At 37.1% G+C, this 144,179-nt stretch overlaps 3 protein-coding genes, 1 non-coding gene and 1 pseudogene across 4 annotated transcripts; 4 read left to right on the forward strand and 1 right to left on the reverse strand.

The window, feature by feature from the left end:
* The first annotated feature begins 13,705 nt into the window (after nt 1-13,705).
* LOC145766855 (uncharacterized) lies at nt 13,706-73,064 on the forward strand. The gene is made up of 19 exons (XM_082578557.1): nt 13,706-13,902; nt 17,754-17,825; nt 18,515-18,709; nt 22,530-22,601; nt 41,538-41,726; nt 48,470-48,649; nt 49,091-49,252; nt 51,727-51,903; nt 54,342-54,518; nt 59,624-59,803; nt 60,115-60,294; nt 60,470-60,652; nt 61,694-61,879; nt 62,396-62,590; nt 64,607-64,795; nt 66,211-66,383; nt 68,745-69,604; nt 72,219-72,331; nt 72,464-73,064. Exons 1-18 carry the CDS (start codon nt 13,876-13,878, stop codon nt 72,305-72,307), a joined length of 3,486 nt encoding a protein of 1,161 aa, XP_082434683.1. The 5' UTR covers nt 13,706-13,875; the 3' UTR covers nt 72,308-72,331; nt 72,464-73,064.
* A 3,922-nt stretch (nt 73,065-76,986) lies between these two features.
* Nucleotides 76,987-77,851, forward strand: LOC145766856 (protein FAM200C-like). The gene is made up of 2 exons (XM_082578558.1): nt 76,987-77,636; nt 77,749-77,851. The coding sequence occupies exons 1-2, from the start codon at nt 76,987-76,989 to the stop codon at nt 77,849-77,851; spliced, it is 753 nt and encodes a 250-aa protein (XP_082434684.1).
* Nucleotides 77,852-78,087: 236 nt separating this feature from the next.
* LOC145765944 (zinc finger BED domain-containing protein 5-like) lies at nt 78,088-78,579 on the forward strand (annotated as a pseudogene).
* Nucleotides 78,580-130,588: 52,009 nt separating this feature from the next.
* Trnag-ucc (transfer RNA glycine (anticodon UCC)) lies at nt 130,589-130,660 on the forward strand. Its single transcript has one exon. It is a non-coding gene; the product is annotated as a tRNA-Gly (tRNA).
* A 2,603-nt stretch (nt 130,661-133,263) lies between these two features.
* LOC145767184 (E3 ubiquitin-protein ligase listerin-like) lies at nt 133,264-140,640 on the reverse strand. The gene has a single exon (XM_082578958.1). It carries the CDS (start codon nt 140,638-140,640, stop codon nt 135,400-135,402), a length of 5,241 nt encoding a protein of 1,746 aa, XP_082435084.1. The 3' UTR covers nt 133,264-135,399.
* Nucleotides 140,641-144,179: the final 3,539 nt, after the last annotated feature.

Raw genomic sequence — 144,179 nt, forward strand, 5'->3', positions numbered from 1 at the left:
AAAAGGATATCTGGCAAAACAAATTAGCCTGCTATGGCCTTTAACAAAGTATTGATAGCCCAACCTTTATTCGAGCATACAATTCGTCATCTCATATTATTTAATTTAATGCCTGGTGAACAGCCTCATTCAATTTTCAGCATACAATTCGTTATTATTCAAAACTTTACGAAAATCAAAAGCTTTGTCAAAATCAAAAAGCCCCAAAACAGAATCAGACAAATCTAGTTAATGTTTAATGGGAGATGTAGCCTACATCATGTTCTGAACGTCCTCGTACAAATTACTTTCTTAACTGCTAGACAGTAGGTGTGCGCAGACAAAGCACAATTACTGTAGGCCTATATTTAGATTTAAAGTCTGCAAACAAAGCTGATACACCAACTAAACCAAATTGCGTGACAGGCTTTCGCTTGAAAAATACTTAAATCAGTTAACTCTTTAAAAAACAGATCCTGTGAGGTAGGTATAGCTAACTGAAAAGAACAGCTTACCAATACAATACTTTTGTGGTTGCTAGAAGGACATAATCGGCGGATAACTTATTCCGGAGTTTTGTGGTGTGAGAAAGTTTTCCAACAGTGGGCAAGCAAAGCAGTTGATCTTGTGGCACATTAGTAAAAGATTGACGAAGCCTTCTGAACGACAAAATTTGAAAAGCCTTCACAACCTAGGCTACAGCAGGCGGGCAGTGTATCACTTATGATGGTTTTCTATCCGAGGCAGCATTTATGTAGTAGATATTTAACTTAAACATTTAGCAGAGCTCTTTTAACAACAAGGGTTTTTATTAAATCCAGGTTAGACAAGCTTTTATGGACAAAAAATAACCCAATAAGAGTTTTTTCATGTTTATAAGTTTTTCATCAAATTGATTTGTTTACTAGTAGGCCTGCCTGCTTATAGACCAGTGTTTCTCAACCCCGAGTCCGCGGATTCAAATAAGTCCACCGATGGGTCTGAATGAGTCCACGAGCTCATTAACTTTAGAAAATACAGTTTCTCAATTAGCCTAGGCCTACTCTTTACACTTGTCGCCTTCAACTGGTGTGATAATTTCCACAGTCTAAATTTACAAACCTTTTAATCGAATGGTGAATTGAATGTCTAATTGGCTATACTTTCTGGATGTTGAAAATTTGCGACCTCGAAAAAGCGCGCTTGGAAAAGGCAAAGGAGGGCTTTTGTTGCTTGCTTTTAGAGTTCTTCGTAGTGTCACGTAGTCATTTTATGAAAAGAGAGTTGCTCGAAAGACTGTTGGCTTTTATTGTACCGTACTGTAGTGCCTAACTGAGTGAATAACAATAGCATCACTGACTTGCTTTTCTCAAGTGACTTTTTCTGCCAGGCTAACTAGCTGAACTAGGGTTAGGGTTAGAGTTAGGGTCAGAGTTAGGGTTGGAGTTAGGGTTAGAGTTAGGGTTAGAGTTAGGGTTAGAGTTAGGGTTAGAGGGTTAGTAACTTAATGAAAGAATAAAATATTTTGTTTTAGTTTTTTTTTTTGAAAGGCACTGATGTTTTTAAATGGAAAATTAAGTTAAAGATACTATTGATAGCGTTTTCACGTTAACTTAACCTATTAGTAACTTAGAAGAGGAACTTGGATTGTCACGCTGTTTCCGGATCGACTCTTAAGTGGGTTACATGAGAGCATCTGTTTTCGGCTTGAGTGGATATGTTTTTTCACACAATTACCGTCGAGCATTTAACCCTACAGTATTTCCTCTGACCTTTTTTAGCCAGTTGACCTGCAAACGGGGACAGGGGCGCCGGAGCGATTTTTGAGTGGGGGGGCAAGATTACGAAAAAAGGGCACTTTTGTTTACTAAAAGGCCAATTTTTTTTCAAGTTTTAAGATAAGATATAGCGATAATGCTAATCTATCAGCTCACTATGTATTGAGTAATGATAGCCTACAAGTGTCCGGTATACAAAGAAGGGCATCATGCTATATTATAATGATGTAACCTACTGTCAAGCCTTAAAGCAGTCTGCGGCCATGGCCGCTAAGTAGTGCTTGAATGACTGCCGGTGCTACCTTCTCAATCGGCCAAGTTTGGCCGCCGGTCTCTTTTAGCCAATTATTTAATTTCGCAATAGAATGATCGTGGATTGACTGACGAAAATATGTAGTATCAAAGAGTGACGCAAAATTAGGTCAGCGCGTCATAATCGCCACTGTTGCATTGTGCGGGAATATTTGTTATTGATGAAATATATCCATCTGCGATCACCAGCGGTGTAAGTCTTGTTTGTAATTCCTGACGTTTATTTTAACAAAGTCTTAATCCGAAGTGCTAATTTAAGTCGACTGGCAATATTGTCGTTTTTATGTCGATTCGATGTTGTCGGACATTGAATCGGTGTTAAAAAGGAGAAATAGGTTAGTTGACGTCCGAGGGGAAAACATTTTTTGATCATATTTTGCAAAAATTATACTTCTTTTAGTAATGTTCTTCACATCATTGAAATACTTATTTTATTACCTTGCCGTCATCGTCAACACATGTCGATCGTTGCTAAAAAGAATTCTAGGGAAGTGGCGAATTTCTTTAAAATCAGCCACATTGGAGACACTCGTGCGAGTGTCGTTAGAGTTAGATGGTCCCGCATCAGTACTGGATTACTATCCCGATAAAGCAGTTATTGCGTGGTGCAACGAATCTATTGTAGGACGTCGCTCAGGCCAAGATTTCAACAACGCTAAGTGATCATTTTAGCATTGTTGCAAGTTTAATTCTATTTACTTGTGCTATCGTTATTTTTATTTTGTATTTTGGCCTCCAAGCACGCAGATTTGGCCGCCGAGAAGGAGCTCTCGGTAGGCCACGATGGCTGCCGAAAAAAAAACGAGTTTTAAGGCCTGTAGGCTACTGTGTTGCAAAATTTTGTGCCGTAAATATTATTTTGAGGCAAAAATGAAAGATTATGATCAGGCTAAGAGCGAATAGCAGAAATTGTTATATTGCAAAATGTGCAGTAGCTTACATGACTTTAAAAGGGCACCATTGCCCCCCTGCCCCCCATCTGCAGAAAAATTAAGGGCAGGGGGGCATCCGCCCCCTGCCCCCCCGCTTACGGCGCCCCTGGACGGGGAGGTCGGTTCGACACCAGCACTTTAAGCTCGTGTAACTCAAAAACTACGCCAGATAGATGAATCAAATTGTCACATAGTGCAGATAATTTATCAGGCAAAGCAGCATCAAAAATCTTTTGCAATTTTTTCAAAAGCACAACTCGAAAAATCAAATTATTTGATGATTGGTCATTGTTTTTTTATTTGACTTGAGAAACCGCTTTGTAATTAGGCTACAATATAAATTAAGTGTGACTTGCTAATTCTTTTGTGATCGATTTTAGTCTTTCACCTGAGGACGTTGTTCACGCTTCACGCAAATGGAGTTGTAATTGGCTTCTGACTTGATTTTGTTTGGTGTTTTGCCAGAGGCATTGTAAATATATTTTGTTTTATCTCAACAGTGGCAAAGAATGCCACGAAACCAACGCAAATATTTGTTTCAAGTTACTTTTAAGCCACACGTTATAGTTTGCATTTTTTTCAAATGTACTGTCATCACTTAACATTAGAACTACATCAAGCAATGAACTTTAGTAAGCATTTTATTTGTGTCAATTGCCTTTAGTCCAATTTTTCTTTCAAACTCACACGACCAATCGGCTATGCACAGAATACTGTGAAGTGTATAGGCTCATGTATGAACGTTCTCAATTCAAATGAATGATACACACTGTGGTGGTTCTCATAACAGTCCAATTAGGTTATCATCATCATTAAGTTTCTTCCTCTCCTCGTGGGTTGAAGGCAATGAGATGCCAAGTTTCTCTGTTGTGAGATTTTTCTACTGCAGTTTTGTAATTACTGTAAGTCCTGACCAGTCTTCAATATCATTAGTCCAAATTCTTGTTGGTCTGCCCCTATTTCGTTTGCCGTTCATTTTTCCTTCTAGTAGTTGGCTTTGAATGGAATTATTGCGAATCACGTGGCCAAAATATTTCAATTTTCTTGATTTAATTGTTTGTAGAATTTCCATGTTGGTTTGTATTGTAGATAGTACATCTTTGTTTGTGATTTTATCCTTCCATGAAATTTTAAGCATTCTTCTATAAATCCACATTTTAAATGCTTCAATTCGTTTAACCATTTGTGATGATAGTGTCCATCTGCATTGTAAAGTAACGTAGTCCATATATAGCATTTCATAATTCGTTTTCGAGTGTTGATGTTTACTTTGCGTGTTGTTAATGTCTTTTTCAATTTTACGAAGTTGTTTCTTGCTATTTCTATTCGTCTCAAAATCGCATCTGCCATTTTCAGTTATTGTGTGTCCCAGGTAGGTAAAGCTTTTGACGTGCTAGACCAGCATTCTGTCAATAGTAATATTTAAACTTGGTAAATATTCTTTTTTTATGATAATCATCGTTTTCGTCTTGTTTGTGTTGATTTTAATGTTATATTCTTTTCCAGTATTGTTCACTTTTTCTATTATTGTTTGAAGAGCTTCTGCTGATTCCGCCAATAAAACAGTATCGTCTGCACACCGTAGGTTGAATATATTCATACCTCCTATGCTGATACCCTTCATTCCATCAATCTGTCTAAAGATCAGTTCAGTATACAGGTTGAATAGACATGGAGATAGTATACATCCCTGGCGAACTGAACAAAGTGATAGCAATTAGGTTATACATGATGAAAAATAACTTTGTATTTTGCAGCACAGACCAAAAAGCTATTTAGTCGTTTTTAACATTGTTTCAACGTCTAGAGACGTTGAATCGAAGTGAAGCGTGTCTGAATTTCTGTCTGGCTCGCGGTTGAATATAGAAAAGTAAGGTAACGATGTCACATGGTATTTGAGCGACAACCTATTCAAAGGTAGTCAACCTATTTGCTTCAATAAGAGCTCGTTCCAATTTGGGCCTTCGTGCACTCAAAAAACAAAAAGCATCTAAAACTCCTGACTTATAAACTATGTTACGATGCATTACAAAAGGGATATGTTTTCATGCCTACCATCAGCGATCACTTTGCTACGAATGGATTCACTTTGCAAACAGTTTTGATAAAGTGTAGTGATAACAGGGTTGGAAGTCGTTAGTCAAAAAGCAATGACTATTTCACTATTCGATAGTTCTCATTTTATTGTATTTGCATATTTAACGACCAGTGATGCCAGGTTGTTTTTTGAAAACAAGCAAGTGAATCTAAAAAACAAGCCCAAAGCAGGCAAATCAACACAAAAACAAGCCCAATAATTTGCAACCAATACCAATTAGCATAAAGCAAGCAGTTTAGCAGTTCAAATTCTTCAATACAACCTATGCAGTCCATACATCACGTTTATTTCAAGAATGACATTTGTTTACGCCATTCCAAGCAATAATTACCTTGAAAAAAAGGGATACAATGTTGACTACAACAAAAACCTCGCAATTTAAGTGTCAAAAACAAGTTAAAAAAAGTTTAACTGGCCCAAAAACAAGCAACCGCAAACTCAAAAAATATATGCGCAAGCTCGAAAAAACAAGCCCAAACTTGCCGGAAAATCACAAGGTTGGCAACACTGTTAACGATTCTCACTGGCATGGTTTTTTTGAACTGTGTTGCCGCAAATTTTTTCTTAATCCTTAAAATTGTGAAAACCCGAAAGGGACTAGGTCGGATAGTAATTCGAAAACTAAATCTCGTAAATTCGTTTTGACGACGAAGTAATTAAACAACAAAAAATGATTCAGCAGTTCTCTTAAATATCGATTAGTGAAAAATGAATAATGATTTAGTTGCTTGCATAAAAAAGCAGTGAATAACGCGCAGGCGCGGATTTATGGGGGGGCCCAGGGGGCCCGGGCCCCCCCCGAAATGTTGCGAGGAATTATTGTTGAAATTCTATGTATCCGCATCAAATCGTTTGATATGCGTCTACACAACTGATATTAGTCCCACGGCAGACTTAACTTATCTGGGAGGGGGGGGGGTAATTTTTTGTTATTATTATGGTTAAAATCATCCATCGATCAGACTCCTTTATTCCGTTATACAACTGTAAATGCATTTTAATAGCAACATTTGTTGGAGCTGACTCAGCTGAAACCAATGCTGAACCAAATGACGTCAGTTGAAACAATCTGAAACCTTGAATGGCTGTTTTATAGTTTTTAGCCTTCATTATAATTTCAATCAATTGCCGTCTATGCTTGCAAACATACAAACATCCAATTGGTCATGGACACTGCATACAGGGTTTTAAACCAGATTTCAAGTTTACTTTGCATGCTTAGCAATTTTTATTCAAGCAAAATGTATTTTTCAAACATTCACAATTGATGAAATGGCTGTTTCTTTTAATGTATATTTTATTTTATGGCATATCGTATATGTCGTAGTATAGTGGCGTAGCCAACGCGTGTGACATCACGATATTGAGAATAATGCTTTCAGTCTCTGTTTCTCTAAAATAAAGTTTTCCTAATTTTAAACGAAACTGCATTAAAAGAGCGAGTTTTGCCAATACCAAACATTTAAATATCTCAGCCAGGAATTAGCAACAAGAAAACATAGAGACTTAGGTTTATTACCGAAAAATCCGAAGAAAACATGATCTTATCACCATTTTACAGGGATATTTATACCCACATTTTTGTTGAAAATGCTCCCAGAATGCACCAAATTCAAAGCAATTTTTCAAAATTTTCTGGGGGCTGCCCCCCAGACCCCCGCCGCTGGGTGTCGCATTTGGCGAAGATGCCGACGGGCTTCGCCCGCCGGCCGTAAAAACCCCCCCTTTCAAAATTCCTGGCTACGCTACTGTCGTAGTATCATTGTTAATATCTGTTTTATCTTTTTCTTTCTGTTTAATTGATTTTCAAATTTTCTGGCCCCCCCCGAAAAAAACTCCTAGATCCGCGCCTGATAACGCGCATTCGATATTTATTTTTAAAAGGAATGGGTATAAGCATTCGATATTCAGAAAGCAACGAATAACGCTATCGAATAGTGACAACTAGTCGTTACTTCCAACCCTGAGTGATAATAATCTTTCAGTCAAATCGTATTGATAGGCTATAGAAGAGGTCGTTTATACATTCCAAATGCAAGTCTCGTTCTGTGTGATAAACTCAAAGTCGTAACATAAAGATACGAAAAATAAATACATTTAGCAAGATCAAATCTTGCAAAAAAATGCTTTTTTTAGAGTGATTGCTATTGTCAAACAAAAAAAAACTTAGTAAAGTTTTAACTTTTTTTTCATTCTTGAAAATTGAAGGTTATTGCTATTTTTTTAAATGCACGTTTGTGTCTGAATGATTGAAATTTCTTTTATGTTGTCAATTAGTTTTGCAAGATAATATTTAGTACGTTTTTGTCTAATTTGCTAGACATGCATTTTATAGCAAGCTATTTCTTACGCATTAAAATATTTCTTTCTCTTCACATTTTGAAATAACATTTTAAGTGCAATTTGCGGTTGAAGGGCACCCAAAGACAAAAGGGGCGTAAACTACTGTTGATTGATAGACTACGTCACAATACATCATAAATATGTTTTTCTAAACCTAAGACCCAGCAAACCAATTTTGTTTTTATATTGGTTCGGACGTTTGCAGACGTTGAGGCAATGACTAAAAGTGACTTTCTGATTTGGAGCAAAGTGATAGTTGTTCCCAATGTGCAAACAGTTTGATAAAAAGTAATCAAGTGTTGGTCACATCTTTTTGGTAAATTTATACTGAAAAGCGTTGTTGGTCAATCGACTCAGGTTGCAAGTAACTTATCCTGAATACATTCTATTCACTATGATCTTTGGTTGCCGGTCCGCGAACATTTTTTAAAAATTTTGCCGGTCCCCCACTGTTAAAAGGTTAAGAACCACTGCCCTAGACCAGGGGTCCGCAAATACTGGGTCGCGACCCAAATTTGGGTCGCGAGACCATTCACAGTGGGTCGCAAAACGGTTTAAAATAACCATAAATATAACTTGTATGGCAAAAATAAACACAATCATAGTCTTTGATGTGCTGAGTTTCGTACAATTTGGTAGGCTACAAGAAAATTTATACTTTCGATTGTAGTACAGTAGTTAAGCCCACGGTTATATATGTAGCCTAGAAGACAGCTTGAGCCAGGGCATGAAAACTCTCTCAGCTTAGGCTATCTCCAGAACTGGCGACTGAAACTTAGCCAAAACAAAACTTTGGCGGCAGCTTTCCACCTATAGCCTACAATCGGGAAGTTGATCGTGAGCTACATGTTCAGAACAATGGAAAACCTCTGACCTTCTGCCCCGAACCAGAATATCTTGGGGTGACACTAGACAGATCGTACACATACCGCCACCATTTGGTGTCACTGTGCAAGAAAATGACATCCCACGCTGCACTACTCAAGCGCCTGGCAGGCCACAGCTGGAGGGCGAGGGCTGACACTTTGCGTATAGCAGCTTTAGCCCTTGTCTACTCTTCAGCAGAGTACTGTGCACCTGTTTGGTGCTGCAGTGCACACTGCCATAACATCGGCACTGCCATAAACAGCGCCCTGCGCACAGTTACCGGATGCATGCGTCCCACATCATTGGATAATTTTGCCATTCTCGCTGGCATCCAACTTTCTGAGCTTCGTCACGAAGAAGCCACTCTGTTTCTTAGCCGACGGGCACTAAAGCCTAATCATCTTCTCCACCACAAGATCTCTGCTTCCCAAAACCAGCACCCCAGTCGACTGAAGTCAAGACAACCATTCGTGCCAGTCGCTCAACTTCTGATCAACGCAGCAGATGAACTTCATCTCTGCGGCTACTTGGGCGGACTATAAATGGAATTCTGAAAGGAAGTCAAGTACCACCGGACTTCATTCGTTCATCCCCAACGCCGACACATGCCCCATCGGCCTGACACTACAAAGACAAGCATGGGTGCGCCTCAACCGTCTTCGTACGGGCGTCGGGCTTTTCCGGTTAACCATGCGCCATTGGGGAATTGGCCTCTTCCTCCTCCTGTGAATGTGGTGCCGAGGAACAGACTGCAGACCACATCATCAATAAGTGTACTATCTTCAAGCCACCTAACGGAGTGGAAGGTCTGCGTGTCATGGATGATGAAACTAAATACTGGCTGCTCTCTAATAGCCTTCCAGTGTAGTCCGGGAACATCTTGAGTCTGGGCTGGTAAAAGGATAGAGTAGACCCTCGGCCCCAGAGGCTTGCACGACGACGAAGCGCACGGTTAATAGGTCCACCCGCTTATTAAGCCCAATTTGGTCCATTCCGGAATTACTGAAGGTGTAGGAGTGGTAGAAAATTGTCTCCCGCAGCCAAAATCGTCCGGTCCCGATGTGGCCTTAATAAGTGGGGACGACCGTATTGGAATTGATATTAATTTGCAAAGTGTTTTGCGCAAAATTATATGCTTCCGAAACGTTTGGGTCGCGAAGACTTCGAACGATTGCTTTTTGGGTCGCACCAAAAAGTATTTGCGGACCCCTGCCCTAGACTATGCAATATGTGCAATGTTGTTCAAGGCACAATGAAGTTGCGCTTGTTTTCTCCACAAATACATAGCAGTTTAGATAGCCCATATCAAGTTCTCTTCAGCGTCCTCTGATCTCACGTTTTTAGAAAACGTTTCAAAAACGTCCATAAATATTTATGTGAACATAAGTGTACCGGTAAATGCAGAAATTATTAGCGGGTTAAGAACTCGATCGGTAGTGGTTTATCAACAAAAACTTAAAACGACAAGTGGTTTATCAACAAAAAACAAAAAACGACAAGAAATCAACAAAAAACTTATCACATCAGTCTGTGTTTTTTTATCAGATAAACTGATTTTTGTCAAGAATTTTCCTAATGTTTATTGTTATAAGTTATAAACGAAATGTATTGGCCATAGAAAACAATGCAAAATTACATCCTTTTCAGCATGATTTATCTTGTGCTCTCTGATAATGTCAAAGAAACTTAGATATAGTCAAAGCTCGACAACTAGAAGCTGTCTTAACTTGAAACTCTCCCTATCTCGAAGAAGGTTGACTGGTCCTTGCAGAACGCTAATCAAATACATAACTCGGACTATGGATAACTATAAGCAATTTGGTCTGTCCCTTCAACTTCGATTTAGTGAGCTTTGACTGTTATTAAAAGATTAATCAAAGCAACTCAAAACTCGAGTTTGCAAACAAAAGGCAAAATCACTACGGTTGAATGCTTTAGAAGTTTACAACAAAGCCAACGCATGAGATACTGTATATGCGTTGCAGTTCCACGCGTGGCGGCGCCCAGTAATCATATTAAATAATTTGAAAACAAAAGAAGGAGTTAGTAGCAATTTCAAGTATCAGAATATGTTATGAAAATCATGTCATGCCTTTAATACTATAGACAATAGTAGACACTTGAATAATTTTTAGGAAAAGTTATATAATTTCAAAGGTGTTGATCGCGTAGTTCTTTAATAATATTGTTTTGAAAAGTACAAGCCCATACCGACCTCTTCCCTTCAAAGGAAAAACGGTTAATTGGATGCAAACACTACAGGTTCGGTTATAAATTGACTAGCTAGCCTACGTTACAGCAGTGGCTGATCCAAGAAGGTAGGCCGAATGGGGCGATCGCCTCCAACACAGAAAAGTAACTTCATTCAATGTTTATTTTCAAGGTCTGATTAATGTACACCTACACATTATTGTATTTTGTTGAAAAGTTATGAAGTTACTTCAAAAGGATTGTTCTCATAAGCCCTATCTAGCTTTCGTTCTGTTGACTCTTGAAAGAACAAGACAGGTTTTTAAGAACCCGCCCTGAAAAATGGCTGATATCTCAGCCACTGATTATCGCACATTTGAGAAAACTGAGATGCACATGGTCGAATGCTTGTTTTATTTTTTCAATCATTTATTTTCGAAACAAATGTTTAGTTTGTGAATACCTAATACAGTGTATTCTGAATACATGTATCGCAAAAAAGCCCTAAAAAGACTAATTTTGCTGGCAATTAATCATTTTATGGTAGACTTTGTTTTGTTTTTGATAATTTGTAAACTTTCAAAAACAATATTTTTAAACAGATTTTTTTCCTCCTATAAATGCAGTATTTTTCATATTCGTACTACATTAAAAGCAGTTTTGAGATTATTGTGATAAATTGCACTAATCGCTTCTCCGCCAGTGGCCATCACAGCTTAGCGTATAGCTTATACTGAATACTGAAAAGTTTGAGTGTCCATCAAGATAATTATTGTTTCTAGCACTAGTTGCAACGTTTCTGTGATGAAAGTAAAGTAAAAGCAAAAGCAAACAAGTTGCTTTATTGCTTCAGTGAAGTTTCACGCGCCATGACAGTGCGCATCCCCATTGTCAATAACATACAAAATAAAAGTTACAAAGTTATTTACTGCAGTGTGGTAGGAGGCAAGAGAAAAATTGAAACACACATTATTTTAAAGATTGACCAAAAGATGTGTAAGCGGTTACTTTCCACGTTAGATAACGCAAAACCTTCAACATTTAACACAATATCAAAGCAGTTGAGCCATACAAAAATTCGAGACGAAATTGAATTGACAAATGTTTCAAACTGTATTCAATTAGACATGAAGGCGTCCATTACGACAATAAAGATTTATAAGCTTTCGGCAGCAGATTACCATTGTTACGGTTGAGCACATTGCATTCGAGCTAATTGTTGATGAAGCAACTTTCTGCCGTCGTGCGTAGGCTACATAGTAATTTGTATCATTTTTCAAAATTTTGTTACTGATCAGTTTATTCTGTGATCTTCGTTGAGCATGTGCGAACAGAGAGCTGACTTCACTTTCTATATTTTTGACAGCTCTGCGATGTTTATTGACCCGATAGTTCACGCTGCGTTCAGTCTGGCCAATCTACAGTAGGCTATACTGCGTCACAATCATTGCATGAAATTTCATAAACAACACCACATTTGAATACTGACAAGTTTGGGTGTTCATCAGGACAATTATCGTTTCTAGCACTAGTTGCAACAGATAAACGTTGTAACTAGTGCTAGAAACAACACCACATTTATTGCGAAAAAGAGTTAATTCTTTTGGTAGTGACAAAATATTATAGCAGTGCTTCTCAGGACAAATAAAGATGAATGAAAGCATACTCTCAGCTAACGCTAAACTAGCATACAAACCATTTTTTTACATTGATTTAACGTCCACATATTGACTTTCTACTTGGAAAAATAGTTTCATTACATTCTTTAGAATTGATAGTACGATTTCAGTCAGATATTTTGTCTGGCGTTTCGTGCACTCGCGGTTCAGTGCGGTCATAGTGTAAACAATGGAAACGACAATATGAGTTATCTTGATGTCGATTACCAATCTAAAGGAATTTAGACAAAATTTATGCACAACCTGTGACAAAATGCTTATTGTGAAGCTCACTCAAAAATAATCAGGTTTAAACGATGCGTAATATTCAAAAGTAAAAGTAATAGGCTACCCAGCAAACATTGTACCTCGGCCCAACGTAGTGTGATAGTTGGTAAAATACTGCTCCTCTGTTGACTCAACGTATCTTGCACCATTCGTCACAGTTGGGCCAACTTACTTTAAAATCTTTGGGCCAACGTAAAAAAAATGAAGGGTTACCGTAGTTCGCCCGCAAATAATGACGTTGGCCCAACCTTCTGCATAACTGCACACCAACATTGGCAAAGAACGACTTCCTAATTCTAAGTTTTTTTGCATTTTCATTGTACCATTACAATTGTAAAAGGAATACCATCAAGCAAACTTAAACAATTCTTCGAAGGTATCTTCAATTAAAATATTTCAAAAGTTGGCTAAGTTGGCAAAACTACACTACCCTCAGCGAACCCAAACAACCGTCAGCCAACGTTAGGCCAAGGAAAAATGTTTAAACCACGTTGCACAAAAATTCCTTCTATCTAAAATTTGAAAACCTTCAAAGGGCTGAAGTTTTTTACCCCGTCTGATAGCAGGTCGAGCTAAAATTTGCAGAGCGTCTGGGAAATATACAACAACTTTCGTTAAATTCACTGACGTGTTGATAAGATTAGTTTATTTTTTATAACTCTTATGCACTTCATTTGAGCCCGCAAATTTGTATGCTAGTGTGAAAACATTCCACGGCCTGAAAAACTTGAGAATCATATAGACAATAGCTGCTTGTATAGTTTATTGCTATTTTCATAGTCAATGACTAACAAAATAACTTCAAACAAAGCGGCATAAAAAAAAGTAGCTTGAAAGTTATCACTTGCATATACATTATACAATACAAGCCATTTCACAATTTTGTGAAACGTGAAATGCAGGAACGGGACATATAGGTCCTACAGAAATGTCTTTTCAATACATCAATCTTTCTAATACATAGATAATTCAAAAATTGAATAAGGTTGTTCACCAGGCATTTCGTTAAATAACATGATATGTGTTCTACTGGTACAAGTTAAGCTAAATCTGAGTTTTGCCAAGCTAAAGAGATAGTCACTGCCTGACTTAGTCTCCCTGAAGAAGTCAGTCGTGTCTGAATGACCAAACGTTCAAATAAAAGCAGATTATCACCTTATACATCTTGTGATAGTTCAGCTTAGTTTGCACCAGAAGAACGTATCTTGTTATTTAACTAAATGTCTGGTGAACAGCCTCATTTAATGTTTTACTCTTATCTTGTCAACAGTTATAGGCTATTGTAAATGTATTTCTAATCATAATAATCGATTTCATGATGAGGTTAATAATTTTTTCGTCTTATATTTGTTGACAATATCATCTCAAAACAAGTGAATGGAGTCGTCATCGCTGCATCTCATCTATTTGCCTTTATTGTCGAAGACGATGTTGAGCTCGAAAACAGAATCATGCACAAAATGACGTCCGCCTCGATGGTAAGAAGACTTTTTTTTTCTCACTCAATTATAAATATGGCATAGACTGTGTTACATCGCGTGCTGTATTTTTCTCAGTCACAATACAGCAGTACTCTTCTTTTTACGTGTGAGGTGGTAGCAGTCACGCTGTGAGGTTGGCATTTTTATTTCGAGGTCCGTAAATGGGGCTGTGATGAATGATGTTTAGTTTGGGAGTTTAGGGAGACAATGCAGTTTGGGATTCACACACACATCCACACACACAGGATGACGATTCGGCAAGACCTTATGGAAACATATTGCCCTTACAAAGTCCCACTAAAGTACGAAGACGATTGAGCTTCATCCAATCCTTGTGGGGTAACTCTGATCCTGGTGTGAGTAAGGTGCTTGAAGGGACTATCAACTGCTCTGGTCTGGTAGTCTTATACCAACGTTTACTCCAGACTTTTTGGAGAATAATGTTAGAACCGTACAGATCTGTAGCATGGCAAGAGAACTGATTGCTAGAATTGAGGCTTTGAGGCTCTAAATAAAGTTTCTCCTTAAACATCAATTGATTCAAGGGATGATCCTCATCCAATATAGCTCGCTGTGTAAGCTGGTGCACCAATTTGTCTCTTTTCAAGTTGGCTGGGGCAATCTGTGCCAGTGCAGGTAATAGTTCAGTGATCGGGTGGCCCTGGTCGTGAATCTCCCAGGGGAAACTTTCCAAAAGGTACCATTAAAAATCCCTTTTGAGCAACAAAGGAAAAACGCAAATAGTAGCTAAATCAAGTCATCGATTTGCCATCGGCTGGCTTGGCGCAGAGGGTTAGGGCGATGGTAGTCATTGAACAAAGACGGTTATTTTTCTTAAATGTATTAACAAAAGAAAAATGATCGAATCGCAATTTTTGCAACAAAATACACAACGTAAGATTGTTAAACTCAACACTAGAACTAGAACAAAAGAAGCTGTTGTTCGCTAGCCTGCCAGAATGAAACGATACGAATAAAACAGAGTACTGCCTCGCGGAGTACACGTGACAAAAGGAGTGCAAAAGTAATCAAGGAAGCATGCTAACTGCAGGCATTTGTGCATTCATTTCATTGACGTGGCTTTGATTTCCACCACTGCTATTGCTCTTTTTTCTTCTGTATTTAGCAAACAAAGTTTAAAAGAAGATTCAAAAAATTGCAAAGGTAGTAAAATAAGTTTGTGGAAGTTGTCAGGAAATCTAGTTGTCAGGAAATCTAGAAGCGTGAAATTTATTTTGCACACAAGTGTAAAGCTTACATTTATAAAATAGATGGAGTTTCGCTTTTAGCAGCATGATCGTTGTGTACTTCACATTTCACAATGTAGTTAGAATAGGCTCTAGTAGGCTCTAGAATAGGGCTCTAGGCTCTAGAATAGGCTCTAGCTTTAGTGACGTTCGGTGGCTTAAACCGTTGGGAAAGCAACTTGGAAATATGCTGCAGCAAGGTAGTAGGCACGAAGGGCGTAAGCGTCGGGCGAATCCCGAAGGCGTGTTGCCGAAGGCAACACTTCCAGCAGGGGGCCTCTCCCAGAAATTTTTGAAAAACACTTTCAATTTGGTGCGCTCTGAGAGCATTTCCAAAACAAATTAAAAATAAAAATCTGTCAAATTGTGCTTCGCTATGTCGTGATCATACATCCATTTAATGTTTAGAAGTCATGAACAATCTTAATTTTAAAGTTGCAGGACTAAAATCCTGTGTTAGACATGGAATAATAGTTGTCTAAATATTTAATTCGTCATGAATGTTCATTCTCAGATATTCAGTTAGGCCTACACTACAAAAACTAACACTTAGGCCTAAACATTACAACCGCAATCAATTTATACAAAAGCTGGGTAAGTTTGCTTCCTGCGTATAGAAGCTTAACGAACTAAATATTGCATGAACCTGAACGTTCATTGGCGAAGTAACGTTATATCAACGCTGTAAAAAGGGCAAAGGCATGACTATGAAAGCTAGTAGGCTAAAGTACATGGCGAGGAGACATCAAAAAAACAGCAACAATCTTTTTGACAATATGATGCTGTGCTGTGTACCGTGACGAGAGACCATTCTGACGAGTTAGTCTAGCCGCTCAAGCGAATGTACGCATTGACGTCACTGGGAAAGCAACTCTTACCATAACACATCTGATTGGCTAAGCAGCTGGGACGTTTTGCAAAACGAGTGAGGATTGGATAAAACGAAGGTGTTTTTGACATTTTTGAACCTGGGGAAAGCAACTTTGATAGTTGCTTCCCTGAAGCCTCAGTGGTTGTTTCTGACAGGAGCATTTGCGTTAATTGGCATTTATAGGCAAGACATGCGGTTTGGTGAGGACTTAGACTACTCACAAGCGTTACGAGTAATTCTGGTCACGAATACAGTAATTTTCAAGTTAAAATAGACGTGATAAAAATAATAAGAAGTTAAACCTAAAATTCAGTCATTATATTTTGCATAGTTTTCGCTCAGGTAAGCACTGCTTTCCTTGCTTTCCCTCACCGATTGTCACTGGGCTCCACCTACTGTGCCGATCCGCCAAAGTGCTTGCAGATGACTTTACTGATTAAAGCGACAGTTTGATATTTTTTAGATTTTGTAAAAAGTTTATGTTCATGTTTTAATGCAATTATTCAAGATAGTAAATTGCTATTACTTAAGTTTTGGCTCACCCCAGTGCTCACTGACAGTCAAATTCTTATTTCTTGAGTTGTTTGTATTTTTTAACACTTTTTCGTGTGTTAGAAAAAAACAAAAATAAGACGACATTAAAATCGAACGAGGCTGTTCAGTTGTTCACCAGGCATTTAACTAAATAACATGATATACGTTCTTCTGGTGCAAGCTAAGTTGAACTATCACAAGATGTAGAAAGTGATAATCTGCTTTTATTTCAACGTTTCGTCAATCAGACACGACTGACTTCTTCATAGGGCTTAGTCAGGTAGTCACTACATGTCTAGCATGGCAAAACACATGATTATGTTGCTGTGTTGCGTATACAATTTGATTCTGCATGACTCATACGGTTCACTCTCTTCCCGCTCTGCCGTTATTTAAGTTTCTTGTTAATTGATAACGTTGAAACTCTTTTTCTAGTTTCAAAATTTGCTCGCGATAATTTTTGTTTGGAAGTTGAATTTCATTTTGCATGTTTGGTTGGTTAACAGCATCAATGTCCTGTGTTTTGCCATACTAGACAGGTAATGACAACCTGCTCTAGCCCCATGAAAAAATTAGTCCGTGTTTGATTGATGAAACGTCAGAATAAAAGCAGATTATCACTTCTTACATCTTGTGATACTTCAGCTTAGTTTGCACTAGAAGAACGTATATCATGTTATTTAAATAAGACGGCATTCTTATTTTTTGTCTACACCAGTGATTTTCAACCGAAGTTTCGTGAAAGATCGTCAGGTGTTCAGCAAAACAATTTATTAGTTTGACTAGTTTTCATGGAACACCGGTCGAAAATCAAAATTATAACAGCTTCACGTTTAATTTTCCACAATTTGTGCCTAAATATCAACTTTGTGCTTATTTTAACAAGCCCAGATATCGCATTGAGAAAACCTGAAAGTTAATAAATTGTTGTTGTGTTGTTTATTTTATTGCATCATTATAAAATTTTGTTTTGTGTTTTGCAAAATTAATTTAATGCATGAAGTGTTTAGTGCTTCAAGAAAGGTTGAAAATACTGACCTACTTGGTTAGTTCACTCACCTTCAGTGTAGCTTGTATTGACTGGCTATGTCATAAAAGTATATCATCACGGCTTGAAGCATTGCTAATTTGACGGGCAGCAAGTACATCCTTAACTGTTTATTTTCATGTTTTAAATCATAATATGTTTGTCTTAGGTAACCACAAAAGCTGAACTTGCTGCTACAGTGCAAAAGCTGTCTGCCCTATACCACTCTAAAATTTTGCAGGTAGGTTTTGTTAATTTGTTATTAAATGTGCTAAATGCTGCTTTGCAAACTGCGATAACATGATTTGTTGTTTACTTTGTTACTGTTTTTATGTTTGTTTTTGTTGTTGGTTTGTTACTATATAATTAAATTGATGATCTCAAATCAATTATGTTTTTTAATAAAATAAACCAATACTTATAAAAATAATAGGCAAGCTTTGACATATCACAAACAACAGTAAAATAACTACTCCAATGTTAACTGTTTTTTTATTGGAAACTATACCAGCTGATTTGCATAGTGATTGCCAAAATTTCTCTGTAAGAATATCTGAAAAAATAAATTGGAAATACTAATTTAAGAATCATAACGCTAAGCAAAGTGACTGTCAAGCAATAGATTAGCAGTCGAAGTATTCACGGCTTAATCTTTTTTTTTTTATCGTGTAGAAAACATGACATTAATAGCCATAACGAAAGGGAGAAACAACCATTTAAAAAAAAGATTGGTGTAAAACTGGATAGCCTTTGTAGGCTTCTAAACAATGGGACATATGTCAGTTATGAACAGCTTCAAATAGGATAGATGAAGGTGGAACAAGACTTGACAGTATCATGGAGAGTTTTCCAATTAGAATTTGATGAAAGTGATTTATAGTAACAAAGCATCAACCACTTTTCTCAATACTTTGTTTTATGTGTTTCAAGATACCCCAATGCCAAACCAAAAATCTGACAGCTTTAAAATGGCTACTTCTCGAGTTCCGAATCGAAGCACTTGAGGAATTTGACAAGGCTTTTAAACTACATGACCAGGAACTTGCAAAAAGTTTTCGAGAAAACTTGTTAAGCGATATCCAACGAAGATGTTTTACCTTTGAACTGGAAAATGCTTTACGATGGGTAATGGTATATTGTTTTCTTAAACAGTCTTTGAAAATTTGTATTTAAAAGCCAATTGTTTTCATCAAAGTAAGCTAAGTGATGTCATTCGAGATAAGCAACTTTCAGGCATTGTATCTTAATTATTATAGTGATGCTCATATCGTTTAACGCTAAACGGTAACGTCATAATTTTTAATAAAGCATTTCAGGCAAACGTCTTGTATGTATCCATCCATGCTTTTTTTGTCTTTCAAGAAAATTTGCAATCCAATGACAAGGTACATCAGACAGAAATGTTGCAACAGCTTAGTGGTAGACAAGATTGTATCCCGCTTTAAAAGATTTTGTATATGTGCAAAGACGCAACATTAATGGAATTACTCACAATGTTGCTGCTTAAACACGCGATTTCAGGTTGTTCTGCATCTTAAAACAAGTTTCTGGTATAATAAATGGAATGGGTATCCTCAAGAAAGGATTATAGCACCTTTACTGTATATATATTATATGCACAAACTTTAGTCAATAGACAAACTTACCAAGCGGTTTGTAGGCTATAAGCTGATGCTTTGTGTATATCATCACAACAAAATTCCCTTTTTGCTGTTGAAAAAAGCTTACAAATGTCTTCATCAGTCGACACAACCATTTTATATCAAATACCAAAAAACAAAAATAAAAGAAAAATCTTACAATGCTTTAAAATTTAAATGTTTTTTAAAAATTGTTACAATGACACTGGTCAACACAACTTGGTTGAATTGAAATTATTTAAAATTAATTTTAGCTAATTAGGGGGCGGTGATCCAGAATCTGGCATTCGTTTCACATCAGGTTTTTATGCTACAACTTATTTGTTTCTGAAAAAGTGTTAATTTTTTAGACTTTTTTGGTTTTTTTGTATCAATTCCTTGGAACCTATTTGAAAGAGTGTTGTTAAAAAACATTGTGTGCTCTGTGTAATGATATAGGCTAGATTTTTTTCGCCAATACCAGTACAAAAACTATACGACTGTACCGAGATACACACGTGCAAAACGAAATTAAATAGACAAAATATTTGTGTTTTGACACGAAAAAAACTCATCACAGATCCCAGACAGCTCAAAGTGAAACACAGCTATAGTTCCAGATAGCATGAAAATTTGTTATAACTTTCTGGAAGGAAAGTCTCCCAGGCCTCTTGCCACATTATATTGTTTTTCTGACCGCAATTTTTACATTGCACCAACGTTTCATGTACCGTAATGCAGTTTAATGCTCACATTGCATACCAGCTTATGGGAACTTGAAAGTTAATCATCTTGATATCTACACAAAGTTTAATGTTTTTGTCGTTTTTAGTTTTTTTTCTTTCTAGTTTTACAGAGTGTCCAATGAGTATTGACTAGGGACATTGGAATACCGGAACGACTCACTTTATTGATTTTTCTTGCGATATGGACAGCTGGAGGGTCACTGCAAAATTCAAAAATTGGCAGAACTTCAAAAAGCTTTCTTTGCTTTTACGCAAATTCATTCTCAATGAAATACTATATTTTGCTTGAAATTTTAGGTGCTAGAACATCAGCAGAACATTACTGCAGCAGTGTAAGGCTACATTCCGTTGCCACTGTAGCGTGAAGTTAACCGCTGCATCATCATGACTTGAATGGTAATAAATAAACATGATGTCACGTATTTCTATACATTTATTTTGACAATACACACTTTGTTCACACATGGACAGGTCCCATACTCTTCACCTGGATATGCGACATATGGCAGTATTCTTCAAGCTGTAGTTGCACCAAATTTTGCCATAACAATATAACCCACCAGTTATCCACCTTTTGAGTATGCAATCCCCAACTTCTACCATTCCTAGTATAGACCCATGCTGATGTCAATTATAGGTAGTAAACATTTTTGGCTTCTTTCCTAGGTATCAATAAAGAGTCTCCACTTTTCAGGTTCATATTTTAACACACCCATTGCAAGTAGGATCACTTCAAAGTTATGGCAATACACAAATGTAGCAGAAGTGAAGAACTGAAGAACTCCTTTTGCCTGTTTTGGTAAAAGGTAGTATTAGTTCCTGATTTAACAAGTTTCTTTCCATCTCGAAGCCAACAGCTCGTAAAAATGTTTGGATAAGCTCAAGTTGCAGTTAATCGTTTTGAATATGTTTGGCTATATCAGGGGTGTCCAACACGTGGCTCACGGGGCACATGTGGCCGCGAGAATGTTCTGAGTGGCCCGGGTGGTATGTTTTCGAAATGACTTATATTAGGAATTATCAGGAATTACATTATATTTGTAATATATTTTTAGATGAATCTGATTATGCACTATATCTGCAAAAAGACATACCAGACTAAAACAGCACAAACTCAACAACTGACACAGGAATGATTACGAGTAAATAACAAGGCAAAAAAACGATCACATGAGGAGTAGAGGATAATAAAATTCTGTGACATCAATTAGAACACGAACAAAAGGAAGAACGAGCCACAGGCAAATACTTGTTTATTTAACGGTGGATTATTACGCTTAATTAGGGGCGCCATGATCTTTGTCTGGTATTCCGATCTGCTTTGAGAGATGATTTTGAATTGTATAGCTTTGGTAGAGAGGTACTTTTTAAAAACCATAGACAGACAATCGATAACAACTTCATAACATTGAATTGCATAATTCAAAATTAATACAGAAATGAAATAGATACATAATTTCGAACGTTTTCGGTAAAACTTTCTGCCCTCTTCAGGAAAATATCTTAATTCATCTAAACAAATGATTTTGAATTGGTCGATCGAGACATTGTCAGTCCACGTTACACAAGAGGCGATGTGCTCTTTAATTGCACTTTTGGTTATTAAATTTGTGTTTAGGTACTCTCCTACCCTCGTCAATAAATGTTTGATTGACACACCAAAATATTGGTGCTTTTTAAACGTTTTCTATACAGATTAAATATCGCACAAAAATTTATTTTTTTAAAAGTTTAGCTAGATTTTTTGCAAGCCTGGTAGTCCAACATTTTCACCTGAAGTTGCCTACCCGTTTGCTCTTTCTTTGAACGTGGTCTATAAATCTAGTTGTTTACTTCACGCAAACCAGATGTACATTGCAAAAACAGTTAATTAGTTAGTAGCCTACTGTTTGTGCAGTGCATTCCACGCTTTGTCTTCGTTCCTCTGTTCTACCTAACTAAAAAAAAACAGTCAAAAATGCGTCTCCCAGGAGATGATCTTTAAATTTTGCCAAGTAACGTGACTTTAGCTCTGTAGTCGAAAATCCTCTTCTCTGGTTTTCCTGCAATCAAGAAATTAGCTCAAGCCCCATTGTTCCTGGAGTTCCATCTTTGGAATCTACTTTCGCAATAACAATTGCTGCTTAACCAAAGTTGAAAATTCTAAAAATACTGTATTCTCAACTATCAGCGTTGGCAATCGGTCAAGTCTGTGATTATCTATAATCATGGTATGTCGACATTTTAGGTACAAAGATGAACTCAAGGGAAGTTGTTTTATAGAAATTTAATCTTATACTTTTGTAGATTGCTTGTATTAACTTTAATTTATACATTGATTTGGTGTTTAACGTTTATTGAATTGCAATAGATTGAGTTTCACTTTTAACAGCTTATATTGAATTGTTCTAATGTAGCCTAAATTGTAGTCTGCAGCCCAGTATTATGCTAAAAAATGTTTTCTTCTGTTTAGTGCGATGACTCATTATATTTACTGTATACCTGTTATCCCAGTAATGACAGTAAAGTTTTTTGCTCTTAACTGTCTAAAATGCTGATTAGCAGGGCATTGAACTTTAATAAAATTTATGTTTTTTTTAGGGTCCGACAAAAATCAAAATCAGAGAAAAAGTGAGAGAAACAAAAATACGTTTTTCACTCGTCTTCGAAGAAGTAAGGGCATAATGATATTAATAATGTATGGCATAATGATGGCATAATGGCATAAAGGCAGCATAATGATAAACTTACTAATTCCTTGAACAATAAATAATAACAATAAGTGTGAGTATTTGAGAACAAAAATATTTTTTAATAAGTAATAGACCGACGTCTAGCACACTTGTCCGCAGTGAAAAACTAATTAGGCTTTTTGATAGAGAGGTTTTTATCTTGGAGAGAGTTGTGCTTTCCAAGCACCAGTTTGAACTCGGTTTTTGTCCGGAATATCCTCTTGAAAACCTAAGTTACCCGAATTCCACACAAGCATTTTCACCGTGACAAGGCGCCAAGTGCGTTGTGAGGGACTTAAGGTAATGTTATAGAATAGGTGTAGTACGTTTCCAACATTATAAACAACCGAAATCATAACGTAGAGGATAGTAGGGTAATTGTTTGTTGAAGTTTTACCTATTGTGTTGAAAGGGACTTTTTTATTCATACTCATAACAAGTTTAGCAGAAAAATAAATTAAGATTTCAGGATTTTGACTTTTGGAGACCCCATAAGTAGGGCCTAATTTCAGTCTATTTGCAGTTTTTAACATTATATTCTGCAGCCACAATCAATTCTACTGTATGTCTGTTGAATGGCAATGTTCTTAACGAGATAAGCATATAACAAATTAAAGAATGAAAACAAGATCAGCATCCTTTCGAGCTCATGCAGCTCCATACCTAATGAAAATTGCATGACTCTAAAACTCTTTGAGGCACATATACGAATAAAAATTACAAGAAAAAGAAGTTTATGAAGTTAACAATGCCTTAGGCATTTTCTTTCTAATCATAAAAAAAATATGAACTCAATTAATTTTTACTTTGTGAGTGGAGAATGGAGATGCATGTGCTCGAGAGATTGCTGATCTTTTTGTTTTCTTGTTAAACTTGTTAAACCTACTGTACATAAATCAGTTGGTATCCTTTGTGGATTCTTTTCTTGCTTCATAGGCCAATCCAACATATGTTTGTAGGTGCATTTTCCTATCTTTTTCTTATAGTAATTTAAAGCCATGGATGTGCATTAAATAAACACCATCTTTCTCCAGCTGTTTTATAATTTTCTCATTTTTTTGGAGACTGTGGAAATCAAACATGGAAATAAACAGTACGGTATAAGGAAAAGCCCTGCTAGTATATAGGAAAAAGTTAAAATGGTGGAAGGAGAGTTATTGTAAGCCAGACGATGTCTTGTTTGAAATTATAAAAGTCTTGAATAAGTGTAGTATACAACTAATCAGTGAGATTTGAAATCGCATCTATGATACCGGAAAACATTGCACACTTCGTATTTGTAACTATGGCATTAAAACCTAGAATCACGTCATGTTAACTCACAGAACAACATGTTTTATAAGTAACAAAAGTTTTCTCTTCGATTCATAATAAAAAATTAAACCAAAAACATCAAAAGCGCAGTTTGAATTTGTTGCATAAAAAAGGACTCAGGCATGGAACATTTACACTAACAATAATGATGGAGATTTGTATAAAAAATGTACAAGAATTTTGATCAATCATACTTTACGGAAACTTTCATTGATGTTCAAGTTTCCACACATACTGTAACAATTCGAAATATTAATCTTTACTAAAAACTTTAGAATTGTGCATAACGTCATTTGAGAAATCACTGAATAGCGAACATAACGATTTAAAACAAAAACGACAAGGCGTCAATTGTAGTTGGATACAATGTGTACCACCGTGTAATCGTAGAGATTGCTTGAAAAACATTTCCGCCACTAAACTAAGAGTCTGCACAATGTAATATGATTTTGAGAAATTAAAAGTTTTATGCGAAGAAATGTAGTTACTTTACTATAATAGGCATTCATTTCTTGGTACAAATTCAAATACCCTAGGACACAAACTTTTCTAATGACTAGACTTAAGTACGTATAAAAAAAAAAAAAAAATTATTTTCATTGGGTATGTGGTTGCAAATCTGTAGACTCATTGAAATCATTTTACTCAAAACAGCATAACAGAATTGTTGATTCCGAATCAGTTTTGTGTTTTTAAAATGCCATTATCGGTTGAATTATTCCACCTTTTAATTGACTTTGAAAATAAAGCTGTTATTGAAGTGCTTGTTGAAGCACACAACTCGAGATTTAAGCACATTTTTAATTTGCTTGATCTTGCTGTTTCTTCGTTCACAAAAGGCTGCTGAGTACTGAGTGTAGTAGTAGCTAACGTAGCTAACTGAGCTATCTATAATGGATCTTATTAATAAAACTAAATTAAATGCTACTAAAAACAGGCTTATGGAGTAAGACGCAATAGTTATAACGACACAATTGGATTTGGTATATTGGTACTTTTGTACTTTTTTTTATAAATTCTAGAAACGTTCTGAGAGCGAGATTTTCATAAGTCCAGAAAAAGCGGAAGAAAGCATTGAAGAAGCTATAAACTTTTTCATACAACAAACAGAAAACTTTGACAGTGAAGTTGTTGAACCATTCTTTGAACCACTAAAGCACTCTCTACATCAAACTTGCTCTCGTCTTAGAAACCAAGAAAGATTCCAGACAGTAAGATGCTTCGTTTTCCATTTGTATTTATGTAATATCTAAAGCCTACTGCAGTAAACATATTATTTTTACGTATATTTTTGTTTGTATCCTGATGAATTTCTTAATGCTGCTAAGGTAGATTGTTGTTTATAAATAGTACAATATCAAGTATAGCTACTGTACGAAGCACTAAAACCCTTTTAGTGGGATCATCAGAAGGTTTTTATTCAAATTTCCATCAAGGTTATGTGACTGTGCCATATTTTAAACTGATTTCACGTTTCAGTATTAAGCACGTTATAACTTTCGCGTTTTACGAACCTTCTGATGATCCCAATTAAAGTGAAACAGCCTACGGAAGGTTCCAAGTAAGTAGTAGCTATACCTAATGCATTCGCTCTGCTTGGCTCTGCTTGGCCAAATGGTACTCGAGCAGACGAAACAATATCATTTAAGCTGCAATATATGTTCCTACAACATTGAAAAAGATTTTTAACAAACATAAATACGTTTTATCCTACATTTGCAAACTTTATCGTACAATCCTTGAAACATAGACAGACAAAACAATGTAACCTTAGCGGGAATGTTACCAATCATTAACCTTAACATGTTTTATTACACAAAGATATAATATATTTAAAAAATCAACTCAAACGCTTTCGACACGTACGTTTGTTCTCTTCAGGAATTACATAAATCGGCAATATACAATATACATAGGCTAACATGAAAATTATAAGATAAATCTGACTATGCATCATAACTGTAGTGACACTCTGGACTAAAAATGCAAACTGAACAAGTGATACAAGAATGATTACGAGTAACTTATACGGCTGGTAACAGATCACATTAGGTGTAAAATGCAGGCATGTGACAAACAATTAGAACACACACACAAAAGGAACGATGAGCCACATGGTTCAACAAAGAAAACTCTCTACCACAGCATTTTAATCCTTAAAACATATTATTACAAACTAAGATATAATTATAATTCAAATATAATTTCAGCTGTGAATCACTGTTCGTATTTGCAAATTTAAAGCAGTTTACTGCATTTATTTGTGATACTATGAACGGCCGTAATTAGATCTTGTTTTTGGATTTTACACATATGCAAAACTAGTAGAATTGAATTTCAAAAGAATTGAATTTCAAAAAAACAACTGAAGCTTAACCCTATATTGTCCTGGTTGGTGCTGAATCAGCACCAAGTACTTCAAACTTGCTCTCGCTGCTTAACTACTGGCTTTAAAAATCCGGAATTTTTTGGCATTGCGTAAATATTATCAAACTTTATTATCTATAAATTTAGCCACCCAATGTTTGATACTTTTTATGCAAACATCTGCATTTTGAAATGCAATTGCTAAAATGTTACTAAATTGCATTTTTTTTGGAAAACATTGCGTTTTTCTTTATTGCTGATATGAAGCAAAACTCTTGGCAAGTTCTGTCTGCGAATGAAACCACACAAACCACAAAAATGTTTCCATTTTTTTGGACCCGGACCCTCTACCTCCCGCCTTCCTGATACATTGATATATATTCTTTGATTATAATTCATGAAAATTCAAACCAATTTTATAATTTTTTTAAAATAATAATAAAAAAATTTACTGCAACATTTAAACTATTGGGAATGCACATGCCGCCATGTCCTTCGCACTTCTGGCCTCTTAGACGCTACTCTACTGGTTATAACTATGTCCCTTTATGTTGTCATCTAGAAATACTACCGTACTTTTATTATACTAAAGCACAAATAATTATATTAAGGAATCGATTCAATCTATTCCTAACAATGACGATTTTGAAACGTCTGACCAGTCAACAAGTGATGAACCAAACCAAAAACTTGCTACAATAGATCCGGAACATGCCAAGGAATTCCAAACAACCACACAAGAAGACGATATCATTCAAACGGCTTCGCTAATTCAGAGCACACGAAAAGAGGTAAAATAACTTTGGTTCGATAAAGACACACGAGGCTGGGAGAAAATTTCTAGCTCATTCTCACAGAGCGAATTCAACTTAATAATAAAGCTACAAACACAAAACGTCAACTTTTGGTCGTGAATTCCGTCCTCCCAAGGTGGTTTGGTTTGTGTTGGCAATAAGAAACTTTTTGGTAAGGAAACCAAAACAATTCCAATCGGCTTGACAGAATTTCTACCACTTGCGCGGTTTACTTGAATGATTTGTGTCTTGAGCGGTTGACTTGGAAGATTGGTGTCTTGAGCGGTTGACATGGAAGATTGGTGTCTTGAGCGGTTGACTTGGAAGATTGGTGTCTTGAGCGGTTGACTTGGAAGATTGGTGTCTTGAGCGGTTGACTTGGAAGATTGGTGTCTTGAGCGGTTGACTTGAAAGATTGGTGTCTTGAGCGGTTGACTTGAAAGATTGGTGTCTTGAGCGGTGGACTTGGAAGATCGGTGTCTTGAGCGGTTGACTTGAAAGATTGGTGTCTTGAGCGGTTGACTTGGAAGATTGGTGTCTTGAGCGGTTGACTTGGAAGATTGGTGTCTTGAGCGGTTGACTTGAAAGATTGGTGTCTTGAGCGGTTGACTTGAAAGATTGGTGTCTTGAGCGGTTGACTTGGATGATTGTTGTCTTGAGCAGTAGACTTGAAAGATCGGTGTCTTGAGCGGTTGACTTAGAAGATTGGTGTCTTCTTCTCTCGTGTTGTCGCTATATGTCAGAGCATCCGTTGGTTAGCCACAGCCTGGTGTCGTCGTCTATAGAAACTAGGCCTTCCACACCATGAGGTGGTCTATATAGCCGGCAATCCTTGATAATGTGGGCTGCCGTCTGCATTTCACCACACTCACAAGCAGCACTCTCTGCTAAGCCCCAGCGCAGCATGTCTGCACCATAGCGTCCAACACCAGTGAGCAAACGGTTACGCCTTGATGAGGCAAGTCTAGAGAGGCCATGGCCCAGCTGGTTCTCGGGCGGGGATCTGAATACTTGGCGAAGTGGGGATGTGCTGCTTGACCATTGTTCACTCCACGCCGCGTGGCACCACCGTTAGCTAGGGCTTCCACCAGAGGCTGTCAGAAGGTCTTGTGCAGCGCGTACAAATGGCTTTCTTGATTTTAGCCGCTGCTTTGGTGAACATCTCAGCGTGGTTGCGTGTAGCAGATGGCCGGGGTTTAGGGCCTTACGGCTCAGGGAAGAAACAGCACGTTGGCGCCGTAGTGCAGCTGGCTCAATGTTTGCAAGGACAGGCAAACAGTCAGTTGGAGTTGGGAGGAGGTAACCCGTGACAGTTCGCAGGCAGTTGTTGATTGGCACATCGACAAGGTCAGTATGGGCGTTGCTGCACCAAGTAGCAGCACAGTATTCAGAAGGGGCGTAGACTAAGGCTAAACCACTTGTTCTAAGCACTGAGGGGCTAGCACCCCACCCTGTACCAGCAAGACGTTTCAAGAGAGCAGAGCGAGCTGTCACTTTTCCGCGTTAGTGTTCTAGGTGTTTGCGGTATGTAAGAGACCGATCAAGTGGAACCCCAAGGTATGTGGGTGTGGCTTCAAAAGGTAGTGTCCGGCCGTTATTTTGGATGCTAATTTCCCTGTTTTAGTCTCTACTACATAGGTGGAAGGCAGAAGTCGCAGTCTTCGCTTCACTCAACTTGAAGCGCCATTGGTGCAGATAGGAAGATAGAATGTCTATATCCTTAGTCAAGGTGTTCTGCACTGTTTCCAATTTGCGGTGAGAATAAAGAATAGCCAGGTCATCTGCGTATGCGTATTTATTAGAGGAAGTATTTGGAAGGTCATAAATGTAGATGTTGAACAACATTGGGGAGAGAACAGATCCCTGCGGAACTCCATTTCTTAAATGCCTCTGTCGGCTTTTCTTTCCGTCGCTGGTTTTGAAGATGAAGCTGCGGTTGGAGATGAGTTCGACAATAAACTTAACCATGTGTCTATCTGGGATTATCTGCAGCAGTTTGTAAGTGAGGCCCCTGTGCCAAACCGTATCATATGCCGCAGTAAGGTCGAGGAAGACCGCTCCCGACTTCAAGTTGGCCTCAAACCCATCTTCGATGTTTTGTGTGAGCAAGGTTACTTGGTCGACTGTTGATATTCCTTTCCTAAACCCCGCCTGTTCTTGTGGGAGTTTGGGGTCAATAACGGGTTCCATTCGTCGGTGTAAGACGCGCTCCAGTAGTTTGAATGGCACGCACAATAGGGAGATGGGGCGATAGCTCTTTGGGTCAATTACCGGTTTGTTTGGTTTTGGGACTGCAACAATCAATGCTTTTCGCCAGAGTTTAGGAATCTTTAAGGTTCGCATGCAATGAGAATAAAAATTTCGTAGCCAATTAATTGTTTCCTTTCCTAAGTTTTGTATGAATTCGGGATGAATCAGGTCTGGACCTGGAGCCTTCCCTGCTTTCAGTAACTTTTGGCTTCAGTCATTTCTTGGGTCGAAAAGTCTTCGGTTAGTTCGTTGTTATTGCGTGTCATCCTTTCACATTTCTGATGTGAGGCTTGAGATTCTACGTTGAAATTTGCGGTTTGTATTTTGTTAGTGTCGTCCATTTTCCACAACCTGCGATGCAATGGCATTAGGAGTTACAGGGCATTTCAAACAAGTTCTGGAACTTCTTCCAGTCAGGCGATTGACCGTGTTCCATGCTTTACGACTGGATAGGGTAAAGTCTATAGCTTCGACTGTCTCAATCCATCGCTCCTGACGTTTGGTGTTGAGGTGCTGCATCAGGCTTTCATACCTTTCTTGGAAGTCTTCAGGTGTCTCGGAGTCATTCAGGTCTTCGTACATACTTTGACACGTTTCGTCCCAGCATGGTATGTATTCCTTGCGTTGGCCACGAGGAATTGCCTGCTTTGCTGCATGGCGAAGCAAATCTGTGAAGGCTGTATAGGAGATATTGACATCTGCATTATTGGGTGGGGGTAGAGTATGAACTAGTTTACCCGTGATTTCAGAGAATTGCTTCCATCTAGCCTTCCTAAAGTTCTATCGTCGGACTGGGTTGGTTGGTGGCGGTTGCACAATAGATGCAGGAAAGATTATAGAGGGTCTATGCTGAGATCTGGGAAATTTTCCTATGATTTTATGATCTGGGATGGATTCGCCTTGGAGTACCGTACTCCTGCAAAAGCAAGATCAGGATTGGTACCTGTGTTCCATCGTCCGGATAGAAAACTATCTGGATCTCGAGGATTATATAAAAGGGAAAGATCGTTTTTAGAAGCCCATTCATTTAAAGTTTCACCATCAGTATTGTTGTTGCAATAACCCCAATCAGTGTGACGGCAATTAAAATCTCCTGCATATATGCAGGGTGCAGAAAATGATGGTAATGATGTCTGAAGAAGTCTACTTGGATGAGGTTTGTAGACATTTACAACAGTCGTATCCTGTATTCGTACTGCGATCCATTCAAGATCACCGTTTGCTGTGGAAGTTGCCTCTAGTATCCAGTGAAGGTCTTTTTTAACGAATGTTTCTATTCCATGCTTGTTGGTGAGGGTGCAGGCAGCAAGATCGAAGTGTGGGATCTCAAGCTTCTTCGGGGTCAAGCAATGGGTTTCCTGGATGATGATCACCGCTGCATCGTTGTTGTGGGCAAGCTGTGTGCTGATGTCTAGTTTAGCGTTGGTGATGCCTTCAACATTTAGTTGCAAAATAGTCACTCCTTGATCTACAACAGCTGGTGCTGTTCGCCCTGACAAGGTGCTCGGTCTGGGGGTGCCATTCTGATGATTGTTCTTCCGCACGATAACTTTATAGCGACAGTTGTAGCAAGTTTAGTTTGGTGTCTTGGTGTCAATTGGTAGCAATTGGTGTCTTGAGCGGTTGACTTGGAAAATTGGTGTCTTGAGCGGTTAACTTGGAAGATTGGTGTCTTGAGCAGTTGACTTGAAAGATTGGTGTCTTGAGCGGTTGACTTGGAAGATTGGTGTCTTGAGCGGTTGAGTTGGAAGATTAGTGTCTTGAGCGGTTGACTTAGAAGATTGGTGTCTTGAGCGGTGGACTTGGAAGGTTGGTGTTTTGAGCGGTTGACTTGGAAGATTGGTATCTTGACCGGTTGACTTGGAAGATTGGTGTCTTGAGCGGTTGACTTGGAACATTGGTGTCTTGAGCGGTTGACTTGGAACATTGGTGTCTTGAGCGGTTGACTTGGAAGATTGGTGTCTTGAGCGGTTGACTTGGAAGATTGGTATCTTGACTGGTTGACTTGGAAGATTGGTGTTTTGAGCGGTTTACTTGGAAGATTGGTGTCTTGAGCGGTTGACTTGGAAGATTGGTGTCTTGAGCGGTTGACTTGGAACATTGGTGTCTTGAGCGGTTGACTTGAAAGATTGGTGTCTTGAGCGGTTGGCTTGGAAGATTGGTATCTTGACTGGTTGACTTGGAAGATTGGTGTCTTGAGCGATTTACTTGGAAGATTGGTGTCTTGAATAGTATTGCGGTAATGAGATAAGGTTCGGCGTTGGGACCGGAAGAAACTTTTGTAACAATCGTCTTCCCGGAAGCTGATTATCGTGGCCAGTCCTTGCAAAGGGCAAGTCCTTGCCTACATGTTAAGCTGGTTACGTCGTTAGTCAAATTTGCCAGATGTGCACTAGCAGGGTTGTTGATGCGGTATCCCCAGTCGACGTGTTGGCAGTTAAAATCACCGTCATAAAAGCAGGGATAGTGATACACTGGGGTAGTGGCAGTGGCGGCTCGTGCCATGGGGCTGCAGGGCTGCAGCCCCCCCTGAAAGAAAGAGAAAAAAGGGAAGATATGTTTTCCTCTGTGTTTGTCCGACCCGATTACTTTTTTCACTTATGGATTGCGGATTGAAAATTAAAATATTTAAAAATTTGTTTGGAAACATGGCTTTGGGACAACATTCTTTGCAGCCCCAGATTTTGGATTTCAAGTGCTCTGATTGGCTAAAAAATATCCTTGAAGCTCCACCTCTTTTGGTATTTTACAGAATACATAACAGCAATTTTTGAATCTGTTGGGGCTGCATGGAAAACAGCCCCCCCCCTAACCGAATAATTCTACAGACTTTTTAAAGTTAAGTTTTGTTTCGCAGAGTAGCGATGAGACATGACTGTAAATGTGATAGCTGTAGGATTAGGGTATTCAACAGGTTATAGGATGTACCGGTACTAGGGCAAGAAAACAACAGTGCTAGGACAAGAAACAATAGTGCTAGGACAAGAAACAATAACTTACACTGGATCTCGAACCTCAATCGTCTTAGGCTACTGTGTGACTGTGATGTGCAGTCTGACCATAAAAAGAGCTCAACACCTGCTCTCCTGGGCCACATCGAAACCTGCTTTTGCCTGAGGATGGGTTTCTTTTATGTCCGGTTTTCTTTATCCATCCTATTATTGTTATTACAAAGTGGCTATTTTTACACACTTGTTGCCATAGTTACAATCAGGTGTTGCCAGAGTTAGGATTAAAGTTAGGTAGGGTTAATTAAGGTAAGGGTTAGAGTTAGGAATAAGGTTAGGGTTTTGATCTTTGCCCAGTTTTGATCTTTGCATGTGACTCCATGCTGCTGAGGGTTGGTATAGTATTTTCTAGGGCAAGGAACGATAATTGTTTCCACTCAGTGATCCGTCAGGAGTGATAGATAGTTAAGTTAGGTGCTTCACTAGTGTCTGCCCTCTAGGTCTAGTACCGGTATGCTGCAGAAATGCATCTACATGAATGATTTATCTTCTGAATTAAACGGTCTTTCTGTTGGCTGCTGCATTGGCAACTCCTGTCTTCAATCATTTAATGTATGCTGAAGGCTTGTGTTGTTTTGCATCAAGTGTCAAGGGACTCCAGAAACTCATCAATGTTTGTCAAATGTATGTAGTTTCTCATGACATTATATTTAATTGCAACAAAACTGTTGGTGTTTTATATAAAGCCTAGATGTTGAAATTTGGCTATAATCCGATCATATATAATACGGTATTTAAATAAAAATCGTATCTGCTTTGAGACCCTTGAAATATATTGGAGTAATAATTAACGCTTCTACCTGATGATAAAGACATGAAACGACAATTACGGTCATTGTATTGTTCTGAAAACATGTTGAAAGCAAGGGTTCCAAACGTTTGATTGCTGTTAAAAATGTGTTGTTTCGTTCCTATTGTATGCCTTTATATGCCTGTCAACTATGGTGTAACTATCTTCTATCCAGTAGTAATCGCTTACGTGTTGGATACAATAATTGTTACAGAATGTTGTTTAATCTGCAGAGACGATGCAGCATCACCTCTGCATTCGTTGATAACAATATCACCATTTTTCAAGCTTTCATTTGTAAAAAATTATATCAGTTTGTAACCCGCTGTAACTTGTCTTCCAACCAATGGATATATGAACTAATGCGAACAGACTGTTACACTCAATCTTTGTATTTGGTACATTACGACTCAGCTCTTCGGAGTTGAGTATCTGCTTTGTTTCTACTTTCATCTTGAGTCTGATGCAAATAAATAAAAAAAAAAATCATATATATATGGATACTCTTATTTTGACTCTGAATCTACCTTCATTTAAAAAAATTGACAATGATTTCATTTGTCTTAACAGGTTTATGCTATAATAATTTACACTTTAATTGGAACATTTTGCAATTTATATACAATGGATAATTCTGTAATGCCATTGAAAAAAATTAGGTTTTCCCAGTTGTCTCTGCAAGAAAAACTTAGCATCAAAGCACAAGGAAGACCCACTCCAAACCTTGACATTTCCCAATCATCCACCAGTAGAGGTAACCCTTATGCAAGGAAGTTTAACAGAAATGTGTATGATGATCATGACTGGCTGTGTGGCTGCAACAGTGAAAATGCTTTCTTTTGCTTTCCCTGTTTACTGTTTGGTGGAGATCAAGAACATTCCTGGACCAAAGTAGGTGTGAAAGACCTGAAACATCTCAGTAGAAAGACAGAGAAGCATAGTAGATCAACTTTCCACATGAACAATACTTTGAGTCTTTCAGTGCTTGGCAGAGTTAATATTGCTACACTTATAGATTCTGGATATCAACTCTCCATTACTAAACATAATGAAGAAGTAACGAAGAACAGAACAGTATTGTCAAAGATTATAGATTGTATAAAATTTTGTGGCAGATTTGAATTGCCATTAAGGGGACATGATGAAAGTCAAGGCTCAAAAAATCCTGGTGTGTTCATGAGGTTAATTGATTTTGCTTCCAATCTTGACTCACGCTTCCAAAATCATTTTAATTCTGCAAAGGTATTCAAAGGTACATCCAAAACTATTCAAAATGAGCTTTTGGAAACGATTCTTGAGCTTTGCAAAAGCAAAATTAAAGAAGAAATATCACAGTCTGAATTTGTAGCAATCATGTGTGATGAAACTACTGACATCTCAGAGAAGACACAGATGGTGATTGTACTACGGTATGAAAGTCATGGGAAGCCTGTTGAAAGATTTTGGGTTTTTTTTAATCCTGCTAACCAGACAGCAGAAGCTCTGTCTTCAATCCTATTTCAGGAACTTAAAGTTTTGCTTGGGAGCAATACATCCAAACTTGTAGCACAAACTTATGATGGTGCTGCTGCTATGAGTGGTGCAAGAAATGGTGTGCAATCAAGAATCAAGCAAGTATATAGCAATGCACTGCACACTTTGTCCATTGTTATGCACACCAGCTAAACTTGGTTATACAAAAAGCCACTTCGCAGAATACCAGTGTCAGAGTCTTTTTTAACAGTCTTTCGGGAATCCCAAGTTTTTTCTCCAAATCTCCTCAAAGAATGGCTGCTTTGGACCAAGTTGCTCAAAGGCGTATTCCTCGCCCATCAGCAACACGATGGAATTTTAAAAGCAGGACGGTGAATGCTGTATCGGAGGTAAAAGACGCACTTATAGAATGCTGCTCAACTTTGGAACAAAGCAACTCTTCGATGACTGGCTTTGCTGCTGCTGGTATAAAACGAATGCTCATAGATCCAAAATTTGTGTTTTGGTTAGATTTCTTTTCGAAAATCATGCCTCATGTTGACATACTGTTTGCTCAGCTGCAGTCTGTGGAGCTTGAGTCATTCAAAGTGCAGTGCTCTCTGGATAATTTTCTGTCAGCAATACAAAGAATAAGGGAAGGCATTGCTGCAGACAATGAGTCACCTTCACCCACACGGAGAATGCCTGAATCCCAAATCATTGATGCTAAAGAAGTATGTGATGTTGTCTTAATGCAGTGTCAAGAAAGGTTCAAGTTCACCAATCATCTTGAAGCAAGCACTTTATTTAATTTGAAAAATGCTTCACAATATGCAAGACAGTTTCCAGAAAAAGCTTTAGAAAAATGTTGTGAAGCATACCCTATGTTAATCAAAGACAAGCTCAAACCGGAGCTGTCTGTTCTCTATTCTAGAAATGACATGCATTCAGTGAGTGGACTTGTGCAGCTGCTTTCGTTGCTAAACCTGGAAGGAATGCAATCAACTTTTTCTGAAGTAATAAAGCTAGCTAAAATTCTACTTACCACTCCAATGTCAACAGCAGAACCAGAACGTTGCTTTTCATCACTGAAAAGGATTAAAACCTTTTCCCGCAGCACCATGTGTACTGAAAGACTTTCTGCATTAGCCATGGTGTCAATAGAAAATCGCTTAATAACTGAAACCAAAGATTTCAACGAGAGGGTAATTGACCATTTTGCCATGGCAAAAAGTCGCCGAATGGAATTCATCTATAAATAAAGGTCCGCTGTCCTTTATATGTGATGCTCAGTAATGTGTAGCAAAGAGTAAATGTGGCACCTATGGCTTGAGCGAGATCAATGGTTATAATTACAATATGTGTGTGTGTATTTGTTTGTTTTTGTAATGTTAGGTTCAGTCGTGTTCTCATTGCTTTAAGAATTGGCGCTCCAATTGTTTCTGGAATGAGGAGGCGACTGATTCTTAACTAATTCATCTACTTGTTTTAAAGTGTCAGGTTTGGTGGCCGTGCTTAACTATATTTATCGATGCATATACCGCAATATTAGATCCTTTCATGCACGTCTTAAACCATTAAGGTTTTGCCACCTTTTCCTTTTGTTGGTTTTGTTACTGTATTTCTTTTTTACAATATCATTTCTTTTGCATTCTGACAAAGAAAAATAATTTGAATTGAACTGAATTATACTTGCCATCCAGTGGGCATTTACACTTGTGATAGAATTGAGATTTTGTCTTTGTCCTTCTGTATTGTGATACATGCAGGGTTGCTAGCTGGCTTCAGCTGGCAAAAGATAATTTTTGTAGGAAAGAATAAAAAATGTTAACTTCCAAGCATTTTTAGTTCTGGAGCAGTGGGTGCATACATGCAGGGTGCTCCAAAAAAGATGTAGCTACGGTTATACTACATGTATACTGCAATATACTGTGTGTGTGCGAAGATTATGTACTTTGTAATGAGATCGTTTTTAACTGCAAAAAGTCGTTTGCTATGTATTTTCTAACTAATCACTTAAAGTTAAATTTAAATCCAATTTCACGGCTCAACGGAAGTCAAATCAAATCTGTAGATAGCGTCAGATACTTGGGTGTATTTCTTGACACGGCAATGTGTGATGACAAGGATATAAACCGACAAGTACGATCATTATACTGTTTTACCAATAAATTAAAATTTTACAAGAGCTCCAGTGAAGTTAAAAATGTTCTCTTCCGTTCATATTGTACCCCAATGTATGCATGTCACCATGGGAAAATTATCACCAACGTGAATTAATCGCTTGCGTGTTGCATTCAATAATGCATTTAGAATTATTCACCATTTGCCCAAACATTATAGCGTAGGCTACGTGAACATCAAGTCTTGTGTAACATTGTATGTCATATAACATTTGATGCATTACAACGGAAAAGGGCCTTTTTTTTGTTGGGTAATGTGAATCATCGTCAAACTCTATTGTTGATTCCCTGATAAGGTATGACTGCTATCGTAACTCAAACTACCTCCTTCATTATAATACCACTATGTAGGCTATGCCGTTACCTAGCCTTGATGGCTGCTATGGCACAGCAGTGATATCAACATTCATCGATTGATAAAGTTTAAATTTCTTTTTATAGTTGGGTGTTTGAACAGATTAAGTATGATATTTCATTTTGAATATTGATTTTTGTTTCGCATGTTTAATTTGTGTGATATGGATCGCATGATCTGAAATGGACGCTTGATTAATAAATTAATTGCTTACTTCAGCGTCATTCCTGTGAATGTACTTCTGTTTGTCTTTTGTTTCTGTGTATTTTTTTGTGTGGATCGTATGTGGACAATCGTGTCCGATGCCGGCGATCGACAATAAATATTTGCAGACAACAAACTGAGCGAACTATTGAGAAAACGACGAAGTGCATAGAACATAGTTTGATTTGTATTTAGCACTGATTTTGAATATAAAAATTTGAAATATTAGTATTTTTCAAGCTCTACAGCAGCATTTTTGACTGTTATTCCACTCCCAAATTTCTTTTGAAAATGCTCTCAAAATGCACCAAATTAAATGTAATTGTAAAAAATTTTCTGGGGGAGGCCCCCCAGACCCCCCGCCGTGGGTGTCGCCTTCGGCGACACGCCCGCAAGGTTCGCCTGATATCGCCCTCCAACAATTCTTGGATATGCTGTCTTGCAGCCCCCCCAATTCAGGAGGCCACCAGCCGCCACTGGGTAGTGGTACAGTGAAATTACAGTGAATGGTGAAGGAGGTGAACTGTAAATGTTAAAAATTTGTTGCTGTTGACGTCCACTCTTAACCATATAATATCTGAGTCCCAAAGGAATTGTTCGACCAAACTCCAGTTCAGCTTCTCATCAACAAATGATTAGAATTGATCTAACTACTCAGTAACTTGGAATCACTAGCTTGTGTGCGCTGTACCAGTGGGTCTTCTGGAGAATTATGACAAGGGCTGTTTGTTGTTGAGCAATTTTTTATTCGATGTTGATTTTATTTTGTTGTCGTTAACTTGATTTTAAAAAGTAACAGGACTTCACTACGAAGAGGTTGACAACATGGGTCACTTTATGACAGCATTAATCAATCTTTACTGATTTCACGTGCGGATCGTCTAACGCCGTAATAGTATTTCCATTTGCCATGCCGAATGGAACATTGTAAATTACTCCACATGCTTCAGGTGGTCTCTTAGTGTGGGCGGCGATAAGGATGTTGATGGTGTTTCCATCATTTAATGTATTCGTTTTGAAAATAATATCCACTTGGCTTGGATTTGCACTTACGAGAAGTCCTCTATCATGCATCGCAGAACACGATATTTAAGGACCTATTAGATGTTGGAGACATCTGTAAATAGCTGAAAAATAAATTATATGTTTGGGGGTTGCATCTCGTATTCATTTAATTTAAGCAAAGGCCTAACTGAAGTAGTAATAACATTTTTTTGTGATTGCCTTCTATGTCACGATCTTCCTCGGACTTCATCCGCTTTCGTTTCAGAAACGGAGTCTTGTTCTTGTTTTCTATGTCGTTTATTTCCAGTTTGGTTGGATTAATTGACTATTCAATTACAAATGAACAACACAAACTCGTGTTTAAAACTCGACAGTCTACTCTGTCACACAACAGCACAAGTTCCGAAAATTCTTTTCAAAACCAATTCTACAATAATAATATTGTTGACGTGGCTTTCGTGGCTATACTAACCTTCATGCAAATTTAAACCAGTTTACTGCTTTTAGTTGTGATTCTATGAACGTCCGTAATTATATCTTGTGTCACAGGTTTCTGGACTTTACAAATATGCGAAACTAGCAGAATTGAATTTAAAAGAAACTTACAATTTTATTTTCCGTTTGAACTATGTTCCTTTATGTTGTTGTTATCTAAAAATACTACCATACATTTATTTTAGTAAAGTACAAATAATTATATTAAGGAATCGATTCAATCTATTCCTGACAATGCCGATTTTGAAACGTCTGACCAGTCAACAAGTGATGAACCAAACCAAAAACTTGATACAATAGATCCGGAACATGCCAAGGAATTCCAAACAACCATACAAGAAGACGATACCATTCAAACGACGTTGCCAATTCAGAGCACACAAAAAGAGGTAAAATAACTTCAGTTTGGTAAAGAAACAGGTCACTGTTGTTGCAACTGAAAGAAAGCAGTTTTTTTGGCAAGTTGATTTTTGGACGTGGGTCAAGTCGACACTAGCACTTTGTGCTCATGTTGTAGTATCCCGCTCGGTGGATGGCTGAGTTTTATCGTTAACCTACCAGTTTAGCCTGACTCTCACCACAAGTATAAACTACAGTCAGCATAAAATGTTGTAATATGAAAGAAAATAGTTAACAAGTCGCAAACAGCATAATTTTAACAGAAACTGACCAATAGGAAGCAATTTAAACTAAAGTTTACTTACCACCATCGCGCTACCTGACACCACATAAAAGGAAACAGCTAGACACCAACCACGAAGTGGTGCGCATTACTGTCACATCGCTTCGGGAAAAAATAATAGTAAATGGAAAAGGGGTAAAACATAAAATGAAAGCAATCGTCCTCAACATATGTAACTCAAAAACTTCGCAAGATAAATCAAAAATTTGATAAACTGCAGATAATTTATTTGGCAACGTGACATTGGAAACCTTCTGGAATTTGTTTAAAAGCACAACTTGAAGGTACAAAATATTTCATGCTGGTGATATTTATAATTTCAACTTGAGAAATCGTTTTATTGTGTGTCATTTAATTAGGCTTGAACGCTAACTCTTTTTTTAGTACGATTTTAATCTTTCACGTAAATGAAATCGTTGTTAGCGTCCCATTTGCGTTGCGTTTGCTTGTTGTTTTTCCCGACCCGTAGTAATCATCTTTTCAACGTTCGTAACTAAATCTTAGTGTAATTTACAGTTGCTATTAAATCACTGAACAAAAGTTTTCATGTAATTTTTGAGCCACACGTTGTAGATTACACTTTTTCAAATGTACTTGTCGTCGTCGTGAGAGCCTCTGGGGACCAGGATCCATCCTTTACACGGTACGATGTTCTCGGACTACAGAGGAAGGCTACTAGAGAGCAGCCAGTCTTTGGTTTCATCATCCATGACGTGGAACCTTCCACTCCGTTAGGTGGCTTGAAGATGGTACAGTCATTGATGGTGTGGTCTGCGATCTGTTCCTCGGCACCACATTCACAGGAGGAAGAAGAAGCCATTCCCTATTGGTGCATGGTTAAGCGGAAAAGCCCGACGCCCTTACAGAAAAGGTTGAGGCGCACCCATACCTGACTTTGTAGGGTCAGGCCAATGGGGCGTATGTCAGCATCGGAAATGAACAAATGGAGTCTGGCGGTAATTGATTTATATTCTTAATTTCATTTATGGTCCTCACAAGTAGCCGCAGAGATGTTTTGTTCATCAGCTTCGTTGATCAGAAGTTGTGCAGCTGGCACAAAGGGTGTCTTGATTTCAGTCGACGGGGGTGATCTTGTGGTACGTCTACCAGTGCCCGTCTAAGCTCCAGTGCCCGTCTACCGAGGGACAGAATGCAAGGCTTCTTCGCGACGAAGCTCAGCAGGTTGGATGCCAGCAAGGATGGGGATTTTGTTCAATGGTTCCTGACGCAGGCATCCGTTCACTGTGCACAGGGCACTGTTTATGGCAGTGTCGATGTTATGGCAGTGATCACTGCTTTACCAAACAAGTGCACAGTACTCTGCAGAAGAGTAAACAAGGGCTAAGGCTGCTATACGCAAAGTGTCAGCCCTTGCCCCCAGCTGGAGCCTGCCAGGAGCTTGAGTAGCGTAACGCGAAATGTCAGTTTTGTGCGCAGCGACACCAAATGGTGGCGGTATGTGAGCGATCTTTCCAATATCTCCCCAAGATATTTTGGTTCGGGGCAGAAGGTCAGAGGTTTTCATTTGTTCTGAATGTGTAGCTCACGATCAGCTACCGGATTGTGGAGATGGAAAGCTGCTGCCACAGTTTTGGTTTCGCAGAGTTTCAGTCGCCAGTTCTGGAGATAAGCTGAAAGGGTTTTAATATCCTGTCTCAAGATGTCTTCTAGATTTTCTCACGACTTTGTGGAATGGAAAATTGCCAGGTCTTCTGCATAAGCGTAGTTTGCGGAGAGCGCTTGGGAGGTCGTAGGTGAAGACGTTGAAAAGAAGTGGAGGCAGGACCAATCACTGTGGGACACGGTTTTTCAGACGTCTCAGTCTGTTTCGCTGTCAGTTGTACATACATATATATTCTATTTAAATAAGGACCTTCTGGTGATCCTCTTTTTAGTGTGAAACAGGCTGTCAAGGGTTTAGACAGTAATAACTATTTGATTGCATTTATATATGTATCATTTTTTTTATCAGTTCCAGAAACGTTCTCAGAGCGAGATTTTCGTAAGTCCTGAAAAAGTGGAAGAAAGCATTGAAGAAGCTATAAACTTTTTCAAAGCACAAGCAGAAAAGATTGACAGAGAAGTTGTTAAACCATTCTTTGAACCACTAAAGCACTTTCTACATCAAACTTGCTCTCATTTTATAAACCAAGAAAGAATCCAGACAGTAAGATGGTTCGTTCTACTGTACATTTGTATTGACGTAATATTTAAAGCTTACTTCAGTAAACATATTATTTTTTCGCATGTTTTTGTTTGTATCCTGATGAATTTCTTAATGCCACAAAGGTTGCTATTTTTAAATAGTATAACAGCTACTGTACTAATCACTAAAAGCCTTATCAGACTATATTCCTCTTATCGGGATAATAAAAAGGTTTTTATTCTAATTTCCATCAAGGTTATGTGACCGTGCCATATTTTTAAGCTGATTTCACGTTTCAGTATTAGGCACGTTACAACGTTCGCGTTTTAAGAACCTTCTGATGATCCCAATTAAGGTGAAACAGCCTGCTGAAAGTTTTAAGGACAGTAAGTAGTAGCTATACTTGATGTAATTAGCTTTGCTTGGCCTTACTGCTTAGCATTGAGCATTTCGTTGTTTGTTTTTGTTTAAATTGTACAGTACAACATGTAGTTAACATAGTAATTGTCCATGTCAGTTTTAGTAAAATTACAGAAAACGGTGTCCTCAGCGCAATCTAAATTCTAAATAATTGTTCACCAAGTAGGGAGATTGGGGACCAATGAGGCGCCTGACCAGTGAGACACTGCCTTTTCTTGAACCATGATGAACATAACTGAATGAACCAAACTGAAATAACTGAACTGAACTGTTGCATGTGGAACCGAGATACTAGTCAGTAGTCAATGTCGTTCACTTTAGATTGATGGCAAAAAATTTTTTTCTGTAATTGTAGCATGACATCTAAAGCGATTTTTCACTTTTTGAAATAAGCAGAAATGGTCAGATTTCTTTTGTGGTTTTGATTTAGTAGTAAATTTGTAGAAAGTAGTTTTTAGATTGGTTTAGTCTTAATAACTTGTACTTTGCAAAAACTGTGAAGTTATTTTTTTACAAGTTTTAGATGAGGAAAAATATTTCAAAAAGACTATCATCAGGTACGTGTGAGACCTTTTGTTCAAGAAACTATGTGACATTGTAACACACGGTATATAACGTGTAGCCTGCGTATGCAACATATAAATTCTAACACAGTATGATGGTGTTGACAAATCTCATGTCTTAAAAGAGTCGTAGGACATGTAAAAAATTTTATTATGTATTTTATTGTGTCTTTAGTGGTGTTTATTTTGTAAAGCTTTGTTTGAGAGTTTGCTTTGTTGAACCATAGAGATATAAAACAGAGTAACCTTAGCGGGTTTAACATACTTTTTTACACATAAAAAATAAACACTTTTACACTCAACCGGCAGTTATTCGCCTGTAGCTCATCGTTCCTTTTGTGTGTGTTCTAATTGTTTGTCCAATGCCTGCAGTTTGCACCTGATATGTTCTGTTTCCCACAGTATAATTTACTCGTAATCATTCTTGTATCATTTCTTCAGTTTTTGCTTTTCAGTCCAGAGTGTCGCTACAGTTATAGTGCAAAGTCAAATTTATCTTACGATTTTTCATTTTATGTATATTGCAGATTTAATTCGTGATGAGGACACACGTACCTGTCGAAAACGTTTGAGTTCATTTTAATTATGTTGTATTTTTGTGTGTAAAAAAGTATGTTAAACCTGCTAAGGTTACTCTGTATTATTTCTCTTTATTTTGTAAGTTTGAGAGTTTTACTGAGTGAATTCATTAAACACTATTTACTTCAACGTTTGCTTTTAACATAAAATCTCACAACAATGCTTTGTAATGCATTAGTGCATGCATGAAAGCAATGTAAAAATATAGTTTTATTTAAAAATAGGTTCTTGTTGCACTAAATGCTCTTCTAAAGTGTCCCGTTGATGTCTTTTGGATATCTGATAAGTTGTTTAAGTTAGGCACTAATGAAGCACCATCATGCCGCATGTCATGCTTACTAAAAAACATGAAAACATTAAAAAAATTGTTAAAACATTTTGAAATATGAGTAAAAAGTGAAATTATATAAGAATTGTAGTTTAGTTCCACATTGTTAGCAAAGATTTATTAAAGAAAAATATACCTTTGTCTCACTGGTTCCTGATCTCCCCTAAAGTAAAAGGAAGAAAACCAACAACAACAACAACAACAACAAACAAGCAACTCTGACCATGATGTGTAGTCCAAAACTACAGCAAACACTGAGTAAATAGAGCAATTCAAAGGCAATGTTATAACTAGCTTTGCAAACTTTGGTTTTTAAGTTTAATATCGTTGATAAAAAACATTTGTAGCTGTAATATGTCAATCTATTAGTATTAAAGTTCAAAACGACAACTACTCTTTTTATTAAAAAAAAGGGGCGATTACTAATAATGGTCGTCGTTAATATTATAGTATTCACATTTTTCTCAAATACTCTTTTTATATTTTCAAGTTAATAAATACTTTGCGGAGGGAATTTTATAACGTGAACAAATTATTGTAGTTACACAATGTTAAGTAATCCAATATTCCAATAATCTGGCCGAATAAACTAACCTGTATAAACTAATAAGTTACCTTTTTGTACTTCATTATTTCAACCGTTTCTTCTCTAGTTCACAAGTCAAGGGGCTCTCTCGTTTACCACACTTGCATAGTGTTCAGTTCAGTTGTTTTTATTTCTGACCATAATATCAAAAACAATACACGTCAACATAGCAAAGGTGGAGAAAAAGGTAGAAGTGACAAAACGCGAACGTTAAAACGTGCTTGTGACCGAAGTAAGCTATTGAGTTGAAAAAAATTTGGCACGGTCGCAACACCTTCAGAAAAATTTAAGATATAAAGGGAAAATAAAAAAGGAAAATGTTACAAACAAAAAGAACAAATAAACAACATATATTTAGGCTATAGCTTTATTAGCCCACATAGCTTTAGCTGATATATTTAAGATTTGTATGGACAGTTGCTATGAAGAGCGGCCATGGTGCGTTATCAAGAGTGCTGATGGTCGTGAGGGGAACACGTCTTAATGCGTTTAGCTAATAACAAAGAAAAGCAAGGCAGGCAAAGAAAACCCCACAAAGAAATCCTACATGATAAACCAAGAGTGGAGCAACCATTCTATTGATTGGTTTTCCAGTTCTTGCAGACCATAGCCTACACACCAGAGTTGTACAGGAACCGGATCGGATTTGAATCTTGTTTTTTTTTTAAAGGAAACAGAATCCGGATTGGATCCAGACCCTAAATTTTTATTTTTATTTTCTTAAATTGTGTACACAAAGATACAAAATTTTGATGAGCTCCTAGAAACCTTACCAATCTCGGAGAAAGTTTTGAATTGGTTCATTGCTTTTGTGGCAACACTCAAATTTTGATCAGGTCAAAATTAGGGTTTGTAAAACAGTTTTGAATTTTTCCAAAATCAGTAGTGTTGCTGTTGTATTTTTACTGTGTCATAGGCATGGGATCCAGGAGTGCATTTTTGATTTTTTGTTCAAATAAAGTGCAACCGCACCCTCAAACTTTTCAATTAGTCGAAAATTTGGTCAAATTTGATAAAAATTTGGAACTTTGATCGTTAAACATTTATCCTCAGAAAACTCATAACTTTCCCAAAACCTAATCAATGCCAGTATCATTTTTTTACGTGACTCGTAGAAACGGCAAAGCCTCTTGAAGAAGCTATTCTAGAGAGTCTTGCAATCAAGGAAGAGATCGTTTTTTTTTTAAAGGCAGAATTCTGCAGAGATGTACGTATACGCCACAAATTCTACGCCGTAGACTTGCGGCGTAGACTTTTGCTTACGCTAACGCTTACAGCCACATTTTTTTGGATAGTTGTCGCTTGAGGCTACGCCGTAAAGTTCTGGCGGTTTTTTAGAGTATAGCGTCAACGTATACTTTTTAATGTCTTAGCTGTTGTTCGCATTTTTTTTCTTTTTTTTTCCAACGAAAGCTTTCCAAAATACATTTGTTCTCCATTTATACCTTATATACTACAACACGCCAATACCTTCCAACGCTGCAGTTGAAGGAATGTTTTCAATGAGCAAAGACATATTTGAAACCAAACGCAGCAAAATGTCAGATGAACACTATAGCGCACCCAGCATGGGGCTAAGGGGGCTCAAGCTCCCCCCCCAAACCCGCCACCAAAATTAGGTTTTTGTATGTTCTCCATTTATACCTTTTGCTTACAGGTTAGATATGAATAAGTACTGGAGGAATAAGTAAAATTGCGACAACATCGATACAGGGTCATCAATATAATTAACTTTACAACTTCAAATAACTGTACTTAACAAATGGTAGACAATATTTGAGTAATAGACATATAATATTGTTGTCAAACAAATAACTATTTAGGAAAAACAAGTTTAACTCAATGTGTCAGGTCTGGGGATGAAGGAGGCCATTCTTCCTTGGAAATGAAGAACGGCACATTTGCTGAAAACCAGTTTTGCGTTCTCTTAGCTCCATGTAAAGGGGCAGAATCTTGTTGAAATGACGAACTACGTTTTTTGCAGTGTTTTTTTGCCCAAGGCAACAATGAACCCTCAAGAATATCATTTCGGTATAGTTTTCTTGTTTCAATTTCACTCCTTGATCCACAAAAATCAATGGACTCCTTCCTGATTCGTTGACTACGGGCCAGACCATTACAGATACCGCCCCTTGTCTCCGAGTGATTACTCGGGGCTCCACGTCACCATCTCTTGACCAAACACGATCATTCTGACTGTTAAAATGATGCTGGACATCAAATTTCTTTTCATCGCTGAACACAAGGTTTGGTAGCGTGCCTCCTCTTTCTATGCGTGGTAGCAGAATTCTGGCTCTGGAGAGACGTTTCTCAATGGTATTGGCATTTAGCAACTGTTTCTTCATGTGTTTGAATGGGCTTATCTTCAAATCCTTTTTGAGAACTGTAAACATGGTTCCATAGGCCACGTTCGCCTCCTTTGCCAGTTTTTTAATGGATCTCTTGGGATTTCTTAGCACCTTTTCTTTGGCTGCTTTTATCAATTTTGAAGTTCTGACGCTTGTAGGCTACCTTGGCCAGGTCGATTTTTGACACTTCCAGTTTCTTTGTGCCTTTTGAGAGTTCTCCAGACCAACATTCTGTTAATTTTTAAGTCCTTGCAAAATTACTCCTTGACTTGCCCGACTTAAAGTGCTCTACAATAGCTATTCTTTTATTCAAATTTTCATTCATGGCCTATAAAATTTAGGCCAAAAAATATATAAATTGACAAATATTTAATTAATTAACATTGTAACGCTAAATATTGATGCTAAATATAGTTGTTTGAAAGTTGCAACGTTAATTATTGATGACCCTCTATAGACTCTGTGCGATCATAAGTGATGGTTTGCTCTGCTTCGTAGTCAAATGTTTAAATCAATATTTTTCCAAATGAGCTTGAACGCTCCGCTGGACCCCTGTCACAGGTATCGGCAACAGGTGGGTTATAGGCCATGAGGATCTTTAAATATTAATCAAAGGGATTGGCATAGGCTTATTGTCGCAAATCACTCGGCCGACATTTCTGAATTAGCCCCCCCCTAATTTTTTTTTCTGGGTGCACTACTGGATGAACACTTTCAGGTGCTTGTGTTTCTTTGTGGAAATTCAAAATAAAACTTGTTTGATTCGAGTGGTTTATACCGTGTGAATGTTTGGCACCTAGCAAACAAAATGAATTTACGCTGGTGTATGCGCTGACGCTGACGCCGCCAACTTTTTTTTAAAGTTACGTTAAAGTATACGGCGTATGGTTTTTCGAACGTTTGCGTATACGCTAACGGCGTCAATATTTTTTTGTATACGCGTACATCACTGTAATTCTGATGTTGTGAATTGTCATCATTGCACACTGCGAAATAGCCCTTGGAACTGCGTGTCCTACTTCACTATTTCAAATCTTTAACATTTTTAAAATTGTTCCAACGTGATTCTGTATTGCGGAGGCAGCAGGAAATAATGTTGTACAGTATAATGCCATGCAGCTAAATGTAATAAATGAGTAGAAAAGAGTGAATGAATAGCCTACACCTTGAATGAAACATTTAAACTTTTTCCGATAAAAATCTTTCTCACACTTTGTCAGAAATCATTGGTTTCTAGATATCAAACCTTGGATTTCGGGTAGCAAAAGCACCATTAAAGAAACCCGGATTGGAACCACTAGTCACAATACATTAATTTCGCCTACAGCGCCAACAAACAGCTCACGTCATTAAGAATAAAGTAAAAAAAACGCCTGTACCTGCTGAGTTTGTCGCCAGTTCTGGAGATAAGCTGAGAGGTTTTTCATGTCCTGGCTCAAGATGACTGTTAAGTTGGAACCAGGACCGATCCCTGTGGGACGCCGTTTTTCAAGCGTCTCAGTCTGCTTCGTCGTGAGTTGCTGGTGGTAGTGGTGAAGCTTTGATTCCTGACAGGTTCCATAATCATATGGACCATACGTCGGCCAGGAAGCAGGTGAAGCAGCTTGCAAATATGACCTCTGCGCCATACGATGTCATATAGGCAGCCGTGAGATCTGGAAAGACAGCACCGACCTTCTCTTTGTTCAAAGCAGTCTTCGATGTCTTGGGTCAAGAGTGTAACCTGATCTACGTTTTTTCCGCACCGGAACCCAGCTTGCTCCTTTGGAAGGAACGTATCTATGACTGAGCTGACGCGGACATAGATCAGCCTTCAGCATAACGTAAAAGTGCGATATTTTGTATCACCATATCACTGTTTTATATCCCAGGTAATGCAAGTTATCACTTAAAATGTTTGTCATATTTAAGCTTAAAATACTAATATCTGCATTAATTAGACCAAGCAAAGGATCTCCAAAAATGAAGATTTTCAAGCAACCGACCAATTGCTTAGTAATGAACTGATGGACACATCAGAAACAATTGATCCAAAACACGATGAAGGACTTGAAGCAATTAAACCAAAAAACGAAAATAATATTCAAGCTGCATCGACATCTGGCAACCCACAAAACGAGGTGAAATAACTTTTGCTGATGTGATCTAACCAGTTTTAATTTTAAAAAATAGATAAATAGACATTTATTATTTACACAAAAACATCTATAGGTAATAAGAGTTTGGAAAGCTCTTTTTCTAAATTAGTGCTAAGTTAAGTGAAGTTTTTGTACTTGGCACATATTAGCCATTGAAATAATAAAAATGAGCATTTTTTGATTTTTAAGAAACAACACAACCGAAAGCATATTATTTTAACTTACAAAAAGTTAAGAAGAGAATAGTTTAGCGATATCAACGTTGTGGCAAAATAATAAGTGCTAGCTGTATTCCATGGTCCTACTTGTAATAGAAATAAAGTTTTAACTTGTTTTCAAAATTGGCGTTTGATGAACTTGGTTTAAAAATCATTTGAACGTATGAGTTATTTTTATTCTAAAGTACAAGTATTTATTACGTAGTCTTGTCAAATCGGTAGTGGAAATACCAACCATCAAAAATCGAATGAGTGGACAAACGATAAACCACCAAAAAGAGTTGAAGCTTTCCTTTCAGAATACACTAAGGATTTCCAAAGAAATAAACAAGAGAAAGATAAAATTATGACGGATGTATGGACAAAGGTGATGCCAAAGGTCATGCAAACATATATATCGTTAAGAAAGAGTGAAAATAAAGCAATTGTATAAATGTATAATCTAACCTGCATCACTGAGTGTTAATCAACATTTCATATATATTTATACATACCTACTGCACTGAGGAGGCCGGAAGGTCGAAACGGTGTGCACTGTCTGCAGTTATGGACGCTCTCGGCTTATGCTGATTGAGCTCTTTACTGGAGGCACCTTGCTGTGCATTGCGCAAAGCTCACTGCTTACAGTTTGAGCACTTTGGCAAGGTTAGTGGTAGTACCATTTTTGGAGCTTATATTCCACAAATGGGAAACGTCACATGGAGGCATATCTCCGTGGCCATACCCAGTGTACCTTTATTACAATAAGTACTATAAGTTGCGCGAGAAAATAAAGAAAAAAATATACAAAAAGTGCTCAATGCCAAGCAAAAAGCCAAGCAGATCAAATTGCATATTTTGATATATAAATATTATATATAGTTTCGGGAGAGAGTTTGCTTTTTTGTACCAAAGACAGACAAGACACAACAATACCACAAGGTTGAGCATTACAATAGTATATTTTTTTACATATTTAGAAATAGTTTAACATTCAAACGTTTTCGGCTTAACTTAAGCCCTTTTGCAGATTCCTGATGAGAGCTTAAGTTAAGGCGAAAACGTTTGAATGTTAAACTATTTCTAAATATGTAAAAAATATACTGTTGTAATGCTCAATCCTGTGGTATTGTTGTGTCTTGCTTGTCTTTGATACAACAAATATTATATAACTGCAGACAGTGCACACCTTTTCCACCTTCTGGCCTCCTCAATGAGGTAGGTACACTGGGTATGGACACGGAGATATATACTGTAACTTCGTGTGACGTTTTCCCATTTGTGGAACACAAACTCCAAAAAATAGTACCACCGCCAACCTTACCAAAGTGTTCAAACGGCAAGCAGTGAGCTTTGCGCAATCTCTCTCAACCCTTGACAGCCTGTTTCACCCTAAAAGTAGGATCATCAGAAGGTCCTTATTCAAATAGAAAATATAAGCGTGACCAATGATATAATAAAATAATAAATAAAGTAATATAATATTAAATAATATAAATATAATAATAACAATATCATAAAATAAATTAATACACGTATAATAATAGCGTGACTTAATTCGCTCTGCTGGCCTTTTTGTTTGGCGTTGAGCACTTTTTGTAGCATTAACAGTATTTATTGTTTATATATAAAATTATATAATATTAGCCTATATATATTATATAAAACTTTGGTAGAGAGTTTACTTTGTTGAACCATAGAGAAATAAAACATAGTAACTTTAGCAGGTTTAGCATACTTTATTTCACACAAAATATAACACAATTAAAATAAACTCAAACGTTTTCGACACGTACGTGTGTCCTCATCAGGAATTAATTCTGCAATACATAAAATAAAAAATCGTAAGATAAATTTGACTATGCACTGTAACTGTAACGACACTCTGGACTGAAAGCAAAAACTGAACAAATGATACGAGAATGATTGCGAGTAAATTATGCGGTGGGAAACAGATCACGTGAGGTGTAGACTACAGGCATTGGACAAAACAATTAGAACACACACAAAAGGAACGATGAGCCACAGGCGAATAACTGCCGGTTGAGAGATGGATTGTTACGTTTGATTCTTAAGGCTTCCATGATCTTAGTCTGAAAATCAGATCTGCCTCGAGAGATGATTTTAAATTGGTCGATCGAGGCATTGTCAGTGCACGTTTCACAAGAGGCGATGTGCTCTTTAATTGCACTTTTAGTTGTTAAGTTTGGGTTTAAGTGCTCCCCGGCCCTTGTCAACAAATGTATGGTTGACATACCAATGTATGTCTGGTTTGCGTCACGCAAACAACTAAATTTATACACAACATTTGAAGAAAGAGCAAAGGGGGTAGGCGACTTCAGTTGAAAATATTGGTGCACTTGAAATGTTTGACACACAGGATGAATGTCACATGAAAATTTCTTTTTTATAAGTTTAGCTAGGTTTTTCGCAAAAATTGTATATATCATATATTTATATGTATTACTTTATTATGAAAAGCGATTGTAAAACTTGACACGATTCTACAACAGAATCGCTTTTTTATTGTTTGAGTCTCGTGCTCTGAGTTGAAGTGTACGTAATCGATTACCATACAAAGTTTGTGGACAAGAAAGCAAACATGCCTGGTTCTTGTGTCAGGAAGGAGCAAACGTTTCATGTTTGAAAATGAGTTTGTATAAATTAATGTCATAGTAGTTGCAATACAAGAACAGAATGGAATTATTTTTCACTCAAACTCTTGTTTGGTATTTCATTAAAATAGTCACTAAATAACAAAATAACATCTTTCAGAACCATTGCATCTTGTACGCACTTTTTTGTTAATCATATTTTTCAGTTTAAAAATATACGTTATTTTTTATGTTGTTCATACCAAAGCTTCTTAACAAAGAAGATCTTCAAGAAACTGACGAATTGTCAAATGATGAACTGTTACAAAGGTCAACAACAGCTCATCCAACACTGGCCGAGGAGCTCCAAACAAACGAACAAGAAGTAAACAATGATGTTCACATTGAATCAACCAGCTTAAAGGTTGACAATACACACCAAGAGGTAAGCTAAACTACTCTTGTTTTAGTTACTAATGCCAAACAAGATTACCACTAAGTAGAGTATTCAACGATAAATCATCACCTAATTTTACTTTATTAATTTGGGAACCAAGGAAGCCTATGTGCGTATTGAAACTAACTTTATCGTTTCTACCAGTAGTAGCAACATTCATTTGATGAAACGGGTACAACATCGTCAGGGTACCCCCACCTCTTCATTGATGCTAGTGATGTTAGCCTAACTGCCAGCACGTCGACTAAGGCTACCGCATCACCAGCCCTGCTGGTGCAAGTTTTGCTAACTGGGCATCAAGCAACAACTATCCCCCAACAATGCCCAACAACTATGCCCCATCTATACCCAATTAAGTTCGTGGCGTTGAAATACATCAACACAGTTTAACTGAATTGATTTCACTCGCGTCTCATTGGTGTTTCATCAAAACAGCCACAAAACAGTTTGTTTGCAAGCCTCTTTCAGAACCGCTGCTGCTTATATTGCATTGCAATTTTTTTCTGTAATTGTTTGTTTTTTTTGTAATAACTTTAAACATATTTTATCTTGTCCAAATCAAAGCTTTTTAACAAGGGAGATCTTCAAGGAACTGACGAATTTGCAAATGATGAGCTGTTACAAAAGTCAGCAATAATTCTTCTAAACCTGGCCGAGGAACTCGAAATAAACAAACAAGACAAAAAAAGTGATTTTCACACTGAATCAACCAGCTTAAAGGTTGACAATACACACAAAGAGGCAAGCTAAACTACTCTTGTTTTCAGTCACTAATGCCAAACAAGATTACCACTGAGTTGAGCATTCAATACTAACATAGGCCAACTAAAAATGTTTTTACGGTGAACATTGTAGTGCAGATATGGAGCAAGCGTAAGCAATAATGGTGATCATAGACAATCGATTACATGCATAACGTATTCGCAATCGTAATAGATTGTAGAAACAACGTTATCCTGTTACCAGATCGATTATGTTGTTGGTAGTAACCCACATTGAAATAATATTATGCACCGATTATTCTGAACCATAGAGAAATAAAACATAGTAGGCCTAACTTTAGCAGGTTTAGCATACTTTATTTCACACAAAATATAACATAATTAAATAAAATAAACTCAAACGTTTTCGACACGTACGTGTGTCCTCATCAGGAATTAAATCTGCAATACATAAAATGAAAAATCGTAAGATAAATTTGACTATGCACTGTAACTATAACGACACTCTGGACTGAAAGCACAAACTGAACAAATGATACGAGAATGATTGCGAGTAAATTATGCGGTGGGAAACAGATCACGTGAGGTGTAGACTACAGGCATTGGACAAAACAATTAGAACACACACGAAAGGAACGATGAGCCACAGGCGAATAACTGCCGGTTGAGAGATGGATTGTTATGTTTGATTCTTAAGGCTTCCATGATCTTAGTCTGAAAATCAGATCTGCCTCGAGAGATGATTTTAAATTGGTCGATCGAGACATTGTCAGTGCACGTTTCAATTAAATGCAATTAAAGAGCACATCGCCTCTTGTGAAACGTGCACTGACAATGTCTCGATCGACCAATTTAAAATCATCTCTCGAGGCAGATCTGATTTTCAGACTAAGATCATGGAAGCCTTAAGAATCAAACGTAACAATCCATCACTCAACCGGCAGTTAACCGGCAGTTGTTCCTTTTGTGTGTGTTCTGATTGCTTGTTCAATGCCTGTAGTCTACACCTCACGTGATCTGTTTCCCACCGCATAATTTACTCGCAATCATTCTCGTATCATTTGTTCAGTTTTTGCTTTCAGTCCAGAGTGTCGTTACAGTTACAGTGCATAGTCAAATTTATCTTACGATTTTTTATTTTATGTATTGCAGAATTAATTCCTGATGAGGACACACGTACGTGTCGAAAACGTTTGAGTTTATTTTATTTAATTATGTTATATTTTGTGTGAAATAAAGTATGCTAAACCCGCTAAAGTTACTATGTTTTATTTCTCTATGGTTCAACAAAGCAAACTCTCTACCAAAGCTTTATGATTTTTCTGAAATAAATTAAAGTAGATTTAGATTTAGATTACCAATTAATTAAGAAAACAACATTCCCAGTTATTGCACGTTAATGCAAAAAAACATGCGTAGGCTACATGCCTTAATTAGCAGGAAAAGCCGAGTAACAAAATTCCTTCTCCTTAATACCACACATTTTAAACATTTAAATTGTAAACTAGAATTGTACAGAGACATAATATAATTGAATTTTGTTTTCATTCAACTTTTTGTTAATGTTTCATCAAAATAGCCACAGAAACGCTTTTCTTGCAAGCATCTTTTATAGTCATTGCATGTATTGTATGTACTTTTGTCTGTAACCATTCTTTTTTTTTTTAATAAATTTAAACATTTTTTACGTTGTCCATACCAAAGCTTCTTAACAAAGAAACTTCTCAAGAAACTGACGAATTGGCAAACGATGAACTGTTGCAAAAGTTAACAATAACTCATTCAACACTGGCCGAGGAGCTCCAAACAAACGAACAAGAAGTGAACAATGATTTTCACATTGAATCAACCAGCTTAAAGGTTGACAATACACACAAAGAGGTAAGCTAAACTAGTAAAACTACCCTTTTTTTAGTCACTGATGTCAAACAAGATTACCACTGAGTTGAGTATTGAATAATACTGTAATTAATCGTAACTTAATCGTGTTTTGTTAATTTGGAAACCAATGAAACATATGCATTTAGAAAAAAATCAAGTCAAACGTTTTCCACATGTAGCCTACATGTGTCCTCATCAGGAATTACTTAAATCTGCAAGATACAGTACATAAAAGAAAAATTATAAGATAAATCGGACTATGCACTATAACTATAACGACACTCCGGACTGAAAAGCAAAAACTGAATAAGTGATTCAAGAATGATGACGAGTAAATTATATGGCGGAAACAGATCACATGAGGTGTAAAGTACAGGCATGTGAAAAACAATTAGAACACAAACAAAAGAAACGATGAGCCACAGGCGAATAACAGCGGGTTGAGAGACGGATTATTACGTTGGATTTTTAAGGCTTCCATGATATTAGTCTGAAACTCAGATCTGCCTCAAGAGATGATTTTAAATTGGTCGATCGAGACATTGCCAGTGCACGTTACACAAAAAGCGATGGGCTCTTTAATTGCACTTTTAGTTGTTGAGTATGGGTTTAACTGCTCTTCGGCCCTTATCAAAAAATATCTGGTTTGTTAATATATGTCACGCAAACAACTAACTTGATACACAACATTCGAAAAAAAAGCAAAGGGGGTAGGTGACTTTAGTTGAAATTATTGATGCTTTTTGAATGTTCTATACTCAAGGATAAATGTCACATGAAAATTTTTTATTTTTTTGTAAGTTCAGCTAAGTTTTTTGCAAAACTTGTTGAATCATTTTCCTAAAAAGGGTATACTAATAAAAAAAAACTAAAATCTGTGTCCTTTGGTTTATCAGCCATGACGGTGTTTAAGACTTTATTGAAAAATTGAGAAGGATATCCATTTAAATAAGACATGTTTTTCAATTTCTTGATTTCTTTCTGAAAACTCATAATCAGAACACACCGAACGAGCACGAGATAACAGGCACAAGATTAAACTAGACTTCCATTTGTTAGGGCACAGAGCGTTATAATTTAAAAGCAAGCCAGCTTTGATAAATCAGTGTACAAGTGTAGGTTACTAGTAACCAGTGTAGGCTACCAATATACCAGTAACCAGTGACCAGCGTGCCAGTAGACAGTGAACTTAAACTTAACAACCAAAAGTGCAAATAAAGATCACATCTCCTCTTGTGTAAAATGCACTGAAAATGTCTCGATCGACCAACTTAACCCATTTACGGCCGGTGTCCTTTTAAAAGGACATCGTTTTGGATGCATCAGTATTGCATCATCTTATTTTGATTGAATCATTTTAGACTTTCTAGTAGTTGTTTAGGGTCTGTTTTGGAAGGTGTTGATAAATATTCGCGAACAACGTACTTTTTCTGAATTTTGTGAAAGTTTGAAAATTGTTGAAAAATGAGAAGAGCCGGATGAAGTGAAGTGAGGAGGAACATGCATGTTTTACTACCTATTGGTAATAGATATGAATTATGTTTCTTCATAGTTTGACACTTTATAATATTGTGCTTCCTACTACACTCTAACTTGTGTAAGGTTTTGCTTCTTTTATTTGTTTATTTTGCTTTATATTTATTGTTGCCTTTTAAAAGGACACCGGCCACATGGCCACATTTTTTTGCTTGTTTGTAACACTGTCAAAGAATATTGAACATCGTGTAAAAGCAGCACATTGCGCCTATGGAAGACTTAACCATCGTGTTTTCAACAACCATGCTATATCTATCCGCACAAAATTATGGTCCTCCTGGCAGTCGTTCTATCCACTCTTCTCTATGCTTGTGAAACCTGGACATTATACCGCCGTGACATCAAACGTCTTGAAAATTTTCAGCAGAGGAAAGAAACTGGGTCAAATGCTAGGCACTCGTTGGGACAATTGTCTCACCAAAGATGCATTCCTTGATCGCGCTAGGTTGCCCAGTTCAGAAGCCACCATATTGCAACACTGCCTTCGCTGGACAGGACATGTCATGAGAGGGACAACGAGGAGGGACAACTAGAGACAGGAAACCTCCCCCAGAAGACCAAAAATGAGATACAAAGATCAGCTGAAAGTCTCCCTCAACCATGCAAACATTGATCTGGATTCATGGGAAAGCCTTGCTAGTGACAGATTACTCTGGAGAAAAAGATCTAAGGAAGGCACAGAAGTTTTAAAAAAAAAAGGATACAAAAAGCCCAAGAAAAACAAACACTAGAAAAGCTAAAACTACCACGTCCATCCCTCCATACAATCCATACCCCCCATACAATATGACTTTTGCCTACGTCTTTTCCATCATAGATTGGCCTCCAAAGCCATATATGACATCATCATCCAAAGCCAAATTCGATTTAATGACGAAACCAATGCTCGGTCAGGAGCTGGAGCCGACGACTGTCAGTGGCGTATCGCTATGGTTTGTGCCGCCCGCGGCGGACCATGATTTTGCACCCCTGAACGCGTGAAGTAGGAACAAGCAAATAGAATTCGAGCCAAATCCGTTTCAAAAAATATTTTTACTATGCTTTTTTCGTTTAGGTTTAAAAATATTCTGCCGCTACAAGCTTCCTACCGGGGGGAAGACTGCCTAATGGGGGGGGGGGCACCTTCCCACTAGCTACGCCGATGGTTATCGTGAATATAATATGCTCAATTGTTCATACAATAACTTTAAAACTTCCTTCAAGAAAGATCTGACAAATTTCTACCGAAACAAACACCTTCTTGTGTTAAGGTATCGCGAGATTTACATTTGACTATGTGGCCGGTGTCCTTTTAAAAGGCAAACAAAAAAATGCATCAAAAAAGCAAAAATCGTCAAATTTTTTTAAACTAATTCAAAAGTTATGGCAATACAACTTTGTGGCTGAAATATTTCCTAAAAAGAGCAATGGGAACTTGTGGCGGCTTTTAATGGGTTAATATCATCTCTCAAGGCAGATCTGAATTTCAGACTAGGATCATTGAGGATTAGGATCATGAGAATCCAACGTAATAATCCGTCTCTCAATCCACAGTTATTTGCCTGTGGCTCATCGTTATTTTTGTGTGTGTTTTAATTGGTTGTCACATGCCTGCACTTTAAACCCCATGTGATCTGTTTTCCGCCGTATAATTTACTCGTAATTATTCTTGCATCATTTGGTCAGTTTGTGCTTTTAGCTCTGGAGTGTCGTTACAGTTATAGTGCATAATCAGATTTATCTTATAATAATTTTTTTATTTTGTGTAGCCTCCTATATTGCAGATTTAAGTAATTCCTGATCGCTTCGCCTTCGCCTTCGTATGTCTAAATTCTATGAAATCTGAGACAAGACTTCCAACACCAAATCCGCTTTTAATTCCATTCTATATGCAACATGAATTGCTGTATATCTAGATTTCGATTATTAAACTCTTTTCAGTACAGCTTGAATAGCGAATGCATAAACACTACAATGAACCAGTGTATATAATGCGAAAACAACACGTAGGCAACAATGACGAAACAAATGCTTCATCATCATTGTCTACCTGGCAGGAGATTTGACACTAGCGAAACGGTTTAAACGATTCCTGATGAGGACACATGTACGATTGTACGTGTCGAAAACGATTGGGTTGATTTTTTTTTAATCATGTTTTATCTCTGTGTAATAAAACATGTTAAACCCGCTAAGGTCGCTTTGTTTTGTCTGTCTATGGTTCAAAAGAGCAAAATCTCTATCAAAGCTTTATATGAATTTAATCAAACTTATTTAGATTTGTCATTTTTACTCTTTTGAGTTGTGAAACGTTTAGGCATATGATAATAAATATGTTGGAATATTATTGGATAGATCCTTTATAATGGTCCAAATATGTTTTAGCAAATTTATATGCAGTAGCTAGGGATGGTAGAAGTAATATGTATTCCACTATCCCGTTGTTTACATTTGTAAACAACAAAGCCATGTTTCTTTAGGCCTAATCTTTATTCATATAACTGAGAATGCAACAACACATTAAGATGCTTTGCTTATACGTGGAATCTAAATATTGAGTTTTTTTTATTGTTTTTGGCATCTATCCATCTCTACAATTTAATATTTGTCCCACGTATTGCTAGGGTTGGTGGCCAACAATCTTCTAGTGTGTTTTATGTCACTTCTTCATGCCACTGGCTCTGAGGTTCAACCAAGACGAAATCTGCCAACCGCAGATCTTATCCAACGTATTCTTGAGGAATGATTTTATTCATGTAGTCCACGTAGTCTAGCCAACGCTTCTTAGGAAGTTTCTCAAGGGTTGTCCCCATGGACGTTAAATGATTGAATTTTTTTCGGCCACGCGACGTTTTCACGCTTTGCACGTGTCCGTACCAATGTAACCTTCATCTCATGACATCTCCAAGTTGTTGGATGCTAAACCTGAATCTCAACTTTTCCATTGTCATTAAGTTAGACAGGAACTTGGAGCAGATCCATCGTACCATTGCATTATCATTGCAACGTAGCCAATTTCGCTTTTCGAGATGTGATGGACAAAGTCTCACTCGCATGCAGTATAAGACACCTCACACACGTATTACGCACGTAATCTTGACTACCGAAGGGAATATCCTTGTCCGGATAAGCTTGAGCTCATGTAAAATCTTCCAAGCCAATTACACCCTCGCTGCGACGGCATCCATACAACCTCCGAATTTCCAAATCATGTCATCAAAATAACAAAAGGCATGCACAACATGGAATTCTATATTACCAATTGTTAGTAGTTGGCTCCAAAACTTTCTTCATTTCTTCACAAAGTGTATGCTAACGACCTGTTTTAGCCTGATGTTTAGGTTTGCTGTGGTCATACCGGTTTGCACTAGCTTTCGGAACACAGTCTCCTAGTCATGTGCCATGTCGAATGATCATTTTGTTTGGATCCTATCCAGGATTTTGGATCCAGGATTCAATCAATTTTTGCTTTTGTTTTGATGTGAAGCAGGCAGGAGATTCCCGATTTCTTAATTATTCCTTAATGATCAACCCTAGTAATTTAGCATCCTCATCTCCGCACCTCTGAAAGTGCAAATAACTATATTAAGGAATCGATTCAATCTATTCCTGACAATGGCAACGTTGAAACGTCTTACCAGTCAACAAGTGATGAACCAAACCAAAAACTTGAAACACTTGATTCAGAACATGCCAAGGAATTCCAATCAATCATACAAGAAAACGATATCATTGAAACGGCGTTGACAATTCAGAGCACACAGAAAGAGGTAAAATAACTTTGGTTCGATACAGACACAGGTCACTGTAGTTGAAGCTGAACGAAAGCGGTTGCTTTTTAAAGCATTTAAAGAAAAAATTTAAACCAGTTTACTGCTTGTAGTTGTGATTCTATGAACGTCCGTAATTATGTCTTGTGTCACAGGCTTCTGGACTTTACAAATATGCGAAACTAGCGGAATTGAATCTAAATAGAAACTTAAAATTTTATTTTCCGTTGGAACTATGTTTCTTTATGATGTAGTCATCTAGCAACACTACCGTACTTTTATTATACTAAAATACAAACAATTATATTAAGGAATCGATTCAATCTATTCCTGACAATGTCTATTTTGAAACGTCTGATCAGTCAACAAGTGATGAACCAAACCAAAAACTTGATACACTAGACCTGGAACATGCCAAGGAATTCCAAAAAATCATACAAGAAGACGATATCATTCAAATGGCTTTGCCAATTCAGAGCAAACAAAAAGAGGTGAAATAACTTTGGTTCGATAAAGACACAGGTCACTGTATTTGAAGCTGAACAAAAGCGGTTGCTTTTTTCTTGGACGCTACGCTACTGGTGATAACTATGTTCCTTTATGTTGTTGTCATCTAGCAACACTACCGTACTTTTATTATGCTAAAATACAAATAATTATATTAAGGAATCGATTCAATCTATTTCTGACAATGCCGATTTTGAAACGTCTGACCAGTCAACAAGTGATGAAACAAACCAAAAACTTGAAACACTTGATTCAGAACATGCCAAGGAATTCCAATCAATCAAAGATAACGATGCTGAAGTTGCATTGGCAAGTTTGATGACTCAGAAAACACAGAAAGAGGTGAACACTTGTCAGTAGTTGACACATTTTTAATACTCGAGGTGATTCATCAATTTTGCGATATATTTTTGGTGACAAACAAAAAAATGAAGTTTTTTTTATTCGAACTGGTTCTATCTTTTTTATACAACTTTAAATTTTATGTTTAGAATTATCATAAGTGTTAAACATTATCGTTTTTTATAATTTTTATTTATTCTGATGGACAAAACTCAAAGGATTAATTGATGCAATTTGTTTTATTATTGCACTATTACTTCCAAACAATGAAATTTATGTTGAAATATCGTCACATGTTCCTGCAATATAGACATATCAGAAATTGAAAAACATTATCAAAATTGATATCGTGTGACTAATGGTATTAGTGAAGATATAAGAATCAAAGTATAACAATTTGTAATGTTTTGTCTTTGCTTTTGTGTTGTATCTTCACCACAGATCTAACAAACCAAGTCAAGGTTGTTGCTGTAGGCTACTGGCAATTAGATGATTTTATGTTAATAGAAACTGAATCAAACTTGAGTACTTTGCAAAGCCAAGAAAACTATAAACTAATTGTGTTAAAAATACTGTATGAGTTTTATCCTTCTTCTGAAATAATTTTATCACTACATTTTATCACAATATTTTGAAATTACAGAAGTTCTAGACTCAGATACGCATGTGGTTATCACGTATTTATAAAATATTAAAACCGAATATCTTCAAACTTAAACCAGTTTGAAAAACTGTTGGCTTAAACCTAAAACCGTTGAATCATCTCAAGCATCAGGATTTTGTTTTTGAAGTTGTTTAATTTTTGTTTACATGATCTAAATAGTCTCTAATGTGCCACAATACGGACTCTAAGACTTATTAAATCAAAATAGAACTTTGCTCATATTTTTTGTGAGCATGTTTTCGAATAGTCCATGAAAACATGAGCGAAGTTTACTTGAGAAACACTTTGCTTGTCAGAGACTATAAAAAGCATTTCAAGCCAATATATTTTATGGCATATGTAGTGTTTTTGTTTTAAAGCCTTCATTTTTTATGCAGCTTATACATACGACTTCTAGTGCTAACATCCTTCAAGAAAATTACCAATTGCCAATGATTGAACCGATACAAGAAACAGGAACATCTCATTCAAAGCAAGCTGAAGAGTTTCAAACAATTAAACAAGAAGTTGAAAGTGACGCTCAATGTGCATCAACAAGCTTGAGTGATCAGAGCTCATTGGAAGTAAATTGACTTTTTTTGTTGTGTTCCAGCTGGTCACTAAAGTTATACACAGTGCAAAAACTGATTTTACTAATCACTGCATTTAACTTGTTGATGTATGACACAAATGAATATCTGTGAGAATTTGAGTTTTGAAAATTTGATTCATCATCCCAATTTGCATAACTATATGAGAAAGTTGCCACCATTGAGCAGTTGCAGTTGATTTAAGCAAAATGCTCTACCTTGGTGCTAGGACAGTATAAACAAATGCATTTTTGTTTAGAACATTGCAATAGTATATTACATGGCGGTTCGAAAAACATGAAATAAGTTCAATTGTAATTAATCTCCAAGGTTGTATTTAAAGTTTACCAAATTAGCTACAGGAGCACTTTGCTTGTCAGGAGTCTTTGGAAGACATTGTAGGCATATATATTTTATGGCATGTACCGGCCAAATACAACACGGCGAATCCTGCTATTTTATGGCATATACTACTTTTTGGTTAAATAACGTTCAATACTTTTTATGTAGTCCACACAAGAGACTCCTAATAGGAACATCCTTCAAGAAAATGACCCATTTCCAAATAATGAACTGATACAAAGATCACAAACAGTAGATCATCTAAAGCAAGCTAAAGAATTCCAAATTAATAAACAAGGAGACAAGACGACTGATGTTCAAAGAGCATTAACACAGTCAAAGGTTCAGAATAAACCTAACAAGGTAAGTTAAGTTTGCTTGTGTTTTCTCCACAGTCACCTACGTCATACACGATTCTAAAACTAAATAAGGTTATAAATCGCTGAATTTTATTTTCGATTCATGACACAAATGTAGCTTATTTACGTTTTGTTCTTATAATAAATTACATTGTTTTAATGTTTTATAATTTAATGTCTGGAAAGCTTTTTTTGCAAAATTTAGGAATATAGTAAAGGATTTCGAACAGGTTTGTCAAAGGAAATGATTGTCATGCATATTGACAATCTGCCAAAGAACAGTGAAAAACTATGGACTTTCAACGTATGCACTAAATCAATAAGTCAACTGAATCAATGAATAAACTGAAAATAGAACTCTTTATCCATACTAGCACAATGCATGCTTGGAAGTGAATTGTCTAGGACACTTTAAACGAGAATGCAGTCAATTCAGATATTTCCTTTAGAAACGCAAAAAGTTTTAAAATAAGTTACATTAAAAAAGGTAAATTATTGAATAAAAGTGACATAACTCCCGATAAACTTCCTCCTAAATTTCTGAAACACTGTGGTTCGAAATGTCTGGCTTCGTTTCTAAGAAATTCTACTCAGCCTGCTTGAGGGGAAACTTGATACTGAAGATATGGCGGAAAGTCACTGTAGTTGCCTTGCTTAAACTAAATAATCCCCCTGATGATTCCAAGAGCTATCGCCCCATATCACTGCTGTGTGTCCCTTACAAGATAATGGAACGACTTCTTTTGGCCAGACTCAATCCTGTGATTGATATGCAGCTGCTTGAAGAACAAACTGCATTTCGACGCGGATGTTGCACCATTCATTAAGTAGTCTAACTTAAGCTAACCAATGACATCGAAGACAGTTTTGAGAAGAGTAACAAGGCAGGAGTAGTTTTGGTTAACTTTACTGCTGCCTATGACACGGTATGACATCAAAGCTTAAAGCACTCCTCCAAAAAAATCTTAGCCTTTGTATTTTCAATGTGCTTTTTTTTGCTGAGAGTACAATCCAGTGTCGCCCTAAAGTAGACGAGGTTAGGACAATGTTTCAGCTCTGTTCCTGACCAGGAGACTGTGAAGATTTTTGCAACTTCTCTGTTTTTGAAGTGGAAAGAACATACTTCTGTGGTTAAAGCGTTGGTTTGAGATGATTGTTGTTGTAATATTGTGTTTGCTCCAGGAGGGACTTTGTGAGATGTTGTGTTCCAGCATTAAAGGTCTTTTTTGTGACGTTATACAAAAACCATCGGCGAATATAAACCGCATAGTGTGTTGATCTAACAGCTGTAAACCTGCAAGCATGCGATGGTAGCTACCTTGAACTCTGGGCGTTGCGCGAAAAATAATAATTGTTGGTGTATACTGTATATTTAACAGTAACGGTGCTAAAACACTTCCTTGAGGAATTCCGTTTTATTGATGATGCCATAGACTTGTTTTTGTATTTAGAATCACTTGGACTCGTCTGTTGAAAAGAAATGTTGCTATTAGCTTTGTTACTGCAGCATATTTGGGCATCTGCAAGATCTTTTTCAACAAGAGACGATGGATGACAGTAGGACCGGCCGAACATAGATCAACAAATGCAGCACCAGTAATCATTCTTTTTGGAAATCGATTTCAATATGTTGCGTTAGACACAGCAGTAACTGTTGACCTGCAATTGACTTTCCAGGTCAAAAGCCAATTGCTGCGGAATTAGGTATGGTTTAACAGCAGCTGGTCGTCGGCCAAGAACTACCCTTTCGAATAGGAGACACAGTAAAAAAGTTGGTCTGAACCAATTGCTAGAGATGGATCTTTACCAGGGTTCAGGAAAGCGATAATTCTTGCTTTTAACCTGATTTTAGGAGAGTTTTTGCCTTTGAATAGTTGTAACGATGAAATAATATTGTATTGTTATAATTCGCTCTGCTTGACTTTTTTGCTTGACTTAAACACTTTTTGTGGTGTTAACAGTAATTGTTATTTAATTTTTTTTTTGTTATAAATATTAAAAATTTATTTTTATTTTTCAGTCCAAACAACGACTTTTTGATGATGACGCATTTCAAGGAAATACTCAGCCAACTAATGCTGAACTAATACAAAAACCAGAAACGTTTCATGCAGAACAAGCTGAAAATTTCCAAACACCTAAACAAGACTCAGAGAATCCGGTTCAAACTTTATCGACAAGCTTAAAATCTCAAAACATACATCATGAGGTGAATTCACGTTTGATCGTGTTTGGAAAATTATTAATATTAACTCTGATCAGGGATGATTTAAATAAATAATTTCTTATTGGTAAACTTAAGCTATTGTTGATAAACTATTCAATTGTTGATGAACATAAAATCTTGTCTAGTAAGTTTACAATGGAGCTTAAGAATGACACTGTCAAGAGCCGTATCGCCCTCATCTTTCGTTTACTACATGGCAGTTTTGGGCAAGAATGCATAGTCGACGCTTTGCTTCACGTGGATACCATTATCGAAGGCAAATTTGAAGATTGACAAATTAAAAAGCATAAAACTTTCTAAAAATAAAATAAAACAAATACTGCTATTAATACTACAAAAAGTGCTCAATGCTAAGCAAAACATCCAAGCAGAGTAAATTACATCAATTATACAGATACTATTCAGTATCGTATTCACTAATCACCTTTACAGCCTGCTTTACCCTTAGTTGTGATTGTAGTGGGCGCTGCGTAGTATGAACTATCCGCTCATATCATTCACTATCCGTCAACAGGACGGCGACAGCCTTGGACACTTATGGTGGCAAGGAAGCGTCTGAGCTATACTTGACCCCAGAATCAAGAAATTATGCTGAAATAAAAACAAAAACGTGGGAAGATGAGCTTGTTTGATGTAAAATTAGATCTAAAATATAAGGATCAGCCAGTGAAATTGGGCCCTTACACCTCTTAAGGGGCATGATGACTGCAAACAGTACATGCGTGACAGCATTCGTTTTTGGTACTGCTATTTTAATTGGAAAGACTATTTTAAGCTATCATTTTCAAGCTATTCAAGCTTATTCAATCTATTCAAATACGGTATATCAACCTATTTTTATTAGTTTTTAATTAGAAAGGCCAAACACGTGTAGCATATACGATACGTGTTTGGTTAATTCTTCGAACCATTACAGGAATTAATCTATTCTGGAAATTTCTATCTCTTTTTAATAATGGCCAAGATTTTTGTGGTTTGATAATATTTTCCGTCAAGAGGAAATAAAATATTCTTTCGGTAGACAAAATTTTCATGAGGGTATATCTTTGAATGATTCTGTCTGGACAGCTATAAGCCCAAATGAGAATGACCCCTTAATCAGAAAACAGCGAAGCTCTTCTCTCTTGTTCTGTCAAAGCGCGATTTCACTAGACGTTTTGCAAACAATTCTTATACAATTTGGGTAGAGAGGTAACTGTATAATTCTTATACAGGTTGCAAGTACCACGTCTCCACATATTGTTACTCGCTTTTGTGGTTAGTAGACCATTTACTCTAGGCTAGAGAGCAGAGTTTTCACGTCTCGACTATTCGGGGTGTGATAGGCCGGTTATTGAAGGCTTTTACGTTATGGTTAGTTTCGTGTCATTGGTTGCTCACATATATTTCTACTTCAGCTTCGAATTTTTTCTCGTGATGAATTGCTTTGTGCGTTTGGCGAGGAAGGAAAACTAGGAGAAGGCGCATATGGAGTTGTTTGGCTGGCTTTTCATGAAATTCACGATGCTGTGGCTTTAAAATGTTTAGAAACTTTTGCCGGTTTCAAAAAATCAAAAAGCTTGGAAAAACGGTAAGTTACCACATTTTTGTAAAAAAATGCATAGACTATCTTAGTATTTTTTTTTTTAGTCTTGCATTAGCAAACTGAGGGCAAGATATTATTTGACCTAAAAAATGATTCTTTGACTAGGCTAGAATACACCAAGTGGCAACTACCTGCTGCTTGCTGAAACAAATTAGTTTTTCGTTCTGCAATTTAAATTGCACAATTTACTTCAGGTTGGTGAACTATAATTATGCTGTTATTAAAATTTTAGTTCAGGTACCTTCTTTAACAATGTATTTACAGAAATGGTTTCCATTTGTGTGTTTTAACAGGAAATGACCAAAGCCGGCATGAATATTATTAACACACACCGCTAATCCGGCATCTGTATCGACACCATAATTTTTCTCGATTCAATATCAGTATTTAGGGTAAAAAATTGTTGATGATGTAATATGTTGCTCAATACCACACTCTAAGAAAAAATTTAGGAAATCTTGAACGCCCGTGAGATGACATTGGTTTAATAGTAGGAAAGGTGTCAATCTTTTCTATGGAGTCTTTTACATAATATGTAAATCAATCATATTATGATTGATACATCATTTTTTGCAACGAGTTGTATACTGAAACGTTCTACTTAGTTAATGCACTGCGTGGTAAGTTGAGGACACACAAAAGTAATTACTATTAGACCGGGAGCCAGGTCGATTTATTTGACTGTCAGGGTCAGTAAGGTTTGACAAGTGTTTCTAAACTGAAATTTTGTGTAGATTTCAAAAATAAACCTCTTACTTGCACTAGCCTCACCGTTTTTGTTATATTAAGCATTTTCCGAGATGATATTACCTGTCAATATCGCTATATCCGTTAGGGTGCACCATTTGCTCCCCGACCTTTAGCAAACAGCCTGAACTTTTTTTTGCTGATGAGGTTATCTTAGAAAACAACTTTTGCAAAGTTTCATTTTGATTGGACAAAGTTTAACCCCCCACCCGGCAATTTTCTAAGGGGACTAACGGCATTTTCTTCACATTATCGCCACTAGATGGAGCTGCTTACAAGATGCAACTGCATATTTACTTTGGAAACATACCCCTCTTCATTCTGCATAATTTAAAAAAAAATATCTGAGTTGGCCAATGGGAAGCAGAAATATGGGCAGTTTTGTACTCTCCACTATCGCAATACTGCCTCTAGTGGCCAAAACATAACTACAATTATCTCCTTAAATGTTCATCTAATTGAAGCAAAACTGGTGTCTAACCCCCCATTTTCAAGGGTGGTGAGTTCATTTTTGCTGCTAGTTTTAAAGATTTTAGCCACTAGGTGGCAGAAAACCTGCTTTTTGTAAGTTTAAGCTAACGTAACCGCTTGGACTTTAAATATGCAAAGTTTCAACAAATGCAATTCATTGAGATGTATATCATTGAAAACAAACAAAGAAACAACAGTGCAACATCTATTGTAATTGTGATAGAGATTGTACAGCAATAACCTTACACAAATTTCACATCATAAAGGTCACACAGGTAATGAAACAGTAAACTCGCAATTAGATTTTCAGATACCATGACGCTGAATCTATTTTCCTATTTCTTTGGTTTGGTAATTTTTTTCGGGAATTCTCTACTACTTGTAAAATGTTTTGGTATCGTTCTTTCTTGACAGCAGTCCCATGAAAATCCTGGACCAGTTTGACTCCTCCCTCTGCTGTGTCATTAACCACACTGATGTTATTCACAATTGTTTTTGCAATTTTGTAAGTCTCATTGTCATCCCAGCTTTCGATAAGTTCACTTAAAAATGCTGAGTCAAATTTCAAGACTTTAAAAAATGACCAAGAGTCTTTTCCAATATAGTCCTGGAGATCCCTGGATGTGTCTGCTGGGAGTTCAGGGAAACAAGGTTTTTCAAATCCAGAGTCAAACCTTTTTGTGCACACACCGTCATTTTTAACTAAGATCATTTTTTGTGCCATCAGTTCTTTGGTTGAAGTTTTCACACTCTGAATGAAAAAAGCCAACGGTACAAGCTCTTCTGTCAGATACCACATATGTTTTTCAAAAATTTTGTGCTAAACCCGCAATGGCACCATCAATTGCATGATAATTAAAGAAGGAGTGAATGAACAGTTGGTCATTTTTGGAGCAGTTGATGGTTCAGGATCAATTAGCCACCACGGGATATAACAAAATATCGTATCACGTTTGCGATAGCTTAATAAAATTCTTCGTTATATGCATTTACACTGTTTTTGTGCTGTTTAAAAAACTTAGCAAACATAAGTCAAAAAAAGTTTTTGCTGTGCTACCTTAGTCGCCAATTTCAAATATTGTATTCTTTGCAAGACTAAATTGCTATAAGCAGCATCAATGTTTTTAGGATCAAAAATGAATTGGAATGTCTCCAAACTGCAAACAATGATAATGTGGTGAGAGTTCTTGGATGTACGCAGTGGTCCAATGTAATTGCTATTGTAATGGAGTATCTTCCTGGTGGAAGCTTGATGGACTTAATTGAAGATGAGGATATCGAAATCAATCCTTTCTTGCAACTTCGCATGTGTGCTGATGTTGCAAGCGGTCTTTCATTCATTCACAATTTTTCGAAACAAAAGCGTCTCATTCATGGAGATATAAAAGCAGAGAATATTTTGCTGACAATGTATCTTTGCTGCAAGATTTCAGATTTTGGAAGTGCTAGAATCTCATCGCACTCACAAGCCATCGGGCCGACGTCCAGCGAAATGCAGCAGAAAATTCAATTTTCGCAGATGTACTCGCCTCCAGAATTCATTCAAAAACCTTTGATAAAAAAGAAACCCACTTATGACATTTACAGCTACAGTATCCTTGTATATATTGTGCTTAGTCGCGAATTACCTGTAGAACATACCAACATGCCGCTCTACAATACAGCCATTAGTGAAGGGCAGCGACCCGATCTCGAAACTATCATCGAACGTAAAAATGCTGTTGAAGCTAGTGGAAAAAATGATGAAGTCAAATCCATCGACACATTGATAAGTGTCATGAAAGATTGTTGGCAACAAGAGCCACTTGATCGACCAACGATGCTGCAAGTAAAACAAAGAGTGTTGAAAGTTTTAAATGAAATCCCAATGGAAGACATTCTACATGACGTGGAGATAGCAGTCAAAAACATGAATATGAAACCCCCTTCGAAGGATCAATACAAATGTATTCCATTGCAGCACCTTCAACCATTTGGCTCATTAAACAGTAAGTCAAACAATTTGATTTTTTTCGTGGAATTATTGACAATGTCGCATTCATTTAAAGTGCAAAAACTCTGCTGCAAAGTATTATTGCTATTTTAGTACAATAATTGAAATGGCTACTGTTTGCCTTGCGTAGTCTTTGGTACAACAAAATTTGACTAACTCAACACCGGCTAACTCAATGTTTTGTCTAATTCGACAACTTTTTTTCGTGGTGCCGTCAGAATGTCTGGTGCCCAATCAGTCCGCAAAACTTGACTCTGGATAACTAGACGCTTATAGTTACAGTTTCTTTTCACACATTTTGTCTTCTCTTTACGCTTGCAAGCTAGGAGATTTCAAGTTTCAATTTTGTTTATTTACAATTTATGTGACATGTGTTGTGACAGGTGTTTGTGACATGTGTTTATGACATGTTTTATGTGACATGTGTTTTTGTGACAGCGTTTGTATATCAAAAGTTGTTAGAAAATAAATGTGTGGATAAAATAATTCCACGCGTCAGGCCATAGCTGCCAAAAATGGCTTGATCCGAATGAGGTTAAGCTTGAGATACTTTAAGTTGCCAAGACATTGTATATTTTTAATTTGAATCAAAATCTTAAAAAAAAACAGGCCTGTCTTTGAACTACGCACATGCTTTTCTAATGGAAACTTAAAGTTAATACACTGCTCGTTTGTATCTGCATTTGTCACTGAACTGACCACTTTCGAATTGTATTGTAACTTTAGTATTATATAATATTTTTTACACTGTATTGTAAAAAAATATTATTAAGAAAAAAATAATATGAATTACGTGCATTAATTTAATTTTAGCGTCCGAAAAAGAAACATACAAAAGCTTTCGCCGAATTTACTTTAATAAATATTTGATAATGAAGTTACTCACACAAAAATATGGAAAGCATTATATGTCAGATGAGAGCTCAATCCTTGGCATTATATAAATTCTAACATTCAAGTGTAGCAACAAGAAATTCCAATCAGTTTTAAACCTTCTGGCACATTAACATGAGCTTTGGGTCAGAAAAAGACACATTTTCATTTTTCTACAAAAATTTTGGTAAGATTTGGTCCGAACTTTATTTTACGGGTATGAAGCTGCAATAGCATTATTATTGTTTCACAATAACATGAAGTTAAAACTAAAAACAATTAAAAACTTTTAAAACGTTATACAGCTAATCAGAGCAAATTTAAGAATTCTAAATTCTAGCAATAATTATAAACCTTTGCGGAGTTACATTCAGTTACATAGAATGTTTGAAGGGCTTTGAGTGGTCTCTTATGGTTTGGTGCATTTTAATACATCATCATCATTAACTTGATCGGTCCCATCACTTGATCGGTCCCTTACATACTGCAAACACCTAGAACACTCGCGGAAAAGTGACAGCTCGTACTGCCCTCATGAAACGTCTTGCTGGTACAAGGGGGGGTGCTAGCCCCTCAGTGCTGAGAACAAGTGGTTTAGCCTTAGTCTACGCCCCTTCTGAATACTGTGCTGCTACTTGGTGAAGAAGTGCCCATACTGACCTTGTCGATGTACCAATCAACAACTGCCTGCGAACTGTCACGGGTTACCTCCTCCCAACTCCAACTGACTGTTTGCCTGTCCTTGCAAACATTGAGCCAGCTGCACTACGGCGCCAACGTGCTGTTTTTTCCCTGAGCCGTAAAGCCCTAAACCCTGGCCATCCGCTACACACAACCACGCTGAGATATCCACCAAAGCAGCGGCTAAAATCAAGAAAGCCATTTGTACGCGCTGCACAAGACCTTCTGGCAGCCTCTGGTGGAAGCCCTAGCAAACAGTGGTGCCACGCGGCGTGATGTGAACAATGGTCAAGCAGCACGTCCCCACTTCGCCAAGTATTCAGATCCCCGTCCAAAATCCAGCTGGGACATGGCCTCTCTAGACTTGCCTCATCAAGGCGTAACCGTTTGCTCACTGGTGTTGGACGCTATGGTGCAGACATGTTGCGTTGGGGCTTGGCAGAGAGTGCTGCTTGTGAGTGTGGCGAAATGCAGACGGCAGCCCACATTATCAAGGATTGCCGGCTATATAGATCACCCCATGGTATGGAAGGCCTAATTTCCATCGATGACGACACCAGGCAGTGGCTAACCAACGGATGCCCTGACATATAGCGACAATACGAGAGAAGAAGAAGAAGATCATCATTAAGTTCCTTTCTCTCGTCGAGGGTTGGAGGCAATGAGACGCCAAGTTTCTCTGTTGCGAGATTTTTTTACTGCAGTTTTTTAATTAAGTCCTGACCAGTCTACAATATCATTAGTCCAAATTCTTGGTGGTCTGCCCCTATTTCGTTTGCCGTTCATTTTTCCTTCTAGTAGTTGTCTTTGAATAGAATTATTGCGAATCATGTGGCCAAAATATTTCGATTTTCTAGATTTAATTGTTTGTAGAATTTCCATGTTGATTTGTATTCTGGATAGTACATCTTTGTTTGTGATTTTTTCCTTTCGTAAAATTTTAAGCATTCTTCTATAAATCCACATTTCAAATGCCTCAAGTCGTTTAACCATTTGTGGCGACAGTGTCCATGTTTCAATTTAATACACGTAACATTTTATCTTTGTTTCAACAGAGCAACGGGGTGAAAAACATACCCTTCACGAGTCTTTGTCAATGTTGAATTTGTCAAGCACTGCTGATTCTACTTACGATTCTGACTAAACTGCAGATATGCCAGTTAGAGAGGTTGGTTAATTTGTAGCTATTTACAAATTACAATACATAATAGATGATAAATAATATAAAAATACATACAGTTTTTGTAACAATTAAAATTAATATTAATGTTCATGTTTTAATACGTTTGTTTATGTGCAGATTTCACTGTATTCTGGCGGCTTGTTTGCAATCTTGATCTGTAATTGTGCTGATGTTGAATTTGCGTTGTTTCTTTGGTCTTTGTGGCATGGCCTGCCTGCGGACCCAGACGTTCACTCTTAATTGTCGCTTCTGCCGCGTTCCGGGAGTTGTTGTGTGTGAAGAGACAATTTACCTTGTTGTGTAGAAACCAGTATTGGTAAAGCAAGAGAAAGGGATGCCAGGACGTCTTTACGATGTGTGTAGACTACTTTTATTTGTGTTTAATCGTTGTGAAGTTCATAAGTGTTTATCAAAAATCAGATTTTAATCTCCACTTCAAACTCTTACCAAGTTATAGCCTACTACTTGATATTATTTCTTATCATTTCTAACTCCCTTAATTGAAAATAAACTCGCAGACTACCTTGAGTCTAATTTATCACAAATTGGAGAGCCTCTGTAGCGATCCTTTATGAAAAAAGTTAAAATAATTTAATTTTTTTTAACCAATCCACCAATTAACCAATGAACCCTATCTTCTAAAGACTCTGTAGTTTTTCTCGTAATTTTGTGAATACTTTCTGATCAACTTCGAAATATATTTACTGTAGAATAACAATATGTGCAAAACGTTTGAAAGCAGATAGATAAATTACATAAGATTTTTATCATCTACTGTAGTCAAATAATTTTAAGGTAATCAATTATCGTATAACATCCACTCGACCTAAAATTTATATTTCGACATGGTGGTTTACTAAATTTGGTGGTTTACTACAGCAATCATAAGTCTAGCGTAAAGGACAGTTCAGTCGATTCATTGAAATCAACAGAGCTTGAAGTAATAACACTGGTCTACACAAAATTTCAGGTTTGGGTTTTGACAACTGATTTTAGCTAATTTTGGGGCGCTGAATCCGAAAATGAACTCAGATTTTCTCTATCACATCACGTTTTTGAGATATGAAATATCCCTAATTTTTGAAAAAAATCAATTTTTGCCCCCCCTCTGTTGTCAAAACAAGGACTTCTGATGCAATAAACACTGTTTTACCTGCAATAATCTAGCTTTGATTAACAAACAAGCATTCTATATTATATTCACACAAATTTGCGTTGTCTTTATTAAAATTTCATGCCTTGGAATAAAAAATAGGCATGCAAAAGAGCAACCATAATAACATCAAACGCTACATTATGCTGACGAACATGTCGATAGGACAGTGACAAGGTATTTTCTGAATTATAGCCTACAGTTCACACAATATGCACATAGACATTCCAATGGAGTGCAGAAATTCTAAAGACACACACAGAAATAGCAAAGTGCCAAAATAAAGATTGACTCAAAGGGACTTGGGCAGGGCGAGTTCAGAAACAGTCAAAAAAAGAGCTTTCATAAATATGAACTCTTCACTTATAAGCTTAAAAAGGCTCTTTTGAGGGACTTTCTTTTATGAGCAGCATCTGGAATTTCTCTTTTAAAACTACAACAATAGTCGGCCATCATGACAATCCCACCGACCTTGATAACGTTCCTGCATAATTTTAATATCCTGGTGGAAACGTTCACCCTGTTCTTCACTAACTTTCTCAAGGTTTTCTGGAAACTCATCCGCATGGCTTTTCAAATAGTGAACTTTGATGCTCATCCTGCATCCCAAATCTTCAAAACTAAGCAGTAGCTCCCTTAAAAGATCTTTATAATTTTCTGCTTTTCTGTTTCCCAAAAAATTTCTCACAACAGCACCGAAAGTATTCCAAGCTCTAGCCTCGAATGGCAACATTGATTTTACAAAATTTTCATCCTTTAACAATTGCCTGATTTGTGGTCCATTGAAAATCCCAGCTCTTTTTTTCTCTTCACTGAGACCAGGAAAAGCATAACATATATACTTAAAACACTCTCCTTCATGATCCAAAGCTTTTACATATTGTTTCATGAGACCAAATTTGATGTGAAGAGGAGGCAAGAGGATCTTTTTGATATCAACTAACTGATCACGTATGATATTTTTGTCTCCAGGTGTCAAGGTGAGCCTTGGAGCCCACTCTTCTTTGTTCCAGTGCTGATCCTTGGCCCTGCTGTCCCAGTAGCATAGGAAACATGGGTATTTGGTGTAGCCACTTTGTTGCCCCAGCAAAAAGTTCACCATTTTTAAATCTACACAGATGAGCCAACCATGCTCATGGTACTTTAACTTTTCAAGAACGGTTTTGATGTTCTGATACTCTTCTTTCATTGTCACCGAATGTCCTATCGGAATAGAACCGTAAACGTTACCATTGTGAAGTAGAACACACTTCAAACTTCGTTTGGAGCTATCAATGAAAAGTCTCCATTCGTCTGCATCATACTGTGGTAATCCCATTTCTAGAAGAAGCCCTTCTATATTGTTGCAATAAACGAAATTGGCCCCTTGTTTAAAAAGTTGGCTCTTTTTTGGCCCTTTTTGAACGTGCAGTTGGCTCCTTGCCAAATTTACATCTGGTAACCTTGCTGCACAGAGATAGCAGCTGACCCACAGATAACGCCTGAGAAGCCAAGACAGCGAGTTCAAGCCAGCATGGAAAAACTCAACGCTACCAATCTCCACTATGTCCTATTACGATTATTATCATAACAGGAATTTTTTTTATTTTAAAGGAAATCTGAACCAATTTATGAATTTAGTGTAAAAAGATCTCTATGTTTGAAAGTTTATAGCTGTCAGAAAATAATTATATTTGACATTTTACTGCACTAAAAAGGGTAAAAATTGGTCAATTTCATTAATAATGGCAACGATAGAAAGAAAACTTGATGTGATAGAGAAAATCTGAGTTCATTTTCGGATTCAGCGCCCCAAAGTTAGCCAAAATCAGTTGTCAAAACCTAAACCTGAAAAAAAAATTTGAAATTTGTAGACCAGTGTAATCCATAAGAGCAATAATTAAGTTAGAATAAAAAGTCGTGGCAGTCCTACAGCAATTCAACTACAACGCATCTTATTCAAATAAAATGCGAAGCTTACAAATAAAGAAGTGAGAGCGAATAATACCTAGGTCAAGTCACATTTTGGCCAAAACTGAGTTGTCGCTCAGTTTAAACTTTATTTGCAGTCCCAATTCACATGCGAAAACTTCTTAGCTGAAAGTTGGAGGGATAGGTGAACGGACATGCTGATTAAGTGTTACATTTGATCAAACAAGCTAAGAATAAGGGTCTATTAGTGGATTTTTTGGGGGCGATCGAGATAGTACTTACATAGGCCTGTAGGGTCGGCCTTTTGAGTGCGATGATTTTTGTTTAATTCAATGATAAATTGCGTTCAATATTTAAGTTTTCACAGAGAAGTTCAATTTATGCTTTAATTGAGCTAATGACATTGCCTGTCAATCGAACTATTGCAGTTTTTACTACGCGTTCAGGCCTACTATCATGCTGCAGGGGTTCAATTTTTTATATTGAATGATTTAATAATCCAAGGTATGGTTTTAAGTTTTTATTTTATGATAGTAATTATTATTTTGACATTTTTCTAAAATAAATAATTAAAAAAAGTGGTCCATTTTACCCCACCGCCTTAAAACTAGTTTTACCCTAAAGCCATTTTCTCCAGACCCTTAAAAATCTAATCTAAATAAATTTTCTTGGACCTAAAGTTGCATTAAAATCAATGTTTTTTACAACGAAGGGAAATTATGGTTCTAATAGTACACCAAAGGGTAGCCTATTCCTAAATTGGATTGCCGGAAACCTTTTTAACCAAATTCAGTTTAAACAAAAAGTTTAATATCTCAAACAATTTTCCTATATTTTTGCAAGAAGATCAGCCTCAAAATAATATTCGCAACCATATAGGCAACCATAGACCACTACTTGGCTTGCCTACCCCTTATTAGATCGACGTGATTGTAACTGCTCTAATTTATTCTGATACCGTTAGAACAGGGGTTCCCAACCGGTGGTACGCGTACCACTAGTGGTACGCGGGAGCTTTTCAGGTGGTACGCGAGCAGCTCTTCGTTGCATGTGATATGTAGTAGTATTGTCAAATAAAGTAGGCCTATTGCAACAATTATTTAATTTTGAGTTTCTAAAATATGCGAACAACACTTTTATTTCTTTCCGTACTAAATTCTCTGCACTCAGTAAGCTACTGTTGTCGGTCTTGCTCCCTGCTGTCATTGTTATTAATGCAATGCTGCTGTGCGAACTTAATGGTGTCTGTGACGAAACTATTATGGGTGCAATGTGAATGGTGTCTGTGACGAAACTATTACGTGTGCAATGTGGTCTGTGCAATTGCAGAATTGCGTTTATTCTGATGTTGGTTTTCCGACGTGTAGTGGCTGAATCCTGAACAGCATTACAGTTTTGTCTAAATATTTGAAAATGTCGAAGCGAAAGTATAGCGCAGAACCGTAGATTAATTAAGTATGGCTTCATTGCTATTCAACATCGTGGAGATAGCTTACCTCAGTGCGTGATTTGTATGAAAACCCTTTCAAATGCAAGTTTGCTTAAGCGGCATCTTGAGTCCAATCATGCAGATAAGATGAATCAAGATAAGAGTTATTTTAAGCGACTTGGGGAGAACGTGAAGCGACATCGCATGGATCACACAGGCCAGTTTCACCAAAATAATCCCGGAATTGTGAAGGCATCCTATGAAGTATCTCTTCTGATGGCCCAAAACAAAAAAGCTCATGTCATTGCCGAGTCACTTGTTTTGCCAGCAGCAAAGATATTAGTCAGAAATTTGATTGGAGAAGATTCAGTGGCAAAGTTGGATAGTGTATTGCTTTCTAACAATACTATGAAACGACGCATCGAGGAAATGTCAGTTGATATCACTGACCAAGTGATTGCAGGAGTAAGAGATTCAAAGTTTGGATTTGCCTTACAACTTGATGAATCCACAGATGTCACAAACTGCTGCCAACTGCTTGTCTACGTCCGCTTTACACAGAACGATACTGTAAAAACGGAGTTATTGTTGAATCATGAGGTGTCCACTACATCAAAAAGAAAAGATATTTTCAACTCTTTGGATCATTTTTTCAAGAAAAATGAACTGGATTGTGGAAATCTTGTCGGATGTACGACAGATGGGGCTCCCTCTATGCTCGGTAGAAAGTCTGGATTTCAAGCCCATGTCAAAGCTGTGTCACCTCGCGTCATAAGAGTTCACTGTTTCATACACAGGTTTGCTCTTTGCACAAAGGTTCTTCCTGCAAAGTTGTTAATGTGTTTGAACAGGGTAGTCAAAATCGTAAATTTTGTTAAAACATCAGCTTTAAATACTCGATTGTTTAAGGTTCTTTGTGAAGATCTTGGCTCAGACCACACTTGTCTCCTCTATCACACAGAAGTGCGCTGGCTCTCTCGAGGAAATACAACTAAGCGTCTTTTTGAAATGAGGAATGAATTACTTTTATTTTTCCAACAGAAAGACCATGAATTTCAAAACGATCTGGAGGACGTGGAATTCATTGCAAGATTGGCTTATTTGTCAGATATATTTGAAGCTTTCAATCATTTAAATCTGTCATTTCAAGGGCAAAACTGCACTGTCGTAGACTTTGTTTCAAAACTGGGAGCTTTTATCCGAAAGGTGGAATTATGTAGAAAAAATGTGGAAAACAAGCGCTATGGTATGTTTAAATTTCTGTCAGCCCTTAAAATGGAAATCAGTGATGACTTTTCCAGAGAAATTACCTAGCACCTCTCGCTGCTAACTGCTGAATTGCAGCATTACTTTCCAGATACTACAAACTGCCCATACATCACAGATCCTTTCTCAGTGGACCCAGCCGACCTACCTGTCGGTACAGGGGAACAAGAGGAACTAATAGACATGCTGGAGGATCAGACAGCAAAAAAACAACTCAAAGAATGTTCTGCACTAAACTTTTGGCTTAGTATGGCTTCTTCATACCCAACGCTAGCTTCCCACGCTGTTCCACAACTACTGATTTTTCCTTCTACTTGGGAATGCGAGCAGGGATTTTCTTTTCTTATGAACATCAAATCAAAAAATCGAAACCGAATATGTGCCCCTGAACATGACTTCCGATGTGCTATTAGCAAAGTTATGCCACGCATCGATCAACTGGTGAAAGATAAACAAAAACAAAAATCTCATTAAATTTAGTTGTATTGTGTTTGTGTTTGGTTGTGTCTTTTTCTTTGTTATTCTGATGCGTTCTGTGCTGTGTGGTGCAATGGACTCTGTGAAGTTTTGTTGCTACTTTTGCTACTTTCGCTGACTTTACATCCAGATTCATCATCTTGCAAATAATTTAACATTGGATGAAATTAGTTGTTTTGAAAATAGTGGTACGTGTTGACAATCCATGGTGGCTAAGTGGTACGAGAACATAAAAAGGTTGGGAACCCCTGCGTTAGAAACATTATATAAGCCTACGCAGTGCAGTGGTTAAGCACGTGACTCAAGATCAAGCAGAGCTGTTTCGGCTTTCGAAGTAGGCCTACGCGCTTGAGCAAAGCATTTCAGGACTGCTCACCATTCAGCGGAATCTAGTGTATGGAATAATTCCCCAGAAACAATACTTCAACAATCAGAAACTTCACTCTGGCAAACTCAGGGACGGCCCTGCGTCGGTGGTTCAAAGCTTCAACAAGTAGCCTATGCGAAACTACCAGGAATAAACTATCAGAGGCTTTGTCAGGCCGGCGATATAAAGTACATTCAAAACCAACCACCCAACTACTTCCATTTTTTCCTAAGTGATAAATATTAGCTAAACGTTGACCGTGGAGTCATAGGTGTAGGAGCTTGTGGTGCAGGGAGTGCGATCGCATTTTTTAATTTTTCATCATAATTATTTACTTACGATATCATCACATTCCTACCCGAGTTATCCAAGGACACAATCGGTAAATTTTTAAAGTGTTTATTATAACCTGGCCTGGAATCGAACCTAGACCTACCAGCACTAGAGCCGAAGACGAAAACCACTGGACCAATGATTTTGCTTATTCAAACTTGGCAACCTTGCACTGTTAGCAAACAAAACTTCTCTCACTTGTCGTTTATTGCCGTTGTCACTATGTTTACGAACGTTGAAATTACGTAACAATATAACAAAAAAATCGAAATAATCGCATCAGCGCAGAAACTAAAAGTTCATGACGTCACCAATAAATAGATTCACTTGAATATCAACTGATTATCATGGTGCAAACGTCACTGGTAATGACGTAGTGCAAACTACACATATTAAATAAAGCAAAGAAAGGTTTGCTGCTATGTGAGTAGTACGCTGCTAAAATGTAAATCCGTGACATCACACAGAAAGAACGCAGGACGTACGTGTGACGTCACACAACAACTAAAACAGTGACGTGTAGTACGTTAAAATAGAACATCGGTAGTTTCACAGCGTTTAAAAACGTTTAAATAACGTTTGATGAAACAAAAACGTTGCACAGAAAAAGATTCTTCGTCAGTGTTCAGCTAAGTTCAACCTTTTTGTTCATCGGTGGTTGAAAAGTGAACAAAGATAAGTCTGAGCACGTGGTTTCATGTCAAAGAAAATGCACGTTTTCAATATCAATGTCACGAATGCAATTGCAGTGCTGAGCCAGACGTGACAAGATCCCTGACGGCAAATCCGTCATTCTTTTAATAACTTGTTTGTTTTCCAATCGCAATAATTTTTTCTTCAAATCAGAAAACCATCCCGTCCCTGGCAGCAAAATCCGTCATTTTTAGATTGATTTAGCGTCTGCAGACGACTTTGCTGCCAGGGACGGGATGGTTTTCTGATTTGAAGGAAAAATTATTGCGATTGGAGAAACAAACAAGTTATTAAAAGAAGAAAAAGAAATTGAGATGTTCAAAATTTGCAGAAATATAAAAACATAAGTCGCAACACTTTAATTAAGTTTCAAACGGAACAAACAGTTTCTTAAAAGATTTCAATAAACATTCCAAATATAAACAACTAGATACCAAACAAATAAAATTGAAAAACGTCAAAAATTTGTGGCCTACTACTGACAGTGTCGGTGTTGGAATGATGAACGGAAATAATAAAACTGTGCAAGATGGAATGAACTGGCGATTGTGCTCGTGACGACATAATGGTAGCTAGAGGATCAAATGATAAGTGTGTGCTGGAACAACGAGGTCTGTTAAAATAGGATTCAGTTTGATGCTAAACTTTTAAATATGAGAAGAGAAAAGTTTTGCATAAGCTTTGTTAGTGATAATTTTCTTGGATTATCTATAATAAACATGTTATGTCAAACGGTTCAACGGCGCATAATAAAAGTTTTTGTGGTTGCAAGTCAGTGTAATAGTTCTACTCAAAAACCAACACACAATGATCAAGCAAAGACAATTGGAAAAATAACAGATACGTAATAATGTGGGTTCGACACTTGCCAAAAGATATTTCATTGATAACAGATACATTCATCAATTTCACATACAGCATTATATAATACAAACTTGATTGACAACAAGTTATTCGGCTTTCCCTCGAAAAACACAACGGTCACGCCTTCGAGAACAACGCAAAGTATATTTCGTGGAACCCTGACTTCTGTATCGTACAACCGACACAAACATGATTGGCAAGTTTGCACTACTAGCCTGAGGTAGATAGATCAGTTCAGAGCCACGATGACGTCACAATCGAACAAACGCTTTACTAGGGGCAACAATCAAACAGCGAATTATAATACGTCGTTATGACGTCACTGACGGCAGTCGAATAAGCAGCAGCAGAAAACTGTTTCGGTCTCACGAGTCTTGTAATAAGTTGAGGCATGCTCATTGCTTATGGTAATTTTAGTACGTTTATCGCACTGAAGATAAAAACCTTTCGCGATGTTTGCTGAACATGAGTTGAGCATCCCCATTTTGGGTTCTTTATTTTTTGATTAGATTAACAAGTCGTTCCAATCATTTTGCTCCTAAGTTTCGGTGATAATTCATAAAAAATATGGTCGAGTCAGTCAAAACAGCCATGTAGTGGTTGTTGCATTGTGAGACCTACGATAATGCCAAAGAAACGTTGAAGCATAATACGCAGACGACAGTAAAGAATTGTAAAGGGGCGGATGGATAAAACTGGGGCTACCAAAATGCTAAACGGGACCATGAGTCCTTGTTTTCTCGATAATTGTCTTACATCTGCACAAGCAAGTTCTCATGGCTATTTATCAACTATCAAAGAAGTCAAAAAGACTTTGAGAGATGAATGATACATGCAACTACTTCAACATTGGTATAACTTGTAGTTGCCAAATTGAGGTATTTCGGTATAATTTAAAAAAGTTGTTTAACAACGTAAGTTTGGTATCACCTCAGTGTGAGGAAAATCATTGACCCAGATGCTCATTGCTCAGTTCCAGTGGATAACGTCGGGCAAGCAAGGTATTGCAATCGGCAGTATCATAATTTGGCGTGCTTCTATGCACTGTTCGTACACAAGCTTTTAAATGGATGAAAATTCAGCATCGCTACTTTGGAATAAGGTTGTGATGGGAAAAAATAAGAATAGGAAGACCAAAAAAAAAGATGGGAAAACAAAGTGAAGGATGATTGGAAAAAGAGAAATGCCAACGATAAACAGAAGTAGAGGAGTCGCCGCAGACAACTGGTCAACCCTGATGTTTCAGGATGAAGGCTTCTTTGAAGCAAAGTGGAGGGAGAGAGGGTGTAACAACTTATATAAAATCTTATGTGAACTACAAAGATATCTAAATAAATCTAGGTGTTGCAATAATCCTTAATTCCAGTAGATACCTTGCTCTGAATAACTTTGATAGGAATGATGTTAAAATGTTTCCACCACAATAAAACCAGTTGAATTGGCAGCTAGAGGCTGCCAGACCCTGCATTCCTAAAAATGAATTTTTTAAAAATCTCTTTCAAGACTTCAAACGTATCAAAACAGGGTCCGACGAATTATTCACAGGCCAAACACCGATTGTTATTTGATTTTAGTGTGTGTTCTTGATTTATAATCTTACTACCAACCATGGCTGCTTTTTTTAAATTTTTTTAATATAAATATGACAACCTTGCATCCAAGAATATTGGCAGATTTGCCAGATGAATATAGTGGTCAGGGAAGTGAGTTGTTTGTTTTAACATAAAACCATGTCAAGCATAAAACATCGCATATGAACAAGGTTGCCACAACGTCCTAATTTTTAGTGCAAATCGATGGTAGTTCTGTATTTAAAAGTTTTTTTTATGACTTATTAATTTGTAGAAAATAATTATTTTTATCTTTCTTTGTATATTTTGGCAACTCTGCAAAGTTCTTCTGAAGTGGTATTTCACTTCAGTGTTGCCCTAGTTTAACACAAATCTACTTCAATTCAAACTAAATGCAGAACTTTAACTTCATTGCATCTCCCAATATTGTGTTTCCAGTATCTGTAATGCCAGTGTTGCCCCAGACACGTTTGCCAGGCACATATCATTTAAGACTCCCAATAAATTTCATCTAGACTACATACAAGCGTACAAATTACCACTAACAATACAACATAATGAACATAGAAAGTAGACGAAATCTGTTTAAAAAAGCTATGAATAGTTTGCGGTTGGTGACTTAAAAATATATATTAAAAAGTATCTCAGTGTTGGCCACCCACAACAGAAGTCATTAGGTTAAATCTTTTGTCAGTTGGAAAAGAAATATTAGAGCTGCCAGGTGATGACTTTAACAATTCTAAATTTATTTTTGGGGTATTTCATGTGAACATCATAAACAATGATGATTAAACAATAAAGATTTCTCTAATGAAAAAAAAACAAACATTCAAAGCAACTGGAGTGTCCGTTCATTTGGGTATCTTAAGCAGCTTGTACATTTCACACGATTAACAGCACTGTAACAATTTGCATTGCTAGCAACGGAAAGATTTTGGTGGGGAAGCCACAACCTAGTTCAATCAAGCGTGAAATCGGAAAAGTCCATGACGGGATGTTCGTCATCATCCGGGAACATAACATTAGGAATATCGGGAAATTCTGGGTCGATCAGGGGGCATGTTGCCTTCCCATTGTGTTGGGGCACACTATCACTCTGGGTGGAGGCTAGGTCCATGGAATCATAACCACTCTCACCCGGGGATATGGTCGAATGAACATCAGCCGGGGAGTGGGAGTTAGCAATATGTTCTGTCGAAAAGGCAACATTTCCGTCACTGTGACGTAACAATGGGGACTGACAAGACAGCGCGTGCTCGTACAAAACAGAGTTCATTGTTTCTGAGAATGTCTCACAAGCACTTTCACCATTGTGTAGTTCTGAGCTATCTGGGTAGTGCAAAGTGTCTGTTTCTGACAAACCAACAATACTTGCTGATACCGTAGCGCCACATTTACTAGGATCAGCGGTGTTTAGGATACTGCTTCCTTCAAGATCATCTTTAGATAACATGTCACTGTCAGGCTTCATTAAGAAACTATTCGGCAAAATCGGTTTCAAAAGTATGGGAGATTTTTGTCTGAGCATTGCAGCTGGCACCAGAGACTCTATTCTACCAGCAGCGCCATTGTTAAGTTTGGTTCCTGAGTTGAAATCTTCTAAGTCATAATACGGATTGCAAGGTGATGCATGGTCGGAATACGCCAATGGTGGAAACGAATACAAGTCAGAAAAGGAGTTGTCATTAACAGTGGGTAAAAGAGGCGAGGGGTTTTTGGGGGCAGTCTTGTTGTCAAATCCGGATGAATGGAGTTCAAGTTGCCAAGGTGCAGAGACGCACGCGTTGATGGGGGAAACAACGGAAGACATTGGGATGATCAGATGCTGAGCCTCATATGTACTCCCAGTTGGTAAAATTGCGGAATCACACACGTTCTCTCCATCACTACCAGGACTTGCTGTGCCACATGATGTGGACCCAGACTCCATGTTATCATTTTCAAACATCCGATCGTGTTTCGGGTCACATTGTTCGGTGGCATTGTGTAGCGCAATACCGCTCGACGAATTATACCGTAACTCTCCGTGGGAGTGCGAGCAGTTATGTGTTTCATTGACAGGATGACGGTGTTGATCAAATGCTGAGTCTTGTGGATGATGAGACGAGCCTGCCTCGTTGAACGATAAACCGTCATTTGAACCAACTGAGGACACATTTAAAAAAACATTGGGATCGTTATCCTGAACGGCATCAGTGACAGACGACCTCTGTTCTGGATGACTGGTGGTGGTAAAAGATTGGATTGGACAAGTCGATGCAATGCATGAAGAAGTTAGTTGAAACTGGTTGTGAAATGTTGGCTGTCCGATCACTGAATGATCGTAACTTCCTTGCCGTTTATATCCCGTCGCCATCTGTTGTGCTTGCAGATGTGGATAAGGCACTACGTTTGATTGAAGCAAAGAATCTTGGCTGCCAGCGCGTATATTGTTTGGGAACAATTGGCTATTGTATGGTTGAGGTTTTGTAAGGTTTTCTTGAAAACTGCTGGTGGGATAAAGGTTGGAAGCAAAACTGTGCAATGAATTCCTCCTGACAAAGCTGGAGTTCTTGGCTCCAAGGGAATGGGTAGCCTCGTGAAACAAGGCGTTTAGCTTAGGTGGACCTCTCAGTGACTGCATGGGTTTCACTTCAGAGGGCTGAACAACGTTTCGTCTAGGAGACAAAGAAATCGGTGGAATTTTTTGTGACAGTTTTATGGAGGCGACAGAATCAGAGCCCCAAGAAAAAGCCCACTCTGCTCTTGATCTTTGCTTGTGGCTGTTGCTGGCTTCATCAAACAACGGTTGGCAATCATTTGGCTTTCCCATTTCTGCATTGGAATCTTCGTTGCTTTCTGCCGCTTGCAGTGGCGGTTCTAAAAAAATGGTTTGATCACTAGAGGGAGTAGCAGCATCAGGTGTTTGACCAGTAGCTTTCAAACTAACTGGATTGTAAAGTCGAGTCTCTCTGGAGGGATCCGAAAAGTATGAAAAATTTCCTGCAAACAAATACACGATTTAACTAAGGTCAAGTATTTAAATGAGGCACTTCATTGCAGGAGCATCAAAAGAAAGAGTCAAAGAGGAACCACAATAACAAAAAGTTCAAATGGTAAAATATTCGATTGAAAAGATCGTTTGAACATAGAAACACAAGCAACGGATTATTGTATACTCTAGAGAACTGGAATCAAGAGTAAAAAGAAGCTTTTGCTATCTTAAACCATGTGCAAAAACATCCACAACTGTGAACTTGGCTCATAAATTACCTGGAAATTTGTGAAAGGATTGAGTCATTTCGCCGGTTGAAGTCGGGCAGGCGGGAATGCGGGATAGGTCACCAAATTTGGAAAAGTTTGGATGAGAAGCAGGATGAAGGACGCCCTGAAACACCAAGTTTAAGTTTCACAGACACAGCTATCTTCAAACACATGTTGAGGAAAGGACATTTGCTGTATGGATGCGCACCATCTAAAGCCACACTTGTCGGATGGAAGAGGTTTACAATACACTGGTCTTTGAACAAAGACACAAACGAGTCTAGCAGCAAGAGATAAACGAGTTTATGAATGATATATCAGATTCATCAAGTTCCCTCACACCATTTCATGCATCACAGGCAGGGCACAATAACGACACAGTTATCAATGTTTTCTTTAGCAACGCATTTTGCAGGCATTTGAAGAAGCCAAATCCTAGTTAGCACCAAACGAGTAGATAAGTATATAGCAATATAGCATAGCCTACATGAAAAGTGTAGATGGGTATGACAAACAAACCTGAGATAAACGGACCACGGGTTGTTCGTTACTCTTGCTACGCTTGGCTGCTCTTGGAGGGTGACCCTCATAGTCCTGTGGAAACATAAACCAACGTAAAGTACAACATGCACTTGGAAAAGCGCGTGGCTTACAACATCTAGATTAGAATCTCATGGAAGCGTTGTATTTTTTTAAAACTAGCTGGTTGGTCTGAAAAGTCTATCATCTGCAAAGCTTATTATTACTCAATAGAACATAAATGACTAATTGGATAAGTTTAAGAAACTTAAGAAACAAAATGATCGAAGCTCAATGATCGCAAAGTACCGGCATACAATAGATTAAGTTTCGCTTTTAGCAGCATGGTCATTGCTTACTTCACAATGTAGATGCTAACGACCTGTTTTAGCCTGTTGCTGCGAGTCGCTGTGCTGTGGTAGTAACGGTTTGCATTAGCTTTCGGAACATAATTCCTTATTCATGTGCTATGAAGAATTCAGACTCACTGACTCCAACACCATTCGTCATAGTACATGCCTACGAAACTGTGTTCCGAAAGAAATTGGTAAAGTTAAAAATGCAAATAATTTGTCTCTAGTAGAAGAACTTTTGAACGGACGGCAGCAAGAAAAGTTGGCTCACAATCATAGCCGGTGGGAAGTGTGGCGTTTAGTCATGTACCGACCAAGTGATCAGTCAATAACTTCCTGTGTGAGAGAAAGTGAAGAAAAAAAAGAAAGCGCGTAAATTTTTTTAGTAACTAACCTTTATTATAATTAGCTACTGGCTTATTGCAATGCAAATTTAACGTTAAAATTCATCCCACAATAAGGACTTGCCAGTTTACGCAATAAACTGTGAAAACCGTTTAAGCGACAAGTCAAATTCGTATATTCAGTAGTGGCAATACAAGACTGCCAAAAGTAAAAAAAGTTTAAGAAACTATTTATACTTAGGCAAATAGAGATTCATGATGACAATCAGGCAACAAAATCAATAATCCCTTGAGCAGCTTTACGTTAGCACACACGCAACATCACTCGCATGCTGGCTATTAGCATAATCTATTGACGGAATAAAGAAAATCGTTAAGCCAAATAAAAAGAATTATACAATGAAATGACTAAATTTCTACTGACAGTCTGACAAATCCTTACTTTAGATTAGATGACTGTGGCGCTGCACACTGTGTTTTGAGAGGAGTGATGCAGCGCGAGGGGCATTTGACAAAATTGCCATTCAAAAACGTACGCTACAAATATCGAATTAACATTTGCTGTTTATTCTTGCCATAAACTTTTTGCAAATCGTAGGAAATTGACTCAGTCGGTCTATTCAACTATAACAAAGCAGCAAAGTTGCAATTTTTTACATCGTTTCAACGTCGTTAGATTTTTCAACGATGTAAAAGATGGAAACTTTTTTCTAGCCGGACAGGAAGCTCCTTTACAAAACTAATGACACGAACCCCACAAAATCGAGCAGCTGGAAGAAAGAATGCTCCGTCAGCATCAGCAAGTGACTTTTAAATTGTAAAAATCATAAAAAGAGGCTTTGATGTTCTTCATCAAGCCCTTGCATTTTTTCACTTGATTTGTTGCGCTGCGCCAAGTAAGCGTTGCCCTATGCTCTTTTAAAAAAACAAAAAACTTGCGGCAGTACAACTCTAGCCTTGACAATACTTGTCTTATTATACTAGCCAACAATTTTGATTGGCAAATGAAGTGCATTATTGAAGAAATCAGTAACCTGTAATATTTACAATGGAACATATTTATTGTATTTCTTGTCAGTCGAGTGTAGCAAGAAATGACAGCGAAAGACACGTGTTTCGCCCATGAGGCTGGGTTCTTTTTTTCTCTTTCTTTCTTTGCGCAAGAGCTCATCTAGGCTGGGCTTAGCAGTATCGCACCACTGATTCCTGCCACATAGTTCTCAACCGCTGGTTTTCCCAGTCAATTGAATCCTTACCTTTGTGGAAAGAAAACAAGCAAACTAACTGTCGCCAAGGATATGCACTGTTGAGAAGGAGCGATCTTCCTGGCGTTAGCACTACCTGACCACTCACTATAGCATTGCTACTTAAAATATTTATTGTCTTACCTTCCGCTTGTCTTGGCCAGGGGTGGTCGGAAGTAATGTAGGCTGGGGCGCAACGGCCTGAAATCAAATACGCACATTAAGCAAGGGAGTGAAGATGGCGTGCGGCCAATATGCTTATCCCTTCATACGTGACTTGTTTCGGTGTGACAGATTATGTTTGTGCACGATTTCAACAATGTTTACGTGCTTCAAAACAATTATAATGATTGCAGGCCTTCGTTAACCCATGAGAAAATATGCTCATAATATGTTACAAATTTAAAGAAATGGTGTTACAAAATTACCTCCAATTACCTTACTAAATTATGTTACAAAATTACCTCCTCATACGAGCAAATGCAGAACAATGAATTGACTGGACTTGTTTTACTAGATCTTAAAAAAGCCTTCGACACAGTTCATCATGAAAAACTCTTGCATAAACTTGATCATTATGGAATTCGAGGAGTTGCCAATGCCTTACTTACTTCCTACTTGAAAAATCGTAAACAATTTGTGTCTATTGGTCAAGAAAATTCTACATTAAAAGAAATAAAATTTGGTGTTCCTCAAGGGTCCATATTAGGACCGCTTCTCTTTTTACTTTATATAAATGATATATCTAACTGTGTTTCTTCTGTTCCTAGATTATTTGCTGATGACACTTGTCTTGTTATTAAAGCCGATAATTTATTAAGTCTTCAAAATTTAATTAATCTTGAACTGAAAGGAATCAAACGTTGGATCACAGCCAATTCACTTACGATAAATGCTTCTAAGTCTAACTTTTTAATAATTGCACCCAAGACCAACCAAAAATCCACTAATGTTGAAGTATTTTACGGCAATACCCAACTAAAAAATGTTCACACTGCTAAATACCTTGGTATCTTAATTGACAAAAATCTATCTTTTCTTCCTCATATTGATGCTCTATCTTCCAAACTCTCCAAATCTGTTGGCATACTCTCTAAATTAAAACATTGTTTATCTACCAAAGCTATGCTTCAGCTTTACTATTCTCTTGTGCATCCTTACCTAATATACGGACTGACAATTTGGGGGTCGTCACACAAAACACATATTGGAAAGCTTGGTGTTTTGCAAAATAAGGCAGTCAAAGCTGTTGTGAAAGGCAAATGGGCTGACCATGTCACACCCTTTTATAAACAACTAAATATCCTAAAGTTAAAAGATCTGTACAACTTTGAAATTGCTAAGCTTATGTATCAGTTTAGTTTTAATTTATTACCCGACACTTTTCAAAACTACTTTAAAAAATGTAACCAAATTCACAACTTTTCTACTCGAAACTCGACCAACCTAGATTACTATTATTATCGATACACAACCACAAAACTACAACGCTCAATAAAATACTCTGGCGCAAAAATTTGGAATAATATATCAGATGAAATTCGCAAATCCTCATTCACAACTTTTAAAAGAATGTACAAAAAGAAAATTATTGACTCATATTAAACAAATGCTAAATTAACCTACTAATCAGTTTTTTGATTTCTTATCTTCTTGGACAGCTTCACCGTTATTTATGTATTATTATCTCTTTGTCTCAATTATTCAATTATAATTATCATTGATGAGTTAAGGGTGGCTGCTTGACTTGAAGACCTTGAACGGTCACTTCGCAGCCTCCCGCTGCTGTGATGCTACCATCATTTTTTACTCGTTTTTTTTTATTGTAAACTTTTCAACAGTTTTACTGTACATTGTGTTTTGATTTATTGTACATATTTTTCGCAGCGGCCAATAAACAAACAAACAAAAGTGTCGGCGGGTTAATCTAATAAAAAAATAAAGAGCCCAAAATGTAGATACCAAACTAATGTTCAGCAAACAAACGTTTCGAAAACTATACTGTCTTCATCTTCAGTGTTATAAATGTAAGCAATCCCTGATGCCGCTTAGGTTTAAATTAAATTGCGGCTGGCGTCACAAAGACTCATCAACATTCGGCAAGTCATTAAATAACTGAACAGGCTCAAAGGGTTTTCTTGGTCGAAGGAGACAAAAAAATAGCTAAGACGATAAAACACTTTATACTTAACATCCGTGTGTGTATGATTGAGTGTGTGCTACATCATAGCACCAAAAGCATCGCAATTCGCTTTTTAAAATTGGTTGAGAATGATTAAAGTAGTGTTGCAAAGTAGAACAGAAAAACAAAGTTAAGAAAAATTATTGTCAAGCAAAAATTATAAACCAAATAAAATTATAATTTCAAGAACATCAAATAAACGACAAGAAATGTCAAAAAATCTACGATACTAATTTTCAACAGTTGACACATTTCCTGAATTAAAAGGAACAATCCCAGACAGCACAATCCGTCATTTTTACATTGATTCAACGTCTGAATCAATGTAAAAATGGCGGATTGTGCCGTCTGGGATGCCCCCGATGCAGATACTCGACTCAAAACCTCCAGCAAACTTCAGCGATAAAATCAAGTCGTAAAAACTGTCATAGCTCATGTCATAAAAATTAAAACAGCAGACTAGCTTGGTTTGGGAAGAGTTCGAATGGGGAATAGACAAGCATCTTCACACAATGGTGGTGCATGACTTTAGGAAAGGAAATCAACTGACTAACAAACACTATCGTTTTACGAAGCATACGGTGTAAACTAAAATCAATTTTAAAATCATAATGTTAAGGTCACCTTGGAGAAGTACATCATCGAACAACAACTATTCATAAGGTAATAAATTGGATGACAATAACTCGGGTCGGGTCCCGGAATAACAATTTTTTGGAATAACAGAATCAACTTTTCTCGGAATAATAAAACCTCTCACTTCTTATACGCGGTCATATGTGCATGGGTTTTGAAACACTGACGCTGATTCAATCACCAAGATTAATGATGAAGATGTAAGCTTGTAGCTTAAGCATAGGCCCAAGTGAAATTATGATTCTGAACTCTGAAGTGAGATGAGTAATTGTTATGTAAGAACATCACGTGTGTCAGAAAGTTATCTTCATTAATTAAAGTCACAAAGCTAATTACGGATAAAATTGCTGCTACTATTTTAAACCTTAATAAATTACTTAATTTCCGTTTTCATTTTCCAAGCAATTTTATGGACTTTTTCCTACCGTGGAAATCCCACAACTTCAAATCGTTTTAACCAGCAACCAATACATTTCCATTGTTCTACTAGCAGCAAACTGAAACTATGACAAATATTTACTTACAATCATTTAAATGTAGGCTAGTTTCGTAGCAATTACCAAGATTTCCAAATTTTTCTGCATAAAACTTCTTCAGTAAACTAACGTCTTCGTAAAAACTTTAAAATAATTAAGAAATCCAAATTTTTCCACATAAAAGTTTTTCACTGAAGTATAAACTAGCATCTTCGTAAAAACTTTATAACAATCGACACTAACTGACCATGTCATTACTGGGAAATATGTTATTTCGACTTTTCGACTATGCAGATTTATTCCGATTCTTTACTTTACTTCACTCTGAAAAGAACGCTTAGGCTATGTTACAGTTATCATTTACAACCACACCAGCTACCACGTTAGCCTACATGCCAACGCCCAACAGCATTTAGCTCTGTATTATTCCATTTTAAGGAACATTTGTTTTGTATTTTTGTTAAGCTGAGAAGCAACGCACTTCTGCAATGGATATAGCGCTATATAAAACACAAATTATTAATATTGTTATAACAACGATAGTGATAACAACATCATTCTAATTATTATTTTGTTTTGTTACATGAAAGACAAGAATCACATGTTTTGGTGAGTTGTGTTTTCGCATCAAGTCCTGTATCAATGGTTACGGGTAAAGCTTCGTGAAAGGCAAATTATTAACTGTGTGAATTGAAGTAAATTATCTTCTAGCGTTCTAGATAATATCTTGGGTCACTTTCGAAAACCCTCTACAAAATAAAGAAACTACAGCACACAACAAACTTTCAAGATATTACACAACGGGTGAGTTTGCAACTGCTACCAATAAAAACGTTGCTACATACATTACTCATATAAATAACACCTTGTTGGTAAACAGGATCTCCAATTGATCCTTTCATTCTACCTAGATATCATGCTACTAACATTTTGCTCGTCGCTGCATGATGTATTCGTGCATGAAATAATTTATCAATCCATCATTCAACCAGCGCATATTTACAAATACTGTTTGTTCGGCTGGGTAGCTGATGGAGTACTTGCCTCTATCTGGTCGCGCTGAAGCTGTCTGCTCTGCAAAGCGCTGCTGAGAGCAACACATACAGTATATGCGATGGGTAATTATAACACCAACAAAAGAACGCATTATCTCATGTGGTTTGTAAGTAAGGGATAGCCAGCATGAGCGAAACCGAGGAAAACTATTGGGAATAAATTAATTGTAGGCTTGGAAACGTGGCATTAACTTGAAAAATATTGTATTTCAAAATTGTGCACACATTCTCAGCCATTAGAATTCTCCACTTAACGCAAATGCATATTGAATGTCGTTGATCAATATTCCACACATGGAGCTCTAAAATAAAGCTACTCACTAGCACGGTATTGATTATGTGGCTTACAGAATTTCAAAATCGATTTTACTCTGATTGCGTTCAACTAGTGAAGTTGTAAATAGTTTCAAGTTAGCTGAATCAAGTTTCAAAAACTCTCCTGTTCGGTTTGAAAAGTTTATTGGTGCGGCAGTTTGTGATAAAAACGTCAAAACGTAACGTTGAGTGTGATATGCGAGTGTTTGTACGTAGTGGGGGACGCATGAGTTTGCAAATGTGCGACAACCTCCCATCCAACAAATCGTGTTTTTTTACATTGATTCCTTGTTGCATAAGCAACAAAAATGAGATTGAATTGGTAGGGATGCTGGATGTGGCGACAGAATCAACCCTTTTTACATTGATTCAACGTCTGCAGAGAACGCTTGCTTTGTATGAGAAGACAAACACGTCTTGGAAAAGAATCATAATTCTAGAAATGATGAATAAGAAATTACCAGAACAACAACAATTAAAAACGCGCAAACAAAGCCTCATTGAACAATGGCGCCACAGCTTGCAAAAATTATGCTTTTTTACATCATTATACAATGAAAAGACGTAAGTTATCATTTGAGTTACCTGATTATTTCAATCACGATAAGCGGTGTTTTTACGTTGATTAATTGTTACGAAACATCAATAAAACAAAAGTAGTGGTGCTTTGTTTCCCCACAAACCAACAGCATGCAACAGTGAACAATCCATAGCTGGCACATCAAGTCAAATTGCTGCTCAGATAAAAAAATCCATCAGTTTTTACATTAATTCAACGTCTGCAGACGTTAAATCGATGTAAAAATGACGGATTTTGGTATCTGGGCAGTTTTGATTCAAAACCATAGCAATCTAAGGGTCAGCCAAAGTCCATCGCGTCTGACCAAAACAGCAATTAGCCTCAGCTGCGTTTCATAAACTTGGTTACAGATGCTTGCAGATCGCCTATTTATAATCTGCAGGTTACTGCAGCAACCACGTGATATTGTGTATTTCCCGAAACTTTCTGATATCAAGTAAAGTAAACGAGTGGTTGGATAGGCGCAAACTGGCATGATGGTTTGGTCTCTTAGTGTTTGGGAAGTAATAATTTTGATGACGTTGCTTCGATTCCCACCGCTGGCATAACTTTTTTTTTGTTATTTACGAAATAAAGTTCAAAGCAAGAATCAATTCTCTGTCTGAGTGCTACAAGGGTCGCAAAGACTGCAGTCAGCTGGTTTAAAGGGATGAGTCATTTTTTGCTGTTTGTTTTTTGGTTTTGTGGCCAGGCACGTTTTAAACCTTTTAAGGTTTTGCCACCTTTACCCGTTCATTAATGTGCTGGTAAGTCTATACATTGTAGTTAGTAGTATCTTTTTCATTCCGGACGCGTTAATGAATGAAAAATAAAATGAATGAACGAACGAACTCTATCTGCTGCAGGGACTTGCAGATTACAAATACACGGATCTCCAGTGTCCACGACTTATTGCCACAAAGAACACACATGTCTAGGGTAGTAATAGGATCAGCATGTTACCCCACTCGGCTACAATACAGCTACGATCATCATTTTATTGTCCACTAAATACACAAAACGACTCTACCAGTCGTACAGGTTATTTTACGCATCTCACTAATTATTGCAAATCGTTTGTTTGAATGTCAATGAGTCATGATTTAAAAGCAAATCATTTTTTAGTTTCAACGTTTTTACACGAAAAAAACGCAAATATTATAAAAACATTTGAGAAACTTCTGTTTGTTTGAAAAATTATGAGAACAACATTTTATTCTACTTGCGCATCATATTGACTTTAAGTCATGTGTTTGCTCAAGATTGTTGCAGTGAAAGGAAGAGGCCACTTTTAAAAAGAAATGTTGCTTTTCATCAGCAAATATACTGTGCAAACGTTTCATGAAAAGTACAGAACAAGCGAACAATGAAACAGGAAATTAGTTTGCCGATATCCATTGTTGTTTTTAATGGAATGGATGACTTGTAGTAGTAAAGCTTGGGCTGAGCAGTAAAATAAGTTAACAAAGCTCAACAAGATTTTTTGAACAGTTATTTGATGTAACAAACCGTAAAATCAATGAAAGTAGTTGTGTTTGTTTTTCTGGGAACTTGTAGAGCTAAAACAACAACACAGAGTACAAGAGCTGAATGGGCATCAATGACTCTTGAAATTTTACAAGTATTCACTCTAAAAAATTTGTAAGTTTTACAAATCCACAGCTAGGGCATCAAATCCAATAAAACAGACATACGAGGTGCATCATTATTATGCACCTTTCATTATTTTGGACTTCAGTTATTGTTACAAAATTTTACTAAAAAACGCAATCCACGTAATTCTGAATAACTCTTATAAAGATTTTAAATTAATACAAATATATTGCAACTAACGAAAAACGAACGTCGAGCATGAGCAGCTTAACAAAACACTGCTTCATGAGCAAACGCAAGCACCTATTATGGAATGTGAGAAGACAATTCCTCACGGAAGACATAGCTGAACTTCAGTGAGGTTGGTTGTGCGTCCAAATTTGATGACAAGACCTCTAACAATTAGTAGACTATTTCGACATTATTAAAGCTGCCCAACACGTACAGTAGTAGCAAAATTAAATGGAATGGTCTCCCAGTCCCACCAGTGATGACGACTGGCACATAAACTGCTAAACACCTTGCAAATATCTTCTTTCACTGTCTCATGCCAACGCCAGGTACAAAACTACAAACACAATAAAAACGAAAACGTCAGAACGGAGATAATCCATGCGTTGCCAGAACCATAACTCAGTCAGTAGCCTGCAAGGCCTCACCTTCTTTTTCAAGATGTCGCATTTCCTGTGGATGCATATCTGCTTTCCTTTCGTCCTATTGATGCAGTTCATACAAGTTCCACAGTTCTCCTTGCGTTGACAAGGTATGCAGTGCCCACAAGCCTTCCGTTTCTTTCGCCCGGTCTAAACAACTTCGACAATTAAGATTAAAACCACGTAGATCGTTCAGACAACAATTAAACTCAAACCTAGTAATACCTGTCACATATCCAGGTCAACACCAAAGATATTAAGCAGCATACAGTATAACCAAGTTTCGAGGAAGTTCAGTTTTCCAATGTACATGAGATGACGCATGGATGATGAACCAAAAAAAATCATAAAGTGATAAGAGTTAGAAATAAATTCAGTAGCTTTTAAAAATTGAAGGGAAAAGTTTGCATGCATTATTAGACAATATGTCCAATTACGGGCTGCTCTTAATGTAGTCAGTGAAATATTGCCAAGCTTGGTGAATAAAGGGACAGATTTTTGGGTAAAGAGAGTCAAAAGACAACTCTAAAAGAGGTGGAAGAAATTATCTTTCCTCCCTTCCTCCCAGTTTAACCGACATTAGTTGTAGGCTGCAAACCTGAGTTTCCCGTGGCTCAGCATCAGATCCGTTGTTTGAGTTGGAAAAAGACGAGGCAGAAGAGCCAAACATCTTTTGATCTACAGTACAAACAATAATGTCATCAGGACAAAATAAAACGAATTTTCAGTCCAGCATTTCATTGCAAATGTTTTCCTGAAACCTGGTTTCTTAAAGTGTGAACTTGAGTCACAAAGTAGAATTGTGCGACAGAAGATTTATGAATTACAAGACAAAAGCTACATTTTTTCATTCGGATTTGCTATTTCGCTATTCTCTGTTGGAAAAGCATTTAATGACTTTAATAAGAATTGATGTGTCACAAACTAGTATCAATCACTAAAGCAGTTGTTTGCTGCTACGAATTTTATCCACATAGAACAATCTATAATGATTGCAAGAAGCAAAAAATCTAGTGAATTAGGCCTACTACAAATTGAATCGGGGCTCTACCTACCTGGTGGGAGCAGGGGAGGAGAAAACGGTGGCCGGGCCCCACTGACGTCCCCTAAACTTCCGTACCCCGCTATGGACGGTTCTCTTGACTGAAGCCGAGAAAATCTAGTGATAATAATGATAATTGAAGGAATACCCAGACAGTAATATTCGTCCTTTTTACATTGATTCAACATCTGCAGACGTTGAATTCATGTTTACAGGAGGGGCTTTGCTGTCTGGGTAGTAATAACTGAGACCAGAATTCTTAGACTCAACACCAATTTGCGTTGCCATCGCAACTAGACGATGGTGAGATGTAACGCGATTGGAGAGGAACGTACAACAGATAAATTGATGGTTTTAAATGCATCCCAACATTAAGTCTGCTTAAAGCAAATTTAATTTTAAAACAAATTTTCTAAATCGTTAATTTAAAATTAAAAAGGAACGAGCACAATGGAAATTTGAAAGAAATCCAAACAAATGTTGAACTACGTCTTTAAGAATTTTGAAACATTCGCATTTCATGCTTTTGTCTAGTCTAAAATCTAATGAGTACCAAGCAGCAATATACACTTTCTAATAAACTTTTTGGCATGTTGTGATAACCAACGCAAAAGAGTTGATTCCAACCACTAGACCAGTGAGCTAGATAAATGAAATCGGGTTTCATCAGTTTTTCAGTGTGGCGAAATGCAGACGGCAGCCCACATTATCAAGGATTGCCGGCTATATAGATCACCCCATGGTATGGAAGGCCTAATTTCCATCGATGACGACACCAGGCAGTGGCTAACCAACGGATGCCCTGACATATAGCGACAATACGAGAGAAGAAGATCAGTTTTTCATAATTTTTTTTTCAAGTGAATGTAGTAGCAATACATTGGGATAAATATTGGCAAATTCAGAGATGGCGATTAACTACACGCAGCCCATAACGAACCTAAGTATGTGATGGCTGAAACGGGCTGAAAAAGAATGGTATACTATGCATTGCAGCAACAAGGTAACTCAAAAGCTGCTGTATATATTAAATTATTTACAATGACTTTTAAATGCCAAAAGAACAAAAAAAGTATTTTTGCAAGACACTGAAAAGGTGCAACCATTCATTTATAGCAGCATGTTTATTACATCACATTAGCTTCACCACAAATATATATATTTATTAAATTCAGAAATTCCGGTGCAAATATTAAATATTCATGAGACGAGCAAGGATAATATGAAGAAGCAAGGTGGTCGTTGCTACAAGCACTGCAAGCAACTTGAAATGTAACGTTTTATACAATAATCTAAAAAAATATCAATAATCAAAAGATGAGCGATACAAGTACTATTATCATGGAGAGATGTCCATGCAAGTTTAATTCACAAGTGTAGATACTAACGACCTGTTTTAGCCTGATGCTGCGGGTTCGCTGTGGTAGTAGCGGTTTACACTAGCTTTTGGAACACAATTCCTTATTCATGTGCTATGACGAATTCGTCATTCATTACACATGACTAGGGAACTGTGTTTCAAAAGCTAGTATAAACCACTACTACCACAGCGAACAAGCAGCCTAAAACAGGTCATTTGTATCTACACTTGTGAAGTAAACAACAATCATGCTGTTAAAAGCGAAGTTGCATTTAAGTTGCAATAGCTAGCAAATATAGAAAATACCGTAATGCAATTGCGCGCTACAAATGAAAACATCACAATCATTACCTGGGAATTGTGTAAGGTCGTTTGGAAAGCAGGTATCTACCGTTGGTGACTTGGTCATGGTGGGATGATGGTTTTGAATAAATTGATGAAGGGTACACAGAGTGCTGATGAGGAAATGGCTCCTTGGGTGGCCCGTTAAAAGAAGTACTAGAGCCTTGAGGAGTAGGCGTCCTAAGTGGGTGGGGAATGGAATTGAATAACGGAGATAAAGTGATGTTACCATGAAGTGAAGAGGTCGTAGAAACGGCGGTAGTCATTGAGTCAATAACTTCGCTCCCTCTAGTGGTATGAGTCCCACCGACTCCGCCGCTTGACGGTAAGTTTTCAGCCAAGGCAATTCCTGAGTCGCTTAAATAACTTGGGGTTGAGAATCTTGCTGTCTCCATTGTCTGCATGAGGTCATTCAAACTGCCATCAACGTGACGTCCTATGTCCGTCATGACCAAAATATCCATCTACTGTGTTCATCCACGAATGCACGATCAGAGACAAGAATATGATTAGGATGCTTATCAAAGGGCATAATATTCCTTTTTGGAATAAAGAACAAAAGCCATCATCGCACTTTAACAAATCCCACTTATCAATTTTTGATAAGGTTCTTAATACAAATAAAAGATTTGATTACCGTATCTGTAAAAGAATTAGAAAAGGATAAGGATTAGCGCAATGCCCACCGGCTCTTCTAGGCTACCATCACTTCAATTCAGCAGGCCATAGCTCTAAGAAGGGCCGTAGGCATTTCTCTCTAGAGCAGCGTACTGTTCATACATGAGAGTAATCAAGGGTCATATTCGAAGGGGCGTCACTCCGCAATCGATGGCATTAAGTGTCTTGCCGGACACAGCAACATTCTCTTGAGCAGTGTCGAACCGAACGTACCGAAGGTCGAACCAGGACTCTCACAACTCGGCTATACAGCTACTAACACTTACCTAAATGTATCTATCTAAACACTTACCTAAGTACGGTATATCACTTTATTAACAAAATACTTTAAGCTGCATTAAATTTTTCCTCAGGCCCAAAGCTACCAGAAGAAAGTTTATCGATACTTTCACTTTGCTTCCTGCTGTATAAAACCATAAATAACTTAATTTAGCATGAATTTGCCAGCTTTGATAAGCAATCATGCGTCTTCACCTTATTTCATCTTGAGGTTTTTGAAACAAACGCCAAAACACACAGTCGGTACTTAGCGCTGATTGAAGCAATACCTTGGTCGCTTTGTCAATAAGCCAGAGAGTTGCTTGTTTCGCCAGAAAGTACACTGACATTAGTCAGATCATTTTATTGTAGGTAACATAAATGCCAAAAACATTTGAGCGAAAATGTTAAGTAATGTTGGCATTTTTGATTGGTAATGCCATTAGCTTTAGGTTGATTTCAGATCTAAAAACGTAATTTTATTACAAATAAATACATTTCAATAAAACGTAAGCTACAATGCCTGTTTTTGTTGACTAAGCAAATACAATATTTAAACTTTACTTTACTATAATTTAAAGCTGATGGAACAATGATGAAGCTTGTGTGCTGGCAAGACAGTTCAATCCAAAATTGAAAGTAAACAAACACGGGCTTTAACTTGTTATTGAATAACATTAACAAGCTCTTTATTTCAATGAGTGGCGAAAATTCCGTTAATGCAATCTCGTGTTTAAACTTCTACTTGGACATAATAACCGATGTGCCGGAAATACGGAAGCAGATGTATTGTACAATCACTTAAGTAATGAGCCAATCGACTGATTAATAGTAAGTAAGTATTACCCCATACATATTGTACTATAAGTTATGACATGTTCGAATATGCAGCAACTTAAGGAAAATCTTAACTTTCTCAAAAAGTTTGATAAAACGAAAGGTCTTTGGTAATCGGAACCTTCGTGTGTTTTACTTGGGATATACACATTACACAACACTCCATCTTGGAACTTCTATAAAAAACATCTCATCTAAGCTGTAGTTCGGTTGTCAACAATACTTGCATTATGTTAAAAATTGAAAATCAGGCCGTTCTGAAGTCACAAACACAATCGGATATTTTGTTCTAAACTGCTTGCTCAGTTTCAAAAAGAAATACGAAACATCATGACAAGGTGCGTATGTTTCTATTCCGTGACGACACTGTGTTTGAGAATGCAAAGTGGCAAACACGCCTAGTTCGGACACCACTGACGCATGCGATATAAAATGGGCAAAACTTCCAGGCACAAATACGCACACACCACAAAGCACAGTCAGCACACAAGTAGAATTCCATGAACAAAAATTGATTTCAAATACCCAATAAACTTCCTTAGTGCTACTTCCTAATCTCCTTTCTGATGGTTGATTGACGTTAACTCATGGTCTTGAAGACGTTGATCCGATGTAACTACATTAGCTTTTCTGCCTATCATACTGTTTTTAATTTAACTAGCGAATCATTCTAGTTCTATTCATTAATAAATTAGCTAAAAAGTGACCGAAGTATTGAATGAGAACAGTACACAAGTGTATAAGAACTTAATCCTTTTCATTGCTAAAGTTCTCTGGAACTCTCTTGTATCCAATTGCAAAAAAAATTGGTATAACTTTGGTCTCTTTTGTTACTCTAGTTTTGCAACACAACTTCGTCAACATAGTCTTACATTTTAAGGGTGTAATACGATAAAAATGATGTAATGTCTGCTTTAAAGTCAAGCGGATAAAGTCTTGGAGTATGAGCAATGTTTGATGTGCCAATACAACTCAATAGGAACTCAACTAACAGGAATCCAACTGTCACCAAATAGTTTGGCAATTCACTACGACTACAGGCTACGTTGGATATCAGAAATCAAATTTTACACGATTTTAAAAGTCGTGTGTCGGCATTTTGCTAAAAATGCTAACTTTAACCCTTCGGACTGTACTAAAAATATATTTAGAAAAAATCGTCATAACACATATGACATTTTCTCAGCCTTTAGCATAAGTATTCAGTCATAAAAATTTGAAGTAGTATTTCATTCTTATTTAAAACTGAACCCTCAGTACACGTAAAGCAAAGCTGATTAAGCAAACCAACTGCAAAGCCAAGCAAATATACCTGCTCAAACCGTATCTTTTTTTACTTAGAAAAATGAGTCACTGTCTCTCAACTACCATGACTTCCTCTAAAAAAAATTTTTATAACTTATCTTGTCTGTCGATCAATCTCAAGAGAGGGACCGGATTTCCCGGTGAGCGGGTCGACTCTTCGCGCACACCGTACAGTCCTCACCGTTTGTTGATGGGTCCTCAACAAAGTGGCATGCTGAGCTGCCTATAAATATTCAACATCTACAGAATAAGCGAGACGCATCAAGTTCTGCTACCCCTACCAACCATCAACAGTCTTGACAATGCAGCACAACCGACCAACATAACAACAATTGTCCACATTTTGTTTTTCTCAAACATGTTTTCTTTAGCTCTTGCTCTCTCTCTTGAATGAGTTTAAATTTAAATTTCTCAATGTGTTACGACCGTGCCAAATCCTTTCTACATATTGCATAATTTCGATTTCGAACACGTTTTAATATTTCTTTTTTTATCTTTGAAAATATCTTTGAAAACTACTACAGTATTTCCGCTTTGATGATCAAAATTGAACCAAGTGTGCGGTTGATTGGTGGTACTGTTGCTACAATTCATTAAAACCTTGTATTCAGACATTCGCTTTGTAGTAGATTCGAATCAACCAAACAGAAAAGACAAGAAACTACTAGAAACATGCACAAGAAAACTTGAACAATGGACATGCATGCTTGTAAGACACGTGACCGACTAGGGTACTCTACGCAGTTCTGAAAGATTCAAAGATTTTTATTTGCAAATGTCCTCCAAAGCAACTTGTACCGCTAAGCACAATGCAACAAGACGATGCAACCAAGTAGCCTACATCGGTTTATGATCTATCCAGATCCGATTTATTCCGGATAAAAGATTTGTTTACAAAATCCACTTTGGATTATCATTACTTAGCGTTTTTATCAGACTAATTCGGCTTGGATTAGGGTAGATTTATTTGAAAGTCTGCTGTAACATCATTTTCTTGACATAAAACTTTGCCAACACTCAAAAGTAAAAGCAAATGCAAATGAAAAATAAGATTCTTCCATAACTTAAGTAAACAGCGCATCGGGCGAAGCAGAAGCGGTGGAGCGATTTAGAATAATCGTTATACGATCATAATCACCAGGTTAAGCTAATGTAAGAATTGAGTAAACACATTAATGATTTGGCAACTTAATGCACATCTTCTTACGAACCAAAAAGATCCCCCAACGCTCTTATTCCATATGTAATAATTAAATTTGATACGATTTAAAAGCTATTAAACCAACAATTAGCATTTATTTTGCTAAAGTTCAAAAAAAAATATATATATATACTAGAAAGAAAAACTCCGGAATAATGTATAAAGCTCTCAATACATTTGCATGTGCCATAAACGAACCCGCTGGCTGCTCTGGAAAAAACTGCTTCTGCCTGGGCAGCGACAGCCCGTGGCCGAGTGGTTGTCGGCAGCCGTGGTCGAGTGGTTAGCGCGTTGGGCTCGCAGTCGAGAGCCTGCATGTTCGACTCCAGCCACCTGCAATTGCTGTTGTTTCTCTGGGCAAGAAACTTTACGATAATTGCCTCTACCTAGTGATCGATGTCGAGTAATGGGTAGTACCAAATTTAAGTCATAAGTAGAGTAGACAACCGGAAACAGACATTGCCGCCGGCTGCAGCGTGGGTCAGGTGTATGTCGGAAGGCGTACACCGATGCATAGCGCTCAAGTCCGCTTTTCCGCAATGCAGGATAAAGATAAACAAACAAACGATACTTGTTATTTAAAGTTAAGAAAATCCTCGGTACTTCATGACTAAGATAAAATTTCGTTACTTCTCATGATGTTTAACTTGTGGGTGTCTGACCGAAATTCAATCTTTGACAACTTGGCATTTCAAAGATTTCTAATCTCTATTCTCTAGTAATAAGAACAATAATAATCAATATAGATTTAATGTTTTCGCACATCAGGAAAGGTCCAAATAAAAAAATACCGGTAACCTAAAAATTGTGACATTACAATAGCACTAAAACATCATGTATCATCACATTAATATATTGTTACATCAACATCACTTTTGTAGCAGATGCTGCGTAAACGAAAAGTATTTTAAAGTTTGCATTAAAGCAGCTCTGAAAAATTTCTCCTGCGCCAAAGTTCAGCCCAGGACTGACACAATCAACCTTCCAAAATCTTCCAATTTTTGATGAAAAATAATTAGCAATAAACAAATTGTAAGTCGAAGAAAAATTCCACTATCCTGATTGAAAAGAATTTTATTATGAATTCATGACTACCAACATTCTAAGCTGTAACAATAAAGTAAACTTCAAACTGCAAAGCCTGAAAGAATTAAAGCTTAGCCTTGTCACAGGAAGAAATAATGGCTAGGCTCAAAACCGGAAAAGGTTTTTATGAGCACGAAGTAATGAAGTGTTTTGGTTGAAGTTTCGTTATTGAACAGGAATGACATAAAATATCGTGAGGAAGTTAACCAGCCCACTTCCCCTGGTATTGTTATTGTGTTGTTAATAATCAAGCCTCAAAAGCGCATACTGTGCAAGGTATAACAAAGAGAATAACAAAATGAAAGAAACTATACAAACCATCAAAGCATTTTGATAAAAAATATATAAAGCTGAGAAGCAAAAGTGACATGATCAAAGTTATTACAGTAAAAAACTGCTTTCCAGCTTGCAACGTAAACCATAATGATGTAGTGGCCTGACTTTTGAACACAGGCACACTGAGTTCTACTCATAGGTGATATCATGCCAAGCAATGACATTTATGAAATGGTCTGATAAGGTTAGTTCTACACTCCTCTTTTTCGTGGTAACATTGGAAAAAGTCGATAAGGTTTAAATAAAACTGTTTGAAAATTTTCGAAAGGGGGTATGGAGCTTTGGGGCAACTAGCCACAGTCAAGAACAACATAGCTTACGAAGATTACCTTAAAAAGGGACAATGGAATTGTTTGCTTAATACAAATTCTTAAATACAGTTATGGCTTCAAACGACTTGTCACTCTTTACAATATGGCGAAAGTTTGTCTACGACTCTACGACTACGTAATGTGTTCCAGCTAATATAGTAACCAGTACAAAAACATATTTCAATTCATTTATCCACAACCTTTTCCGTAAAGGGCATTGAGATTAGGGCTAATTTCATAAGGCAGTATCGAGGATTATAAACTGTGGGAACCTCTCAGGTACAAGAATTAACGCCACACAAAGTACAAAACCAAAAGTTTAGTATTTTAAATTGATTGCTATGGCTACTGCTTTGTACTTGTGAGTGATTATAGTTACATAAAAAATGCTGTAACACACAAAATTACGGTAGCTACATACAAAATTGTTATGACCCATAAAATTATAATAGCAATACACAAAACAAAAATTCAAATTAATTTCAAATCTTCGCTTGTCAATAAATGATATTCAAACAGGCTGAAATTATCGCAGAGACAATGTTCAAAGTTAGACCACGAGAATAAAGCAAGCACTCAATGAAAACAAAATTGAATCACTACAGAACGGCCTAGGTTGCTAATAATTTAACTACAAATTCAAGTTGCTCCAACTTAAATAAACGCTTTACAACAGAAAACACTTATAAAATCAAAAATGGCGCAACTGACGAAAAAGAAAACACATGAAGAGTGAAAGTAGCAACTTGGTTTCCAAGCCGCTTTCATAAATCAACGAAAACCAATGCAGGTAACCGCTTATACGCAGGCTGTCGTATAGTGCTAAAAAACAAAAAAAAAACACATATATACAGTATTATACTTGTTAGTCTCTTAACCTTGCTTGCGTGTTAGGCTATATTGTTTTTCTTTTCATTACGATGTAGTGATTTAAAATCAGAATGTTTTGCTTTTCTTATCTTACATTTCAATCTTTAAGGTTTTTAAGGCCATCAATAAATTAAGCAAGATGTTAGATCTACCCAAGTTGCTGTAGCTACCAAGACCAATTTTGTAGCGCACCATAAGTCGTTCTTGGAAAGTTATTATTATAGCTTTATCAGTAAATGTAAGAAGAATTAAATGTAATTTTCATTATAATGTTTGCAATAAAGCACGTCGTACAATAAACCATGGATCATTAGTGAACTCAATGGGAATTTGTTTGTGGAATTTTTTTACTTTAGACCATGAATATATCCTTAAATGTCATGTATCTAACTGCAGACATGCATACAATGAATACATTAAAAATTGAAACATCTTAATCATGAATATTCCTAGAAACTCTAGTTCTTATTATCCAGCAAATTCAATTTTTTTGTCGAAATATTTCAGTTTTGAGATCGTTTAGAACTTTTGATGACAGTTTTGAATAACCCCAGCTAACTAAAATAGCAAACTGGTCGTTTGTACCTTCATTCAACGTCTGGTCAACGATCTGACCAGGACATATTTGGTAAACTGACAATTTAATAACATTATTACTAGTGAACTAAACTCGCTTGCACAAATTTTACTCAATCGAAAATAATTTCGTCGTTACAGCTGAAAAAAATTGCGTTAGATGAAATTTAGTCTAATTTTGACATGACTCTTGTTTATCTGGTACTGCTACTTATAACACATCTGTCACATTTTCAGCCAAAAAGGTTTCAAGGTCACTCGACAGACCATTGAAAAGTAAAAATTGTACAATCTTGTTACATGCCGCAGATTTGCATTACAGGAAATTAACTAACATCTTGAATCAACAATTCAAAATGCATGCAGATAATGACGTCATACGGAAGAACCAATTCTTTTTGGACAAAAAATATAAAATCATAAACAAACAGACCTGGCAGGCTTAAAACTGAGCTCAACTTATCTAATCTTGCCTAGCTACCCTTTTTCTCATTTTCATCAAAAATATCACGTTTTCCTGCATTTTCTATAGGAAGTTAATTGCTGTATCCACCCTTGTGTGGAAATACTTGTTAGTACAACGGATATGACGTGAAGACTTTTGACGAAAGCAAAGCCCAGTTGAAATCCACGTAGTTGAAGCTGTGGAAACAGAAGATACAATTGCAAAATTTTTACACTTGGACGAAAAAGGAAATCCTTTATCAGCACAAATGTTTTTCTTAACATCAAATATACCGGTACTGTAGTTGCTACTCTCTAAAACCTCTACAGCATGTTTCCCCCTAAAAGGGGGATCATCAGAAGGTCCTTACTCTACTAGATTATAGCCGATTTGATTCTATTTGAATGAGGACCTTCTGATGATCCCCCTTTTAGGGTGAAACAGGCTGTAGAGGTATTTTCAGAGAGTAGCCTAATAACTATATTTAATGTATATCGCTCTGCTTGGCATTGAGCACTTTTTGTAATATTAATACTATTTATTGGTTTTCTTTATGTATGAGATCACGTAAGTATTTCGTAAAAATTCAAAAAGTGTTCAGAAATTTAAACAACAGCTTGATAATGTATCGGTCCGAACCATGGTCTACAGTCCAAACTCAAGTTAACAACCGGATAAGATGACCTCACAATCAAAGAGTAAGTTAGTAGCCAACCATGTGCTTCAAAAAAACACTTGCAGGTTAAAAACAACAACAAAAACTAAGATAGATTTACATCTCGCTGAACTGACCTAATATAGCCTACCATCACCATTCACCAAGAATACAGCAGTTTCCTTTTGAGCGTTGTCGAACCGGCGCCCTTTCGAGTGCCGTAGGCTGCCGGAATGGCCCGTTTCGGTGAGTCCGATTCGGTGAGTCTGATCCCTTAACGGGGGATTTTTTCAATTTTTTTTTTTAATTATCGGGTACCGTAGCCTAATTATCATTGCCGTTTTAGGGTTAGGGGTTTGGGGTTAAGGTTAGGGGTTAGAGGTTAGGAACTCACCGAATCGGACTCACCGAATAGTAGCAGACCCGTAGGCTGCATAGCCACCAAGTGTTATGATGAAGTTGGCTTCCTTGATTTCCTGTCCACTTAATCCAATCTTCAAACACCTATGTAAGCATGGATACAAAAAAAACTATGCAGCCGAAGTGTGTCTTTGGCAGGCCACTTAGCGGCATACCGTACCTAAAGGTGGATATGAGGAATATCTTTCTCGCCTTTTGCGTCCACTTGAGCTATTTTAACTACCCAGCGTAAGCCTGATTAAAGTGACTAACTATATGAAACCAACACGATGCAACTTCTTGGGCCCGAAAATAACCTAACTTGACTTTATCTTGACTGAAAAGTCAACAATCATCTTGACTTGACACAAACTGAACTAAAATGCACAACATATCATCATTTTGAAACAATATCTGTGCAATTCCATACAATTGTTACCAATCTAAAATCTAAGAACACATTTCGACACATCTACCACATTTATAAGCAATGTGTGTGCAGGTGATTCATATGACTACTGAGTACTGCTTCTTTCCATATGATCAATCACTTGATGAAAGAACAATCCTTTTACACAGTGTAGAGCCATTGTGCAGGCGCTTTATGCTGCTTCAGACTAATAGATAATATTGTCCACAAAAGTCAATACATATACAATGTAGTACAACGTCATATTAACATAAAAGCACTATTATCTATTAGGGAATTTCGCTTCGCCTTCGTGCTTTGCTGCAATACCGATTTTTTTTATGTGACCCAATTCAGGTCCGATATATTTAATTCTAATTTGTACGCTTCCTTTCAACACCTATTTCGACCCAGACAGCAAAATCCGTCATTTATACATTGTAATGTAAAATCAATCAATGTAAAAATGACGGATTTTGCTGCTTGGGAACGGCTGAAGACAATAGTAACCGCTTTTCTGTGCACCACATGTCTGCATGTTCTCATTTGCTTCTGCATCACTAACAATCCTGCGGGTTTTGATCAACTTGAAAAACGATCCAAAAAGCAGGCAATTAATTTGCAACTACTTCCCCATTGGAACATGCTTTCCGGAATTGGCTATTGAAGCTTTCGCGCGGGTTTTATGAATAGATTGCAACAGAAAGATCAGAGATAATTATAGCAACTACTTCGGGAGTGTATTTATGCACATTGCACACTAGCAAAGTATGAATTGCATTAAGAATGAGCAACAGAAGTGATAAAGAAGAACAGTTATGACATAGCAAAACGACGTCTGAGGAAAGACCGGCTGATGGCAGAAGGTGCAATATTTATTAGTACAAAGTGTGTTGCATTGAATCTAGACATGTAAGCTAATTACGGTATAGGTGTAAAATCCAGTATCCAGTGAGGTGACAAATCACATGGAGCTCGTCACAACCCCGTTATTTTTATGTCGTTACGACGTTGCGACGATGTAAACATGATAACTTTTATAAGCCAGCAACAAGTGATGCTGAAATGAGAATTTTTTGTCTAGTGTTTAGTGTTTATGACTAAAACGGTTTTTGTGTTTGAAGCACAGTGATAATCGTCGTAACAAATTTTGTACATTAAAACATCAATAACATCATAGCCGCTTTTCTACGTCTGTAAACGTTGAACCAATGTAAAAGTTGCTTGACATGCAACCGACATAGGTTGACGTCGAAATAACGGAAGTGGTGCCCGGATGCGGCTAATCACGACCTGTGATGGTTCATCCCGGTTCACCTGGTCAGCCATCATGGTGTTTGGTTTGTTACGGAGGGAGTCAGTAGATCTGTATAGCTACCCCCTTGGCGATCAATTGGTTACGTTAGATAAACGTCATTCAAAACAAACTAATGGAACAGCAGCAAACAAAATGATGAGATAAGTAGTTTTATTACGTCAACATTATTATGTTGTCTTGACATCACCATAATACAACAAACCAAACAGTTGCCTACGTAATTTTCATGAATTAATTGAAATCTAACCACAAGAATAACAAACAAACATTTCTAAAATCAACAGGTCCACGACATGAATCTCTGTCGTCAATGAAGTCAAAATTGTTATCCATAAACTCATAAATAATATTTTCACTCAATTCATATTGTCCGTAAATTGAGTTTCGCAATTAGTCGCCAACAGAGCTAGCGCGAAATAACTCGTCTAAACGTATTTCGGAATGGCGTTTTAAACTCTACAATGTTAAGAATGCAATGTGACAGAAACTGGCACGATGTTTAACAAAATTAAAGCCATAAAAATCAAATTTACTAAGATGATCAATAACTTAACATCAAACCAACGTAACCAATGAATGATGCAACACCATTTCCAGTCAACAACACCAACCTAATCAACTATACCTGCAGCTGTTGGCATAAAGTATAAATCTTTCATTTAAACTAATTTGTATAGAAACTTAAAAACTCTATTCTGTCTAGATTGTCAATAAAGGTCGCCAAGCCTCCATCTTCACCAGTAAAGCTCGCATTAATTATCAAAGGAATTGAAGATTCGATTGTCGTGTTTCTCAGAAGAGAGCTTGTTAAGATCAAACTCCATAACGATGAGTGAAAACAAAACGGTAAATTTTAGTCAATTAAAAGTTATTGTTATAAGTTAATCAATTCCTTCTTCTTCTTTCGTATGAGAACTTGGTTTTTGGACTACGTTTCATTGGGGTCAAATGTCCGGGCCTTCTTCGAGCAGCCACTTGATTGTAGAGTCCTCCAGCGTTGACAGACGAACTGCACTTGGTGGAATAAACGTCGGGCAGTGGTAGAGGATATGGTCTGCTGTATGTTCCTCTGCACCACAGTTGCATGTCGCAGATGTTGATAGGCATGCGTGCATGCGAAGCGGCCAACACCCGTGCGGAGGCGATTCAGCCGTAACTGAGCTTATTGTTTCCGAAGGGTCGCTATTCCGAGATAGATGATAATTGAGTTCTATCTACCGAGTGTGGACACTGAACACCCCGGACTGTAGAGTTTCCAAACAGTAAAGCAGTCGCTTTTTATATTGATGTAAGGTTTGTAGACGTTGAATCAATGTAAAAATGACGGATTTTTCTGCCTGGTGATACATCCAGAAACATCAACATAATGCTACAAGCTGAATCAAGGAAAGAAAAAGATACGTAACAAAGCGTTGTTGTTGCGTATGAAACCACTTGCAGCAAAACGTAACGAAAAATTCCATTTCAAAGTTTATAAATAGAATCCATTTTAACATTGAGAAAAGTCCACTTGAAGTTTCTGCATTGAGTCCAACTATGATGCACATACGAAAAGCATCTTCAAAAACCAATTGAACCTGACAGCAGTGATAAACCAATACCTTCTCGAGTAAGAAGGCCCTTTCATGAAAAAGGCAAAACTTGTGACGTCATCACGAGTAGTTCAGATTGTCAGCGAAGCGCGTATGGTGAATAGAGTTCTGCAATGGCTTTTAAGCTTGTTTCAATCGGTTCTTGTGTTTTGTTGTAGTAAACCAGCAATCTGCGTCCTAATGTCACACACATGTAAGAAATCATTGTGACCCCTGTGCTTGTAAGCAACTGTAAGTACCACAAATCAACGTTTTTTTTTTTAATTTAAACATTCCAAGACCATAGTTCCACGCACGCAAACAAATACACAAGATCAAGTGATAGCATACATAATACCATTGTATTGAAACATGAATCACGATTACAAATGAAAAGCAGGTCTCATTTAAAATTTAATCGACGTGTTGTCAATAATCATGCAACAATACACAAATAATTGTTGTATGTAATCACAAAATGCCACAATACTGTCTTAAAACTTGATACGCACGATTGATAAACATTACAATTTTTTATAAACTACTATTTGTAAAAAGAGCATTATCACACATTAAATGTTGTACGGATATACAATTCTATCACAGTTGGCGATCAACATCACACACATCATTAGATTGCTATTGTAAGAGATTCTTAAATTCGTACAGCAACATACCATATAAATGACAGCAGATTACGAATTAACAGTTTGCAATTTGCGTTTCTTGGTCAGTCTTTGTTGAACAATGACATCATTTTCTTTGCGACAAAAATTATTGAGTAAAGCATTTGTAGATGCCCAGCAAGTCATTTTTGTTATTGTTGACATGCTGTGACCATTTTCACAAGTATTTGTGGACAAGTAATCAACATCGCAATCCAAAATAGCACACAACGTTGTTTGTAAAACCAGCTGCCGTTGGTTCTTTGAGAGTAGAAATTGTTTAGTAGCAGATAATTGGTCCACAATAAGATAATTTATTTGAACAATCTTTATAATCTTATCATCAGGGTATAATAATCCTCCTCTGGTGATTGCACAAATGTAGCTATTACTTATACGATTTACATCCGACATGGCACAAGTCATGCGTTCTTTGCATTCCTCACATTTAATTTTTTTACTAACGGTATAACAACAATATCCAGCAAGGTAGGTAATGACAGGCAACACAGTTTCACATTTAGCAAAATCTTCTGCAGTAATGGACTCAAACGATAATGAAGGTTCAACAGTATCAGACAAATTGGTCCAATCAATGAAAAAATCCTTTAACACAATCTTCTCATTATTTAACGTAATTTCTAAAGCCGATAGCATTCGAATTTTTTTTTCACATTCATACACTTGGCGAAGAGACACATCATAATTGCCACCAGCTAGTTGTCGATATTGACCAAAACGATCTTCTAAACAATCCGTTTGCAGTTTTCCTAGCAACACATATTTTGCTCCAAGTTCGTTTATACAATAATCAGTTACTTCGAGTAAGGCATTGGTGGTATGCAACAGTGCTTTGAAAGTTGGTTTGGTGAGCTTCCCAAGTGCACCATTCATGCAATCCCATTTCTTTAACCAGTCATAAAAATATTCTAAAAACTCCTTTGATAGACTTTTTTCACAAGTTAAAGGCTTTTCGAATTCACTTTTTAGGCGACGACCTTTCATAGGAGCTTTAACATTAACTATTTTCCACCAGGTAGTAATGATTTTAATAAATACACTTGTATCTTGATGATACGGAATAACACACTTTTCACCTAACTGCGATACACCTTGGGCAACATAATCATTAAAAATTTGCAATGCCAGTTTAACATTTTGCCTTTCAAATGTGGAAGGATTTAAAGCTTTCATAGATAAGGTGTAAGTGTACTTAAGAAGTGAAGTATGTTCGGAATAATACGTTTGTTTGATAGTATCAAAACTGGCAACATGCTCATGAGAATTGGACGTAACCATTGTCTCGAACTTGAAATCAGGAATAATAAAACTTCTTGATTTGCATTTCTGATTTAACCAATTATTTCGAACGCATTTCAAAAGGTGTACAGGGTCGAAAATAAAAAATAGAGGACGTTCAGAATTAGCTGGGTGCGGATACACAACAGAAAGAGCAGGCGGATCAGCAAATAACGACATCGCTTTTCCATTAATGGAATTGTTATCTGTTATAACAGTGATTACCATGAATCCGATTTTTTCAAGCCCGACAATAATTTTTTTCAATAAGTCAAACAATAAACAGTGCGACATTTTGTTAGTTGGCAAAATATGAACAACATCTTTAAATTTAGAAAACATACCAGAGATCATGAAAGCAAAAGCTGTTCTTGCAGCATCAGTGCTGTTAAAAGCTGCACCAACAATGTTACCCCTTTTGTAATCATAAAAGGGTTTTATGTGAATTTCGTCCACAAGCAGCATTACAGTTTTTGAACGAGAGTCAAGTGTTTTGTATTTTAACTTGGTATACGAAAGAAATAAGTTTTCTTCTTGCTCAAGAGAAGGACACATAGCACAGGATAGAGTTAATCTTCGAATTGTTGAATAACTTGGCAAAAGGCAACTTCCTTGTTCGCGAATAAATCTGTAAGCTCGTGGTGAAACATTATGAAATAATGACGAAAATATTAAAAAGTCTGGTGAATAAACCGGTCGCTTTTGTGTCATTAAAGTTAACTGTTGACAAATAAACCAAATAACATTTTCATAATTTAAACAACCTTTAATTGACATTAAAATACTAATAACAAGCTTGCACTTTAAAATAAAATCACTTTCACTTGGAAAGGTACAATTTTCAGAAGACAATAACAACAATTGTAATACACTCTCCAATGTGGATATGGAATTTACATGCAATGGAAAAACGTAATCATCAATTTTTGGCAAATTCACTGAGCTTTTATATGCGGTCATGTTTAAGTGCTCATCTAAAACTGCTGCACAGGTAACAGCAGGCCCAGTTATATCATGGCTCTTTATTTCACAAATCAATATTTTATCACGTTTGTCTACAATCTGCCATGAAGAATCGAATTTGAACTTTTTCTTCACATCTTCAATTGAAGTCAAACTGTCTTTTTCCAGAGCAAGTGCAAACTCTTCTTTGCTGTTTGCGATTGCTTGAGAGAGCTGAGCGTTTTCAATTGTCTCAAGTTTGTCATGACGACTTGCTCTTTTGGATGTCGAAGGTTTGCTCAAATATGATGCACAATTTGGTAATTGAGATGGTATAGCGCCAGGTACTAATTTCGAAACTTTCAAATCATAAGACAGCTCTTTTCCTGTTCTCTCATCAAATGCAGAAACAGTTTTGCTGATTTCATGTTTGTGAAAGTGAAGTTCACATACCTAAAAATTACAAATATTTTTAAACAAAACCGACATTGCATCCAGACTCATTAATTTGTATTTACTTGCTTTGTACATACGACATTTCTCATTTTGCAGTTCGAGCATTCGTGAAAGCTGTAATCCAGCTGACAGCTCAGAAGTCTGCTAAGAGTAAACACTAAACAGCTAACAAGCATCTGACAATGTAAAAACGCTGCAAAAAGGGAAACATTTGCTGGCTCAAAAAGGCACACACTCTTTCGAACAATTAATCTATATCTAAACAAGCAGAACAACTCTATTCAAGCGTAAACTTAAAAGGGATTGTTTCTTTTGCCAATTCGCCCTTTTGAAACGCTATTTCTGTGCTGGCCTACAGGGAACATATCAATACATCGAAGATACGTTGGATTCTAGACAGGATTACAAGAAAATTTCGTAATATCTCAATCAGAGCAGAGAAAGCAATGCCTGAATAAGATTTATTTGAAACAGTAAAACTAAACGGTTCAGCAGTCAGACATTACTTCCCAGACAGCAAATCGATCGTTTTTTCACATTGATTCAACGTCTGCAGACATTTCATAAACGGACTGATTTTCTGTTAGGGTTGAAACAAGTTGACAAAATAAGTTGAAAGTACATACTCGACTGGACTTTGTTGGAACAAAATCTTTACGTTTGATAGCATGGAGCCACTTCTTTTTTAATTCCTCGTCTTTTGGAAAACTGAAAACTTGCACTTTTAATCCACCATGATAATTTCCATTGCAGTTGGGAACACAGCACATATAAGGCATTGCAAACTTTTTCTTGTTTTCTCACCAAACTTACAGAATTTATTTAAAAATAAATTTGAAGATATTATTTAAAGATAATTTCTAGCAACTAAACAATCTTACAATTCCTTTCAGTTTGCATTTATAACTAAGTTATCTAGCATTCACAATAGCCTACCTTGCAATAAGGTAACAAAAAGAGCCTGATAAATGTGTGAAATAACCTAATTGTTTAGTTTTCAGGATTATTAACCTGCTAAATAAATACTGCTGTAATTTCTGCTAGACATTAACTTCTCAGAGCTCATCCACTGATCAACACATGACACTGGGGCACTGCATTGCTGGTTTTGCCATGTGGTTAGGAAAAGAAAGCCTGCTTAGTGAGGCGTAACGATCTACCAGTGATGACGTCAATAAGCAATGAAAGGGCCTTGCGTTGGATAAACCGACTTAGCTAAATGTTTAATAAAACAAAGTAATTAATCATCATCAATAAAACAATTTAATCATGTTTTCATTAGCTTGAGATTGATTTTCATCAAATTTCAATAAAGCTTCGGGGAAGGAAAGCAATCACGAAGGAAACAGAGAAAAACACATTAATGTGGAATGGAAATGAAGAAAAGTTTTCTGACAAGACCGAATAAGGATTCTATAAAGGGGTGCATGATGAAATTGATGTGGTAGTTCGAGGAAGTAAAGCAAAATAAATTGTATGAAGCTGAAAGAAAGGCGAGTCGTTAGGTATGACACAGGAGAGAAGCACGATTCGCGAGAGTATCCACAGTTGAATAGGGAACAACCCAAAAGAAGACCTTCTCTCAAGCGAAAATTATATATTTGATGAACTTATTAAGTGTTACACGAGTAAGTAGTTGCAAGTACGTGGGGTGGCATTTCTCCATGTGCTACAAACATTTGAAGAAGAATGAACACAATAAAATAGTTTTATTGTAACTACATTCTGTTTCAATAAACGCAAGAAACTTAACATTATATATGTCTAACTTTAAACTCAGTAGATATGTAGCCGCAGTTTTTGCTGCAAAACGTTGTCTAAGTCTGCTAAAACCTAAAAACCAGTAATTTGCCCACAAACAATGTTAGATAAAAGACTTTAAATTATGTGCAATTGTAAACGTATGTGCAAAATTGTCACATATGTTATATATTATTTAAATTCAAGTAGATGAAGTACCTTCACAATAAACCTTCGCAAAAAAAACACAAGTAAAAATATGCAAAGATAAATTTGTTCACGTGGAAATGTCATTCTTCATTCATTGGCCCAATTATCAAGTGACTTAATTAAGTACATTGGCATTTCAACAACAGCATCATTACAGTGATTGAAACAAGTGGTTGCCATAAAAAGGTAAAAATTTTAAAATCATGGGATGTGGCCGAGCGTAAATATGTGACATTAAATTGATCAGTAATTAAATATGTCAAAAATGACAGGACAAATTGGCATTTACTACATAACATAAAAAGTGTGTGATGGCATAATGCTTCAGGTATGAAGAACGTCCAACTGTTGTTACAAAAATCATTAGAAAAATCTGTACACATAACAAACTGTAATGTAAGCTACATTGTTGTATATGGGACTCGTAGTTGTTTGAGATGGCCAAACAAATAACATGACCCAAAAGACCTTGCAAATGATGAAAGAACTCACAGTCACAGCTCCCATCAATTATTCAACAGATTCTCATTCGATTACACTTTTTAACACTGGAAAAATTAAAAAGTAACTGTTAATATTACATAATAGAAACGTCAAAACAAACAAAAATGAACGTTAAACAAGCAAGTTTCATTTCTATTTATCAATTCTTCCATATTGATTAAAAAGTATGTGATGTCATAAATCGAAAATTAAATTAAAGAATATAGGATTCATCAATATTTGTAAGACTTGTCTCATCTGTATAATATACATGTTTTTACTGACCTATTAAATTGTATTAAATAGGCTATGTGACACATATATTTTGATAAAAATGCATGAAAAAGAAGTCGTGACATAAAAACATGTTTTGTTTTTTTTTTGCGTTTTTCTTACACAGGAGAAAATATTTCCAAGAGCAAAACTGCATTTCTGTTTTAATTTGTAAGATAACAATGGAATGAAAATATAAATTTCAGAACTCTGACAGGATCCACACTAATTTGTAATTCTAATGACTAAAGATAAAGCAACAACCATGAGTTTCATGAACAACCATGCCTTTCATGAACAACCATGAGTTTCATGAACAACCATGCCTTTCATGAACAACCATGAGTTAACCACAATATCATGTGAAGAAACTCAAATATTGATACAATAATAAATTTCATTAAACTTGGAGCATGATTAAAGGATTGTGGCTGACATGTAACTTTTACCGCTGTTAATTAAACTCTTTTGATCTATATTCTTCCATGTACAATTAATTGTACATTTAAACAATCTCTGTAGAACGTTTACTACAGCATTTAAGTACTAGATTACTACTGAAGTATCTTTAATCCAACAAAGCATTCTGAGTGTTTTCTAAACTGCTGAAAACAACTCAATTTTCAAATGACAAATTATATTATATGATATAATATATAAAAAAAATAAATTGACAAACAACAGTGATTTCTTAAAACATCTTCATTTTTCCATGTACCATACATTTACTTCAATGTCATTGTAGGAATGTTGTAGTTGTAGGTGCACCCACTAAAGTCTATCAATTATTCAACAGATACTACAATGTTGGATCAGCGAAACTCCTGTTAGCACATGCCATGATATTAGGTACAGAATTATAAATAAATAAATAAAAAAATAAAATGTTCTGATTCTATTTGAATAAGACCTTCTGATGATCCGTTAGGTGAAACAATTTGTAAAGGCTTCAGATAGTAATAACTATATTTGACTTAATTTGCTCTGCTTTGCCTTTTTGCTTGGCATTGAGCACTTTTTGTAGTATTAATAGTTTTCATTGTTTTGAATTATAAATAAACATATATATACTGTGCCATGTCAAATAGAATTTTTAATGTTAGCTAAAAGCTATTGTGTGTCCGACCAATTATGTCTGTAACTGGTACAAATAGATCAACAAATTGAATCTACTTCATTCCACTCATTTCACAAAGCAATCCATGATGCTTCTTCCAACTTACAATTAATAAAATCAATAATATTTTTTAATTTTTCATGGCCATCAAAAACGCTTTAACATTCTTCATGCAGTAGCCCAGTTAGTGCAAAAACATGTATATCATTCAACACCCTACGGCCTACACCACTGTTCACTGTTTATTGAAAGTCAGCAGTTGCCTCAACAAATAAAAAAGCAGTTGCCTTAGAGCTTTCAGACTGGTACCAATATTTAAAGTTTTTGCAATCAGAAACAGATTTTCTTGAGCAACAAACTCATCCAAAAATAATTTTGCGTGCTCCACTGCTAATGACTCCTTACAAGTTTACAATTATATTATTTATATATATTAAAATAACTTAAATATTATATTTGGATCAAATTTCTAAAAGTACTAAACAACCAGCAAAGAGTTAATGACCAAATTATCAACCAATTTTTCAATCATTTTGTGTTTCAAACTTTTAAATAGCCTATATATATATTCAACTTTCAAACTATTTAGAACCAACACTAGAAATTTAACTCTATCAATGAGTTTTCTTACGTGGAAAGTATGTCATGGGCTATCTTAGCCCCGTGCTAATTAATTGCTAACAATGGGAGCTATGAAAATCACAGGGCCAAAATATTTTGCAAGATAATAGCCATGTGTAAATGTACGAATAGAAATTAAATTTTTACCCAACAAATTTGTTTATTTTACCAAAAAAAGCATTGCCAAAGTAACACAATGAGATGAATGGGAGATAACGAGATGCAACTACAACTAAACAATTATTGTAAATAAGTAAAATTGATAGACAACAGACTTCTGTTATCTGGGTGATCGGATAAATGGAAGTGGTGGATGTGAAGCAGCGGTGACAACAAGGGCAAGATTGGGCTGGGCAAAGTTCAGGGAATGTGGGGAAATGTTGTATGGCAAAAATTTTTGACTAAGGATGAAAGGGAAAGTATATCAAAGCTGTGTGCGGTCTGCAATGCTATATGGTAGCGAGACATGGATATTGAGAGAGAGTGAACTGGCAATCCTGAGAAGAACGGAAAGGTCAAGGGTGAGAGCAATGTGTGGGGTGAAAACGAGAAGGAAAAAAAGGACTGAAGAATTGTTGGATATGCTAGAGACGAGAGAGACCATAGACCAACTGGCAAGGGCAAATGGAGTAAGATGGTATGGACATGTGATAAGGAGGGAGGAAGGAAGTTTTCTTAGAAAGGCACTAGATCTAAAGGTGGATGGAAAGAGGAAACGCAATCGTCCAAGAAGAACGTGGAAACAACAAGTGAAGGATGAATTTAAAAAAGTCAGACTGAAAGAGGAAGCTGCAAGGGACAGGGTGAAATGGAGAAAAGGGATTAAAACAATTGCTGCGCGGAAACAATCGGCCACCCCCACTAGTGGGGAACAAACCGACGATGGATTATGATGATGATAGCCTATTTCAGTGGGCTACCATCAGTCATCACTCAAGCAATTTCACTCCATTGGAGCATTTCTCATTGTATTTATGGGTGCATTGAAAATCTGATTCAAATAGAATCAACTGATAAAAATATTTTGATAACATCATTCATATTACTACATTTGTGATGTTAAAAGCTTTTATCTTTATTTAATCATCACAACATTTTTAAACTGTTTACTAACTATGCACAAGATCTGTAACAAACTCAAAAGACTTATTATACACAGTAAGTTAGCTTGGAATCCACTTGCAAATATATATATAATTACTGACATACCTCTACTGTTCTCATACTTACCATAAAATTATAAGAAAATGAACTACTGAAAATGTTCTGGATTTCTTAAAACTGGTTGAGAAAAACACCTCAATACTAATGACATAAAATATTAGCCAAAGTATTATCTACTTCTATTAATTGGACTTTTCAGGTTGATGACAAGCATTCTTACAATGGACTTGAGATGGGTGTTTAGGCAAGATGTTCTGAAGTTTCTAAATTTTTATATTGGAACTTTGACCAAAGGCATGACCTATCACATCATACAACTTTTTTAAACTCACCGACAACAGTATTTTCATTGCATGATGGTAACCATACCAAAATCTTTGCATTGCATTATTTCTTTTCTTTCTCAAGCACACTTTAACGTTTGCGTTTTTTTGCTTCTACCTTTTTCCACAGTCTACACCCCTGCTATATTATGGTAAGTGATTTTGTTTTTTTGCTTTGATGGTCAGAAATAAAATAACATGATGATGAATATATAAATTCACACAGGTAAAGTAGGCTAGGCCTACGACGTGCAGATTTTTAATAAGCAAGTCGCTGCAGAGTGTTTCAACAAGTAGACACTTTAAGGATATGATAATGTTTCTTGTAAACCAGTTGAGACCTTACTTACACTCAGACAGGGAATTGTTTCTTGCTTTGAAATTTGTTTGGTAAGTAAAGAAAAAAATACTCCTTGTGATGGGAATCGAACCCATCGTCAAAAGCCTCTTAAGTACGGTATGTGAAACTACCAGGAATAACTTATCAAGGCTCTGCCGGTTTGCCCGATAGCTCAGTTGGTTAGCGCTTCTGCGTAAATGAAGAAGCTTCAAGATCAAGTGGCACTGGTTTGACTCACGGGGTGTATGCTTGAGCTTAGCCGCAGAACGACCAACGTGGCGCAGTATTATTTATAAAGGCGCAGAATCAGCTGAGAAACATCGTACGCTATCTGCTGTCAGAAAACGAGAACATCGCAAGGCCCGAGCCTCAAACAACCCTGGCCCTAGCCAACCATCCTTCCAATGTCCATCCTGCAGCAGAAGTTTCACCGCACAGATAGGCCTCATCAGCCATCTCCGCACTCATGTAGCCTACACTGACCAAAGTCAACACTAAAAAAAAAGGAAAAAGAAACTTGATCTCAGTCTCATTGGCCATCTTCGGAAACGAAGGGCGAACATCATCATCATCATCATGCTTGAGCAATGCACATTAAGGACTGCTATCCCTTTAGCGGCATTTACTGGATGGGATAATTCCCTGGAAACAAGACTTCAACAATCAGTAACTTCACTCTGTCAATCTCGGTGACCGGCCTGCGTCAGTGATTCAAAGCCTCTACATCTACAAGTACGGTATGTGAAACTGCCAGGATTAAGCTTTGCTAAAAGCTTTTCCAGTCTGAGGATAAAGATTCAATCATCATCATCACCTCATAAAAGTAATTACCTCCTAAACCATCATGCATTATGTCCGCCCCGATAGCTCAGCTGTTTAGCAGTGGCTTCGTAAATGAAGAACCTTGAAAATCAAGCAGCGCTGGTTCGAATCTAGGTGTGTGTGTTTGAGCAACGCATTCTAAGGATTGCTTTCCATTCAGTGGCACCTAATGGATGGAATAATTCCCCGGCAACAACACTTCAACAATTGGAAACTTTACACTGTGAATCTTGGTAACCAGCCCAGGCCTCGAAACTGAAGGCGGCCATCGCGGCCATGGCCGCAATTAACCTACAAAAACCAACATTTTGTCCGCCGGGTCTCGCCCTTCCGTCGGCCGCATTTGTCCGCCATGAAGTTCCGATAAATTTTTACGTAAATGGCCTTGTGAATAAAGTACTTTGCCACTTATAATCACAAAGGATTAGAAAGCACCCGATAAATCACAATACACACTGTCTATGCTTGAATTGTTATTATTGATTGACCCAGCAGGACGGTGATGTCTGACATAAGCAGGATGCAAGTGACATCACAATATACTTTATTCAGTCTTCGAAATTAGCGTCGGCAATGCGTGAATGGATCATTCAACGTTGTTACATGTCAAATTAATGTAAAACAAACATAAATTTCTTATTGGGCATTGTTGTTACGCAATATAACACGCCGAAAAATTAAATCGATTTGTGCTGACTCGAACGTTGAATCAACCTAAAATTAACTTACTTTTCTCCCCGTGATTTATTTAACTTGAATTACTGTAACAGTGTGTGATGTGCGTATCTTGTTGCTCGCTTCATCACTACTTTTGGTATTATTACATCACAACAAATCAAACAGTGCGGTCGTGATAGACTACTCTAGTATATTTTTCGCTTCTCGTTTTACATGTTTTAGTACAATTGTTTCGTAATAAACGTTTACAGCAATTGCCGAGGCAATTTCAACTTTTATCGTTTGGCCTCGGCAACGTTTCTGCCGAAGTAAAAATGTGCTAATTTTGAAGACTGTACGTTGATGCGTGTCGAAGTTCCGATGGCCGCCATGTGCTTGTGATTGGCCGCCGAACAGCTTGCTTCAGTCGGACATGTTTGGCCGCCGGAAAAAAAAAGTTGTTTCGAGGCCTGCAGCCCTATGCAAAAGCCTCTACAAGTATGCAAAACTACCAGGCGAGGGAGTCCCGATGTTCAGTGGTGCCGAAGTTGGCTGAGAATTGGGGGATAATTCAACAATTTATCAAATTTTAGACGATTTTTGAACATTGGGGGGGGATGCAAATTTTTGTACTATAGACAATTTTAGTGGTACCGGTATTAAGTTTATTAAACAATCACCGGACCTCGGTAAATTAGCTGATAACAGCATAATATATAGATAAGAAATCATGGAGATATAAGTGTTACCAGTGCGCTACTGCGCTTGTGAATGCTTGTTTCTTATTCTTACAGCAGTCAAAGAAAAATTGGTACCTCCAGCAAGATTCGAACTTATGACCTGCCAATGAATAGTTAGTTTTTCAAACAAACAACAGAAGTTATACTTTTCTTCTTGCCCTCTCCTTCACTAGAATCACTACACTTAGTGCACTATAAGACAAAGTCACTAGTCAGGAGACTGAAAACAATCGAAGCTACAGAAGAACATCTGCAAATTTATGACAAAAATAATAACTTTCAAACACTTAACAAGAACTTGTTACAAACGAACATATTGCGTCTTACGATAGTGCACATTGAAAGCTCAATAGCAATGTCATTTATGCTGATGTCATTAGGAATATTTTGGTGAATGTTGCAAATGATATTAGCATTCAACCTCTCCTGTACCAAAGTATTTCTCAGAAAGGTTTTCAATCTACGAAGATTGGAAGATGACCTCTTACAAGCAGCAGAGCTTACCGGGCAAACTAAGAGGATCTTAATCAGCTAAAGTATTTGAGAATAGAGAGGTTTTTCCAACTCGGACAATGCCTGGTAAGCTCTTTTAGATTAGAACAGCAGACACTATAGTTAGGAGCTGGGATTAAACGCAGGAGATTTATCCATTGCATACCAGAGACACAAGGCCTGCACAGGAGATTAAAACAATGAGTCCCCTCATAAGCATTACTGCCGTGGCCGGTGGTCCTTTGTCCAACTCGTCTTTAATACGGTACCTTCAATGAAGGTCCTTCATTGTCTAGCGCCAAATCCAAGACAATTTAGAACTGTGATCAAACATCAATAAAAGAAAAATAACAGCAATGCAAGATGCTTGCAAACAACTAAATTGAAGTACAACTTCATAGGAAATATTTTTTCTAAATTATTGGAGCAGGATGCTGCCAAAGTGTTGGGGAGGATATATGTATCCCTCCCATCCCCCCTACTTCGGCACCTTCATTTGTTTTTCATATCTTTATCCTGCATTGCGGGAAAGCGGTCTTGAGCGCTATGCATCGGTGTACGCCTTCCGACGTACACCTGACCCACGCTGCAGCCGACGGCAATGTCTGTTTCCGGTTGTCTACTCTACTTATGACTTAAATTTGGTACTACCCATTAGGCTACTCGAAATCGATCACTGGGTAGAGGCAATTATCGTAAAGTTTCTTCCCCAGAGAAACAACAACAAGTGCAGGTGGCTGGAGTCGAACATGCAGGCTCTCGACTGAAAGCCCAACGCGCTAACCACTCGGCCACTGCTTGGCACCTTTCGGCACCTTCGGCACCACTGCCGATGTTGGGGTTGCTCAGCGAAGGCAAGTCGACCCTTGTGTTCTATCAGAAACAATTTAGGTTTGTGGTACGTAAATAGAGCAAAATCCCGAAAGCGCAGCTGTTTCGTGCCACACTATCAAGGCTTTATCAATCCGAAGATAAACATTCAAAACCAAATTTACCCATATAGATATAGCCTACCGGTATGTATATCAGTGGCGTACCGTGACCACTTTGACAGGGTGTTCAGTGACGGCAAAGCAACAGCGGGGGGTCTGGGGGGCCTCCCCCAGAAAATTTTTAAAATTAACATTGAATTTAGTGCGTTCAGAGAGCATTTTCAGCACAAATTCTGAACATGAACAGAACTGACAAAAATAATGTTGTCGGAATGGAGAAGAATACAAAATAGATATTTATTTGACAGCGCATTGAATGAAAGACTTAATAATATCAAACATTAAGTTGCATTTCTAAAGTCACATACTTCAGTTCACTTTTTATTTCCGACCATCAAAACGAACAATATTAAAACCATTAAAACCAAAAACAATAGCAAAGCAACTAGATAATAAACAAGAAAAGAAAGTCGATTGCTATGTCGGTCGGCTGTACTTTTATCCGCCGTAGCCTACCACTTAGTAAAAACGAAAATGTTTAACACCTCGACTACAGAAGGAAAATTCATCTATAGCATAATTCGATTCTTCTTGTTTGTGCAATAAATTTTTGAATTACATCGTCGTAGAAAGCTTGCTTTTGCTTCAGTTCTAGCAAAAGTTGTTTCCAGCGCTGATCACCTCAAACTCTAATCCAACAAGCTAAAACTTGCTATTGCCTGGGATTCCCCCAATGACGCGCCAAGGTGTGCAGATCAGCGAGTGCACAGCCTGGCTGACCTAAAACCATTGCTGTTTTCGTTGCCTTGTGACGTCATTTTTCTTAATTGTTTATTTTAAATAGCACTCGCCAAGGTGTCAGTGCGGTAGCCACTTTAACAAGTCGAAATTCTGCCACTGAAATTGACTACAATGCAACCGCCAACCAATCAGAACGTGTTATAAGAGGCTACCGTCCAATTGTGACCCTTCTAGCACTCATCCAGAGAGTTAATGCTTGTTTTGAACTTTATTTGGTAATTACAGAAGAAAAAGAGCAATAGCAGTGGTGAGAATCGAACACGCGTCAATGAACTGACTACTTTCTAGCCCTAACTCAACCCCTAAGCCAACCAGCTGACAAAAAATCCATCACTTAATTTGCTTTCTATGATCTTCTTTTCGCCATGTTTACGTCACTTAAACCGTAGCTTATGATTGGTTGGCGGTTTCATTCTAGTCAATTTCAGTGGCAGAATTTCGACTTGTTAAAGTGGCTACCTGTCAGTGCACACCCAGCTTAAAGGTAATGACCGAAAAAAATTAAAGGCAATGACTTCAAACGTTGGAGTATTAAAATTAGAAGGGGACGAGTTTTGCAATTGAAAAGAAAGCAATCAGCATGCAGCAAGATGTTAGAATATCATGAAAGTAAAGAACATCGACAACCGATGGAAATTTTCTTTTTTTCTGGATTTCGTGGGGTGTGCAGTGCACACCCTGAACACCCTGAATATACGCCACTGATGTATATACTGAATCGTTCGCTTATTTGACTTTGCATTTGAAATAATTCGAGAAAAACGCTCACCATATCACGTGGTTGTTGCAGCGACCTGCACTGTGCTGCACATTATAAATAGGCGTCCAGCATGCTGCGTGATTGCGGCTGCAACCTGCGTATTTGGCAAAATTTATTTCTCATTCTCAAGTTCTCACTCTCAGTCTCAGCATATTGATTGAAGTTCTCAGCAGTCAAGGTTGCCAGAACAAAACGGTTTCAAACAGCCAAAAGCAAGCCAAGTTTTTGCAGCAAACGCATAGTTTTGCACATAGCACACTTAAAATGACCAAAACGCTTGGAAAAAACATGTTTCGTTCATAAAATATCACCGGGAAGCAGGTGCGGATCTTGCAGTTTGTTTTTTTCGGGGGGGGGGAGCAGAAAATTTGAAAATAAATTGAAAAGAAAGAAAAAGATAAAACATATATGAACAATGATACTACGATATAGGCGATAATAGGCCTACGATATGCTATAAAATATAGTCCAGTGGTTCTCAACTTTTTTGTTTTGGCGGACCCCTTTGGTACCTTTCAAGCTTTCGGATTCTTAAAAAATTTTTATCGATTAGAATTTTATCGTTATAATCTTTGTCATTGCAAAACTGTGAGGGGTGACTGGTGATAGACTGCTGACAAGCGTTTGCATTTCTAAGTTAAGCATTGATCAATAGATTGCTGTTTCAAAAGAATTAAGTTGAACAAAGCCTTATTAAAAAATTAATGCATTTATATGATATTTTGTTAGAAACCAAACCTTTCAAAGAACATCACACAAGTTCGTTGGGAAGTAGGCCTACAGTTTGAAAATCATGGTAATAGCCTACAAAAATAACGCACAACCAACTAATTTTTAAATTTCGTAATTTATCAATCATGCTGCAAACTCGGAAACTTTTAAGAACTATGAAACTAAGAAACTTTTGAGAACCCCCGGTTGAGAACCACTGAAATAGACATTTGGTCACAGCGGTAAACCATAATAATTATCTTCGTGGGAAAGTTGTAACATAAAATTTCCGGATCCTTTCGTCTATTAGTGCAGGCCCTTAGGGGAATCTTTAGGTTAAACGTGTTACACGTTGTTTTTTTGCATATTTTTGCGGTTGATCAACCCAACTTTGATTTTAGTGGGTGCCGCAACTTTTTGGGTCACGTGATCACCCCCAAATCGGGTATTTGCCCAGAAATCACGTTTCAGCTCTTTTTACGTCATTTTTGTGCAATTACATATTTGATTTTTGTATATTTTAACTTAAAAAGCACATAGGCCTACAAATAAGTGAGACAAAATAAACACAAAATGATTTGATTGGTGACGTCATTATGACGTCATCACATATATTTTTTTGCTTTTTTAACCTATTTTAGTCGTTTGCTGTTGGTTTTAGTTGGACTTGGAGTACCGCTTACTAAAACCATTACATTATTAAAACTAGACAACTTCAAATTCAGGAACCAAAGGTAAGTTTATTCCGAAAAAAGCGATCAAATATTCTCATTATAAGTTTTGCAAATGCTTAAAATTTTACAATTGCAAGTAATATAACAATCATTCCAGTACAGTATGACGCAATAACGACGTCATCCAGGGTATAACCAAAAGAGCAGCTACCAGGGCTGAATTTCCCTTTTAGTCATGCCACTTTAAAATTTAAAATAATATGTAATTATGATCTACAAATCAAATTAATACACGACCCCAGATGATGCAATGTCAGAGTCTTAACACTGTTAATTGAAGATGAAAAAACTAGCGATGTTAAATTCCTACCATACGTAATTTGGTGTTAAAAAAATTCGTACGACAAGTTTTTTCAAGTTACAACATAGAGTTTAGAAAGTCAAAAGCATTTCTTGAATGATCAATGTGGATTGGAGATGAAACGTCAATGTGGATTGAAGATGAAACATCAGAGAGAATTGCATATTTTGTGGTCGAATTGCATGTTTCGTACTCCAATGAACAAAGACTTGTGCATTTTATGGATTTTTTCTTACAGGAACATCGAGAGCCACAAGTAGACTGACAAAACGGAACAAGCTGATTTGCATCATTATGTTTCCAACCCCAAGATAAAGGAGGAGGTAGTTGCTGAACATTTACGAGGCTTGATTTACGTATTTCAGCTTGATATATCGCTCTGTGTGTAGCCTATCATCAGAGCAGCTGACGTTGGTGGCAGCTTTTCAATAGTGCAACCATTGGTAAACATCATATAACGGCATTCGTCTACTTCCGTGATAGTGGGACCATTGCCATAAAGAGCTATGACATACTTTTGTATGTCATTTATAGAACTAGGTGAGCTTGAGAAATTCAGAGAGTTCAATAAGCCACACATTTCGGTAAGATTAAGCATCCAACAATCCCAAGCCGTTTTTTCCAAAGACGAAACAGTAGGCTATCACAGATTGTGATAGCATAAAACAAAGGTAAAGAAGCGCAAATCATCGGAGATTGAGGTAAAGATAAAACAAAGTCATGGATTGGAATGAAGCGAGTTTTTTCTCCAACTCCAAATTCAACCCATAGTTGACAGATTTCTAACTTGTCAAAACACGAAATTGCAATAATTAGGCCTACTACATCAGTAGCCTATCTACTGTTTTGACTATGGCATCGGATTTTCCATGTTTCACATGGAGAAACATACGGGTGTCTGCCTCTTCGTGATCACATGGGGAAACCTCAGACATGTCCAATGTTTGATTGTTAAGAGCTGTATCTAACGATGGGACAACAATCGTAGACAAGTTTGGATCGACTGAAGTTATCACAGCTTGTTGAACCAGCAGTTGATATAACGCAGTTTTGTTAAGAAAAAAAAAAATAAGAAAAAAACAAGCAAAAAATTAGAATATGACGTCACAATAACGTCATTAATAACATAATTTTGTGTGATTTTTATCTCGTGTATTTTGTAGTGGCAGTCAGTCCAAATGTAAAAAAATAACGTATCTAATTGCATAAAAATGCCGTGAAAAGAGCTCAAAATTGATTTGGGGAGAATCCCCGATTTGGGGGTGATCACGTGACCCAAAAAGTTGCGGCACCCACTAAAATTGAAGTTAGATTCATCAACTACAAAAAAATGCAAAACAACAACGTGTAACACGTTTAGCCTAAAGATGCTCATTTTTGCCCCTAAGGGCCTGCACTAATATATTAGGGTGTCCCACTTTTAGGCGACTTTTCAGGAAAATTAGGTTCGGGTCAAATTCTGACTGAATTTTCGTCACTGATTTCAAAAATGACGTTATTTTTTCATTATGACGTCATCTTGATGTGCCAGCTAGCGGATTTTTGCTATTTTGGCCTTATCACGAATCTGGTAAGAGCTAGAGAGTTGGAACTTGCGCCAAAATGACCGGAAGGGACGATTTCCTATTTGTTGTCAATACAGTATGAAACGCTAACTGCAACAGAAAATGAGTTATTTTGAAAAAACATGTTTTTGCTAATTTTTGGACAAAAAAATGAGAAAAACGGCAATTTTGCTTGGGTTTTGCTACAGTGATGCTTTTATTTCGATTGTTAAGCTGCGCCACATTTTAACTATTAAGTACAGTGGTAGTACCTAGTGTAGTAGTGGTAGGCTACACACTCTTGAATGTCTCTTCCATGTAAATGAGATTTATTTTACACACGCAAAAAGCTTTTTGGAAGGCAAAGTGAAAGGCCCTAATGCATACGAAGATGGTGGTTTGATGAACATAATTAAGAAAATACCAAAACTTAAGTCCCAACATCTGAAAATCCGACAAGATTGTAAAGTTTCCATCACAGCTATAGCCGCAAATCATTTAAAAGCCAACTGTTTACAAGAGATTAATTACTTGCATATAAATCTGTTGATGAACTAGTATTCAACAGTGTTCTGAAACATTTCGTTAAGCATGCATCCCAATGGTTGAGCCCTAAAAACGTTGCATTAAGTTCTCACGCTGAAGCTCCGCCTTTTGCTGCTGATGCGGTAAGACAGAAAAGTTTTCCAAGAAACGTTGATGTCGAGCAGACGCTTTTGAAGCGTGGCAACTTACGTGATTTTTTTCTCCGAAGAAAGTAAGATGGCTCCATGCATTGCATGTTTTTCATCTCCATCAGTGTTTTGGCGTACGATCAACAACAATAATCGAGCGCTTCATTGGCAGACTGAAACGCTTTGTGAACGGCTTGATTCGAGATGACCAAGATGATTTGGCCAAAACAGACTTTGGTGCTGCTTTGCGCATTTGTGCTGCTTTGCACAGTTTGGAGGGATAGATAATACCATGATTGAACTGTGTTGTGTTGTTGAATGATGGTTTGGTTTGATAGATCTTTGAACGAAATGATCAAGGGTATAAAGTTAGCTGGTATTAGTAATTGCAACATGCATGTAAAAATTAATGCTGAGGTATACTATATATGCGATGACACCGAGAAAAAAAATACTCTTCTTAGGATGAATTTTTAGAACTCAAAACGGATTCTTGCAAGAGACTTATTCAGAGAAGAATCAATCACTGGATTTCGCCAATAAATGTGCAATTCCTATCAAAGTGGCAGAGAAAAATTTATTCGAAGTATCCTTCCGTTTGCTTCCACTTATCTATGCGAATCAGGTTTTTCAACTCTTGCAAATGAAAACAAAACAGAGAAACAGATTAGACGTGGAGAATGATACAGTAGGCTATTCGTTGTGCTCTTTCCAATACTCTTCCACCACATTCATGAGTTGTCAAAACAAAAAAATCACAAGCTTCACACTGGCTGTTAAATGCATTAACCATTAACTCTTATATTTTAAATGTATTCTTTGAATAAAATACTTTTCAGGAATGTTCTTCATTACTTAAGTTATTTAAGTATGAAAAGAAATATTGCAGGCTAAAAAGCTTATTACCAGTGAAAGTTTAGTTTATCTTCCAGGACTTAGAATAAAATATCAATGTAAACGAGTTTTTAACAAACTAAATTTATAGGAGGGGGGATTTAGATTTGAATATTGACTAAAAGGGTCAACCGGATAAAAAAGGTTGGGAACCAGCACTGAGTTAGCGCCAACGACGTTAATGCTTCTCATTGATTACGTCATTCTAACGATGACATCGTTGACTATGAACAATCAGAAACAACCCACCTATCAGCAAAGTCGAAGCCGTAAATTTTCTTTGTTAACTCGTACAACGTGATGTAGTTTCAAGCGTCGATGGTGTAACGGTTAGCATTGGTGCCTTCCAAGCACTAGTTCCGGGTTCGACTCCCGGTCGACGCAGATGGTTAAATTTTGATTTATTATTATCAAGGTTTAGGCTATAGCAGTGGCGTAGCCAAAGAGTGGTTTTGGGGGTCACAACCCCCCTCCTCTTTGGCACGCGTGTGACGTCACGATATTGAGAATGATGCTTTCAGTGTAAAAAAAATTGCCTAATTTTAAACAAAACTGCATTAAAAGAGCGAGTCTTGCCAATACCAAACATTCAAACATCTCAGCCAGGAATTAGCAACAAGGAAACGAAGAGACTTAGCTTTAATTTCAAAAAATGCCAAAGAAAACATGATCTTATCCTTTTGCTATGCCACCTGACAGCACCATTTTACAGGAATATTCATAATTCACATTTTTGTTGAAAATGCTCTCAGAATGCTCCAAATTCAAAGTAATTTTTCAAATTTTTCTGGGGGAGGACCCCAGACCCCCCGCCGCTGGGTCATCAACCCCCCTTCGCCTTTCAAAAATTTCTGGCTACGATACTGGGCTATAGTGTACATTGCTAATTAAAACTAACAATTCTTCTAGATTCGCAAGGCACGTCACAAATGTACACATGGAATGCTCCCACAAAGATTTCATAAAGTAGGCTACGGTAGGCCTATGCCTTTTTTCTCTATTTTTTGTTATAAAATTTTCTAGATCGTTTTGCTTATTTTTCTCTTCGCATTTCACTGACCTAACCAGCGGGTAGCCACTTTAACAAGTCGAAATTCTGCCACTGCGAATGACTACAATGCAACCGCCAACCAATCAGAACATGTTATAAGAGGCTACCATCCAATTGTGATGCTTCTCGCACTCATCCAGAGAGTTAATGCTTGTTTTGAACTTAATTTGGTAATTACAGAAGAAAAAGAGCAATAGCAGTAGTGGGAATCGAACCCGCGACAATGAAATGACTACTTTCTAGCCCTAACCCCTAAGCCAACCAGCTGACAAAAAATCCATCACTTAATTTGCTTTGTATCATCTTCTTTTCGCCATTTTTTACGTCACTTAAACCGTGGGATTTTCGTCTCATCAAAAATTGCGAAAATAATGCCATGGTTTGAAATTTCTCCAAATGATTGTTCAACATTATACAAGAGAAGCCTATATATTGGTTTATATTTATTTTAGCAGGTTAATTATAATATTTATTTATTAGATTTTTGCTTTGGTGAACTGTGGTCAGTCTTCTAACATCTTTTTCTAGACCTGTTGCTGTTTGAACTTCTTCATTTCTTGAAAGAGTGTGGCATAATAACATCTATTATATGGTGTTTTCACGTTTAGAGTTGACATCGAAACAACGCTGCGGTCTTCTCGCAGCGTTTTTACGGTAGCCGAGGCCGTCGCTATAATAGCAACGTCCACGCTTACCACTCGATAGCCACTTTGACGTAACAACTTTTTAAGAGCTTGTAAACCATGAACCAATCAGAACCTGTTTAATTGGCTACTGTCCAATTGTGACTCTTCTAGCACTTTAGCCAGAAAGTTGATCAGCACTTTGAAACTTGCTGGGTAGGCTAATTACAAAAAAAAGAGTTATGGCAGGGGTAGGAATCGAACTCACGTCATCTAAATTTAATCCCTAGTTAATGTCTGTACAAGTTGTGCTGCATGTCGATTGTAGGAGCGGAATCACCGTTTTCGGGCGGAGTCCGAATGAAACAGAAGTCTGAAATTTTGGTAGCCACTTTGACGTAACAACTGTTGTAAGAGCTTGTAAAGCATGAACCAATCAGAATATGGTGTGGCTACCTTGGAATTGTGACCTTTCTGGCACTCAGCCAGAGAGTTGATCAGTGCTTTGAACGTTGTTTGCTAATTACAGAAAAAAGAGTAATCACAGGGGGTAAGAATCGAATCCACGTCATCCAAATGTATTCCCTAGCTCTCTAGAACAAGCTGGCTACGGCGGAACGTTCACTTAATTTACGACATAGTCCTGGCTAGTTACATTTCGTTCAAAAGCCCATAGTTTGCATAGAAAAGTAATTAGCGACTTGAAGCGGTAAATTTTGAGACAGATTGCAACTCAACAAATAAGGCCAAGCGCTGAAATTGCACGTAAGAATTTTTTTGACTGTCTCTCAAATGTTTAAAGCTTTTTATCATAAATTTTACTTGCACAAATTAGGCAGAATTGATCTTTATCTCCTACTAGCGGTTTGCGCTACCGGTCTAACCACCACTAGATACATGACAAACATTTTTGTGCAAGCTCGCAACGTTAAAAAAATCATAAGCGAAGAGTTGAAGGCAAGGGCGGAAGTTTATATTTCCACTCCAGGAGCGTTCCCTCAACGGAAGCCCTACAATAATAACCCACGCAAACTTTATAATCACCAAACCATTTTGATTAAAGGCCTAAGTTTACCAGCAGGAAATTAATCCCATGTTGAGGGTGTGGCCAGTGGCCTGTCTGTTTGTCTGAGAGCGAATTCTGCCTGTCCACACCTCGTGTTCTATTGGGTTGGCAGAGCCCATGTAGCCCTGATTATGGTCTCTGCCAATCCAATAGAACGCGAGGTCACTGACCTTGTAGCCCTGAATAAGGTCACGTTTTAGGAGTTTCTTCCCTTTCTAATGGCTTTAACAAAAGCAGTGACTGCTACGACCAATCTTTAATTAAAAAAAAAACGTTCAAAACATCAGAATGCTTAAAATAGATAGAAATATAATCACATGCAGGGAAGGTTTTACATATTGGGTGGACGATGTCAACATTAGGTGAAACCAGTGGTTCTTAAACTTCACGTTTAGACGCCATGGCGCGTAGTTCAGAATTTATAAGGACGTCGTGCGATAATTTCATGGAGAAAACTGAGTATTACATGAAGCTTGACAATTTTGTCGATTTAATTCAGTGCAATTTTGAAACTGACATGAAGGAAAAGATAAAACTGTTTTGATCAATGGCACTATTTGCAAAAATTACCGATTTAAATACAATCGTCACACTTTGATAACGCGCGGCAAAAACGCTGGTAACATACAGGGTGGTTATGTATGGGCAAATTTAAATATAATTTTCTGAGTGTGTCGCATCGAAAAAAGTTTGAGAACCACTAGCCTACCTACACAAAGGACAGTAGCCTTATGGTAAGCAAAAAAAACACAGTAACCTAGTGAATAAAATAAACCCCACGAATACCTTACGATGTGATAATTATTTGTGGGTTGGGCTTTGTTGCCTTGCAAGGCACCATATTACTGTGCTCAAACAAATGTTAATACACATCTTAAAACCTTAAAGGCTTACAACCACTTTGCGTCCATGGGCAGGTTCCATATTTGGTAAGCTGTGTGAATTATTGTGTCAACCCAGACAGCAAAATTTATTATTTTTACATTGATTCAGATCGTCTGCAGACGTTAAATCAATGTAAAAATGGCGGATTTTGCTGTCTGTCATTTTCATTCCAAAAACGTTCATGATAAAAAAGAAAACATATTACATGAATCTTAGATGCAGTAGTTCCGTTCAGCATTTTCACACTTGAAGATCGTTGTCTTTAGTCAGTGTATAAATATATTTCGATATTGGTAAATTGTGTTGAAACCACCGGGTGGTGCACTCCATGGACAGTCTAAAGTCAAATGATCAACAGTTCGCCTGCTTTTTTCGAAATTTGGACAATATCTTAGGTGCGTCACGCCAAAGCTTTAGACATAAAACAGCGCAACAGTTCGTAATACTTTCAGGTCGAAGAAACACGATAGGCTGACGAAGAAAAACTCTTCATTGTGTGGCGGTGAGTAGCGACAAAGCGGATCGTGTTTACTAATGACGTAAAATGGCATTGTTTGCCAATACGGGTGACTTTGATGAGTTGAAGGTGTGCTTGGTACAGCAATGCACCACAAAGTACCAGGAGAGCAATGCACAAATTGATACAGTTCAACGGTTAACAAGCAACTAAATCCGTTGAAGATTTAGTAAGACGGTGCGTATAACAACAAATGGCTGGAGCCCTTGATCAAACCGAATAAAAAAGTTGAAAATACCAGTTCACTAAATAACTGAAACTACACTGCGTGCGCATAAATTGAAACTCTTCTGGGAACGTCATAAAATATTCAGCATTGGCAATGCCAATCAAAACAATAATTTGTTGTAGCACAATGCTGTGAATCCCATGACAATGTCGTCTGCATTCTCCACTGCGTGTACCACTTCTTTTGAAGCTATATCAACTCAAAGTATTCAGCAGTTACTTTAGAAAACTTTGCGGACACCAAAAATTTGCGGAGATGAAGTTTTAAGCTTTTCATTCAGTAAATTTAAAATCGTATGGTAGCTTAAATTTCTTAATATATTTTATATGTGCAATGTAGTGTGCTAAAAGCATGGCGTCTAATGACAGTTATAAACTACCCAGTAACTTGCGCACCCATGTTGCTGAATGAAGTTCTGTTAATGAACACAATGTTCTATCCTTGATAGTAGTGAACGACGCAAGCACAATACAAAAGAATAAAAAAGCGACTGAAATTTATAAAGCCGCCGGGAAATGTAAAATAAACTTAAGGCAAACAAAACAGCAAGCGACACCATGGGCCTCATTTTCTTTTCATCCTCTCCCACATGGTCCTTGTTATCAAACTCATACAACGAGTCAACGGCAATGTGATGATTGTGACAATTCCCATAAAAATGAGCCATGCCACCTAACTAACGAAATAATTTACTTACAATCCAATAAATTAACGACTAAGTGCCACAACCAAGCCAAAATGCCAAAAGTTTTCTATTTGAACATCATGGGGGAGCGACAAAGTGGGCAAGTCGACTGACTGCTGGTGTCAAACCATTTGTACAAACATTCAGCATGGTATTTCTTCTTGCAAGTCCTGCATTGCAGCTTGGGAAGAGATTGAGCGTTCGCACCATACACAATTGAAAAACAAATCATGCATTCTTCCAAGCCGTCTAACCGTTTATCAACTTTCTGCTTCCACAGCAGAAGAGCATCTAAAATATTTCCATTTTGATGTTGCAGAAGCATTGTCATTTGTAAGATCCAGTATCGCCATAACGTCTGGGAAACTCCAGCCTTACGAATGGTATTAACACGAGGTGGCGTAAGAGGGTAATTAGCTGGAAGTACGATCAGAATTTCAAAATCAGCTTCAGACACGGCGTAAGTAGCGACGACCTCACGCGTCTGACGTCGCGCCCTTACATCAAGCCCGGAGGGAGTTTTAAATCGACCGACAGCGTCTAGTTCGTCTTTGCAAATTGCAGGACTCACATACTTGCAAGCATAGCCGTCCGTGGTCAATCGCTCCAACTTATTGAGGGAATTGAACCAAGTCCTTGCCATCGCTGGAAGTGTCAACAAAATGTCTTTGTACAATAAACACGCTAATTGCTGCACAACCGAAGATCTAGAAGCAGATGATGGTAACTTAACTTCAGATGCAAACATGTTAGACTTACTGACTACATTCAGATCGGCATCGGTGGCAAATGGCGTCTTTGGCAACAGCAGTGTAAGAGCAGTTAACAGTTTGGAAACAGAAGTGACTTGACTTTCATTTAAAGCAATTGTGTACTGAGATCTTGCTTCTGTGGGGATGTGATGAATTAAACCAACCAACAGTTTCCAGACTAACAAAAAGCACCGAATAGATGCAGGATTCGGATTTACATCAAAACTTTCATCACCGAGATCTTCTTCATCTTCCTCCTCTTCGCTGCTATCAACCATCAACGGTTCTTCATTCTCATCTTCGTCTAAGTTGACTCGTTTAGCTTTTATGCCACGTTGACTGCGTTGTTTCGCTATATTAGAAAAAGTCTCATTTACACTTGGTGCTACTTCTCTTAAAATATGCAAAAGCTGCTCTGGTGGAAGAATAGAATCTGACGAAGTAGTTGCTGTGCCAAGTACGTGCTGTGCAAGTTTGGAAAGAAGAGTATATGCAACAACTTGGCGTACACTGCAGTCACCTTTATGGCTCGGCAACAATAAAATACCTAGGTGGTGCAAAAGAGTCTGAACTGAGTTAAGAAGGTTGGAGCTTGGGAGAAGATGAGTCTCAAGCCGTGAGGAGCAGGAAAGTAAATTTTTTGATGAAATGGATTGAAGGCAGTCACCAATCAATTGCTGAATTTCAACAATTCGAGGATATTTACTTTCTGCTAAGTTGACAAAAACAGAAACTAGTCCAGCTTGGGCAGCAGGTTTGAAAAATTCACTCCATTCGGTTGTCAAAGACACTGGCAATGTTGGGTCATTCAGTGCTTCTGAAGAAGTGATAAACTTCTCTAAAGCTTTCATCAAACAACAGGTTGCATTGAGCATTGAAACCTGTAAAGTTCCACAGACTTGGTGAGGTTTTGTGAATGTCACGCTACAACTTTCTACCCAAGACACAAAAGAACATTCCATGAAGTCCCAGACCTCACTTGGCAAAGTGCAAGCATAAACACTAACCATGCACTCCAAGAACTCAATGATTGCAATGTTTAAGTTTAATTGGTAAGTGGGTGCTGCACTCAAGTCGCAGTCAAACAGAAAAGACCGAGGATGCAAAACCTTCCACTCAAGAATTTTTTCCACAATTGTTTGGTGAAAACAGTGATTGTTCTCATCATTGTTCAAAATTTTAAGTTCATTGATACGTCTGAATGAAAAAACAATAAGTTTTAATGACTGAGTAAAAGCAGTACTATTGTCAATGCCATCATCATCCAAACTAGTGTCGAATACTTTTTGCATTACCCAAACAAGAACCAATTCAACTGTCGCCTCTCCAATGCATTTTCTTATGAACACATCTAATGTATCTACAAGGGGCTCACATAGTTCCGACTCCTCCAAAGAAATGTAGTTTAGAATAGAAGTTTCATCCCACAAATCAGAAGGCGTAAGTTGACAGAGCTGTTCGAAACATAAAAGCCATCCAAAGCCGAATTTGGCGGATTTTTTCACAACAGAAGATAACAAACAAGCCATAAATTCTTGAGAATATGTATGGTAATCAGGAATGTCAAAAATTTTAGATCCAGCTGCTGCTTTAGCCAAAAGTATTTCCACAAACAAGCTCTGGAGTTGTGGGTTGTGAGTCACGTTATGGTAGACCTCAGAAAAAAAAGTGCTCAGTTCCACTGCAACCTCTGCATAACCTCGCATAATGTCAAAATAACGAGTGCTCACCAAAGCATCAAAATCTGTGCTTTGTGAGCGAATCCAATCATTTGATTCAAGTGACGGCCTCAGAGCCAACATTTGTGACTCCGATGGAGAAACACAGTCAAGCCATTCTGCAATGTAGCTTTGGTGCATGTGATGCATCACTAGTTCCTCAGCGAAGATTGTGATGATTTGCACAAACACTGCAATACATTCGAGTTCACTATCTGCAGCAAACAATTGGTCAGTCATGAAAATTCCCCCTTTTTTGCAAACTGTTTCACCAAATTTTCTTACTGAAAGTGCTTCACAAGTATAACATGTTTTCAAAAGGTTTCCAATATTGTCTTTAATGGAAAGTAGAAGACTTTCAGAAGAATTTGTGCATGCGAGTTTTAGCAATGACAATAATCCTGAAGTTAAAATTGCACCTAAACCGTCAACAGTATCGCATTGATCAACGTAAGTGTTAAAGCATGAAAAAGTTATTTTGTTCACTTTGACAACCACCTCCTCAGCTGGGTTATGTTCCAACAAGTAATGAAGCTTTTCTATGATGGCAAGAGCTGGTTTTGCTTGGAGAAGAGGCTTACTGCAGTTCCCAGTTAACAACATTAATAATAGCTCCCAGATTTCAGGAGATTTGATTTCATGTGAAGGCAAGTCTTTGATCAAACTGAGGACAAAGGTCACAAACCATTCGTTGTTGGTTTGTATGAAAAGTTGCTGATCCTTCACGAAACTCTGAGAAAGAAGAACACACATAGCTTTCCCTCCATACTGATCAGGATCAGTATAAATTCCTTTCAGAAAATCAGTAGCTTCATCACCGCAATGCTGAACACATGAATTCAGCAGCCATGCAACACTCTGTAGTCCTCTCTCTGTGGTTTCTTGTCCACATGCCTCTGCAACAGTTGGCATTAACTGCTTGAGAAAAAAAAATGCAGGGCTATCTTGCTTTAGAGCAGCACCATCAACATCAGTTTCAACATCACATAAAACCCGAAACAAGGAATAGTTTGCAAATTTAGTGAAAATATCAGAAATGATGAAAACTTTTTGCAAGGAATCTAATTTCTTCTCATGCAAAACGTGGTTAATAATTAGAGAAATACTGGACTGCAAATGTTGATGCAACAGAATATTTTTTACAGGAGAATTTTCCACACTTGCATTACGCTTGTCACCATTTACCTGAGCATCAGCAAACTTCACATGCTTTTTTTCAGCTTGAGTACTTTTACAAACTGTGGTCGACATAGCCACAGTGTTTACAACCGCTAAACAATTGAGAAAAATGTTAAAAGTTGTTGAATCTTCATCTTCAACACAGTCGATAATTTCCTTTCCTATAACAACAAGCTCTTTCCATATGATTGAACACACTTGTATGTAAGCGTTTTGATGGGTGATGGATTCAAGATTAGATTGCTGTGAAAGGCTATCCATTAAGTGAGCGAATAACTGATGAAAAGACAAGCCAGAAAAATTGTTAACACCTTGTTCCGTTAATGACTTCTTAAGAAAGGGCAAAAGTTCGCCTTGTAAAACAAAGCCTATCACTTTCCAATCTACCTCTTCAACAGTTTCAATAGATTTTTGTAAGACCAATTGAATGCATTGAAAAATGATGGTTATGATGGCTTTTGTTTCCATTGAGCTGTGACGGGCAGTTTCACCATCAACTCCCTGGTGCAAGCATTTGAATAATTCTTCATAAATAGGAAGAATTGAAATGGAAGAAGGAAATTGATTGATTAATGGAAGTACATACGAACAAATAATCTTCGCATTACCATGAAAGCCGTTTTTAAGAATGCTCCATAACTGGGGTAAAAAACCTTTTCTTATGTCAACATATTCAGCCCAACAATGAAATGATGCAGTCAGTTTTTCAGCAGCTTCCCAAACTCTTCTTCCAACGATTGGACTTGGTTCATCAAGTTTATATAAAACACATTTGCACATTGTTGGAAGCTGGGAATTAACAAGATGAGGGATATGACAACAAAACGATGAAACAAGATCGTAAAAGGAAGCTTTCACAACAGAAGACCTATGCTTGGCAAACTTCCACAATTTTTGATTGAGATAAAATCTTTCCAAACTTGCAGTCGGTATTTGCTTGATGTCTTCAACTTCTAGCATTTGAAGAAAAGAAGCTAAAGCAGTCAAGCTTGTGGACATCGTTCTTTCAGTATCAGTTTTCACATCTTCTTCTTTTGAAGAACCTTGTGGAACATGTGAGGATGTAAAAATATTTCCATAAATGGTTTGTAATATTTCCTCACGGCAAAACAACAGTGCTTTCCTTTGTTTTTCAATCGATGAAAAAGCTAGTTGGAAAGCTTTTTTTGCACCCGACGAAGCCGGGGCATAAGAATCACACTGCATAACCCACCAGCTCCCCATAAACTGTTTCAAATGTGGAGCAATTTTCTTTCCCAGTAAGTTAACCAAAGCATGTAAGGCGGCTTGCGCGTTTTCTCTCACTCGTCGATCACTATCTTCAGAAAGCCGATTATAAATTCGAGGCCAATATGGCAAAATATTTGCCGCCTCAACAGTACCTCTGCTTTCACAAAGGACACTAAACTCTGAAAGAGCCTTAAGTTTGGTAGTGACGTCTTTTTTAGTTAACTTGGATAAAACAACTCTAAACTCTGGATCAATTAAAGCATCATCATCATCCAACGACTTTAGCAAAGGTACATAACCGAGGTCACCAGACATTGCATTAAATCCAATAAATCCTTGCTGATTCTCAAGCAAGCTTGCTGCTCTTCCACTACTCGAAGGACGGATATTTCCTTTTGTTCTTTGGCTTTGACCTTTTTGTCGTCCCATAATTGAATAAATTATTGTTATCAAAGTAAAAAGAAAATTGTACAATAACTGAAATAGTGGATATATAATAAATTAGATGTTGTACTTGTAGGCACTTTTCAATTTTGAGTTTTAAGTAATTTATCACTTTTGGAAAAAGTTACTCATCAGAAATTGACCTCAATTTAAACTAAGGCAGTTAATAAAATGAATGGTCTCATACAATAGAAAATTATACATATATATATATAAATGAATATTTTTGCAGTTTGGTAGTTTTTGCATTTAACAGTACACTAGGCTAAACATTTCTTCACAACAACTAACAGATTCTATGATTCCGACAGGCAACCAGGGAATGGGATGGAATGCATAACTAATTAATAGCGCAGTGTACAGCAATGTGATGCAATTAGCTAAAAGATTAATAAAAAAGCACATGTAATACAGTTAACAAGTTATGATTAACTATAGGCTATATATACATTATTTATAAAGCAAATATTATACTGTTTGATTAATACTCTTACAGTTTCACTGGGCCTACCAGTAAGGCCGGAATGGCCCGTTTCGGCGAGTCCGATTCGGCGAGTCCGATTCGACTAGTCCGATTCGGCGAGTTCCCTATTCGGCGAGAGCCTTTTTCGGCGAGTGCCCTATTCGGCGAGTTTTTGAAATTTTTAAAAGGAAATTATCGGGTACCGTAGCCTAATTACAATTGCCGTTTTTACATCGTTTTAACGTCGCTAAACGTTGAAATCGTGCAGAAAGGAATAAAAATAAAATGTTTGAACTATTAAATTAAAATTCGTCATGTCAGTTCAGTTATTTTTATTTTTGACCATCCTATCAAAAACAATACACGTCAACATAGCAAAGGTAGAAGCGACAAAAGCGAACGTTAAAACGTGCTTGAATTCGTCATGTCAGTTCAGTTGTTTTTATTTCTGATCATGATATCAAAAACAATTCACGTCAACATAGCAAAGGTGTAGAAAAAGGTAGAAGCGACAAAACGCGAACGTTAAAACGTGCTTGTGACCGAAGTAAGTTATTGAGTTGAAAAAAATTTGGCACGGTCGCAACACCTTCAGAAAAATTTAAGATATGAAAAAAAAATAAAACCAAGAAAATGTTACAAAAAAAAATCATGTTTATGTCTATAAGTTAGTACTTTTGAATAGTTAAAATGATTAGTTTGGATCAACAAATGTGTGACCTACAGCTTAGATTGAAAGGAAATTATCGGGTACCGTAGCCTAGTTATCCCGACCAGCAAAAATTTATTCCAAGAACCCAGTTAGCCTAACAGTTCATTTTTACATTGTAGTAACAGAATGAAAAGGCTAACCAAATGTGTGGCCTATCGTTTTAACGTCGCTAAACGTTGAAATCGTATAGAAAAGAGAACTTTGCTGACTAGGATACGTTGAAACTGAGAAACATTCAAAGAAGCCCTACGATACGTTGCATTTTTAAGATAATGTATTCAGACGTTGAATCAATGTACAAATCAAATGTTATGCTAAATGGGTTTTTGGAACAAATCTTAGGGCTTCTGTGAATGTTTCTCAGCTTCAACGTGTAACATCCATTTATTGAGTTTTAAAAAACTAAGAAACGAAGTGTACCTACAAAACACAAACCATAAATATAAAGCGAACAAAGTAGATCTGTTTCACACAATGAGAAAACTGAGAACTGAGCGCTAACCTGAGAACTGAACGCGTACTGAGAAAACAATCAACGTGAAGCGCTCTAGGCAAGGAAACCAGAACGTAGGAACATAATGTAGACTAAACGTAATTTTACAACACAACGTATCCTAGTCAGCAAAGTTCTCTTTTCTACACGATTTCAACATTTAGCGACGTTAAAACGATGTAAAAACGGCAATTTTTGCTGGTCGGGATAACTAGGCTACGGTACCCGATAATTTCCTTTCAATCCAAGCTGTAGGCCACACATTTGGTTAGCCTTTTCATTCTGTTACTACAATGTAAAAATGAACTGTTAGGCTAACTGGGTTCTTGGAACAAATCGAAAGGCTTCTGTGAAAGTTTCAAAGTATCCTAGTCAGCAAAAGCTCCCTTTTCTATACGATTTCAACGTTTAGCGACGTTAACACGATAGGCCACACATTTGTTTAGCCTTATCATTCTGTTACTACAATGTAAAAATGAACTGTGTTTTTGGAACAAATTTTTGCTGGTCGGGATAACTAGGCTACGGTACCCGATAATTTCCTTTCAATCCAAGCTGCAGGCCACACATTTGTTGATCCAAACTAATCATTTTAACTATTCAAAAGTACTAACTTATAGACATAAACATGATTTTTTTTTTTTTTTTTGTAACATTTTCGTGCCAAATTTCTTTCAACTCAATAACTTACTTCGGTCACAAGCACGTTTTAACGTTCGCGTTTTGTCGCTTCTACCTTTGCTATGTTGACATGTATTGTTTTTCATATGATGGTCAGAAATAAAAACAACTGAATTGACATGACGAATTTTAATTTAATAGTTCAAACATTTTATTTTTATTCCTTTCTGCACGATTTCAACGTTTAGCGACGTTAAAACGATGTAAAAACGGCAATTATAATTAGGCTACGGTACCCAATAATTTCTTTTCAAAAATTTCAAAAACTCGCCGAATAGGGCACTCGCCGAAAAAGGCTCTCGCCGAATAGGGAACTCGCCGAATCGGACTAGTCGAATCGGACTCGCCGAATCGGACTCGCCGAATAGTAGCAGACCCCAGTAAGGCATAGCCTAGTTGTAATCTTGTTTTCTCCATTAGTTTGTTTCAGATGAGTAAGCTGAAACCTGTGCGCTTTTGTTTCTTTTCCACCTATATTTACATGATAATATATACAAACAAGTAAAGATAAGTTATCAAAACAATAGACCCAAAAGCTGAAATTTGAAGACAATGGAATATAAAGTTTTCAGTTTAGAAATTGTAGAACTGTACATATAATATATCTAAATCACATTTATCGATGCAACATGTTTTAACAAGCATGGTATTGGTAGGCCTATTAAATTCTTTTTAAATCTGGCCTGCCAATATGTTGTACTATAAACAACTTTAAGTTTTAATTAAAAATAAACAATAATGACTTTGATGGGATTAAAACTTAGCTTCATAGACTATGTTGTATATTTGCAAGAGCTAAAGTCCTTGATACTGTATACCTCATCAAGTTAATGTTAAAACAGCAAAACTTTATTAACAAAATAATCAATCAAATTCAAAGGACATTCTGGGTTTAATTGCTGGCAAAACTGCTTACAGTCTACTAATCATTCAAATTAAATATTATATCAATATGTAGGCTTGGCTACAACTTAAGTTGTTCTGATGGGGCTTTTAATGGTGTATGGTGTTTCGCAGTCAGTGTGCAAGTAGGATAGTTTGAATCTTTATTTTCAAACTGACAAAGCTTCTGAGGTTGTTTTGCATACTTGTAGACTGTAGTTCAGTTCAGTTTATTTTTTTGTTTTGTTGGCGAAAAAGAAAGACACAAAAAGCAAAAACACAATAAACACAAA

Source organism: Aplidium turbinatum, chromosome 3 (genome assembly GCF_918807975.1).
Source record: "Aplidium turbinatum chromosome 3, kaAplTurb1.1, whole genome shotgun sequence".
Taxonomy (NCBI): Eukaryota; Metazoa; Chordata; class Ascidiacea; order Aplousobranchia; family Polyclinidae; genus Aplidium; species Aplidium turbinatum.

Coding starts and splice junctions, on each gene's coding strand:
- LOC145766856 (XM_082578558.1), top strand. CDS start 76,987: ATGAATCAAGATAAGAGTTATTTTAAGCGACTTGGGGAGAACGTGAAG. Junction 77,637..77,748: donor GTTCACTGTTTCATACACAG/GTTTGCTCTTTG, acceptor CGATTGTTTAAG/GTTCTTTGTGAAGATCTTGG.
- LOC145766855 (XM_082578557.1), top strand. CDS start 13,876: ATGCACAAAATGACGTCCGCCTCGATG. Junction 13,903..17,753: donor AAATGACGTCCGCCTCGATG/GTAAGAAGACTT, acceptor TGTTTGTCTTAG/GTAACCACAAAAGCTGAACT. Junction 54,519..59,623: donor TTGACAATACACACAAAGAG/GTAAGCTAAACT, acceptor AACTATATTAAG/GAATCGATTCAATCTATTCC.
- LOC145767184 (XM_082578958.1), bottom strand. CDS start 140,640: ATGGGACGACAAAAAGGTCAAAGCCAAAGAACAAAAGGAAATATCCGT.